This window comes from Molossus molossus, unplaced genomic scaffold, assembly GCF_014108415.1.
Source record: "Molossus molossus isolate mMolMol1 unplaced genomic scaffold, mMolMol1.p scaffold_m16_p_16, whole genome shotgun sequence".
Lineage (NCBI taxonomy): Eukaryota > Metazoa > Chordata > Mammalia > Chiroptera > Molossidae > Molossus > Molossus molossus.
Window position 1 is genome coordinate 63020566 of NW_023425351.1, and position 142766 is coordinate 63163331.

General features: G+C 43.9%; 3 protein-coding genes and 1 non-coding gene across 10 annotated transcripts in view; 1 reads left to right on the plus strand and 3 right to left on the minus strand.

Moving 5' to 3' along the window:
• Positions 1-2427: 2427 nt before the first annotated feature.
• KLHL38 (kelch like family member 38) lies at positions 2428-9779 on the minus strand. 2 transcript variants are annotated; one of them, XM_036264062.1, is made up of 4 exons: positions 9616-9779; positions 7615-9206; positions 3643-3748; positions 2428-2796 (listed from the first exon to the last, which is right to left on the minus strand). In XM_036264062.1, exons 2-4 carry the CDS (start codon positions 9001-9003, stop codon positions 2507-2509), a joined length of 1785 nt encoding a protein of 594 aa, XP_036119955.1. In that variant the 5' UTR covers positions 9004-9206; positions 9616-9779; the 3' UTR covers positions 2428-2506. The 2 variants fall into 2 exon arrangements, with proteins under 2 accessions (XP_036119955.1, XP_036119957.1); XM_036264064.1 differs by lacking the exon at positions 9616-9779 and having other exon boundaries at positions 7615-8968; positions 9061-9065.
• Positions 9780-27955: 18176 nt separating this feature from the next.
• Positions 27956-74902, minus strand: ANXA13 (annexin A13). 2 transcript variants are annotated; one of them, XM_036264202.1, is made up of 12 exons: positions 74826-74840; positions 73370-73492; positions 55479-55554; positions 48424-48518; positions 45769-45939; positions 43294-43327; positions 43109-43188; positions 40896-40964; positions 40366-40467; positions 35087-35162; positions 31293-31405; positions 28146-28265 (listed from the first exon to the last, which is right to left on the minus strand). In XM_036264202.1, exons 1-12 carry the CDS (start codon positions 74838-74840, stop codon positions 28146-28148), a joined length of 1074 nt encoding a protein of 357 aa, XP_036120095.1. The 2 variants fall into 2 exon arrangements, with proteins under 2 accessions (XP_036120096.1, XP_036120095.1); XM_036264203.1 differs by lacking the exon at positions 73370-73492 and having other exon boundaries at positions 27956-28265; positions 74826-74902.
• Positions 56053-56160, minus strand: LOC118631966. The gene has a single exon (XR_004959950.1). It is a non-coding gene; the product is annotated as a U6 spliceosomal RNA (small nuclear RNA).
• A 24348-nt stretch (positions 74903-99250) lies between the features above and the next one.
• FAM91A1 (family with sequence similarity 91 member A1) overlaps positions 99251-142766 on the plus strand; it is a 45121-nt gene continuing 1605 nt past the window's right edge. The window contains exons 1-24 of one of the 5 annotated variants that reach the window (XM_036263861.1): positions 99251-99551; positions 104287-104371; positions 107480-107631; positions 109291-109348; positions 110343-110410; positions 111227-111340; positions 113081-113171; positions 113553-113615; positions 117641-117747; positions 119083-119121; positions 119598-119710; positions 120361-120476; positions 121460-121572; positions 122156-122242; positions 125377-125509; positions 128220-128368; positions 129658-129792; positions 129932-130045; positions 133327-133399; positions 135186-135335; positions 137319-137423; positions 137913-138036; positions 139539-139608; positions 141558-142766. The exon at positions 141558-142766 is cut by the window's right edge and continues 1605 nt beyond it. In XM_036263861.1, coding sequence (XP_036119754.1) covers positions 99480-99551; positions 104287-104371; positions 107480-107631; positions 109291-109348; positions 110343-110410; positions 111227-111340; positions 113081-113171; positions 113553-113615; positions 117641-117747; positions 119083-119121; positions 119598-119710; positions 120361-120476; positions 121460-121572; positions 122156-122242; positions 125377-125509; positions 128220-128368; positions 129658-129792; positions 129932-130045; positions 133327-133399; positions 135186-135335; positions 137319-137423; positions 137913-138036; positions 139539-139608; positions 141558-141743 — 2517 coding nt within the window. In that variant the 5' untranslated portion in view covers positions 99251-99479 and the 3' untranslated portion in view covers positions 141744-142766. Of the gene's footprint in view, positions 99552-101025; positions 101408-104286; positions 104372-107479; positions 107632-109290; positions 109349-110342; positions 110411-111226; positions 111341-113080; positions 113172-113552; positions 113616-114995; positions 115095-117640; positions 117748-119082; positions 119122-119597; positions 119711-120360; positions 120477-121459; positions 121573-122155; positions 122243-125376; positions 125510-128219; positions 128369-129657; positions 129793-129931; positions 130046-133326; positions 133400-135185; positions 135336-137318; positions 137424-137653; positions 137887-137912; positions 138037-139538; positions 139609-141557 lie in introns of those variants that run through there. The other 4 variants (XM_036263862.1, XM_036263863.1, XM_036263864.1 and 1 more) reach the window with 4 other exon arrangements.

The following is a 142766-nucleotide window of genomic DNA, read 5'->3' on the forward strand; positions in this document are numbered from 1 at the left end:
CGGGGGATTTTAAACAGGCAGTGACCTATGCTGACTTCCTTTTCTGTTTGTAGACCGGCTGCTGTGCTGGGGAGATTCGGGGCGTAGATGGAAGCAGAGACCGGTGACTGTGATAGCGCAGGTGAGCGAAGACGGCGGCTCGGGCCTGGCGCAGAGCTGCGGGGGCGGTGCAGCTGGGCCTGATGCGTTTGGGCCACATGGCATGGAGTGAGAGAGAGAAGCATCCAGCGGAGTGTCAAGGCTTTGAGCCTGAGGAACCGGGAGAAAGGTGTTGCTGCTCCAGGATGGGGGGCCTAGAGGAGGAGCTGGTTGGCTGAGGATGGGGTGCATGAACCTGTTTAGTTTGCGATTTCTGTTTGACACCAGCGTGGAGATGGAGCGGGAGCAGTGGAGCCTGGAAGGAGGGAGAGTGGAAGGCAGTGGCGTCCGGGGGCTGGCTGAGGTGCTCACCCAGGAGTGAGAGCAGATGTAAAGGAAGCCCCTGGGCAGCGCTGGGGAGCGCCACCATTTCCTAGTCAGGAGAACGAGGGGACAGCAGTGAACGTCAGGGCGAAGGAGAAGGGCACGCAGTGTCCTGGAGGTGGAGTGAGGGAGGTCGTTCAGGATGGAGAGGTCAGCTGTGCCGCATGCTGTGGACGGGTCAAGTTCAAGGAGAAATGAAAATGGACTGTGGTGTAGGCTCCGTAGGAGTCACTGGTCACCTTTACAAGTACACTTTCTGGGAGAGGTGGCATTAAGAGCCTGAAGAGAGAACAGTTGGAGTAAGAGGTCAACCAGCAGCTAAGGGGACAGCGTCCAGGCCGACGAGCAGGGGCTGACCATCCAGGCCGGGTGTCTGGACCACAGCCAAGTGGTGTGAGGACTGGGGCAGAGCTTCCGACCCCAGTAGGAGAAACTAAAATGCAACAAATACAAACAAGGAAGAAAGGAAAAATCCAGAACATGGACCTGTGAGCTGAACGAGGAGAAAGACTTCAGCTCGGGGACACTCTGCCTGACTCAGGGAAGCAAGACTCATTCCAGATGCTTCCATTGACGGGGAGAGGACTTTGCCTACACTGCTGGGCTGGGACAGCTGCCCTGGACAGGATGGGAATAGGACCAGCATAGTAAGGTCTTCAGTGCCCATAGCTGAGCTGGGCGGTGGTTTTGGCTACACCTTATAATAACCCAGGATGCTTTTCAAAACCACCCAGGATGCTTTGGGCCTTGCCTCTGAGAATCCCTATCTGTCCATCTCCAATGGGGGCCGGTCCCATGGTCAAACATCTTCCCAGGTGACTGTGTGTGCTGGGCCAGCGTGGGAGGCACTTTGACAGAAAGAGGGCCACAGGGAGAGTGAGCCCCAGCATCGGGAGGGCAGTAATTGCTGTAATCTCTGAAGGAATTTATTGGCTTTCCTCAGTAGAGCAATTCTCATAACATTTACCAAAATGAAAATCCTGATTAATTCTGCAGGTTTATAGCTCCCCAGAGGCTGGAGAAAAAAACATCACTTGGCAGCAGAAGCAAACTTTATTCTGGCAGCAGAGACAATGCCGCAAGCACTAGATGCGGAATTGCACATACCTCCTGGAATTCCAATGCTCTGAAGCCCTACAATCAGAGAACTATAGTCGTGACCAATTGCTCCCGCTGCCACCTGGACCAAGTGCTTCCAGGGCCTCTTGGGCCTCTTAGCCCTCTTGTTCCCAATCCATGGTGTTCGGGGCAGATGTGGTTTTTGTCTTCCTTTGGCGAACCACTTCTGTGCCGCTATGTGCAGTTCAGATAGGCTGTCAACGACAGTCATTCACCCCACCTGTACCTGCGGGGACACAATCCGGGACTAGCTAGTTATAGTAGCATGATCTCTGGAAACAGTGATTGGCTCAACAGATAGGCATAGAATTTTAAAAGGGCCAATCAGCATTGGATTTTCTTTTAGGGTTATTATATGGATAACGGTAAACTTTCCCCTGAAGATGCAAAGCCAGAAAATGTGAACCTGGATTTATCAGTTGCCATTGTCCTCACACTGTGTGCATAAAGACACGTGTTCGTAGAATAAAGGCAGAGGTAGAGGAGGACAGAGAGAGAGAGAGAGTTAGTTTTGCCAACAATGTGCCTGGTTCCAGGCCTCCAGACTCTGGAACTTTCAGTCTTGTGAGCTCTTGCTGCAGCCGTTTAGGGTAACGTTTTTTGGAGTTGGGTTCTATCTCTTACAATAGAAGCTCTTGACTAAGATGATTTCTTTTTTTTTTTTTAATCCTCACCCGAGGACATTTTTGCATTTATCTTCAGATAGAGCAGGAGGGAGGAAGAGAGAGAGAGAAACATTGACATGAGAGAGACACATCAAGTGGTTGCCACCCACACGACCCCAACCGGGGCTGGGGACAAACTGCAACCGAGATACATGCCCTTAGTGGGAACCGAACCCGGGACTCTGGTCCTCAGGCTGATGCTGTAACCACTGAACCAAACTGTCCAGGGCCTAAGATGATTTCTTGATTTCTCCCCGACCTCATGGGAAGGTGGAGGTGTGGGGAATGCACTGGAGAGTGAGGCAGGCATGGTCAAAGAGCTTGTGAGGCAGCTGTCCCTGGGATGTCCAGGTGTCTGTCTCAGGGTCGTAGCAGTCAAAGGAGGCCAAGTCCTCGATGTTGCAGTCCGTGGTCAGCCGCCGCCCGCCCGTCACATACAGCTTACTCCCCATCACCGCAGCCCCGTGGTGCATCCTCCGGTCTTTCATGTCCGCACATTTGATGAACTTGTTGGACTGAGGGTCGTAAGCTAGAATCCTCCTTGTGTAACCTGAAAGCCAAGTGGTATGTTGCAGGGTCAGTGTTGCTCACCTGGGAATAGAGGTCAGTAGTCTGGGGATGTCCGATCCTCTCTGCCATCACCTAACACTGAGGCTGGAATCTGAACTAAAGCGAGGGATGTTTTGGTAACCTGCCCAAGGTCCAGTGTGCAGCAGAGATGGGGTTTGGCCCCCGCATCCCTAATCCCAGTGAAGGCGGCACATAAGCCAGTTTTCAACTGAGAGCGGCCTCCTGGTCCCAGCAGTGTTCTCACCTCACTGGCTTCTTCATCTCTCGCATGCTCATTCTAGAAGCTACAACAATCCAAAGAAGGAACTTTGGGAACTCAGAAATGGGTCCTCACAACAGCCCTATCAGGTGGGTCCTTTGAGGACCCCCATTTTATAGATGAGCAAACTGAGGCACCAGTAATTACTTACTAAAGAGCACACAGCCAGTGAGTGGCAGAGTCCAGATGTGAACCCAGATCTATCTGACCTCCACACCAGACCTCTTAACCATGGCCCTATACTGCGATTGCAGAGGAGTGATCCATTCGTAGCTAATATTAACAAGAGCAAACGTGTTTTGAGAAATTGCCACATGTCTGATCATGCTGCGTGCTTTCAGTACGTGAGCACCTTTTATGATCACAGCAGCTCTGTGAAATAGGTGTTATTCCATTCCTGCTTACAGAAAGAGACAGGGAGAAACTTCTGGATGAGAAAAGAACTTTGTCAAGTTGTCCACATTCCCCCTAGCTAGAGGGAAGTGACTTTACAAGGACAGTCTTCCAGAAAAACATCTGTTAGTGCCAAGCTTCTGCCCAGCCTGGCGATCCTCTGCCCAAACTTACCTCCCACAATGACAATCCGCTCCCCAAGCACCACCGCAGGGGCGCACACATTCTTGATCATTCTCGTCTCCATTTTGAACCACGTGTTTCTGGAAATGTGATAAACCTGAGAGGGAGATGTAACCATGCACTGCAGTTTAAAGTGATACACGTCTTTAAAGATAGAAGTAGTCATTAAGCGGGTGAGATAGGAATGACTTTTTTCTTTTCACCTTTTCCCCAATTTTTAGAACACAGCTATCAATAAACAAATATAATTAAGTAACAGAAAGAAGAATATTAGTAGAAATTGGCCTTCATGTGACCCCACGTGATCAGGGGCTGTTTCTATAGAACAAACCAAGAGTACACGTTATAGCCTGTGTTTGCTAACCTTGCTTGGAACAATTTTTTCCTGTAATGAGAAGTGGGGCAACTTGGATATTCATGAAACCAATGATTTTTCAATTATTTTTATTTCTGGCTCATGTTTAAATTTCTAAACGTTCCAGTGTATCTGAGAGGGTCTCAGAGCCAAGAGTAAATGTGGGGCCAGGCGAGGGAGGCTCTTGGACAGTCCATGCCTGAAAGTCGCTAGGACCGCAGAACAAGCAGCGCGAGGCAAGGAAAGAGCAGAGCGATGGGTGGGGGCTCCTTGCTCGCTCTCCGGAACAGTAGCCAACCACGATTCCCAGAACACATTTTCCTGTTAACTTTCTCATTTTAAAATTTAAATATCAAATGTAAATTTGTTCCTTATTGGCAAAATTTAGAGATATAGGATGGACTTCATAGAAGAAAAGATGAAACAAAAATACTCATTTACAGAGAAAAATGGCACAGTATTCTTCCCTGGAAATTCTTTCTGTGTGAAATTTAATTGCCATCATATTAAAGGCCTTATTATTGTTTTTCTTTATCATTTTACCAAATGTGATCTGCAGAACCATCCAAGAAGTAGGTTACCTTTACTTACCCCCATTTTTCAGATTAGACATTGAGGCTCAGAGAGGTTAAGTGACATGCCCAAAGTCACACAGCTAGAGTGAATGGAAGGGCTGGTCTGGTTGAGTCCAGAGTCCATGTGCTTAACCTCTATTCTTGTAGGTGTGGCCTTTCTTGATGGAAGCTTTTGAGACAGGAGACCTCTGGAGGTTTCTGTTAGTACTTTAAGTCGGTAAAGGGTAGAGATCATCCCTGTCGGTGAAACTAGAGACAGGGATGATCAAAGTGGCTGTCAAGCCACATGGTTTTATCTGAAAATACGTAGGTGACACTGAAAAGTGGGACCCTTGGAGGAAAAGCAAACATCTGTTGCATTTACTTGAGTAATTACCTCCCATCCTTTGATTCTTTACAGATTAAACATTTGCTCACAATCTTCAAAATACCCCAGAGAGGCCGGGGCAGGGTTATCAAAGGATGGTTTCTGATCAGTGGAGGAAATGATATTTGTTATGATAAAGGATTTACCTACTGCCATCCAGCCACAGTTGTTTTGAAGACCAAAAGTACACATAGTCACACAATTTGCACAGAAACCCTATTCCATATAGTTCTTTTGCAGAAATGCATGAGTGTAGATGAGCCATCCTATGAAGAAATCTCCGAACCTGGGCCTGAAAATCCAACCTACTCCATCTCCATCAAGTTACCCCAAGCCTTCCTCTGAAACTCCATCCAAATGAGTAAAATTTCCATTTCAAAGCTAATGCTAACTAGATATGAAAAGCATCCCAATGAACACTTGACCCTTCTCTCCTCATCACCGCAGTGTGAAAGGATCACTCACATGTTAGTGGTTGGCGAGGTCTTGTTTGATTATACTATGAATTTCTTGAAATGCAAACTTAAAAGCTCTTTTGAGACTGGTGTTTATTCTTAGGAAGTTGATAATTTTGCGAAATAAAGCCATCAGCATATCTGTTGACTTTATTTTGAAAAATTGTTTTAAAGAGGAGGGAGGGGCTCCAGCTTCACACAGAAGCACTTTTTTACGTCTGTGAAGTGCGGCCAGAGCCGGCGGGCGGGGAGCAGAACTTGTCTCTCTGGGCTCAGGTGAGCGAGCAGGATCAGGAACAGACTGGGAATCTGCTGAGATGGTCGGGGAGGCACCCAAAATATGGGCAGGAAAAGTGAAGGCAAGGAAAAACAAAACAAAAAAAAAAACAAGAAAAGAACTAAATTGGAGTTTGTTACTTTTCTCCATCTTCACTGGCATCCACTTAGCTCAAGCTACCACCTGTCTTCGCCTGGACCCGTAGAAGAGTCCCCAACTCTCTTCTCTCTGTCCAGTATCTTCTCCACAAGGCACCCAGAGGGAGCTTCTAAAAATGCAAATTGGATTACTTCAAGCACCTTGCTACTCTCAGACTAAAACCCCCATCCTGGGCAAGGCCCAGAGAGCCCTGCTCAATCAGCGTCATGGCCACGAACACCCATCCCACAAGAGTGTTCCAGAATTTCTACAGGAGGGGCTCCAAGGCAGCAGCCTGAGGAGAGGGGGTACCTAGGGAAGGGGGCTTGTGAAGGTTTTGTGGGGACTAACCCCCCCAGCTCTGGTGCACACGTCCTTCCTCCTCCTTGGTCTGTGTGAGTGACGTTGGCAAGGTTCCAGTTTCTCCAGGCGATGGCTATGCCCCTTTCTGCTCAGGGCCTCTGTGCCAGCTGCCCCCACCCAGGAACTCCACCCCTCTCTCCCTGGTGACTGCCTGCTGCTGCAGGGGCAGACTGGTCTGCTCAGAGAGGCTGCCTACCCACCTGCTTCTGTCACATCCTTCCACCCCCTCTGACTTGTCACCCTCCCCTGCTCTCTCTTCTCCCGCCCCTCTGCTCAGGTCTGCTGGAACGAGGCAGTTTCCTTCAAAGTGTCCTGACTCCCGTGCTCTTAAAGCACCCAAACTGCAGTGGGCTCAGACTCCTGGAGGGCAATGCAATTCCCTGCCCAGGCCTGGGTCCCAGGGCCTTCACGTGGGCGGGGCTCACAATCCCTCTTCTAAATGAACAACAAGTCCCGGGGCCTCCTCGGTGATCTGTACAGAGAGGCTTGCTGTTCAAGTTTTTCCTATTACTAGGCGAACTTCAGACATTGCTAGAACTTGCATAATCTTGGGAAACCCTTAATATTCTGAAATTTAGGTCTTTATTAATTACACTTCTCAGAGAGCTTGTGAGTGAAGTAGGCATGTACCTGTCACTCAGGGCAGGGCTTCTGCAACCTGACCGCACCTCCGCATCTCCTGGACACTTCTGTAAATGCCAGGACCCACACGAAGGGATTCTGACTCAGCAGATCGGAGGTCAGGTTCCAGGGGATGTGGTAGGAGGCTGAGGACCAATGCTTGGGAACCTTCAGTACCCTTCACTAAGGCCTTACTGGTCTGGGGTAGAAGCACCCGCCAGACAGCACTTCAATGGCTGACATTCAATGTGTTCTAGCGTGAACTTTTAGCTATATTATATTTTTCCCAAATAAAGATAAACTCTTTGTGCATAAGAACTGTATCTGATATAGCTTTGTATATATTAACCTTACACCAAAAAAATTCATAAATGAATAAAATCTAATTGAAGTTAAATTAATTTCCTTCCTTCCTTCCTTCCTTCCTTCCTTCCTTCCTTCCTTCCTTCCTTCCTTCCTTCTTTTCTTCCTTCTTTCCTGCCTTCCTTCCTTCCTTCCTTCTTTCTTCCTTTTCCCCCTGCAGATCACAAGTCTGTATGTATGTTTTATATGTATGTGTACCTATGTATGCATGTGTGCATGTGTGCATGTACATGCACATGTCCATATATTTAGGTCGTGTGTATAGATGTACACACATGTGTACGCATGTGCATACGCATATATGTTGCACATGCATATATGTGCATATGCATTGTGTATTAGTGTGTGTGCATGTTGTGTGTATGTGTATATATGTGTGTGCGTTTGTATGTGTGCATGTGTGTGGGCACCCACTCATGCACTGACATGATGAGAGACCAGCCATTTACCTGTATAAGGCGCACAGGGTTCTGCATGATGTCCTCTCCCCCAAAGAGGTAAAGTCTTTGGTCTTTCACAGCGACTGCAGGGTGCAGAACCCCGACTGGCATGCTGGCCATACTCTCCCAGACGTCGCAGATGCTGTCATATCTCTCCATGGAGCCCATGACCTCCTGCCCTTTGCCAATGCCCCCGATGGAGAAGATGAAGCTCTTATGGGCCGTGCTCCTGTGGGAGTAGCGGGCCACCAGCATGGGCCGTCCCAGCCTCCACTGGTTGAGCTTCAGGGAGAAGATGTAGACGTGGGGGCTGGGCGCACTCTTCTCTGCGCCCACAGCCACGCCTCCCAGCACGTAGATGCTGCGGTGCAAGGTGACGGCGGTGGCCTTGTAGAGCCGGGCGGGGAGTTTGGCCAGGCTCTGCCATTGGTCAGTCTGTCTGTTATACAGCAGAACATCCCTGGTGGTCTGCTGGTTGTCCTTCCGCCCACCCAGGAGGATGAGGAAGTCTTGGTAAGAGTTTCTTGGGGGGACATGCCATGGAGGTTGGAGGTCTGGGACACTGGGGGTGCCATATAAAGAAAACATGTGCCTCTTGGCTGTCTCCAAGATGACCTGGCAGGAGGGCGAGGACTGAAGGAGGGCGTCGTTGGCGATGAAGTGGTGGAAGAAGGCCGGGTGGATGTACGGAAGCCTGACGAGCTTGAACAGCTCCTGCATGTATCGCTTCCGGGCCTGGAGGTCATGCTTGACCCAAGCCATGAAGGCCTCGAACACCTTCTCCTCCTCTCCACAGAGCCCATCGTCCCCGAGGTAGTCTCTCAATTCCAAGGCGCAGAGCTCCTTCAGGTCAGCCGACGCGGCCACCTCTGGGAAGTACGTCAGGGCCACCTCCCTGGCTGTCTTCTTGAGGGTCTCGCAACTCAAGATCTCCGAGAGTCTGACCATGCCCAGGCAGTTGCTGGGCGTCAGCTGGCTCTGCAGGTAGGAGGAGCAGGCCTCAAAGAGCTTGGGGTACTGCAGCATGGAGGTAGCCTCCATCAGGGGCAGAACGTTCTCAGCCGTGATGTGCACCTCCCCAGTGTACACATACAGGATGAGCTGGTCCAGCGTCGTGGAGTCGATGCCTCTCAGCTGGACCTTGGCCTCTCCACTCTCCCGGAAGTTGCTGCAGAACATGGCCCTGAAGTAGGGGCTGCTGGAGGCCAGCACGTTCCGGTGGCAGGGGACCTCCCAGGCCTCCACACAGACGATCACATCAGTCAGGATTCTGTTTTGTCTTAAGCCGTTGAGCTGCCTCAACAAGTCAGAGGAGAAGTCACGGTCTTTGAAGAGCAGCCCGTCTGCTGACTCCTCATCCATCCTGCAGAGAGGGGGAGACGTCCCAAGAGGGAGCATGTGCTGGAGGGTTTAACTGTGGCAGCTCCGAGACTTAGAGCATCTGTGTCCACTCACCGTGATGTGTGTGGGTCTCACCGAGAATATCACTCAGTGAAGGTTGGAAAGGGAGGCCACCCACACTCCAGACCTCACAGCTGACACCCCTCTTTTTGCTTATGATTACTCTGAAAGGTACCAGGTAAATAACATCTTCAGAGAATCTGAGAAAACAACAGACAAAAACGATGAAGGTTGTTGGAGGTTACTGGTTGCCAGGGGCTGAAATGTGAACCTGAAGCAAAATAACAGTCCGTGCATTTGACCAACAGAAGTCTGTGAGCCTTTCTCTGGATTCCCGGCGTCCTGCCAACTCGTCTAAGCATCTTTCCGAGTGTTAGTCATTCCCCAAGGTTGCCATCCTGGGGGTGTGGCCCTCTGGTAACCAGACAGAAACAAGGGGTGAAAACGGACCTTTGCTATGTTTTAAAAACATGGCTTCATGAATTCTTTCGGGTTTTGTTTTGAAGATGGGATAAATAGACAGCAGAGTCCCAACAACACCCTGGGCAGGGTTCACGAAACAACAGCTGCCAGTTACCTGCGGAGGAATGAGACGTTAGAGACCTTTACCTTGTTTTGCTGCAGTGCTCTCCACCGATGCCTGGTCCGGCTGGTCCAGCCGGAGTGTCTCCCTCTGGCTCCAAGTGAAACCATAAACCCAGGCCTTTCCTTCAGCTGGCAAATGATTCGTCTTGGGAGAGTGCTGGATTTGTTTATGCTGAAGGCGCTTTCACAGTTTTCTAGAGCTTTGTGAAAGAACTGCTGGGCAGGGAGACAGTGTATACATTCCAGGGCTAAGAATAGTTGCATATGTACTTTCCACTGTTATGACATGTGACTTTCCAGTTGCCTTTTGCAGCAACCCCATGGCCCGCGGGGCTGGCAGGGCCGGCGCATGCCCACGTGCCTTGTTTCCTTGGCGAGTGTTTACGTCGGCATAAATAGATCTGAAGGAATGGCCTCTCTTAGCGAAGACTTCGCTGCCCACTTGGAAACATCCTGAGTCCCTTGTCCTAAAAGTGCCTGGGAATTCTAGATGTCTGTAAACAGGTTGCTGTGACCTAGAGATAGTTACTGAAGATAGTTCTGGGCCAGTGGAAGGTGCTGGGTGGTCACAAGGGAAGCCAGACTTTGGGCCCAGGGGTGCTGTTTAATGGGTCTCTGTTTCTACCTGTCTGGCAGGATCACTGGACAGGGCTGTGATTTCCTTCTCAGGCTCCGAGATGATGGAATCCATGACGAAGTTGTTTTTAATATGTGTAAAACACCCCAGAATTTCCAGACTCCGCAAGACCCGATCTTTGTTGGTTCTCCTTACCCCAGATGCTCCTGAATCAAAGTGGTGAGGGCAGTGGTACTCTTCTGCGTCATTCCGCCTCTCAGACATGTGCCGATTGTTCTCCAGTTATTTTTATAGGTCTGGCTTGCATTTTTGTTTTACTTTTCTATTTTCTCCTTTTAGGAAGGCTTAAGCTAGAGGCAGGAGGCAAGATTTACTGCTCCAGGGTGTTCCAGAAAGAGAGAGAAAGAGGAAGGGAGGGGGAGAGGGAAAAACAGGGAACGGTGGGGAAGAGAGGGAGAAAGAGAGAAGAACAAGGAGGGAGAGGAGGAAGGAGAGAGGGAGGGAGGAGGAAGGGGAACAGGAAGAGGAGAATGGTGATAGTGATAGACATTAGCATCACATGTAGGAAGCAGAACCAGGATGGGAGGCTATAAAACCACACAGATGAGCAAAAGGGACCCAGGTCTGTCCTGCCCCTGCCCCCGAGGAGGTCCTGATCCAGGGCACCAGCAGTGAGTGGCAGGGAAGCCTGGCTTTCTCTCCCCAGTCTTGCTTGGACTATTGCCTGCACCCTCCCAAGTCAATTTCCCCTCTTCTCAGTCTCTCTCTGTCCAGCACACCTACTCTGTCACCGCCAGTGTAACTGGGGAAGGCAAATCAGAAACTGCCAGTCCCCTGAGTCCCCTACAGCATGCCCTTCAGTGGCTTCCCATGTCTGCAGGACGAAATCCAGACTCTTTAGCAGAAATCAGATTGGTCTCCTGATACTTCCCACTTAAATTTTTAGCTCTAGCTCCATCAGACAACTTGCAGATTCTTGGATGCGTCTGGCCCTCGTTGGGGTAGCTGGCCTGACCTGGCCTGTAGGGCACCGCAGGGCAGGATGGAGGGAGGAATGTCTCTCATTCATAATTGCACGGATCATGCCCCAAAGTGTCCAGAAGATTAAGGTCAGGCAAGAATGTCCATAACGTGTCACTGGGCCAGGGGTCTTGGGGCCAGAATTCGGAGCAGAAGACCTGAGCCATGGGGGTCAGAGACCCATGGAGATACAAGCAAGATGCTGGAGAGAGGAGCTGCCTGTGCAGTTATCAAAGCTGGTGACTATTCCTGCACTTTGGAGCCATGCTGGTGATGTAACAGACGAGTAGCCCAATTCCATGAAGGGCCCGAGGGCCCTCTATTTCCTGCCTCTGTGCCTCTGCATGTTGTATTCTTTTCGCCGTCTCTTTCATTTTCACTGCTGAACTCCTAGTCACGCTTCAAAACGGAGTGTGTGTCTCAGCTTCTCTGGCAGTCTTCCTTGGCCCTATCAAACGATTCCTTTCTGACTCCCCGTTGCATCCCCTCCACATAGCTCTAACGTGGCATGCCTCACACCGCATTGCAACCGTGTTTCCCGGTCTGTGTCTCATTAGAATGGACGTGTCTGGCCCTGGCCGGTTTGGCTCAGCGGTTAGAGCATCAGCCTGCGGTCCGGAGAGACCTGGGTTTGGTTCCCACTAAGGGCACGTACCTCGGTTGCAGTTTGTCCCCGGCCCTGGTTGGGTCATGTGGGTGGCAACCACTTGATGTGTCCCTTTCACGTTGATGTTTCTCTCTCTCTCTTTCTCTCCCTCCCATTCTATCTGAACAAAATATCGAAAAGTGTCCTCGGGTGAGGATAAAAAAAAAAAAAAAAAAAAAGAATGGATGTGTCTGGGCAGTAAGAATCTTGTCTTGATCGTCTCTGTCCCAAGTGCCCAGCACAGTGCCTGGCATGCAGGGGTGTATGTAGTTCCTGAATGAGCTGTAGCAGAGTGGAGACTAGGGGAGGGGAGGGAGCTCAGTTGGGTGACTCCACGCCCACCTGCTGTTACAGGGTTAGCAGGGCTGCGTGTACAGCATGGTGCACGTCCCTGAGAGGCAGTGCAGGTGCTGCCCTGGAGCGGCCTCGATGTCCCTCATTTTCATCAAGTTCAATAACGTGCTGAGGTAAAAAGGAACCGATTGCTTTGTGCCACACAGTAAGAGTTAAGCTCAAGGTTGGCAACTAAATTGAGGTCCTCCCCACTCCAAAGCTTTAGTCCTTGGCCTTGGAGTCAGCACCAGGAAGAAAGAACTCCCTTGTTGGTCTCAAATACCTGTATTGTTTCTCTTGCTGCCGGTGAGCGAGCCGGGGGTTAGTTGTAGGGGCAGTAGGTAGGGGTTTCTGGGAGGGAACTTACACGCGCCACCGCCGTAGGGGGTCTCGGATCTTTCCCTCCGTTCCCTAACTCCTTAGGCCTTCTGGAATCCAGCCCGGTCGGTTGTTCAGATGAGCCCTGGAGTGCAGTGTCAACATCGAACCAATTTTAATAAATCCTTTGGATTTTAAAGTTTAGGGGAAACAGGCCCCGTTTTGTTGGCCTGGCCTGTGAAGAGAATTCTGGCTCTACGTTCAGTGGCAGGAAAGACACAGAGAGTGTTGGTATTCTCTTCACAGCGCCCCCACCTATAACCCCAAGCCCAATCCGAAAAGTGTCTCTACCACCCACATGTAAGCCCAACCAAGCTACTGTCAATTCATGAAAATACGTGTCTCAGAGAGTTTTATACTTTTTGTCTTAACTTTATGCGCTTCTTTGGGAGTTTAGGGTCGGACTATATGGGAACCTAAAATAAACAAGACCATTCAGCCCCTTGCCCTTACTTTTGGCGAAAGTCAGTAGCATAACAAGTTAAGACTCAGGCTTTGAGGGCAGAAAGACTTGGGAGAATCTTGACATTTCCTCTCAGGATCTGTGTGGTCTTGGGCAAGGAATTGATTTCCTCCAGCCTCAGTTTCTCCGACCGTTAAATGGTAATAACAGTTCTTGTTACAGGGAATTACTGTGTGGGAAGCATCCAGGAAGTTTCCCAGCATAGTCCAAATTCACCGTGGTAACGTATGGGTACTATTATATTATTACTCTGAAAATAATCTCATTAGATTCTGGTAGTTCTCAGTGCCCAGTTTTTAACATCTACTTTGGTCTCCTGCTGACTCTAGCAGCGTCCTGTGTCTTAAGCAATTGCTCAGTGTCTGCTCAGCCTGCAGGAGTCTTGGATTCCAGTCCAGGCTCTGCCATGGCCTGGCTGTGTGTCTTTGGACAAGTTGCTTAACCTCCCTGGACTTATTTTTTCTCATCTGGCTGCGGAAGAGTGGGCCTGGGGACCTCTGAGCCTACCCATTGCAGCTCACACTGTGGTTTGTGCCCTGAGGTGACCAGAGAAGGGTCTGCTAGAGGTTGACGCTCGGAGAGGGGCCTCCTCAGGGCTTCTGCAGTTTCTGGCTGAGTGCTGGGCCTGGGTTCCCCAGGGAAGGGCAGGCTGGTGCAGGTCTGAGCTGCCAGCAAGGAAGCCACCCACAAGCTCCACCACGCATGTCCAGGTCCAATCCCCCCATCACCCTTTGGGGCTGGGTGTGACTTTCACACTGACAGTGAACCACAGTTGTCGATTCTAGGGAGCTGTGGTTCAAGAACGTGCAGACCTGACCTTAAAGGCCTGTGAGAACTCCTCGAAAATGGGAAGGCTGTTCTTTGTTGTCTTGTGACTGTCTCCCGTTCCCACAGTCGGTAGGTGAAGGAGGAAAAGGGGGAGCAGACAGATAAGGCTTCAGTGACTGGGTCATTAAAAGCTGTAGGAAGGAACTTTTGCCTCTTGCTTTGTGATTTTAAAATGTGTGCATGTGAGTTCTCGCCTATCGGCGTCTGTATCTCTCCGGCTAGGTGTGTTTTTCAACCAGCTTATGCAAAGCTGAACAAGCACTTTGTAGGAAGCCAAAAGGTGGCCTGCTCCTTGATTCTGGTGTTGCCATGACGACCGTGCTGTGGGAACTAAAGGCCTGACCCTGCACTAGGCCAGTAGTGCAAATGACGGCGTTCCCAACTCTCCCTCCACCCCGTGCCACTTGGGGAGGGCAAGGGAAAAAGGCCGACAGAGATAACAACAGGACTGTTAGTGGCTTGTTGGTGTATAACCCACTGCCAGACCCCCATTCTCCATGTGAACTACGTCCTGACCTGATACATCATATGCCACAGATCAGCTTTCTGGGCTCTAAATCAAACTGGGAAGAAAGAAATGATATGATCAAAGAGGCATTCTTGCTCTCTCGGTTTAACACTGTGAATCACCAAGAATAATACATGGCCTTGGCCTCCCTCCTCCCCAGGGTAGGCGCTCCTGATGCTGAGACAGGCCTTTAGGAATAGCCTCCCTCCAGGCCACTGAGGCATGATTTGGCAACTTTCTGCTGGGGTAGAAAAGGTAGATAACCTACAGAAAGACATCTGTTGGGAAGGTGAACTTGACTCCCTTAGAAGTAGCATTAATTAGAATCCCTTGGGGAAATGTGAATCGAGCAAGGTAAGGGTCTAATTAACTGAAGGTCCATCCATCCATCCATCCATCCATCCATCCATCCATCCATCCATCCATCCATCCATCTAATAAGACAAAGTTCCTTGCCCTTGTGGTACTTACAGTCTGATAGGGAAGATAGACAAATGCATAATTTAAGTGCCCTAAATGTTATGAAGGGACACCCTCCTCTTGTGTGGCTGGTGTGGCTCAGTGGTTGAGCATTGACCTATGCACCAAGGGATACCTTTCTCAACTTCCCTCCTTCCCACCTCACCCCGTCCCACCATGAATTCTCGGGCCTTGTACAAGGAGAATTTTATATGTGCATCTTTGAAAAGCTTTCACATCAGGCGGAATTTCAGTCATGTGTGTTCATTTCTCTCTCCTGTACTGTAGCTCCTCAAGGGCAGGAATAAGTCTACACTCCTGCCCGGCATTAGGAAAGGCAGAGAAAGGAATCTCTTAACAGAGATTGACACTGGACACTGTTTGCTTACTTTTGCCTTTTCCAAAATGTTTATATTTTTACTAGTGGCTTTCTTTTAAGATTTTATGGCCCTGGCCAGTTTGTTCAGTGGTTAGAGCATCGGCCTGAGGACCAGAGAGTCCCGGGTTCGGTTCCTGCTAAGGGCACGTACCTCGGTTGTAGTTTGTCCCCAGCCCCAATTGGGGTCGTGTGGGTGGCAACCAGTCAATGTGTCTCTCTCACATTGATGTTTCTCTCTCTCTCTCTCTTCCCTTCTCTCTCCCTCCCGCTCTATCTGAAGATAAATGCAACAACAAAAAAAGATTTTATGTAACATTTTTAATCTATGTTTTTCTAATTATCAAAAATAAAAGTAAAAAAAATATATATTTTTCAACTTCCTGCCAGGTAGGGAAAAAAATCTGATATGCTTTTTACTTCTTTCTCCCTGGTTTTTTAGAAGATAACCTAGAATTTAAAGCCCAGTTTATTGTCATCAAATCATTTTATACACTATATCTCATCTTTTAAGAATGGCTTTTTGCTTTTGCTATATGATTTTGAATCATATTGACAACTGTTACTTAAACTTAGTTTCATTCTTGGCTGATTTACATTTTTTTTCTTCTTCTTTTTCATTATTATCATTTTTTAAATTTACATTTTTACTGCCAGTTCTTTTATGCCACAACTTTCTCATTCTTGAGTGCTTAATTCTGACTCATCTTTTGATTAACCGAAGTTTATTGGCTCATAATATTTTTTTAGGGAGAATGAGGGAGAGGTGCATTTTTCCGAATCCTTCCTTATCCAAGATTCTTTTTTTGTTTCCTACCATCTACAAACAACCACTTGACTGGGTATGATAGTTTAGGGTCCTTTTTTTTTTTTTATTATAAACTTCCAGTTATAAATAAGTCAAGGGGATGTGATATACAGCATGGTGACTATAGTTAATAATACTGTAGTGTATATTTGAAAGTTGCTAAAAGAGTAGATCTTTAAAAAATAGATTAGATCTTAAAAGTTCTCATCAAAAGAAAAAAATTTTATTTCTGGCGATGAATGTTAACTAGACTTATGGTGACTAAGTAGTACTAGATACAAATATCAAATCATGTTGCATACCTGAAACGAATATAAAGTTATATGTCAATTATATCTCAATTAAAATGGAAAATAGATTTTTTCGCTTCAAAAAATTCTGAAAGCCACCTTTATTGTGGAGCAACTGCAGTACTGCAGAGAACTTAGAGAATTGACTGATTTGTGTCTTTTCGTTTCTTAAAATTATTTTTTCTTTGTTCTTTTAATTAAAAAAACATTGCTAAGGTATGTCCATGTATCTGCTCTTTTTTAAAAAATTAATTTTGCCTATAAAACATGGCTGTTGATTTGTATACTTTGGCCTTTACTCAGCCTAAGAAATTTTCTTCAATTATATCTTTGATTATTACTTCAATTATAGTTGTTGTTGTTTTTTCATGAACAACACCTATATATTTTTTTAACTTGGCCTCCTCATCTAAATCATCATCTCTTTTTAAATATGTACTTGCTTGTCCTTTTCTCCTGCATTCTAGAACACCATCCCACATTTACCCTTTACACCATTGGTGTATTTTTCAATAGGGTTAGGTGTCTTTTTTGCTGCTTCCAATACAGATTTGAAATATGTTATTGCATTTTTATTCCTCTGAAATAATTTCACAGCTCATCGAGCTCCCTTTCTGGTTTAGTTTGATTTCTATGAGTTTCTGCTTATTTTATAGAAGTAGGGTCATTTTTTTTTTTGTTTTCTATTGATGCTGAAGTTTTGGAAAAATTTTCTTCTGGATACCCTCTTGAGTCTTCAGAATGGTGTTCTTTTTCCTTATCCTGTAGTATTTTTTCATAGTCTGCCTCTTTTCTTTATTAATCTTTGTGTGAATTATGTAGACCCAATGATGGCCAACCAACAGACTAATATAGTTTGCCTTTGGAACCACTAACTATTCCTTTGGGTGCTACTTGACTATCCTTCTTACATCTACAGTTGAAGGGGTGGCAGATTGCTTTTCCCACTTTCTATCTCCATTCCCAGGGGTCCTGTGGCATCCATGAAGTTTGGCTCTGAAGGACTGAGAGGTGATTTTCTTCTATCTCCAATGCATGAAAAACTATAACTCCAACTGTCCAACAAATGCCCTAACAGGCTCTTTTCCACACTTTTCAAAACTTATTTTTGATGACTCCATTTCATCCTCAGGATCCAGTGACCCTGGCAGGGATGCTCCTCAATCTTCCACATTTTCCCCTGTGGCTGGCTTCAGAGTTGCAGTCTCTAAAAGGATACGGTGAGATTTTGCAGGGTGCACATGTGCATATAAAACTGTATTCTGGCTGCCGCAAAAAAAATATCACCTGTGTAGTAGAGGGTAGCTGGCCAGGTGTAAGAATGGTCTGTTATCCGGGTCTTTGAGTCAAGGGGTGGGAGTGTAGAAGAAATGAACTCTCTCCTTACTGACGGTCCAAGAACTGGATCTCCTCTCTTCCATGAGCTAAAGCATGAATCAGCCGCTCACTGTTTCTTTCAAACCAATTGCATCTACTTCTGGGTTGATTCTGATATTGGGTTATAATCAGTCCTAATTTTCTGAGTTGCGGTGAGTGTTCACCATTCCTCGTAAATCATTTTTGGTGAGAAATAAATGTTACTAGAGAGACACTAGTCTGTGTTAGCTTCACACATTGTTCTTGCAGTTTGGTCCTCAGACCTGCCAGGGATTTTGAACCCTCTTGGATAAAGGCTTCCCTTGTCATCTCTTTCTTTTACACCGGAATAACCAATCGGTAGAAAAACAAGAGTGGGCCAAGACAAACATGCTGGATTTGGTAACCCCCACTCCTAGGAAAGCTTGCCCAAGTCCCCAGGGCTTCGGGTAAGGAACAAGGAAGTCTCCTCTGGTGTTTCCATTGCAATGGGCAGGCCAGCACAGGCCATGGAATTTCACACATGAGCTGCAGGTTGGGGAGGCTGCCATTTAAATCTTCGTAACACCTAGCGCCTTGCCAGTTGTCCAAAGGCATTGTACAATATTGGTAATAATTGTAGCCGTCAGAAATGTGCCTTTCAACCCAGGAGATGTGCACAGTATTCCTATTGTCATGTCCAGAACACTCTTCAACACAAGTGCCCCAAGGGGAACTTTGTGTGTGGCTCCCAGAGTAGAACCTTATAGAGTGGACGTGGGGGAGCAGTGGACTGATAACATGACTGAGATTCCCAGTTGTCAGTGGAGGTTTCTCCACCAACGGCTGTGTAAGAATAGTAATACGCGTGATCTTTTCGGAAATCAGGAGAGCCACCAGGGCATACCATCTCACTATTTTATCCCAACATGAAATTATGGAATACCTCTACACACCTACAGCATCCCGTGCTTGTGGAATGTTTTTGGAGAGACACACAAAGATCTCATATTTACCCGACCATAGACTAGCCCTCTCTCCTACCTGAAAAGCACTCCCTTCCCTTTTAGAGCAGATAATGAATTAGATAACAATGGAGAGGAAAGTGCGGGGGAGGACGGGAAAAGATTGTTCCAGAAGGTGTTATCAAAATAGGAACTATCCCTGGAAGGAATGTTCCAGTCCTGTGATCAGGGGCACCTTAGACTGGTAAACAGAGCAATACCAAATCTGGGGTGGGGTGGTGTATCAAGGTGGTGCTTTTCTTGCACCCTGTTTCTGGGATGGTGGGGGGTTGCTGGGCAGAGAGGCGGGCAGCCTTGGCGTGACTGCTGAATGGGCAGAGGAAAGGGCATCGAAGACAGACTTGCTTGCTTCCTGGCGACGCTTGAGGTTGTCCGAGAACCTTTGAAAAACATTTCCATCCAGTGCATCACACAAGGGGCTCAGATGTTCTGATTTAGGCGGAACAGACCTTTCCCACTGGACATCTTCCCATGAACTTGCTTCACGTGGTCTCTCCCTGGGCTCCGTTCCCCTCCTACTCCCCCGCCTTCCCCACTATCTCCCCATCTCATCTTCTCCTCTTGCTCAGCCAAGTTTTTTCTGTTTATAAACCACTATCCTGTTATCTCTTTTATTATCACATCTCCCAGGGAACTTTTCTGGGTTTAACTGATTCCAGCCTTTCCCCCTTAGTTCCCTGGGGACAGGGAGGGAGCAGGGGCCTCGTGTGCTGAGGGGGCCGCATTTCCCCAGGTAAATTTCTTCTGAAACCACGCGTCAGTAGTCCAAAATGGCCGTTTTTCTCACCTGTATGAAGGCCCAGGACTGTCCGTTTCCATCTGTTACATAAAGGAAGAGAAGCAGTCTTTGCACAGACCTTACTGTGAGGCACCTCTGAGCACATTCCCTTGGGTGTGTGGTCTAACCCTCGTGACCATCCTGTGAGGCAGGTTTCATTAAACTGGGGTTTTCAGTATAAATGTGCCCCAAATATTGCACAAGACATATCTATGCTAAAATATTTTCTCAATATCTGAAATTTCACATTTACGTGTGCATCCTGTGTTTTTATTTGCTAAATCCGGTAACCCTCCTTTAAGCCATGCTACCAATGAAGTTCTGTGCCTTGCTCAAGGTGCTTGATAATGGTTGGGTTCTGCTCCTGTCTTGCTCCATCTATGCCATTCAGACAGTCAGAGAGAGAGAGAGAGGAAGAAGGGAAGAAAGAAAGCACAGTTTAAGGTAAATGAACATGCTCTGGTCTCCTGCCATTTGAAATTTCATTAGACATTTTCGCCTACAGTTAGCAGCAACCTGGCAGCATTTACATTCGTTAGAGGGCACGGCGATGATCTGATACTTTGGCTGAATCCCGACCAGAATTTTGACCTTCCTGAAAGGGGCATGACAGAGCAGAGAGCCCAGAGGCCTTGGCATCCTCAGCCATGAATACCCGCCCTGGATTTGGCACTAAATCTAAGAAACAGGTCACCTCTGTTAATTCTTTTATGAGTTTTAGTTTCTTGATTGAAACATTGAGAATGGGACTGCTGACCTTCGTTCTTCATGGGGCCATGTCACGCAGTGCGGTACCTCACCGAGCACCAGACAGACCTGGGTTCAAATCCCAGCTCTGCCACTTACCAGCTGTGTGACCTGGGCCACTTGCCTAATCTCTCTGCACCTCGGTGTCCTCATCTATACAATGGAGACAATGCAAGTGCAAAACAGAATGAAGGTCATGTGGTTTTGAGGTGAGGCTCACTAATTAATTCTTCCATTGAAACAAACACTTAATTGACAAACTAGTCAACTCTTCCTATAAACAGCTCCGGTCAGGGGCTGTGAATAAATGCCTAGCTCTGTTCTAAGAGCAACTGGGGCCCCCAAAAGCAGAAAACCCAGTCTCTGCCCTGAGGGACCAATGAATGATATCCCATGGGAGGTCACCAACAGCACCCAGGTGAAACAACAAGACAACAGCATTAGTGGTGTGATGACTCAGTGCACAGTCAGGCGATGCTAAGGAGGAATGAACAGTAACAATCATGTCACATGCTTTTACGCCCGAGCAGTTTGCCAAGGGCATTCACACACTTTGGAGATGCAGTAAAGAGTGGCCAGCATGAGGAGGGGCTGGACGTGGGAAGCTTCTTGGAGGAGGAGGTTTTTGGATACGTAACAGATTTGGATTGGAAGATGGCGCCACATGGGACAAGCCCAAAGTGCAAAAGCAGGGGAGCTGGGGACACCAGCGGAGTGGCAGGGTGGGCTACAAGGAGGCTGTCGCACTCGCTGTTCCCTCTGCTGGAATGCTGTTCTCTCCGATATTCGTGTGGCTGGCTCCTCAGAGTTCAGAACTCAGCTCTGACGTTATTTCAGTAAACATCCCTTCCTCGATCACCGAAAGTACCTTGCATCCCCCCCACCCCATCCCTCTATGTCATATCACCACCCTGTTTTATTTTTTTATTACACTTTATTTTTTTATTTTATTTTTATCCTCACCCAAGGATATTTTTCCATTTTTTGTACAGATAGAGTGGGAGGGAGAGAGAGGAAGGAGAGAGAGACAGAAACATCGACATGAAGGGACACATCAAGTGGCTGCCACCCGCATGACCAACCAGGGCCGGGGACAAACTGCAACCGAAGTACATGCCCTTAGCAGGAACTGAACCCGGGTCTCTCTGGACCGCAGGCCGACGCTCCAACCGCTGAGCCAAACCGGCCAGGGCTTTTATTACACTTTAAAAAATTATTCTGTTTTTAATGTTTCATGGTTTATTCTCTATCTCCCCTAACAGAATGAAAACCTCATGAGAACAAGAACATTGAGCCCATAGTAGGTGCTCAATGAATATTTGTTGGAGGGACGTGTGGGCAGATAGATAGGGCCTCAGATGCTAGCCTAAGGAATTAGGATTTTATAGAAAATTTAAAGGACTTCAATAAGAGCTATGTAGAGGGATACTGTATATCCCCAGAAGGACCTTCTTGTGACAAGAGTCAGTGACTGGTCTTTTTTCCCTCTTTGCTTAAAATGAGTCTGGAGGGTGATGGGAGGTTCCGGGCGTGTGAAAACGGAGCCTGCATTTCGGAGACTCCTCAACCTGCAGCTGAGTTAGGGCAGTGGTTCCCACCCTGGCTTCACATTCAAGTCCCTGGGGGAAATTAAATTCCCTAATTCCCGGGCTGTACTCCAGTCTAAGTCCAATAAAATCCAAATCTCTGGGGAGACTCTGTAAGCTATGCAGCGGAGGGTGGGAACCTCTGTGCCAGGCACCGCTGACGTCTCTCATGGACTCCAGGTGTGATTAACTGGCCGCTCTCACTCACCGTAAGAGACACCAGTGACTTTTCTCTCGGTCTGCCTCACACCCTGCCCAAAGGTGAAGTGCAGCCAACCAAGTTCTCGGGTGTGTTTCTACATTTGATAACTTGTTTGGAATTAGCTGTACATATCCCTCCCCTGGGGTGAACCAGTTCTGAACTGGCCTCTTATGCCATCCAGACAAATTATTCTGGGGGCTGGCAGCCATGAGCTGGCTTCTGCTCTGCTGGCCCTATCAGCTGGCTCAGCCCCAGCCTCCACTTTTACTGCCCTTGTGGCTGTCTCATCACACAGCTTTTATTTATCATGTCCTCAGCAATGCTGTGGACCTAGAATGACTTACATGTCACACGGAAGATGCCAAGCTCACGTCGTCACCAGCAAATTTTATGTCCCTACCCCCTGGCTGGCCCAGGTTGAGGAGGCTGGAGAAGGTAGGCGTTCTGAGGTCCCCTCTTGGGAAGGGCCGTTGAATCTCCTTTACTCTTGAAACTTGCATTGGAATTCTTGGTACTTGAAACCATGTGGATAAGTGTCATCCTTTCTCCCCATCCTCTGTAAGCCAATATCTATGTTAATCTTCTTGGGCTACATATGCAATGTGGCCTCTAATGAAGCCAAACATCTGGGCAATTATCTATAGACCTGTTTCTAAGCGAGACTAATTGGAATAGAATTACTGGAGCTGCAGAGAGACCTTCTGCTCCCATCTGGGTTCTCAATGCCAAACAAGAGGCAAACAGTCACTAATTTAGCTGATGGATGCCCTGGAGCCTTTCAAGACCTATTTTGCTCATTAACCAAATCTCTACTCGCCCTCCTCCTGTCCTCCCCACCCCCAACATTTCCTTCAGAGTGTGATTTTTAGAAATTATATCTATGTGTCTTGTGTTGGAAACCATGAGTAATGGCTATAAACATATCATTAAATCTCCCCGATCTTTGGGTACCCTGAGAGCTACTAAGTTCATCAGTTTGTTTAATATTTAATTAAATTATGTAATTACAATAGTGAGTACAATATGTATAAACAGATTTGGGAATAAATTCAATGCACTCTTGCAAAATGCATGAGCCACCAGGAGAGAGAGGGCCTCCTACCCAGTCCCACACCAGCCTCCAGCCCTCAGAGCGTCTAGGGCATCCACGGATAGACACTACAGAGAGGTCGGGAGTGTTGGTTAATGTGTCAAATAGGTTGTAAGATTCACTTAAAAGAGGTCCTACTGCCCTGGCCGGTTTGGCTCAGCGGTTGGAGCATCGGCCTGTGGTCCAGAGAGTCCTGGGTTCTGTTTCCACTAAGGGCACGTACCTCGGTTGCAGTTTGTTTCCGGCCCTGGTTGGGTCGTGTGGGTGGCAACCACTCAACGTGTCCCTTTCACGTCGATGTTTCTCTCTCTCTCTCCTCCCTCCCACTCTGTCTGAACAAAAAATGGAAAAATGTCCTCAAATGAGGGGAAAAAAAAGAAAGGGGGTCCTACTGCTAGAAATACATGTACAGGCATATTTGCATGTGCCAGACACTTGAAGTGAATGAAATACTTGTGTGGAAATGATTTTGCTTTTCTGATTCTTTTTTCTTCTGGCTCAGCCTTTTCCAAAAACTGGTTCTGATTTGAACTGGTTCAGTAGGATTTTTAAAACAACCACTTCGCTTTTGTTTTCAGTGCAGTTAAAAACAAGTTAATACTTGGGTTGGTTTCAGAGTTCGGCTAATTAGCGTGTTCATTTTGATTTGTGAGTCCTGTTATCCAGGCCCACGTTATTCACTGCGAGAAATGATTCAAAACCAATACTTTTTTTCTTCTAGAGTCTAAAAATGCCTTGGGTTTCTTTTGTACTGAGGTATTGTTGTTCGAAAGCAATCCTGAGATGACAGTTATTGGGGAACAAAATTCACGAACAGGAAGAGGCTGACATGAAAACCCAGAGTCTTTTTTTCTTTTTTCAATCCTCACCCAAGGATATTTTTCCATCTATCTTCAGACAGAGTGGGAGGGGGGAGAGGGAGAAAGAGAGACAGCGAGAGAGAGAAAGAGAGAGAGAGAGAGAGAGAGAGAGAGAAACATCAATGTGAGAAAGAAACATTGATGTGAGAGAGACACATCGATTGGTTGTCTCCCGCACAACCCTGATCAGGGCCAGGGACTGAGCCACAACCGAGGTACATGCCCCTGACTGGAATTGAACCTGGACTCTTCAGTCTGCAGGCCCACACTCTAACCGCTGAACCAAACGGGCCAGGGTGAAAGCCCTCTGTCTTGATTCTGACACTAAAGGTGGTCTTCCTTTCCCCTTTGCTTGCGTGGTATCAATGTTGGCTGAATGCATTTTGAGTGCATTGAAGTTAGTTACCTTCAGTATTTCTGATTTATTCACATAGAAGCCATGGAGCATTCTCTTTGAAACATAAGGACAATTCCTTGGGTACCAGATGGCGGCAGGCATAGAGCCACTCAGCCATGGCCTGCCCTTTCTCCCCAGACCTGGGACAAACTCTGCCATTCAAAATGGAAACATAATCAGTGGCACACGCAGGGTGTAGTGTGATTTGATCTTCCCAGGCTCCTTTTGCTGTGAACTTCCCTTTCCTATCCTGTCGCCCTGTGCTCTTTTCAAGGAGTCAGAATCCCCCTTCTAGCATGAACCAGGTGGTACTAGATAAAACCTGAAGACATCATATGAGCTCATGCCTAACTTAGTACGGATGCAGATGGAGCTATGACTGTGCTTACACCTACATCTATACCTACATCTATGTCATCTCTCTACATATATGTATAAATATAGTATGTGTGATACATGGCTTAGTACACACACCTCTGTTTCCTACTTCTGTCCGCTGAGTGGGCCTAGAAGCAATGACACCCCAGGAGCAATGAGTACACTCAGTACCCAGATCTTGGTTTCTAATACCAATAAGAGGAACCCGGGCAGCATGGACAAAGAGCAGACTGTAGGGCTTGGGAAGAGAATGTGCAGATGTCATGCCAGGACTGAAGGGAGTACTCAGAAGCGAAGTGAGGGGTGTGTCAAAGGGACACAGAGCCAACTGTACAGCTACCAATAGATAAAGCTGGAATAATTTGAGCAACAAACAAATAATGCAGCACTGGATTATGACTCACAGTACAAAATAAAAATAAGTCTATACTGATATAAATAAATTATTGAATAGATGAATAATGGGAGAACAGGAAAACCTCCTCTAGAGAATCCCAAATAATTTATGTAAAATTCCCCACTCGAGATGGTAAGCCATAAGTTCCTACCTCTGAAGTGTGGGTGGTACACAGCGACTTCCTTTCAACGAGTAGAGTGGAGATACCTGACCAACACTGCCCGAGCCCGGTGATCAAGATCAACAGTGAGAGGTCATGTCGAGAGCATGTCCCCCTGATATGATGGGAGGGGAATGGTGCTCTACCTCTGTGATGTTCCTCCCCCAAACCCATAACCCCAGTCTAAGCATGAGAAAAACATCAGGCAGACCCAAATTGAAGGACATTCTGCAGAATACCTGCCAAGGTCAGCAAAAACAAGGAAAGTCTGAAAAACTGTCACAGTCCAGAGGAGCCTAAAGAGACATAACAGCTAAATGCAATGTGATAGTCTCATGGGAACCTGGAACAGAAAAACAATATTAGGTAAAAACTAGAAAAATGGGAGTCAAGGATGGGCTCTACTCAATTATAATCTATCAACATTCATTCATAAGTCGTGACAAATGCACCCTATTGATGTCAGTGACATGGGAAACTGGAAGTAGGGTATATGGGAACTCTCTGTGATATAATTACAACTTTCCTTTAAATTGAAACTTTACAGAAATAAGACAAAATAATAAAAAAAAAAAACCTTTATTTTGAAAAATCCTCCCCGGCCACTTCTTTTTTTTCTCTTGACCCCATGTCTCCCAACATTCTGGTCTGCACCCTATGCCCTGGTCATGCAAGAAACTGCAGTGGCTTCTCTCTGATCTCTCTGAATTTAACATGGCAGGTCTCGCTGATACCGGAGCCGCACACCACATCTGGTTTTACGGCACCCTTATTTCTTGGCTTATCTAGTTTCTGGGAGCTTATCTGAGGCATTTTTATTGGCTGTAATGTGGTCTGAGACAGTTTATTTGCCGCCTGGAGGAGCCCTGTGCAGTGGTCTCTTGCTGTTGGAGAAGCCAGACTCCACCCTGCTGGGGCAGAGACACATTGCTCAGTATACTGAGAACACAAATGTGAACATAACATCTTAATTTGTTAATCACCATTTTATAGCCACTAGAAAGACGCACCATGGCATGTATTCTTGTACTGAGTGTCTGGGCTATTTGCTGTATGTTGATTACACAACCGAATTATTTCCCAAGGCCCAAATGTTCCTCACTTAAACATCTCCAGGGACCCCATCACCCAAAGGATGAGGCCCACGCTTGGCAGGCAAAACCATTGCTAATGCGAGTCACGCAGACTCTTTGGCAGCTGCCTCGTTGCTTCCCCAACCCTCTCCTTCCTTTCACCACGTCCATGCCCCAGGAGAATGAATATCACTGCTCCCTGAACACACTGGGGTCCTTGCTCCCCAGCCTCTGTCCATGCCCTTCTTTCTTTGTTTCTCTGGAGACCTTCTATGCATTCTTCAAAACCCAACACAAATGTTTGAAGCATTCCTAGTTACCCCAGGCCGAGCTGCCTTTCCCTCTTCTTGCTCATGAGTAGAGAGCTTTACATGCTGGTACTCATATGCTTATAGTATTCTGTTGAGTAATGGAGGCATCTGTCTCTGTTACTGGCCTGGGAAGGAAACCACCCAAGGCATAGCCAGTGTTCTACTTACCTTTGTATCCCCAGAGCCCAGCACAATGATAGTAGGGAATTAAGCAGGAGAATGAATACAGACCCACTACCATGTACTTTGTGCTAGTTTCCCAAGAAAGGCAGTTAGTCATATGATTTCTGGGGTCAACCAGCCTTGAATTCAAATCCCAACTCTATCGCTTACAAATGCATTTAGCCAGGTTACTTAATGTCTCAGTTTCCCCAGCTGATAGATGGAATAAACGGGCTGTTGTTAGGAAGATTAAACATGAAAGTATGCGACTTAACAGTGCCAGACACAAATGATCACCCAATGAATGCTTACTGTAGCTGTTGGACCAAAGTGTCCATGTTTTCCTGACAGACCCCTCTCTGCCTAGCAACATGTGGCTATGAGACCAACATCCTGGAACAGAGATGTTATTGGTGTGGAACCAATCCACTTAAGAGTCAGCCCATTGACCTTGATCCTTTTGGCATTGTGCCTAATTGTATTTGGAGATCAGATGGAAGACTCAAGTGGGTCAAATGTCCACAGAAGCAAGAAAAATCATTTAAACCAGGTAACAGATTAGTGATTTCACCTCTAGTTATATTTCTTATAGGCAAGTCATTGTTTCCTTGCTGCTGACCTTGATGACTGTCCTTGGTGGTTATTAATAAATATAACTGTTTGCTTTTCCCAAATAGGTTTGAGTTTCACGAGTCATACATTTCTAGGACAAGAGTACGAACTAATTAACCTGATCTTTGGAAAAGCAGCTGATGGAGGCATAATCCACAAATTTAATTAACATTGAGGCTTTAAAATTGAACACACAGAAGGAAAAAATTTTAATATATATATTTTTTAATGTTTTCATGCTCCCCACTGGGGATTGAGCCTGCAACGTAGGCATGTGCCCTGACCGGGAATTGAACCAGGACCACTGACCCACACTGGCTGAGCCACAGAAGGAAAATTAATGAATCAGTTAATTTTGTCTTCCCTGTACCTTAATCATTCAATCTTTACCCAGAATATTCACACCCCTGTGTGATAGATATTCTTCTAAATGTTTTATTACAAATGGAGAATTCTATTTTTCATCAACTGCTGATTTCATTTGTGCTTATAAAGCATTTAGTTACCATGCGAAAGGAAGTTAAGAGGCAGCCCAGATACTTGCTAGGCTGATGTTCAAGGGTGACCTGCCCAAGCGCCTCAAGGCCTCTGTCTTTGACTGAGACAGCCTGGCCTGGATGCACTGCTCAGCTGCCAAGAAGAGAAACCAGGACTCTTGTAGGTTTTTTGTGCTGAAGTCACATTTGCAAATCTGGTTTGGAATGGGCTCTTGACCAAGATGGATCCTCCCTGAGCTCCTACTGCTCTGGCGTGTTTCAGTGCAAGAGGGCCACCAGCAGTCTCCGGAAGTCCCCGGAGGTGTCTGAGCGAACCATGTCAGAGAGGGACTTCTGATACTTCTCTTGGAACTTAGCTTTTATCCCCTGAAGGTCCACCTGTAGGAAAGATGACAACAGCAAAGGAGACAACATTTATAGAGGGCTCCCCATAAACCCAGGCAGACTCAGCACCTTATTCTCATTTGCTCATTTGCTCAAAACAACCTTTAGCAGGTAGGGCTATTTGCTGCCTGTTTTGCAGATGAGAAGGGGAAAGCTGAATTTAGCTCAAAGGTTGCAGAGGTATCTGTGTATATGTGTGTATTTTCCAGTAAAACTTGGTGGGCACTAAAACTTACATTGCATGTGATTTTTATGTCTTGCAAAATATTACTTTTCTTTAGAATTTTTTTCACAGTTATTTAAAAAATAAATCATTTTTAGGTAGCAGGACTGGACAAAAGAGATTTGTAATGAAACCTCTTTTCTTTTCCTCGTACCCCGATCAGCAAGGGCATTAGTGCAAGTCAACAAAATTCCAAACAATATCGATGTGTAAAGCTTATCTTGAATATAATTCATTGAAAGCTTAAAAAACCTAAGTGCTGGAACTGAGGAGAGAGTTCAGAAGAAAAACAAATTAAAAGATTGTTCTGCTTTCAAGACTTACAACCTAGGAAGGGAGAGAACACTTGTCAGAGAAAAGCTATAATTCCAGGTGGAACACAGTGAGTCTCATAAAAGAAGCACAGCACTGTCTTGAAGCAGAGTTTGGGGTTTTTTTCTTGCTTCATTTTTATTTATTGTATTTTATTTATTTATTTATTTATTTACTTATTTATTTATTTAATCCTCATCTGAGGACATTTTTGCATTTATCTTCAGATAGAGCAGGAGGGAGAGAGGGGGGAAGAGAGAGAGAAACATCAACGTGAGAGAGACACATTGACCGGCTGCCACCCACATGACCCCAACCGGGGCCGGGGACAAACTTCAACCATGGTATGTGCCCTTAGCAGGAACCGAACCCAGGTCTCTCTGCTCCGCGGGCGGACGCTCTAACCGCTGAGCCAAACCGGCCAGGGCTCCCCCTTAATTTTTAAATCTAAACTCTATCTTACTTTCTAGATAGACCTACAAAACATTGCTCAAGTTCTGGTTCTTTTTACTCCTGGCCCAATTAGAGAGCTGAACAGGGAGAGAAAGAGGAGAAGAGGAGAAGGTGGGTGAGTGAGGAACTGTCTGAAGTGGGTGCTGAGCAGGAGAGAGACTGCAGCCGGCAGGTGGTCTGTCTGTCCGCTCGCCTGCCTTGTGCACTGCTCGGCTGGGGGTGGGACAGAAGGGCGGAGGGCGGTGTGGCGGGGCACACTTAGCTTCTGTTCTTGTACCATGATGCTTTGGGGAATTCGAGGTTCTGGCCAACTGTATCTGACTGGGCCTGAAGCAGTCTGAGGGGCTGGCCCACCGGGGGAGCTGACCCAGAGCACGTGGTCAGTACTGAGATGGGCAGAGCTGGTTGGAACGAACATTCCGTGGCCCATATTGGAGTGAACACAGAACCCCGAGGAGCCTTCCAGACCCACCTGTTCCCCTGGGGTCCTTTAGAATCCCTGCCCCGCTCTGTCGCCAACCTGCCCCTTTGAATGCCTCAAGACTTTGGCTGGGGGGTTCAGTTGCTAAGAGACAGAGAAGACAGAGACCTGGAGAGGAAAGGGAAAGAGAGACTTGGAGCCACAGAGGAGAGAGAGACTACAGGGGAGTGGCAGAGAGACCAGAGATGGGGAAGAGGGAGCAGAGAGACACATGGAGGTTAAGAAAGAAAATATGAAGAGTGGAGGGGGAGGAGGTAGAGGGGGAGGAGAAATTCCAGGAATAGAAATAAAAATGAAAGAACAGTCTCGTTGCGAAGTTATATTTAAAAACAACAGTGTTAGATGTTAAGTCTTATTTGTCAAAAGCTGTGGGCCGGAATTTGGGCTGGTATCCTTCCCCTTCATGTGACAATTTTTATCCTCACCCGAGGACATTTTTCCATTTTTTGTTCAGATAGAGCGGGAGGGAGAGAGAGGAAGAGAGAGAGAGAGAAACGTTGACATGAAGGGACATATCGAGTGGCTGCCACCCGCACGACCAACCAGGGCCGGGGACAAACTGCAACCGAGGCACGTGCCCTTAGTGGGAACCGAACCCGGGACTCTCGGGACCGCAGGCCGATGCTCCAACCGCTGAGCCAAACCAGCCAGGGCCATGTGACAATTTTTTGAGGGAAGATGTCTGTGGTTTTCAAGGGCTCGGTTACACTTCATTCTCTAAGGCTTCTCCTGCTGCAACCGAAATGCCATCTCCCTTCATTCTGTCATTTCTCCCGTGTGTGGCTGTGTCCCAAAGCATCTGCTATGAGTCTTGACAGCTGCTCCCAAGCTTCGTGCAGCTCATGCCCTGTCCCTTTCTTATCCTCATGCATTCTCAACGGGGGACACTAGTGTTCCCAACAGGGCAAACATAGTTCTTACTGGGTCAAAACCCTCATCTCTTTATGTAAAAGTACCTATAATGGCACATCAACAGATATACAGTGTGTTTGCAGTGTTAACATTTCATGCTGGGGGGTGGGGGGAGCAATTAGGAAAAAAATGGGTCCAAAAAGGCTCCTTTGTGGAGCGATCGATAATTTAAGAAAGGATGAGAAACAGTGTCTTGTACTGAAGCACTTCTGGTGCAAAATCAAGCTTCTGCACAATTAAATAGAGGCCCGGCTCACGAGTCAGGAGATCACTCGCTCATTGTCTCTGCTGCTGGGTGAACTCGTCCATCGCTAACCTTTCGGTGCCTCGGTTTTGCCTTCCTGGAAATGGAGCCAAGCCTGGCTGCACCTCCCAGAGGGCTCCACCCGGTCCCCTCGGCACACCGCGCGAGCTTTCCGGAGCCACAGGTGACAAAAATAGAAGCAGCTGTCATTGTATTTTTACAATAAAGAAGCAGGTTGAGACACAGCACAAGGTCTTTCACAAAAAGTCCAGGAAGACAAAGATGTCTTTGTTTTACTTTCTCTGTAAATAGGCCCTTAGTAAAAACTATTTGTTGATGACATGATGGCCCAAAGAGAAGTCGCAGCCTGCCAGTTTGGAGTCGAGCATGTCTTACCTCAGCCCTGGTCACAAAGATGTGAATGAGTGTGTCCTCATCCGTCCCCGCACCCTTCATGGACTTGTACAGACGGTCAGCGAAATAGCCCTCCTGGTCCCGGGCACAGCTCACTGGCGGATGAGGGAAAAGAGAAGGTGAGGTTGTTGCCTTTGGTTGAATAACATGGAGACCCTCGAAGGAACCGAGGTGGCCCAGGGTGTCACCTGGCCACCCTTGAAGGTGACTGGGTTGCGAGGCAGAGGTTTGAAAGGAGCCAACTCCATGCTGTTGTGTACTGGGATCTGGAAGATTCTTCAACCAGAATTGAAGAATTCCGACAGATAAGAACCCCTCCTGTTCCCGGAGACCCCTTGAGGAGCGTTTGGCTGTTGCTCAGCTCTCCCTGCTATGCTCACACTGCTCACCAGCAGAAATCACTTTTCACATCTCAGCGAAATCTCTGGCGGCAGAGTTGGGTCTGGAGAGGAAGCAGATGGACCGACAACCTTGCTGTAATAAAACTTCCTGATGTGGGAGACTCCGTCGGTGGGACTGCGGTCTGCTTTTCCGGGCTAACCAACCTTCCTTCCCTCCGCCTTTGCTCCCTGAGTTCGTTCGATGAGTCTCATCTCTGGATCTTTTCCAAGTTCCCCACGGTCTTCTTAGTTTGGGATGTGAACTCGATGAAATGTTTGATGCTGCCCACAGGTCACCTCCCCGTGATGCTGCTGGTTGCACTTTCCTGGCCCCCCCACCCCCCCGCCAGCTTTGATCTAATCCACAAATTACTAAGCAGAAGATAGGGTGTACCTCTGGAGGTCAGCCATTCTTCCCTCCCCTCCTCCCAGGCTCATATGGGTCCATACTGACTAACACTTTGGGGGAAACAAAGTGTTTACTCTCCAGGTTGTTGACACTTACCTAGAACTCTTCGCATTTTTGATGTTAGCGACTGATAACAAGCAGTAACTTCAATATGCACATGTAATGTATGCCCTTATTATGTTCTTCATGGAAACTCTTGTTTTCTAGGTAAGTGCCCATGTGGGGGATGCTTACAAGGAAGGGAGAGGAGCAGGATTAGGGAAGCAGAGTCGCTAAGTTGGGGTCTGTCTTCTTTTGTGGAACATGTGTCAGCCATCAGAATGTCAATGGAAAAGAAAAACCCAGACCCGGATCTGACCTCTTTAACCCGAGAACAATCTAAAAGCTGCCGGGTTGATATCGGTTGTGGGGGCAACCTGCCAATTTGGGGAAAGCATGTTTGGAACTCACTGTGGTCCCCAGACATTCTGAGCTGGTGACCTCACAGTGTTCTCCTGAAGCCCCCGTCCTGTGCAGCACTAACGGATGCTGACATGTCCACCTCATGTCAGTGGGCCCCATACCTGCACAGGTGTCTTCCTCCAGCATCCTTTCTTCCTGATAGTTCGGGGAGAAAATGCTCAGCTTTCCTTCTGAGCACAGTCCTTGCCCAGTGAACGACGTCTGTCCTTAGCAGCCGCAGAAGTCCCTCGGAAGTTTGGACGGGGCTCGCCCAGGGAGGCGTGGGAATAAAGGTGGCGAGTGAAAGATGGCTGGGCAGCCGGCTACTGTGCTGCCTCCTGCTCCTCCTTACTTCCGAGCAGATATTCTCAGACTCCAGGGAGCACCAGCCCGTCGCTCGGGAATCCTGTCCAAGTGTGGCTTCCAGGCTCCGTTCCTGGAGGCTCTAAGTGGGTCACCGGCCGTAGGCTCAGGAAGCTGGGTTTCCACACACCTCGCCCTAGGCGAGCCGGTGCAGGTGGTCCGCGGACCCCACTTTGGGAAGTGCTGTTCCAGAGGCTGCAGGTGGTGGGCATCCATTGGTCTCACAGCCCCTCCTCCTTGATTTTAGCCTTAACCTGGCATCTTTATGGGTCAGGTGGGAGAGTGGGGGTCAGGGGCTGGCTAGGAAATATAGTCATGAAGGTCGTGTCTACTCTCTGGATGGTTTGTGCTCAAGGTCTTTTCTAACCGCCTTGATATCTGCTACACTGGAGTGCACCCAAGTCCCGTGTTTCGTGATCCCCAACTACAGGGACCGAGCCCTTCCCTCCCCGCTCTGGCCGCTTGTTTTGGCATCGCTGTAGCCAGGATGTGTGTATATCTGCCATGGACTTGAAGCTTCGTAAGAGCAGAAACTGGACCTATTTACCTCTGATGCCCACACCTAACATGACCCGTGGCCCAGGCATGTACTAAGTAAGTGTTAAAGACAGGAATTCACCCTGGCTCGTTTGGCTCAGTGGTTAGAGTGTTGGCCTGTGGACCAAAGAGTCTTGGGTAGGATTGCGGTCAAGGCTCGTAATTTGGTTATGGTTTGGTCCCTGGCCCTGGTTGGGGTTGTACGGGAGGCAACCAATTGATGTGATTCTCTCATCTCTCTCTCTCTCTCTCTCTCTCTCCCCCCCACTCTCCCACTCTATCTGAAGATAAATGGGAAAATATCCTCAGGTGAGGTATAAAAAAAAAAAAGAATGGGATACATTTTTTTACCATATTAATAATGGTTTCATTACTATTAATAATTAATGTTATTAAATATTAATCTTACTCTTTTGCCCAAACTCTGGTGTTTTCTGAAGCTCTGCAGTGTGAGCACAGGAAAGGTTTGGAGTCTCCAGCTGGGCTAAGAGTAAATCTCTCTATTGTTTAAGACTCATGCTTTACATCCTAAAGATAGTCGGACGTGTATGTTCAGTATGGGACAGCGATTTTAGGCCTCTGTACATCACAATAGATGTCCTGCTCATTTGAACGCAAAACGAGAATGGATTTTTAAAAAATCAATTGCTGACATTGTTCAAAAAGAAAGAAACTAAAAGAGAAGGGAAGAGAAGAGAAAAGAAGAGAATGTTTGGCAGTCAGAACACATTTTTTAACTTCCAGGGCTGCTTTCTCGGTTCTTCCTCTTCTTTTTGGGAAGCACCTCTCCATTTGTTGTGCCATTTGGGATGGTGCCCTGGACTCCTTGCCACAGGAGTGTGGACAATGGACAATGCTTTCATTCCAGGGCTTGCAAAAAGGAACAAGGGGCCTGCCAGACACAGCCTCATGCCATCTATCTCTGCTATTTCCTGCCCCTGGGCAACACCTGGAGAGCAGGTCCTGGTGTTTGCTTGGCACGGTCAAGATCTGGTCTCCCTCCCAGCTCTTTCTTAACAGACTTCATTCATTTCGAGCGCCGAAGGGAACCAGATGGAAAAAGACGCCCTCAAGCCATCAGGCACGTGCAGGAACTTGTTCATGTACCCAGAACATGGGTCCTTTGGAGTGTGCGTCACTTGAACGGCATACTGCTCCCTGAAGCTGGACAACAGTCCCGGACTGTGGACAGATGCTCTCAAGGACCTACAGTCGTAGTGGGACTGTAGTGAATGGCATGGTGTGTACCCCAAATGACCTCTTCAGGACAAAGACACCCATTCCAGGTGTTGCCTGCTGGCTGCTCGCTACTGCACCCCGTCTCAGGGATTGTCTTCCAAGGAAGGAGCAGCCTCACCCAAGCTTGCAAATGCTTCTGGGCTGCCACCAGCCGGCTGCTGGACATGGGGTGCAAAGACCTGGCTCCTTGCCTCTCCTTTGGACATCTGGCTGCAGGGCAGGGCTCCTTGGGGACCAGCAAAGCCCCTGTTTTGACTGCATCATGTTCATTCTCTTTCTTGTCCAATGCTGCTTAGATGTGTTGTTCCCAAAATTATTCTATGAAAGCTTCCTGTGCACAGACCTCCATCCCTGATCTGTTTCCAGGCAGCCCAGCCCAAGTCAGGGACCTCCTAGCTCTACCTTACCAAGGGTTAAGTAGGCCTTCTGCAGATCCCCCGACGTCTCGGCTTCAATAGCCTCTTCAATGTCTTTCCCGATGAGCTGGAGAGACAAAGTGCAGCAGTCAGTTCAGGTTTTGCTTTGGGTGCACTTGGGGTTCTTCCTCCACAAAAAGCTCTGAACTGTCCTGGCCTCGTGGCCTGCAGGGCTGAAGGTGGTTCCCCCATTTGAGTGGGGGCTCTCATGGCTGAGCAGTTAATCCAGAGGTGACTGACCCCTAATGGACTTGACCCCAGACGGGACCATCCCTGCACCTCAATTTCCTCCTCTGTAAATTCAAGGAATGGAAGATCAATGTACTGTATCAATAATTCTGTATGTTTATATATGGTACTGAATTTCCTGTGTGTGTGTGTTTTTAATCCTCACCCGGGGATATATATTTTTTGCATTTATCTTCAGATAGAGCGAGAGAGAGAGAGAGGGACAAAGAAAGAGAGAGAGACATCGACGTGAGAGAGACACATTGATTGGTTGCCACCCACACAATCCCAACCGGGGCCGGGGACAAACTGCAACCAAGGTACATGCCCTTGGCGGGGACCAAACCCGGGACTCCCCGGTCCGTGGGCCGACGCTCTAACCGCTGAGCCAAACTGGCCAGGGCTCCTGTGTGCTTTTAAAAGTTCTTTCCGTTTCTAATTTTCTAGGAGGCTATAGCTATAATCTTCTTACCCACACCTTCCTCGTCTCCTTTGCCCTGAGACTGGGGCCTCCGTCTCCTACAGTTGGGGTGAACTGGGGAGAGGCCGTGAAGTTCACGGTGGGAACTGGTCTGATGTTTCCGGTAGAGGGAGGCTGTGGGGGCCAGATGCAGGGGCTGCCCCCTGGTCCAAGTGCCACCCCCCTCCTCTGGGCTGATCCCAGATGCTCCTGATTTCACCACCAGCTCACACATCACTCTGTACAACATCACATCAGGTTTCTTCCCAAATATTTACAGAAGCTGAAGCTCAGAGTGAAGTATGACCAGGCTTAACACAAGCATCGCCTGGGCCACGCTCGGGGCAGGCAAATAGAGAGAAAGGAGAACTTTTCCTTGGGTTTGGGAACCGCGTCTAGGCATTAGAAATACTGAAACATCTTTCTTAGAAATTATCTTTAGAGGATATGACACAATTGTGATTCTATAAATAACTGGGGCCCCAGGGACACTCCAGTGGAGTTGATGTAGTTTGGTCTGAAAACACAGGTAAAGGAAATATTCTTTGTTATGCGAGCACAACAGATGTGGGGGAGGAGGGCCCAGATTTTATGAAGCCCTGTTGCTTGGTCTCCTCACGGTTTGCACGTCGAGGGGTCTGGCGTGTGGAATGGATTAGAAGTGGATTGGGTTGGGGGCTTCCATCCCGTCCTTCCCTTAGCTGTCCCCAGCCTTTCTGGGGTTTCATGTGGGAGCTTTATTGACGTGTTTCAGAAGGAACTGGTATCACTTTCCCATGAATGGGGTTCTTGTTCCGTGGACTGAGATTGCATTTCAAGAGGACATTGTATTCATGCAGGTCTGTGTTTACTAAAGAAATCCTCACATTAAAACACTTTCTGTTTCTATTGTTAATACTGGGCCAGACAGTGCTTTTCAATGTTCTGTGGAAGCTTAGCCTACACAACAGATAAATGCAGCAAAGCAGAGCTGTTCTGGGGAGGCGGGAGACGGGTTCCTTACTCTGGCCCTAGGTGGTGATGCCTGGTTTCTGCCCTCTCGGGGTCTCTCCTGTGCAGCGCAAGGGGGCACTATTCACACAATGCAATAAGAAGGCATCGCTCCCTCTTCTCCACCCTCCTCCTCCCCCACCCCGCTCCTGGTAGCTACTAAGGCACCTCCAGGGGCTCCATGGAACACAAATGAAAATCAGTCGATTGTCCCAAGCAATTGTGACTCTCCTTGGCAAATGGTACACTTTTCACTTCCTGGAACACTTAATTCTTAGGGGGCTCTTTGGACAGAACTGGGATTTCTGATCTTCGTACAGAAACACGTTACTAGGGTGAATTCCAGACAGACCTCAAAGGCTTCTAGTTAACCAGGTAGAAGGATTATTAGAAAAGAGAAGACTAAGCCCGGCCAGTGTGGCTCAGTGGATTGAGCAGTGTCCCATGGACTGAGAGGTCCTGGTTCAAATCCCAGTCAGGGCACATGCCCTGGTTGCAGGCTCAATCCCTAGTGGGGGGAGGGCAGGAGGTAGCCGATCGATATTTCTCTCTCACATCGATGTTTCTATCTCTCTCTCCCTTAAAAAAAATCAATAAAAACATAATTCTTTTAAAAAAGAAAAAAATAGAGAATTAAAACCAATTCCTCAAAATTGACAGCATGCCCCCAGCAGAACCCTACAAACTGGCTTTGGCTACATGAGTTAGAGGGCGAAGGATCTGGATTGGGTTCAGGGACACCTAAAGGGGAGAGGAGAAATGGTGAGGGCGTGGTGGGGAGGCAGTGAGCCTGGGCAGACAAAGGACAAAAACCCGAGTTTTTGTGCCAAAAATTAAAATTCAACTCTATACCGGGACAACCTATGCTCCAGTGATCAGACAATAGCCGCTCAGTGCTTTTAGCCAGAGACCATGAGAAAACCCGAAGGGTGAGATCAGGATAAAGATCAAGATGAATGATGTCCCAGCAAGGTTTTTGGAATAGATGAATCAGTAGCATTTTTGAACTGGTTTCATGTAAAGAATCATCAAATCAATAGACTATCTTATTGTCCATTTAAGTTTTAGCTCTGATTTAAAATTTTTTTTAAAAGTTATTTTAGAGCCCTGGCTGGTTTGGCTCAGCGGTTAGAGCATTGGCCAGAGAGACCCAGGTTCGGTTCCCGCTAAGGGCACGTACCTCGGTTGCAGTTTGTCCCCGGCCCTGGTTGGTTGTACGGGTGGCAGCCACTCAATGTGTCCCTTTCACATTGATGTTTCTCTCTCTCTCTCTTCCTCTCTCTCCTTCCCACTCTATCTGAACAAAAAAGTGGAAAAATGTCTTCAGGTGAGGATTAAAAAAATTTATTTTAGAGAGAGAGGAAGGGAGAGGGAGAGAGAGATAGAAACATCAATGGGAGAGAACATTGACTAGCCACCTCCTGCATGCCCCCCCACTGGGGATTTGGCTCACAGCCTAGGCATGTACCCAGACTGGGAATTGAACCAGTGACCTCTGAGCAACCCAGGCCGGGCTAGCTCTGCTTTTTAACACTGTTGGTTCACACAGAGAAACTCTTCACAATTTTTATGTTCATTGGGCACCTGTTGCATGTGTGAGACTGGGTGCTTTACTTCTGTTACTTCGTTTAATTGTTACCAACCCAATAAAGTAGGTACTAGTATTATCCCTATTCTACAGTTGGAGAAACTGAGACACAGAACCTTTAGTAACTTCTTAAGGTAATATAGCTAATAGCATAGAGCTGAATTCTTCATCAGAATCTGGAAATTTGTTCAAACACAGATTGTAGGTCTCCAACCCCAGAGAATCTGACTCAATAGGTCCAGGGTGGGGAAGGATAATTCTTATTTTTAACAAATTCTCAAGTGACTTTGATGCTGCTGTTTCAGGGTTAATTTTGAGGATGATTGGTCTAGAGGGGATCCTTAGTCAGGTACTTAGTAGTGATTGCACACACAAGCGCACATACACGCTCACACGTATGCGGGTCTCTATAGTCATCAGCAATGACAGCCATCCTCAGAACCTCCATCCATGGCCCCAGTCATCTGGGAAGAAGGTCGAGGTCATGGAGAAGGTTTTCAACTCAGTCTCCACAGCTCCAGGCACAGAGGTCTGTGGACTGTGGGGTCAGCTGCCTTTGATCATGACTCTGGGCACGATTTGAAAGCAGAGGGCCCTCAAGGCTTATATACAGCGCTGATAAAATTCCAAAGCTTTATTGTCTTTTCATTTGCTGGCAACACATAGGAAACGCTATTTTGAGTGAGGAGCAGCCAGCTCCAGCAGAGGTAGGAGCTCAGGCTGGGGAATCTTGGAGTTCTCATCCACTCTCTGCTACCGACTTGCTGTGTGGTCCTGGTAAGTTACAGCTGGCTCCTTACAACAGCCTTCCCTTGTCCAGTGGTTGTGGGTAACAATGGCCGTTCAGCCTCCATCATAGTTACAGTATTGTTGTGAAATTAAAATGAGATACAGGGCACAGAAGTGCTTTGAATAGTTAAAAGTACTCTTCAAATAGGAAATTAGAGACCAAAATAAAAGTTTTTTCATTTGATACTCTTCAAGACGCTTCTTGAAATTAAAGACCAATTTTTAGGGAAGGGCTCACCATTAAGTGCCTTAAAATAGCTAACTCACCTTGTTGCTTAAAATTATCATTAGATTAAAAAAATAACTGTATATGCCCTGAGCAGTGGTTAGAGCGTCAGCTTATGGACCCAAGAGTCTCAGGTTAGATTCCCGGTCAAGGGCATGTACCTTGGTTGCATGTTTGATCCCTGGCCCCAGTGGGGTCGTGTGGAAGGCAACCAGTCGATGTATCTCTCACACACTGATATTCTCTCTGTCTCTCTCCCTCCCTCCTACTCTATCTAAAAAAAAAATCCATAAAAAAATTTTCCTTCAGTGAGGATAAAAAAATAAAATAATTATATAAAAGTAATTTATACCCATCTTTTCAGGAGCGCATCTCAGGTATGCGACATCCATCTTGGGAGTGGTAAGCACTGTAAATTAGGATGATAATAATAGCAAACGTCTGTGTGCTCAGCACACGCCCCGTGCTGTCCTGAGCGGTTTATGCTTATCTTATTTAGCTCATGAAACAACCCTCTGAGGGTGTACTGGTGAGGATCACGGCTTCTGCTTTACAAATCAGGATGGAGAGGCGGGTCACTTGCCAGAGAGAGAACCAGGATCTGGACCTGGACGCTCTGATTTTCAAGCTTGGCTGCTGAACTCGACCCTTCTCCCCTTTCCTAGCCTCTGTTACAAAGCAGTGCTTCGGGGCAGGACATGTGGAGCTGGCTGATTCTTCGTCGGAGGGGATTGTCCTGTGCATGGTGAGATGTTTAGCAGCATCCTGGCCTCCGCCCACTAGATACCTGTAGCACTCAGTGTGATAACCCAAAATGTTCCCAGACATTATCAAATATCCCTTGGGGGGTAAAATGACCCCAGTTGAGAACCACTGTTGTAAAACAAACCCCCAGCCCCCAGTTCCATATCCCAGGTTGTGGTGTCTCTTGGAAATAACTTAAGACTCAGTTTCCAGGTGAACTCCTTGCCCTGGTGTTGATTACTCACAATCTGATAGGCTTGAAAGGTGGCTCGTAACTGCTTGTAGCTCCTCTTGGCCAGGACTTCATTGAAGGCGAGTTCATCAGTGCCCCAGCGGCCTTCCCCTGCCTTGGGGGGTCAATACAAACATTCTGTAAAAGCCTTTTTGCAAAAAGAATGAATAGACAGTGCTGGGACTAGGCCTCACATACAGGAAATGATAAAATATACTTTGAATAGAAGCCAAATTGATTGACTAAACAATTTAAACATCTAACCCATGAGGATACTTTACTTATTGATTTATATTATTTATACATCCCCCCCCCCCCCACACACACACAAATTACAAGATGGATCTGAGGTGTTTAACTCCCAAGTGTAAGAATAGGAATAATTCTTTTAGGTTTATGAAGACTATCTATATGGAAAATATTTTAAAGATCAAATATATTTCCTGAGTAACCCATTTGCATGCAATAAAGAAACGTTTGTTGAAAATAATGCTAATACGTTTTGAAAAGATTTTGCCGAGACTAGCATGCCTGCACACTTACGTCATACAGCTCTTTGGCATCCTGACCAGCTAGATCTTCGTCCACATCATCTCCTTCATCACGATTAGCCTAGCAAAATCGACACACTGTTATGAACTTGAGTTTCTGCCTGACCACAGAAAGCAAAAAGGGGAAAACTGGGGGTGCTGTCAGAGGCGTGACCTGGAGTCAGCCTGGCGAAGTGCTGCTCTTTGCTGCCATCTTTTGGGCACTACTGATAAACAGAGTCGTGTCGCGACAACGCTTGATTTTCCTTTTTTTGGGGTAAAGATCAGGTCACTCACAAACCCCACTGACCTCTTAAGCAGGCTGAAAGCAACCCCACAATGTCCCCTAGAGTCAGTCCATTGGAAAACTAATAGTCTTCCTTCCAAAATATCAAATTTCACCTCTTAGGGTCTCAGTCCTGAAGAGCCCTGCATGTTGGTCACGGAAGGTCTTGAAGTCTAACCTAAGCCCTTAGGGGCAGAGAGGAATCTAAGATGGCCCTAATGGCCCACACCTTTGGATAATCCCTTTCCCTCGGTGTGGGCAAGATGTGTGACTATAATGAGCTATGCTCTTGTGATTATGTTGTGTTAACATGGCAAAGGGGATGTTTGCAGAAGTGATTAAGATCCCTAATCAGTTGAGTTCATCAAAAGGGATGTTTTCCTGGTGTGTCTGACTCAATCAGGTGAATTCTTAAAAGGTCAAATATGGAAGAAGTCAGAGAGATGAGCTCCTGCTGGCATGGAAGAGACCAACTGGCCATGCTTTGAACTGTCTATGGGATACATGACAGGGACTGCAGATGGCCTCTAGGAGCTGACAGTGGTCTCTGGTTGGCAGCTAGCAAGAAAACAGGGACATCAGTTATACAGCCACAAGGAACTGAAACCTGCCAACCACCAGTGAACTTGGAAGAGGACCCAGATCCTTAGATGAAATGGTGGCCCTGGCCTGACACCTTGATTTCAGCCTGGTGAGACCCTGAGCAACACTGTGCTAACCTGTAACAGGATCCCTGACCTATAGAAATGGTGAGATCATAGATCTGTGTTGTTTTGAGTTGCTACATTTCTGGCAATTTGTTACACAGCAGGAGAACGTATATACTTCGTGCTACAGTCTATCCACAAGGAGAGGCAGGAAACAGGAAATGCGCAGAGCTAATAAGACAGATGTCTCAATAAGGGTCCAGGTGCCATCTGGCTGGAGGCCTGGGAGCTGTGTCCTTGCAGGGCCAACTCTGAAAGCCCCCCTTTCCTGGCCACACTCCCTGCAGTGGTTCTTACCGACGGAGCCTTGGGGTGAATCCTGGAAGTAAGTACAGGGTTATGTTGTGGAAAGTGCCCTGTGTGGGGTCAGATGGTCTGGTTCCGGCTCTTGGGCTGTATCTTACTGTGTGTGAACCCGGGCAGGTTACCCATCCTCTCCAGGCTTGGCAAAACGAGGTGGTGATGCTTAACGAGATAACTCACCGATTTTCAACCTGTTTCATCTCATGGCACGCATACACTAATTACTACAATTCTGCGCCACACCAAGAAATATCATTTTTGCTGACATGGCAAAAAAATAGGTATAATTTTGATTCATTTAAACCAGACAGCTATTGTTGTGCTGGATGCTGTCATTTTTAAATTTAACAATCTAAGAGAAAAGAGGTCAGTGCCCCTGACTAAATAGTCAGGTATTGCGTATTTTAAAAATTCTGTGGCACACCAGTTAAAAATCTCCGAGATAACTCATTAACAAAAAGGGATTGTGAGCTGCAAATGACTAGACAAATTATTGTTGTGAGAGAAAGCCCAATTAAAACAATTTCATAGTAGCTGATCTGACAGAACCTGGGTTGATGATCCCTTGGTAACTTTTTTTAAATCCTCACTCGAGGATGTTTTTCTATCTCTCATCAGATAGAGTGGGAGGGAGGGAGGGAGAGAAACATCGATGTGAGAAAGACATGTCAACTGGTTGCCTCCTGCATGACCCAACCTGGGCAGGGGACGAACCGAAACTGAGGTAGGCGCCCCTGACTGGAATCGAACCCGAGACTCATTGGTCTGCGGGCTGACGCTCTAGCTGCTGAGCCAAACCAGCCAGGGCCTCGGGAACATTTTTAATAAAAGAAGGAAATATGAACTATCCACATGGCCTTTTCTGGTCACGGTACCAAGTTGCCAAGGGCTATTTCCCCAGATAAGCTCATAAGACCTCTTCGCTCTTACCTGTAGCAGGGACACCAGTATTTTTTTTAGGTTTCCACTTGTATCATCTTTGACATCTGATTCAAGGCTCCTGTCAAACACTTTTCAAGAAGGAAAATGGAGATAAGAAAGCAGAGGATTTGGTTTCCCAGGGGTATTTTGAAAGGAACATTCTTGATCTGAAGTCAGAACAAAAGGTTACTTACACCTTTGGTAGGCCTCTTTAATGGCGACAATTTCCTAGAAAAGGTAATAAAGAAAATCAATACTCCAAGGTGGGTTAATTGATAAGATACAGAGAGACACACAGAGGGAAGAGTCAGGGGCACAGGATGCTTCCAAAGAAGGCCAGACTATGGGGCAGGGCCTAGGCCTGGAGCAGGTCTCTGGAGGTATGAAGGGGCCTCTCCATGCACACATTTCAAACCACACAAGTAAGGTATGTGAACATTCTTTTTACCTACAGATAAAAATTGTTAAAGCTAAGCTAACCTCTTCCCTTACTTCCTCACCGCATCTCACGCCGCCAACCCCACCCAGGTAGCCAGTGTTAGAAGTTCGTTGCATATCTTCGCAAATATTTTTCTTTGCCTTTGTATACATATATGTGCTACTGAAAATATATCAGGATCGTTTTGTGTGTGTGTTTGAAAAGTGGAATACTGAACATATTGTGCTTGAATTTATTTTTTCACTCAATCATGTATCTGGGATGCTTATACATCCCAGCCATGCTTATACAGAGTTAGTTACCTAGTGTTTTTTAAATGGATACAAAATGTTCTGTCCTGCAGTAAACCACAGTTTGTTTAGCCAACCTCCAATTGATGGGCATTTAAGTTGTTTCCAATTTTTCCTATTTCAAGGGAGGCTTTATTCAGTAAACAATTTGTTGGGTGCAGGAGTATGAGTTTGTGTACAGGGTGCGCCCTGGGAACAATTGCTTTATATGTCAATGACTGGTGCCAGACGGTCCACTCAGCAGCTGCCTCAGTTTACATTTGAACCAGTGGTGTGTAAGGACAGTATCATCTGCAGGCTGTTTAAAATGACAGTCAGGCCCTGGCCCGTTTGGCTCAGTGGTTAGAGCGTCGGCCTGCGGTCCGGAGAGACCCGGGTTCGGTTCCCGCTAAGGGCACGTACCTTGGTTGCAGTTTGTCCCCGGCCCTGGTTGGGTCGTGTGGGTGGCAACCACTTGATGTGTCGCTTTCACGTCGATGTTTCTCTCTCTCTCTCTCCCACTCACTCTATCTGAACAAAATATCGAAAAATGTCCTCAGGTGAGGATAAAAAAAAAAAAACTTATAAAATGACAGTCAGCCTGCAGAGATGGGAGGAGGTGGGGGAGGCGGGTGACCAGAAGTGAGAAGCCTGCCCCCTGCACTTTGGTGGGTGGGAGGGAGGTGGATGGGGGTGGTGGTGACCACTTGTGTCTAAGCGTCTTCCTGCCCTTTCTCCTCCTTCCAGTCCGCCACCAGGATCTGCCTAAACGCAGGGACCCAGGGCCTGCTCTCTCGCTCGCTCTCTGCATTTCTTCTTTTTACTGTCAGACCTACTCGCCTGAAAATAAAGGGCTTTGCTTGTTGTTTGAGACCAGGACCTGAAAGAAGCTAGGCCGCGAGGGAACAGCATTTGGCCAAATAGAATTAGAAAAATAATGATCTAATTAACCTTCTGGCCAGGGCAGGCTGCGGATTGCCCTGACCTTGGAGCGGACCGAGTGCTTCTGGACAGGGTGGGAACGCCGAGTAGGGAAAGCTGGGTGACCACTGGGTGACCACTGGGCTGAACGAATGCCACCCTCCCCTAAGGCACAATCCTAAACGGAAACGCCCAGAACTGGAGGGTTTTCCTGATCTGAGAGGAAGTAAAGAAGTCTAGGCGAGCTCTGGAGAGCGGTTTGCAGCTGTGGCCTGACGCACGAGGCACATCTGGAGCATGTGTCTGGACGGCGCAGGCTCGGCAGAAGCAAGCAGCTCGGGCCGGTGGCTCGCAAGGCTTCCTGGGCGTTTTCGTGGCGAAGCATCACTGCTTCTGCTTCCTACCTGGCGGCCTCATGAATGCTGGGATTTTCTGGCATTTTTCTGGCTGGGCCTCCCCATTTTACTGTGATGGGTGTTTGTGGAAGAGGGAGGCGGTCTCCAAAGAATGATTTGTAGACCCCCTTTACTCTTGATGAGCTCCTTCGCCCTCACGGTTTCTGGAACCAGAGACAAAGGGGCTTCCACTGGGGCCTTAGCAAGTGTTTTTTCCAGCTACTGAAATGTGACCTGAGCGCAAGGGACCAGGGGAGAGGTCTGCAGCTAGAAGGACACAGGAACATCCGGAGAGGTCCTGGCAGCCTTGGGATCCCCTGCACCACCCACCTCTCTGCCTCCTTACAGTCTTGCCTACTGCACATAAAACTGTGCATCATTTACAAAAACAAAGTCTGCATTGGTACAGCTCTTCTGGAAGGATCTATTATGTCAAGCCAGTGGCAGTAACCTAAAGAATGACAGCCAGAGGATTGGAAGGGACATCTCCCCTGCACGGGCCAAGCAGACAAATTTCTGCCCAGACACTTGCTGACCCCATGGGAGGAATGCAGGTGTCCTTTCCCCTCTGGTGCTGCCACCATCTCTGAGGGGAGTGTGGATGCTCCCTTGAAGGCTGGGCCTGAGGGCTTGGCTGGGACTAACCTCATTGGTTCTGGTGCACAGGACCTCGATGAGCATTGCCTCATCCGTGCCCAGACCCTTCATGGCCTTCTGCAGCTGCCGGGCATCGTACTCGCTGGGGCGGTCCAGAAGGGCCAAGGCTGTCTTCTTGAAATTTCCACTCAGCTCACTCTCGAGCACCTCCTTCAGTTCCTATGGGAAGACATCGAAAGCCCTGACTAGGAATGGCCTGAGAGGAGAGGGGCAGGTGTCTGCTGTCCCCACTGCTCAGCCTCGGGGTCCACGAGAAACCTGCCATGGTCATCGGAGGGGTGATTGAAACCCCTGGCTACCCATCCACTGCCCCCAGGACTGGCAGAGGAGCAAAGAGACGATCCCCAAAGGTGAATCACAATATCAAGCAGCATTTGCAGAGTATTTGGGGGTTCAGGGAGCTTTCTCCTTGATCCTCGAAATGGCTCTGGCAGGGGAAGTATTGGCATTATCCCCATTTACTGACCTCAAAAAAGATGAAGGACTCGCCCCCAGCACTCAACCAGAAAGGACTGAAATACAGGTTTGTAATTTCTAGGGGAAATTCGTCACCGACTCGTCTGTTACCCAAATGGGAATGCTTTGGAGAGTTAAAGGGGGCACTGTTGATCATTTCACAGGACACTGGGAATAAACAGGGACCTTCTCAGGCAAACCAGACGTGTGGTTTTTTGTTAAATCCTGAAAGGGACACTTAGTAGCTGTCGAAGCTGTCGCAGTCTCACTGTGCTTGTGTCCAAGTCACCCCTATTTTACTTAATCATGCCACATTCCCATAACTTTTATTGCAGTCTGTTGTTATAATTGTTCTCTTTTCTTATCCGTTCTGGTTGTTAATCTCTTCCCGGGCCTCATCTGTAAGTCAGATGTTAGCACAGAGGCGTGTGCACAGGAGAAGACAGTGTATGTCAGGGTTCGGTACTGTCTACAGTTCAGGCGTCCTCTGAAGGTCTTGAAACGTGTCCTCTGTGGCCAAGCAGGAGCCTACTGTATGTAAAACTGCGGAGAAAAGCAATCCAGCTGTCTATTCTTATAAGCCACAGGCATGATAACAAACCCTCGCACGTTTACATTCTGTTTGGACACGGAAGCTGGCTCTGGGTGCCTCAGCCCTCATCCTGGCTCTTCTGCTCACTAGCTGCGTCACCTTGGGACGGGTGTTCTCTCTGGAGCTCAGCTGGCATGGGGGCTTGGGCTTGTTCGCCTCTGACGTCCTCCAGCTTCGTGATGCTGTGATTCTGGACCACGTCTCTGGCAGGCTCGGCTGTCTGAGAACTGGAAAGCGGGCACGTGATTGGCAGGTGCTGGTATTGCAAATTTGCGCCAGGGCCTGCACACTTTGTCTTTATCAGAGCCCCGAGGCCCTCCTTTGAACCCGTTTGTTCGCATTTCACAGTAAGACAGCGGCAGCCTGTTTCTGGTGGGAATGGACGCGGCACTGGACAGGCTGCAGTCAGTTAGACAAGCTGGCACCAGTGAAGGCTCAGTCACTCAGCTCATGAAATGCAGCTGAGCCCGAGGGTCACTTCTTTTCCTCAGAGTCATCACTGGATGCCATTGACAAGCCGGATTGTGGAGAGAGACACAGGAAGACTATAAGCACAGCCATCTGGGCCACTTGGTATAGAAATAAACAGCTCATCTCGTGACGATGGCTTCTCCAGGAGTGAACTCTGGCCCCGGAGTCCGGAATTGGAGTCCTGGTTCTTTTTCTTACGTGTGATTTTGCATAAGTCACGTAAACGAATGAGCGCGGCTCTCCCTTTCCAGAATGGGAGCATCGGTCCCCTTTGCTGGACGTGCCGGCGTTACCCTGCTGGATCCCAGAACTTAGAAGGAGGTGAACTGTCACCTCTTCCCATATGTGAGGAGGCTGAGGCCTAAAGAGATGGTTGCCCGCCCAGTGTCAAATAAGTCAGAACATCCTTCTCTCTGTCTGTTTATACAGAGAGTGAGTCAAACTGTAAGTAGGGGCTGCATAAATAGGGGTTAGAATACATTATAATAATTAACATTCACTCTGTAGACTACCCTTTCTAGTGACGTTAGAAAGAGGTTAAATTGTGTTCATTATATAGTCATAAAAAATATAAAGCCTAATGCACACTTAACAATTTCTATACATAATGCCATCAACAAAAAAAAAAAAAAAGAAAGAAAAATAAACAAATTAAAAAGGTGATGCTTAATGAAATGAAGATCTTTTTTTTCCTTTTTAGTTTTCCGTAACCATCATTTATGAAGGCTATAACATTCCTGAAGACAGCTGATAAAAATGAAGAATTCTTATATAAAGACCCACTCGTGAAAACTGATTTTCAAATCCCTGGCCTATCTGTAAGTTGATATGTGGAATTAGTCAAAATGAGTGGGAAAAAATGACAGAGGGCGTGGTAGAAAAAAATGAAGTCAATTTGAAAAAACAACGAGTTGAAGAATACTGGTTTTATAGGCTATCAAGTTAACTAGGCAATTTCAGTTTTTCTGAAGTCAATTAAAGTTTTAAATAGTTATTTCTTTTTTCTCCTCTTGGGCTAACTCAGTAAAGCTGTGAAGATACTCTCCTCTCCTGGGGAACAAAGAAGAAGCAGAGACCGCCAAGGCCCAGGCCGTGTGCACGCCTGCAAAGACCCTCAGAATCACCTTGCCGTATGTTGCCTGGTACTTTTGCTTTATTTGTTGCCTCTGATTCGATGTCCTGCTTGATAAGATTTCAATGATGGTTGCTTCATCAGTTCCTAAAAGGCAAGAGAGAGAAGCAAAGCAAGTGTGAACAAGAAACAAGATGAGATTTATTTTAATCAGGTCTGACCAGGGCGATGGTCAGAGGCGGCTGTGACACCTAGGTGGACCCTTTAGTTTTGATGTCTTGTGGAGAACGGTATTCTTTTCACTCATTTGACAAATATCCATGGAGGCCTTCCACTGTGTGAAGCACAGTGCCAGGCATTGCAGTGGTAAAAGGAAGGAGTGTGGCCTGTTCCTCATTTTCACCCCTAGGGATATACTCAAGAGAAATGAAAACAAATGTCCTCACAAAACTTGTACGCGAATGTTCATTGCATCATCATGTATAATAGCAAAAAGGTGGACACCGCTTGAATGTCCATCAGTGGACAAATGGATAAATGAAATGTGGTATAGCTATACAATGGAATATTATTTGGCCAGGAAAAAGGAGTGAATGCTGCAATATGAATCACTGCCAATCTTGGAAGAACACATGTTAAATAATTCCATTCATGTAAAAGTCCAGAATAGGAAAAGCCATAGAAACAGGACATAGGCTGGTGGCTGGGGTGAGGTGGATAGGGGACGGAATGCTAACGAGGGGAAGTTTCTTTAAGAAGTGATGAAAATTAGTCCGGCCCGTGTGGCTCAGTGGTTGAATGTCGACCTGTGCACCAAGGGATCGCGTGTTCAATTCCCGGTCAGGGCACAAGCCCAGGTTGTGGGCCTGATCCCCAGTGGGGGCCATGCAGGAGGCGGCCTATCAACGTTCTCTCTCTTTGATGTTTCTCTCTCTCTCTCAAATTAATAAAGAATTAAAAAATTAAATAAATAAAAAAAGAAATGATGAAAATGTTCTAAACCAAGCATGGTGATGGACTGTTTACTTAGTCTTAAGGATTAGTTCCACCTTTACAATTCTGGTAAGATCTAGTTGTTCAATTTCAATTAGAGAAACAGAACATTCTAGGATGAGCTCGCTTGTAAAAAATAGTAGGGGTTAATTGCCTCCCTCGTTCTGGCTGAGTTCCAACACCGTTATTTCTATTGTTCCTCTTCATTTCCTCCTGTAGCGTCACCTACGTAATGTGTATCCAGTTACGTCCTCTGTGACATTTATTTAAACTGAGTGCCAGAAATTTCACCTCCAAAGGGATTTCTTTGTCTTGTAAAAATGTCTTGAACCCGCCCCTTTCTTCCCATGTGCGCTGCTCTCGCCAGGGTCTGGGCCCCCGTATCTCACGCCTGGACCCTTACTGATGCCATCCCTGAAAAGAACCATCCTGCCTCCTCGGGATGGCCCACTCGCTGCATTGTGGCATTCAGGAATCTGGGGCCCTTCCAAGGACTCCTCTTTCCCCTCACCCCACATCCCGTAGGTCACCACTAAGACCTCGCTACGTCACCTCTCGGACCCACCCATTTCTCTCCATCGTCATCTCTGCCACGTTGCTCACAGAACTGGTGATACCCACACACATTTCCTGCCTCACTCTCGCCTTTTCTAATTGGTGTTCACTGTCCCCAGAGTGACCTTTCTGAGGAGGCTGCTCACGCCTCTGCTTCAAACCTTTCAATATAGGCCCCTTTAAACCCAACGTCTCCACTCTTTGGATGAGTTCCTACTTGCCTCTCAAAGTCTGGTCCCTCCCCAACCCCCACTCCCAGACCTCCCTTCCATCAGTTTTATAAATCATTTGCAGCTCCTAGAACAAGCAACGCTTTCTCGCTCACCTCTGGGTCTTCGCATGGGCTGTTCCTCTGCCTGGAACACCTTTATATTTGACCACCATGGTCACTCTTACTCCCCGTTTAGGACTCAACTCCCTGGCTAACATGGGCTGTTCTCCTCCTTCCTGTCTCTGCCACTCCACACTGCGGGCTCCATGGAGTGGGGAGTTCTGCCCGCTGCCACGTGTACAGAGATGGCTCAGTGTTTATCGAATGACTTGCTGCATGGATGGCTGTTCAAATGCTTGCATACATGGACGGATGGATGGCTGTCTGTCTGTCTGTCTGGCTGGCTGGCTGGGTGGATGAATGAATGAATGAGTGGAGAAGCTTGCACTGCATTATGACTAAACCTTGTCTCTGCCTTGGTGTAGGCTGCATGTACTACTCAGGTTGGCTGCATGTAGCAGGGACCACTAGGAAACCCTCTACTCTGATGCCATAGTAATTCATACCTGGATCATTCAGGAAAATCTAGTTAAAATGTAAAAAGTAATGTTTTTTACACTTTCCTTCCTGAAATGCTTTAGAAAGAGAGACCAGAGAGCAAAGCAGACCGGAGATGGCTCAGCAGCAGCCTGGAGGTGTGGAGAGGCATGGAAATGACTAGACTTCCCTCAAGCCCTTGGAGTCTGGGTCTCAGGTTTATCCTGGAAGCTGTTCCCAGTACCCGAGGAGCGATGAACTGAACAGTGACCTCATCTTACATTTCACAATATGCGTGTCACATAAGCAGTCTGTGCTGCCCAACAATTTCCTGTAAACATTTACAATGGTTTGAGGCACTGGGGCCAGTCCCCAGTGGTTCTGGGAAAGACTTTAAAATATGAGACAAGAAGGAACCTCACCCTGACCGTGCATTGGACACTGTCGGGTAATTACACAGCAGAGGTCAGGACGGGGTGATCATCAGCCTCGGGAGGGCTGGAGGGCCTCCTGGCTTCTGCTTTCCCAGTGATTTTCTGGGAAGATACCGAGCTGAGTTTCAGCAGGATGAAGGTCACTGGGTTTAAAGTGCCCTCCACTTCACACCGAGGGCCCTCGTGCCCGACGAGCGAGCCCCTCAGTGAGCCAGGGCAGGCGCTGTGTTCCCCGCAGGTCCACGTGCCCGCCCCACCCTGCCTCGCTGAGCCTGGGGGCTGCAGCCCCATCTTGGGTGCCTGAGAGCCAGTCTCTTCTGCGAACACCACTGGGCTTTCCTGCCCCTCCATCTCTCCTTTGGAAATGGAGGTGCAGGGAAGATAGGTGAAGTAATGATGGAGATTTGCCTGCCCGGGAAGGTCACTATGTTCTACTTGCTCACTGTATTAGTCTGTTCGTTTCCACAGACTCGGGCGCTTAAAACAACAGGCATTTTGTCCCTCACAGTTCTGGAGGCTAGGAGCCTGAATCGTGGTGTCGGCAGGGCCCCCTCTCCCGGGGCTCCGGAGGCTGCCCGCGCTCCTATTGTCCTTGGTTTGCGTCCCCATCGGTCCACTGTCTGCGCCTTCACTTGGCTTCTCCCTGTGTCTTCAATTCCGTCTCCTTTGAGGACACTTGTCAAAGGATTTGGGGCCTGCCCAGGTAATCCAGGATGATCTTATCTCAATATCCTTAATCCCATCTGTAAGGACCCTGTCCCCAAATAAGGTCATATTGCAGGTTCCAGAGGGACATGTTTGGGGGGGGCACCCTTCAACCTGGTACACCCTCAGCAATAGAGAATACAGATCGCTCGAGGGTGGGCCTGTTTCCTGCTCCTGCTGATCTAATGGGCTTTGTGTGGATTTTGGATCCAAGCAGGTTGTTGAAAAGGCAAAGATGAGCATGTAGTGAGGGCCAGGGAGGTGCTGGGCCCTGTGCTGCCTGCTTTTTCCTCAGTTCCTTCCTGTGTGGAGAATATTAGCCCCATTTCACAGATGTGAAAACTAAGGTCACAGCACCAGTAAGTGGCAGAGCAGTAACTCAAACCCAGGTCCAAAGTTCATTCTTATGCCTGGGGTGTGGGAAGAGCCGTGGGCCGAGGGTCACAGGGCTGAGCCCCAGGCCTGGCTCTGTTTCTACGTGGCTTGAGCAGCTTTGCTCGACTCTGTGGGTCTCAGATGGACTAGACCCTGCTCCCCAAAGTGTGGTTCCAGGACCTGCTGCAGCAGCACCACCCGGGAACTTACTGGAAATGGACAAGCTCAGAAACCACTCAGAACCACCCAGTCAGCACCTGCTTATTAACAATGACTCAAATGCGCACTAAGGTTTGAGAAGCTGGGGACTAGGTCATCTCCACGGCAACTTTCCCCTCCAAGAGCCCGTTTCTGTGAGGGAGAACGACAGGCATCCTTCTACATTTCAGGAGGGTGGTGGATGTTGGGGTCCATACACTCTCAGGACTAAGGCATTCTCTCTAGAAGGGCCCTGCTGGGATGGGGGCAGCGGAGGGGCACAGATCCCTGAGAGGAAGCCAGACGAAGAGCATCAGCATGGGCTGGGGGGTGGGGGAGGGGGGCTATTGGGGTGGTTAACCAAATCACCAGTATTTGGAAAAATCAAATATTGTCTTGTGGTACACCATTCTTATTATTTTGAATTGCGTGGATGACTGAGTGGGTAGAAAGTGCACCTAATAACCTCTTGGATGCCTGAGGCCTCTAGACCTTTTCTACTCGATACAGCGGATACCTGTGGTTATTGAGGACTTGAAGTGTGACTGGTCCAAGTTGGAATGTTCTGTAACGTGTAGAATGCACATGATATTTTGAAGACTTAATGTGGATAAAAAAGGATGTCAAATATCTCATTAATAATTTTATATTGATTGTTGAAATGATACTTCTGATATAGTATTGAGTTAACAGAAGTATGTTATTCAAATGAACTTCACTTGCTTTTTTTTTTTCTTTTAAAATTTGGCTTCTCAAAAATTTAAAGTGACACACATGGCTCGCCTTTGTGGCTGTTAGACAGCTTGGCCCTGGACGTTTAAATCCAGCCCTGGTAGGGATGGCACATCAATGAGATGGGGATGTGGTCTTGCTGGCAAATATTGCCAATGATGCTGTTTTGCTTTGGCATGCACTTCTTGGTAGAGGTTGGAATGCTAGACCTTCAACCAAATCATAATTTTCTTTTTTTTTTTATCCTCACCCGAGGACATTTTTCCATTTTTTGTACAGATAGAGTGGGAGGGAGAGAGAGGAAGAGAGAGAGAGGGAAACATTGATGTGAAAGGGACACATCGAGTGGTTGCCACCCGCACGACCAACCAGGGCCGGAGACAAACTGCAACCGAGATACATGCCCTTAGCAGGAACCGAACCCGGGTCTCTCCGGACCGCAGGCGGACGCTCCAACCGCTGAGCCAAACCGGCCAGGGCCAAATCATAGTTTCCTAAGATGGCCCTAGTTTCTGGTCACCCACCCTCACTTCATAACTCTTTGGTCTTGGGCAAGATATTTCACCTCTGAGCCTCTGCATTCTCCTCTGTGATGTTATTATAATACAACTTCACAGGGTTCTTGGGAGGATTATACAAAGTGATGTGTGTGCAGTATCTGGCTTGGCACTTGGCACGTAGGAAGTGCTCTGCAACTGTGACCAGCTCAAGAGTGGGCCCACCTTGTGGCCACATCCAAGGGGGTAGAGAACACTGCGTGACTTTGCCATTCAGTAGGTGCCCCGCCTTTGCTTACTGAACTATGCTCGCATGGTAGGCTGAGAAGGTGGGGATTTCTCTTTAACTACAGCTGAATCATTCCCACACCCACTTTAGCTCTTGGCTCCAACCCACATCCAGGTGTTAGGACCTCACTTGAGAGGCAGCAGGAAAGCACCTGTGAGGCTGGCCCAGTCACTCTGCAGAACCCAGAACTATAAACATCCTGTCTCCCGACAGTTGTTCAGATACAAGATCGGCCAGGTCTGAATATAAGCAAGGGGCAGCCTCTCTCTGCTGAGCTTTCCTCTGATGCCCCCAAACCAAGCAACCTAGTTGTCACCCTTCATTTCCAGCACATTTTCTTTTCCGCCCCTCCCCTCCCTTCCCCTCCCCACCTCCCCTGCCCTCCTCTTCCCTCCTCTTCCTCTCTCTCTCTCTGATTATTTAAGAATACTATGATTTAAGAAATCCCTTCTACCACTTCTTTTCCAGATCTTCTTCAACCCCAACTCCTTTGAGACTTCTCCAACGTTTCTTGGGCAAGGCAGATTATTCTATAGTTAGACTGTTCCTTATATTGGAACAAAATATGTCTTCTTAGAACTGCCCCCTTGGAGCCCAGTTTTTCCCTCTGCAGTCACACAAAGAATTTATAGCCACAATACTCATTCCTATGAAAGTAAATCTCCACTAATTTACTTCTAAGGAAAAATGTAGCGCTTATTTTCACAAAACATTAAGCCTAGTGAAAGAAGCCAGACACAAAAGGTCCGATTATATGATTCCATTTACATGACATATCTGGAATAGGCAAATCCATAGAGACAGAAAATAGATCAGTGACTGCCTGAGTCTGAAGAGAGAGAGGGGACTTGGGAGTGGCTGCTAATGAATCTGAAGTTTCTTTCTGGGGTGAAGAGAATGTTCTGGAATTAGCAATGATGGTTACATGACGCTGTAAATATACTGAAACTCAGGCTTCTGGGACGGGAAACTTATTTCACCGGGAATCTCCCTGGGTCCCAAAGCCTCTCTTCATGACCTTATTTTTAGATGCTTTCTCCTTCGTCCTTCCTTGTTACTGGGGTTACCTTTCTCTTGATCTCTTGCTTGGTTTCCCATTCTTGGCCATGCACTTACCGTTAAGCCTGGACATAAAGAGCTTCTCCAGTTTTGATCCTTGGTCCTTGACCTTGGCCACAATTTTATGTTCACGTGATCTACTTATAGATGCAATTTCCAGATTCCTAATTCATCTCTCATCAGACCTGATTCCCACCACCTCCCATTTAAGGATCAGAGAGGTTTCGATGACATTAGGATTGCATGAACTATACTTCTCATGAAGTTTCTTCTACCTCTAGGTCAAATTAAATGTCGCACTACCCAATTTCTAACTGTTGTATGGAATCCTGAATAGCAATAGGATCTGATTGTAACTTTGAAATCTTTGATAAAGAGAACCTTAGAAGTAATCAACTTGGGTTAGCCTGGAAAGCACAAATTAACTGGGAAGTCACCTTCCTAAGATGATGAGAAAATTGGACATGAGATCAAATTTAATCAACTTCAAAAGTGAATTAGCCAACAAAACATCTTTCATACCCATTCCTTTGCAGGCTTTGTTCAGCTTTTTGGCATCTTGATTCACATCAAAACCCTGATGACTTCTCTCTTTGTCCTAGAGAAAATAATTGAACAGGTGAATGGACAATAATAGGCATTCTTAAAGCATCTATGGCCAAACTCGTCGCTAATTGAAAGAACAAGCAGGTATCCAAATGAGGGACCAGCTGCCACTTTACATGTGGTTACGTGTGGAAATCAGCTGGGAACACTCTGGCCCCAGAGAAATGGCTGGTACTCCTTAGAGCCAACTGGACTTAGATGACCATGAAGAATGAGCCCCTCTGTCCTCCAAGACAATCAGCCTGGCCAACTCTGAGATGAGTGATTTTCATATCAAACCTACCTTTGTATCTCTGAAACAGAGCGGAATACAGTGGGCCAATGTCTGGCAATGTCGATTCTCCCTTTTGCCATGAGACACCAGTATGTCTAGGGCACAGGTGTTGCCAGCCAGAAACTGAGGGTTCTAGGATCTTTTACAGATCTACTTGGTGACCTAGGCTAATGCTTTGCCATTCACACAACGAAAGACATACACTTTATTTTACTATTTTATAAGGAGTGCTTCACGAACTTGCATGTCATCCTTGTGCAGGGACCTGCTCATCTTCTCCGTATTGTTCCAAGTTTTTAGTATGTGTGCTGCCGAAGCGAGCACAAGAGACATATATTTAGTTTGTCAGAGATAACACACAGACCAGCAATGGCATGGTGACTGCTTTTTACTGCTCCTTGGGGAAAGCATAGTCTGTTTATGCACTAAGCTAATGTTGCTCATACTTCAGTCATTGGCATAATGCAGGCACTGATTTGTCCGCAGCTACTTAAGTCTATATTATTATTTGCTTCTTATTTTGATTTCAACTGATCTACTTGGTTTTACTTCAAGTTATTTAAAGAAGGAAACTTTCTGTGAGCACTAACATGGGAAACCAGTATCGGTTGCCCAAACAAAAGGTAAACATGACCATAAAGGCATCACTATAAAGAAAAGTAAAGATGTGAGGTTAATTGCGGTTATGCAAATAGGAGCTTTGAACACACCCTGCCCTTCTCAGTGCTTTGTCTTTCCTCACAGAGGCTGTCTTTGAGGCGGCCTGTCGCTCTTCCCCACCTTCAGTGGAGGCCGGTGTGTGTGCTCCTGGCTGCACGGCTGCTTCCCCCTCCCTCCCTCCCTCCGGTCCCGAGGCTCCTGTTGGCAATGAGTGACACACCCCATAAGGCACAGTGGGCACGAGGCATTGATCTGCCGGTGTCTCTGTTTCACATGATCTCATTGGGGCTGCCAGTCGCAAGGGTTGAGTCTCCTTGTCCTGACCTTGGGTAGCACTTGTGACTGGTTCAGCAGTGGATAATCCACGCAGGATCTTAGAGTCTTCCCCTTGGTTGCTATATAGATATTGGGAGAGAGACATCTGTCCCTGCTGGGCTTGCCAAACTAGAGAGTGTGGGTCTAGGGCTGCTGGCGGCCACGCTGTCACTACGTGAAGAGATGAAGCAAAGCAGAGACAGGAAGAATGAAAACGTGGAGAGAAAGAGAGACAGAGTCACCTTGTATAAATCCTCAGAGACAGCACTAGACCCTCGCACTTCCCAGTTTCATCAAGTAGCAAATTACCACTTTCTCTTAAGTTAATCGAGTTGGGTTTCTGCCCTTGCAATCCAGTGTGTTCTGACTAATACCCACGGACTGGGGCAGGGCTGGCTTCTAGGCCTTGGTTAATGGACAATCGTGTAACCCTAGAGTCAAAGGAATCTTCAGAGCCACCCAGCACCCCACTGCTTCTTGGACTATAAGAGCATTGCCTACCCTGAAGCATGTATCACCTAAACCAGTCAGGAGGGGACCTTGCATTTGGTGAGTACCTGCCATGTGCCAGTTGATTTCATCTACAGATGGTTCTTCATGATTGACAGGGAAGAGTGGGCATTAGTAATCTACGTTACAGATAAGGAGAGCTGGGTTCAGACAGGTTAGGGAATTAGCCTGAGGTCTTGTGGGATGCAGGGGTGCTCCTGGGTCCAGTGTGCCACCCTGCCTCACACTCTACGACTGGGCCTTTGTGCCTGCAGAGGGGTGGCATAACCCGTTTTCCCTTCCAGATGGTCTATGGGGTAGAATCTGGTGCTTCCAAAGATCTGTTGGCAGCAACATAATTTGGAGGGTTTAGTGCAAAATGAAAATGTAAGGCTTCTTGTTGAGAAATGATTACGCATTTTAAGATGATGACATCAGAGCAATAAATCAAGGCGCAAGGCCCTTCTGAGCATGGGGTCCTGTGTGACTGTACAGGCTTCCCACTTCCAAAGCCCACCCTGCTATATTTTTTTATTGATTTTTTTAAAGAGGGAGAGCGAATCAGTGATATGAGAGAGAAACATCGATCGGCTGCCTCCTGCGCACCCTACACCGGGAATCAAGCCCATAGCCCAGGCATGTGCCCTGATGAGGAATCAAATTGACAGCCTTCTGATGCAGCTGTAAGAGAGAAAAATCTCTCTCTCTCTCTTTTTAAAAAATAATTTATAGAAGAAAATATAATCTTATAAATTTGGAAATATTATTTAAATAAAATTTTGAAATACCTATGTGATTACAGCAATATTTTTTACTTTAAAAATTATTAAAAAGAAATAAAAAGGAGTCCAGCCGGTGTGTCCAAGTGGTTGAGCATTGACCCATGAACCAAGAGGTCGCTGGTTCGATTCCTGGTCAGGGCACATGCCCAGGTTGTGGGCCCGAACCCCAGTGGGGGGCATGCAGGAGGCGGCCAATCAGTGTTCTCTCTCATCAATGTTTCTGTCTCTCTCTCCCTCTCATTTCTTTATATTCTGAAAAGAAATATTACCAATTTTATAACTAAATAGGATGCCTTTGCCTCTTCTAGGTGAGTTTACTTCCAAGAACTCCGTTGTTATTGTGAAGATAAATGAGTTGATGATACACATGGGATCCTCGCATCTTGCCTGGCACATAGTGAGGCTCAGGAACTGCTGTCCTTTCTGTAAGAGGCACCCCAGTTTAGAAAGAAAGATCTCTTATCCTTTGAGACAACATGGAGGGACCTGGAGAGTATTGTGCTAAGCGAAATAAGCCAATCAGAGAAGGACAAACATCACATGATCTCACTTATTTGTGGAATATAATGAACAAAATAAGCGGATGCACAAAATGGACACAGAGACATAGAAATAGGGCTCAGACTGACAAACCTCAGAGGAGAGGGGTGGGAGAAGAGGACACAGACAACAATTTTGGGGGAGCGGGATCAGGAGGAGGGTATCAATGGGGGGAAAAGGAGAAACATCTGTAAGAAAAATAAATTAATTGATAATAATTTTTTAAAAGACAGCCTTTTGGTGCACAGGATGACGCCCAACCAGCTGAGCCACAGTGGCCGGGGCACCCACCCTGTTGTATGGTCAGAGCTGGAAGGGTGGTCCTCTGAGCGTGGGCACGCGGGAAGTGTCTCAGAGGGGTAAGGGGTGTCCTTGCTGTCCACCAGAAGTGGAGGGCTCAGGATTGAGGGGAACAGAACCGGAGCAGCAGAAATCTCTTGTGAACAGGCTGGTTCCTATAATGTTCTGGATGTCAGTTTAGCCTCATCAGTGCAGAGAATTATTATCTGTCCCACTTCACAAATGACACATTGAAACGGAGACGCATGGCTCTGAATGGCCGTGAGGTTGGCCCTGCGGGGGGCCCTGGCCGAGGGGCGCAGGGGCCGGAGTCCAGCTGCGGTCACACTTGCGAGCTGGTGCTGGCCACGCTGCTCTCGGAGGGAGACATTTCTCTCATCTGCACGAAGGTGTTGCGGGGCCTGCAGACGCCATGTGGAGCCTTGTTTGAGATCACCTGGCCAGGCATGGCTGGGTCACAGCTGGCTGGAACCAGGATTGTCTGACCGACATCCCTGCCTCGAATCCCTGTTTCCCTGAGGCGGTTCCATGATACAAGACCAGAGTTCCAGGTGGAGGGATGGGAAAAGAACGCTCTGAGCATGCCCAGTTTATCCAGGGCCGAATAATAAGTGCCAGTTTAGTCCCAAATAACAGTTCTCTCTGGGGGCTGCAGTGCGAGAGCGTTGACCCTCTTGTGGGGAATCAAGATGATGCCGAGACCTCATTGGTGTCTTTTTGTGCCTAACAAATAATGTGGCATTAAAGTCTATGTCAGATGCATGCGTGCCAGCGGGGTCAAGCCACCATCCCCTGGTCCCTCCTGGAACCACTGTTAGCCATGTTGGTTAGCTTTCCTGGTCCGAAGAGAATCCGGTCTCGTTCCTCGTTAACAGCAGGGTATTTAATGTCCGAGTGAAGGAATCATGTGATATGATTTTTTTCAAAAGGGGAGAAAAGAAAACAGTCCGCTTGGAATTTTCCCCTCTGGGAGGCTGAGGCTGCCCCCACAATGGGCATGTTCATCAGTGCCAGCCAGTGTTGATGCAACAGGGTGTCCTTAGCTTGTTCTGATGAGCTGGGTCACCAGCTTCTCCGGAATGTATACATTCCACAGCCATTGTTCATTGTTAGGGGGCCCGGCAGCTGACTCTGGGGCCTCGGGCCTGTTTGCCAATCAGGAGATTTCAGTTTTGAAACGAAGCCATTGAGCAGAACTTTCACATGAAGCAGGTTTGCCGGAATAGGAGCCAGACACAAAATGGGGGTGCAGGGGCCCCCCGGATGGGGACAGACACCTTTGTGAGGGTGCAGGGAGATACACAGATATTTCCCTTACTGTCAGCTACCAGTCATAATTAATTTGTTTGTTTATTTTATTAACAGAATTTGCACCGATACTCAGGAGACACATAAAAAGGACAAGATGTTAGATGCTAATAAAAATGATTACAGAAGTCTGGGCTTCCAGCCCACATGAACCCAAGTTTAAATGTGGTTCTGTCCCTTAGCAGCCACGTGAACTTGGACCATTAACCTTCTGCCACCATTTCCTCATCGGTAACGTTGGGGCAGTGTCTGCCGCGTATGACTGCAGGCTTGTGTGGCCACATTTCAAATGCCAGAGAGACAGAGGGGCCACAGAGAGGCCAGTCCTTCCTCTGCTTCTCTGGGCCACCTCTTGGGTTTTCTGTCTTGTAGTGATATTGATATTTCAGTTCTGCAAATTTTGATTCACCAGGTGGCCAATGAGGATCTAACGGTCACGTATAAGAGCATGACTTTCTAGTCATACTAGATTTGACTCCCAGTGTGACTACAGGCAGTTTGGGAACCCCTCTGTGCTGTGGTTTCCTTGTGGTAAAACGGGGGATACTAGTGTCTACCTCACAGGACTTTGGTAAGAATCTAAATGAAGTCATTCCTGCAAAGCATCTAAAATGAAGCCTAACAGAGAGTATGTGCTTAATCAATGTAAACAGCATTTGTTGAAGGCAGGTCACCAATGACCTTTCTGGAATGTTTTAAACCCTGTCCTGCGTCGGGGGTTTTCAGCCCATCAGTGGCACTCTGAAGGGAAGCTTTTCACCGATCACCTGCAGTTTGGGTCTAGGGTTCTAGGCGTATGTGTCACACAGGGCAGTTCAGTGGTTAAAAATTCAGGCTGTGAAGTCCTGGGGATTGGAGATGACACCCCAAGGCCACACTTTGTTAATCAGGCTCATTTGACAGGGGTGGTAATTCACACCTGATGGAGCGTGAGACACAACCCTGGGGAGCCGCCAGCCTGTCAGGCTCAAAATGGAACCAGATACTATTCACTCCACAGCACGCTCCGTCTGGCGCACGAATACGCTGGGAACAGTCTTTTGTCTAGCATGTCCACAGGTCACTTCTCTGTGTCTCCCTGTTCCTGCCTCTAAAACATGATCCATTTCTCTGGTGGAAGGAGATGTAGAAAATAAACTGAGATGCTATAACCTCAGAAGCGGTGTCACCTGGGCAGAAAGAATACCGAAAACACCAGCTCTGGGAAATGACTCAGGGATGTGCCAGCATCAGCAAGCTCGGCGGCTGCCCCGAGGAGGGTCCTCACTTGTATCAAGTTCTGGTACCCCCGGCGGAAGGGCGAAATGGAGAATAGACGTGACCAAGGCTTCCGTCCCTGTGCCGTTTAAGGAAGCCTTGGCTCTTGTGATTGAAAGGGAACATTTAAAGAAAATCTTGCTCCAGCTTGCAGCAAACCCTGCGATGGAGTTTGTGAAAAAGTTAGCTGATGGATGCAGTTTGCAAAGTGGTTGCTTTGTGTAGTGTATGGTAACCAGGATTTTCCAGGACCCAGCCTTAAGTACACTCATAGTTAAGTACACTCCTACTTGTCAGTCCTGGTGACGTGATCTGCTATTCAGGTAGCGTCACAAGTGGAAAACAAGACTATACTGTCTCCTGGGAGACAGGTGAATTAATTAAAAAGCAATAGGCGTTAGGCAAATCAGACTGTCCTTGTTCCTCCCTCTCCCTGATTTCTCTCTTCCCTTCTCTCTGCTTCCTTCATCCCTTTTCTTCTTCCTCCTCCCTTTTTCCCTTCCCTCCCCTCCCCTCCCCTCAACAGACAAATACTGAGTATCTATTACTTCGCACTCACTACCCCAGGCCACGGGGACTTAATGATCTATGAAACCCAGTCCTTGTCCCCAGGGAAATAAACATGGAAATAGATAAATGACAATTACATTATGGTATGGTAAACATTTAGGTGCAAATAGCTGAGAAGAGAAAAGGAGGTTTTTATAGAGAAATTGACGTTTGTGCTGGTTCTTAGAAGATGCATAGGAGTTAGGCAGGGGGAATGATGAAGAAGAGGGGGTGGCAGTGGGGGAAGGACACCCCCGGGACTGCTACAGCAGGATGCTTTCAGGGTCTGTGCCCATATGTGCTTACCATGACCTGTCACTGTGCCCCTGCACAACACGCATGATTGATCTAAACATGACATGATGACCTGGTGTGGACTTGGGAGTTGGACCTACGCTTCCGTTACGCTTGGCCCCACACTGCTTGTACGATGGTGGGGAAGCTGAGCCACCTCTCTGCGCCTTTGTTGGCCGTCTTTAAAGTGGAAGTGCACCTACGAACGGGGGTGTGTGTGAGGTCTGGGTGCAGTCGTGTTCAGGATGCAGGGGCGCGTGCCAGGCCACAGCAAGCACTAGGTTGGTGGCACGTAGGAGGCGCGAAGCTTGGTGACATAGCGTGTAAGGGTCATTTGTCAACTCTGAAAATATTATCAAAATGCAATGGGAGTGGCATTTGGATTGTTTGCTCTTTCTGGCGTGGTTGCCCTGGCTTGCTGCAGTCTGCTCAGTAAATATCCTGAGCAGGATAACGTGGTTGCTTGGAGTCTGGGCTCTGAGACGATGGGGCTCGAGGAAGTGCTGGGGGCAGGGGGCAGAGGGCTCCTGGTACACTGATCGAAGGAGGCCTGCTGTGTGAGCTAGCGTGCAGTGAGGAGGAGGCTGAGGAGATGAAAAACGAGAGCCAGGATTCAAACCAACTAGTGGCCTGTGCTTCTTAGCAGGAGTAATATGAGGGCAGGTGAGGACTGCCTTGGGGAGAGCCTTGGGCTCCCCTGAACCCTCCTCAGTACAAGTAGTGACCATTCCCGCTGCTAGTTAATGGTACCTTGAGCCAATTTGGGCAATTTGGGCTAAACTCGGTTTGTGTAGATTTTAAGATCATTACAGAGTTAGGAAAACTGAGGTCCGGTTTGGGAAAGAGACTTCCCAAGAGACCCACCCTTAAGCTTGGCATGATGCTATGACTGTCCTTGTACTTTCTAAGTCTCTATTTTCCCCTCTGAAAGGTGGTGGTAATGGTGCCTTCTTCTTGTGGGTGGTCGTAAGGATTTGTATCAAAGGTGCTTGGCACGCAGTGAGTGCTCAGTGTAATTGTTACGTCCTTCCACCTTGACCTGATTCCCACGGAGTGTTGGATGAGCTCTGGACATGGTGCTTTGTAGAGCACCTTTCGAATGGATTACAGGATTTTGTTCGAAATCAGAGACCATTTTGTACTTACCGATAAGTAGCAGCAGGAGCTAAGAGCTTAAGAGAAATTTATGGGGGAGATACATAACATTGAGAATGACAGGATAAAGCACTTACTATGTGCAGGGCACTGGTCCAAACAATTTACATGTAACTCATTTAATCCTCACAACAACCAGATGAGGTCGGTATTATTACCTCCTCGTTTGCAGATGAGAAAACCAAGACACGAAGAGGTTAATAACTTGCCTGAAATCACGCAGCTAGTAAGTGATGGAATTCAGACCTACACAATCTGGATCCAGAGACTCTACTACTAACTTATGCATCATTAAAAAAAAAAAAAAATAGCAGTATAAAAGTTCAGTTCGCCCTGGCCGGTTTGGCTCAGCGGTTAGAGCGTCGGCCTGTGGTCCTGAGAGACCCGGGTTCGGTTCCCACTAAGGGCGCGTACCTCGGTTGCAGTTTGTCCCCGGCCCTGGTCGGTCGTGCGGGTGGCAACCACTCGATGTGTCCCTTTCACATCGATGTTTCTCTCTCTCTCTCTCTGTTCCTCTCTCTCCCTCCCACTCTACCTGAACAAAAAAATGGGAAAATGTCCTCGGGTGAGGATGAAAAAAAAAAAAAAGTTCAGTTCAATTTTTAGAATGCTAGTCTTTTACAGAAACACCATTTGAGATCTGCTACTTGTCTGATGACCAAGGAAGCCAAGGACCCCTTGCATAAATGTTCTTGACGATGAGACAATAGGAAGTAAAATAAAAAAGGAAGGCCAGTTAACCACTATTTGCAAGGCAAAACAGACAGCCTGTCCTGTGGGAAAAGACTGTGGCATTATTATCAGATTCTGCTCCCAGGATTTCTTCTGAGTCCAATGGAATCACATTTTCTGCTTCTCATCTGTGAACTGGGACTCAGTCCTGCCCCACCCAGCAGAATCTCAGGAAGATGAAATAAGACTATGCGATTCATTGCGGCATATTCACAATAGCTTTTTAAAAAGAAGTGGTCTATAATATATAATAGATATAGAATTCAAGATCCAGACTGTGTAGGTTTGAATTCCATCACTTACTAGCTGTATACAGGTCATCCTGATCTCTGAAGTTTGCGGAACAGTAAAAGTACCCAACCCCCATGTTTTACAGAAAAACGGAGGCCTGGGTGTTAAGTCATCTTCCCAGGGTCACCTCCTTGCTTGTGGAAAAACCTAAACACCTCTCTCTCGGGATAATTTGTTTAAACCTCTAACTGATCACTTATTTGTCCTTTGAAACCAGTTAGTATGAATGCAAAGTATTGTGCTATTAAAGTTCATGTGTTCAGAGCCAGGAAATATCCTGGTGACATTTGCACGGGCTGGTAGACACTGATGGGCAATTGAGACAGAACAGAAGGGCCATGCACATGTCTAAACACGAATCTTGGGTGATTAGTGGGATACTGTTCTATTAAGTTGACTGTTTCTTGGGCACGGTTTCCTTGGGACAATAAATTTGATAAAGTCTTGCTTTTGGGGTAGTTTTAAATCAAAATATACTCAAATGCTTGTCAGAGAAAAAGTAAAATTATTGAATAGAAAAAAATATATATATATTGCAGTATTCTCTGTTGGCTATATTTTAAGCACAGTTTTAATCTCAGAAGACTATTTGGCATTGCACCATGTAGTTATCACTCCATTTTAATTAGGATTATCCATGGTCACACTGAGTAATGGCAAAGCCGTTTCCTTCATTCTCAGATCCTTTTCCCACTTGAACCCCCTTTAGAAATCTATTAATCAAGGAGGTAGACCAGATAGCGAGGAAAATATGATCGGAGGCCTGAGCTCTGCTGAACCTTGGAAGGGGGCGGAGAACGCATGGAACTGTTTATTGCTATTGATCCATCTTTTCTGAGATGCAACTTTAAAATGTCATGTATAAATGAAATATCAGCTATCAGTCTAAACAAGTAGGAATATTTGCGTCATTTGGCAGATACAACTAAAAACAATCCACTTGGATCAGCTCTCATTGTAATTTACTTACATATGTTGACCACGACTGTGAAAATTGAGTGAAACTTTCTAGATTTAAAAAAATACCTTTCTGCTAAGTTTGAGATTACTTATGTGTTGGCATATTAAGAACACTTTTTAATGAAGATTGGTATTGTTTGGTCATTTCCAGAAAAAAAAAAAAAAAACTTTCTTAGGCTACGTGCTGGGTTATACATGTCAATGTGATATTTACCAGTCAAGGGTGACTATGGAGTTGAAACCTGATCTTAAGAAGATCTGACCTTAAGATCCTTCAAGGCTCTAAGGTAGTAGGTACCATTATTCCTGAAGGTACTGACAGTACACTCAGAAGTGCAGCCAGTGTGACAGGCCTACCCCTTGGGGGGCTACGCCCAAGCAGAGGAGAGGTGAGTTTCAGTCCGTGTCTTTCCAGGTGAGCACTGCTCATCTAGCAGGAAAACCAGCTGCTCAGGTGTTTCTGCAGAAAGGCCCTTCCGTCCCTGGGCATCAGAGGTTGCTAATGGGCTAACAGCCTTCTGGGGGAGAACTGTTGCCTCTCAGCTTCTATGGTCACCAGCAGGGGCACAAGGGTCAATGCTCAAGATGAGTTGGCTTTCACCTCGTGATCAGTATGAGGGGGATGCCTGGGCTGTGGGGGCAGAAATGCACGCTTGCTGGTGGAAATTCAGCCCGGTAAAGACCTTATGGGAACATCTCCGACCCCGTAGCCTTGCTTTCCCATCTAAGGTCTGTGTCTAATGGAGTGATTCTCAACCAACCAGGAGCGATTTTGGCTCCCTGGGGACATTTGGCAATGTCTAGAGACATGTTTTTGGTTGTCACGAATAGGGGAGGTGCTACTGGTATCTAGTCATGGAGGCCAGGGATTCTGCTAAACATCTAAGAGGCACAGAGTAGCCCCTCACAACAAAGAATGATCTGGCCACAAATGTCAATCGTACCAAGATCTAATGTGCTAAGGGTCTATTGCCCTGGCCTAATGGTTGCAACAATTCTGTCAATAGCATTTCAAAGGTGTTGAGAAGACTGAGCTCCTGGTAAATGGCACATGGGTACCAACTAAAGCAAGATCCCCAGTCACAAAGAGCAAATTGCTGTGGTCACCTAAAAGGGAAGATGAGAAGTGGACCATGGTGTCTTTGATTTTTTTTTTTTTTTTTTGCAAAGCAGCCCAGATGACAAATCTGAAAGATAGGTACGGGGGTGAGGTAACTAAAAGGAAGAGTTTGAATCAAAATCAATCCAAAGGGAGAAGCCTGCTGCACCCCAGCTGCTTTGCATCACAATGGTCGGAGGCATCGCAGCCTCAACCAGCAGCCTCAGCTGACTCATTCTTAGGGGCCCTTTAGTCCTGGGTTGGGCTGAAGAACTCAGAGTTCCTTCTAGAGGCAGAATAACATGCATTGTCTGGAAACGAGATTTTGTGTCCTGGGGAAAATGACTGCCTGCTTTGAGGTTGTCCACAGATTGTTTGGGGAGTTAGAGACCCCGAAGAGTGTTAAACCTCCAGCTATCCAATTACTGCTATATTGCATCAACAAAAGCGAACCTGGAGGATAGTGTGGCAGTGGGGAGATGATGGCTATTTCTCAACGTGAAAGAAACCATGCCTTCAAGAGTTATGAAAAATGAAGCACTTTTCTCACTAGAAAAGAATTATCCATTTCCTTCTTCTATTGCCAAAGGCTGTTTTCTTTGCCAATTTAATGAAGGTATGAACTTGGGATTCATTGCTTGCAGGGGAAAAAAAAGAAGCTAGTGTGCTCTGGAATCCTCAAGAGTCCATGATAAGCGGGCAGATGGAATTAAAAGGAGAAAATATTGGGGGTGAGCTGGGCCACTGCAGCACCGAGTGGTGCTGGGTAGTTGAGCATAATCAATAGTATAAACAAGTTCTGATTTGCTGTAGAGGAAACAAGGTGAAATAGCTAAATTTACTTTGAGCAATTTTCTGTCTCAACCAGAATCAAAACAATGAATGTTATTATTTCCCCTGGTAAGAGTGTTTAAGTGTGCATTGGACCCAAACTTATTAATGATTTTTTAAAACATTTTTAACATTTTTATCTTTCTTTTCATTCCCACCACAAGCATCCAAACCCTGATCGCTGGAAGGGTGGATGATTTCATTGCCTTTCTATCTGATCTTCAACTCTTCATTCTCCCTATTTCAGTGCATCTAATAGTAGCAGCAGCAGCAGCATTAGCAGTAATATTAATTTAAAAAAGATAGTTATAATAGAGCAATAATGGTAAAGCAATATCCCCCACCCCTAAGGATTGGTAAGGCCCATCTTGGCCACAGTGGTAGTCTAAGGAGTAGGTGTATGACCCAAGCCGATCAGAATTGTTCTCTGACATTTTATGTGCAGATGTTTAGAGAGTGAAACTCTTTTCCTTAAGGTTGTTAATCTGGATCTATTTGAGGCCATGGGATTCTCTGTGGAGCCTGAACTATCTGTGGCCATGCCTCGCTCTCACCAACTCCTTTTGCCTCCCATGCTACTTAAAGGAAAAGCTCATTTTCAGTAGGAGAGAATGAGGCCAACAGAGAGAGAGAGAGAGAGAGAGAGAGAGAGAGAGAGAGAGAGAGAGAGAAAGCGCACGCAGATCTGGGGATGACCATGATTCATGTCTCTCCTCTCCCCCTTTGCCAGGGATTGGTCTAGGGATGGGCTTTTGACTAATTCTGGCCAATGAGATGAAAAGGAACGTCCTCTCGGGCTTTCCGAAAGGCTTTTAAACCTCACTGGTAGGGGTGTGTACACGAGGAGAAAGGTATTCTTTTCTCTGTCGCCTGCCTCCTCGCTTGTGACCCTATCAGGTGAGATCATTAACTCGAGCACATGACCATTATCTTGCACCCACAAAGGGGGGTGTTGTCAGCACATTGAGGGGCAGAACGGAAAGGCAGACGGGGTCCTTCGTGGGTCCTTAATGAACTGTTGAACCAACACGGGAACCCCTTCCTTTTCAGGCTTCCTGTGAGGGTTGATAGTTAAATGTCTTTGCTATATAAGACAGCATCTGCTACTTGTAACCAAACACGTACTATCTTAAAAATAAAATGAATAAGAACAACTGTGAAAGCACCCCTCCCATACGACCTCAAACCCAGACTTCTCTCTGGAGTGTCAGATCCAGCCACCTGCTGGGCCTTAGACCCAGGTGTAGTACAGACTCCTCGAACCAGCTCGTCCTGCAGGCTGGCAGACCTTCGCTCTGCCTTATCTAGATGCACCACCATCCACCTGGGTGCACAAGCCAGGTATCTGGGAGCCACTCTGGTCTCCCTTTCCCTCAGCTCCCACATTCAATCAGTCGGCAAGTTATGTTGAGCTGACCCTGCGATCTGTCTTTTCCAATTCCATCGTCATTGTTTTCGTTGGGGAAAGAGGTTCATCTTTCTCCGGGGCCACTGCTTCCCAAATGCTTTACTTGCCTTTAGTCATGTTTCCCTCTCACCCTTCCTCCACCAGCCCCTAGCACGGCCCATCCAAAGTGCAGCTCTGACCCTCGTCCCCTGTTTGACATCCACTGAGGCCTCCCGCCTGCCTAAGGTAGTGCTTCCCAAAACGTGGTCCCCTCGTTTGTCCCGCACAGAGTCGTTCCCTCCACTGCCTAATTTCTGAACTTTGTTACCACGGACACACTTTTACTAGTGCATCCATCACACATCGTTGTAATTATTTATTTGTTTGCCTCCCTTTCTACACTGTGAGCCATTTTGAAGGCATGGACTGTGGGCTTTCTCCTCCTCCTCCTCCTCCTCCTCCTCCTCCTCCTCCTCCTCCTCTCCTCCCCCGCCCCTCCTTCTTTTTTTTTTTTTTTTTTACTTACAGAGCCCCAAACAGTACCCTGCTCATGGGAGTTTCTCTAAAAGAACATGCAGAATGGACTGAGAAGATGCAGAGCGGTTTCCTTCCTCTGTGCTGGCAGAGGGATCCTGCCGCTGCCTTTTCTCAGCTCTAGGATGGGGGGGTGCACCTTGGGGTGCGGCAGAGGAGGGAACAGAATGGGGCAGTTCCCTGGGTCGCATTTGGTGTGAGGGGCCTGAGGAGGAGGGCATGGGGCTCAGTAGGGTTTAAACGCCGTCATCCCGGGGTCCTTAAAGGCTAAACGGCGGGAGTGGTGCCTGGTCAAGGCCGAGGCCTGTGAGAGCCTGCTGCTTCCACATTGCTTCTCAAACCCGACCACATCAGAATCACCTGCAGGCTTGTTCAGCTGCAGATCGCTGGGCCCTACCCCCCGACTTTCTGTTTCAGTAGATCTGGGGTGGGGCCCCGAAATTTTCATTCCTGACAAGATCCTAGATTATACCAATGCTACCTGTCTGGGGACCACACTCAGGAACCATTGCACTAGAAGAATACCTGATATTGGACCCATGGTTCTCGGCTTTGGGTACATTAGAATCACTAGAGGAGGCTTAAAATGACCGATGCCAGTACCTTACCCACACATTGGTCTGGGGGTGTGAAGACAAAGGGTCTGGACTCAATAGAGCAAAACATTGATTTAAGGCTCATTTAGAAAAAAATGTAATAAATTGAGGAATTCATCAAATGTATATTGAGCATTTGCAGTGTGCCAGGCATTGTGTTGGTCATGGGTACACAAGGATGAAAAAGACACAGTTCTACCCCTGGAGAGCTTTCAATCCAGCGCAGGGAGGCTGTGCCAACAGCCCTCACACGTGGGAGGGAAGGATGGCGTTATGCGCGGAGCATGAAGGGAGCGCTAAGGAAGAGCACCTGACCCAGCTTGGGGCGGAAGGAGGAACTCGGTGGGGGAAGAGAGGAGATGTCGAGGTTGTGACAACTTTAGTAGTCTCAGAAATCCCAACAGTTTGGCTGCTACTCAGGGTAATATGAGCCTTTACTGAGCCCGGGCACAGTGTGGAGAGAGTGTGCCTAAATGCAGACACACTTCACCTCTTAGTAGGTACGGCCTTGGACCAGTGACCCAACCTGTCTTTTCCTCGCTTTCTCCAGATTTGGGAGGGGGAAGAATAATAGTGTCTCCCTCTTGGGAGAACCACATGATACAATACACGTAGAGTGTACCAGGTAGAGCGAAGGGCTCGAATGTCGGGGACCAGGGCCAACACCCTGGGGCAGCTCCCAGCTAAGTAGGCACTTGACAGATTGTCAATATCATCGCATCATTTCAGAAGCCCCCTTAAGCCTCCAGCTGTGGCCCTCATCACTGGGAGCTGGGCTTGAGAGTTTTCTATCAGGTTTTCAGTTTGCTTGTTCTTCCTCCTGTATATGTATTCGTCCTTGGCAGCCTTTCCCCGGCCTCTTTAAAACAATTACTTTGTATCTACGGTAGATAAGAAACTCCCAAAGCCAAGGCTGAAACTGTGTCTCAAATACTCAGCTCTGCCTGGGAAACTGTATTTAAACAAAGAAGGCAGCTGCAGGGCAGGCCATGGTTTGACGTCCGAGGGCCTTTCTGTTTCCTCTTACACTCGTAGTGACATTCTGAAGGACTGACTTTCTGGAGTAAAGGACTTCCTGACAGGAGAGTATGACAGCCTGGACGAGGCTGGCTTCTCTTGGGGTTCACTGTGTTTCTTCGTTTAGGGGATCACATTTTAAAACACACTCTCAGTTAAAACCACACTTCCTTTTATCCCAAATCCCCAGTCACATTTTTACCTGTCCCCAGAGTCTCCCTTCCTTCCTCAGGAAGGGGCATCTCTGCCCCTTGTCATGTGGCTCCCAGGTGTTTCTATCCACCTTCATCCGAGCCTGGCTGGCGCTCGCCTGCCATTATGTTGGCTAAATATTGGCACAAGGAAGTCACAGATGTGGCCTGTTCACAAACACCACACAGGTCGCTGAGCAGATGTTCTCACGTTTACAAGTTTGTTTCCATTTATGGGCCCTCGCAGTGGCTCCGCCTTCGTGGGCAGCGTGCTAATCTGCTCAGTGTCCCTCAAACTCCGCTGCACCAGCATCGCCTGGGAAACGTGCAAGTCCCCGTGCCCAGGCCCGCCCCAAACCGATCAGTTCAGATCTCGGGGGGGGGGGGGCTCAGGTGTCAGTGGTGTCTAGAACTAACTCCCCAGTGTGCAGCCAAGCTGGAGAACTTTCTCCCCAGTCAGTGCCTCTCAGACTTTAATGCACATAAGACTCACTTGAGGATCTTGTTAAAAATGCAGATTCCGACTCCGTAGGTCTGGGTGGGCCTGAGATTCTACATTTTTAACAAGTGCCCAGGCAACAGTGTGGGTGCTGCTGCCCGTCCAGAGATCACACTCTGAGCAACAAGGCTGTAGTCCTGTCTAGTGCCTATTCATGGGCCTTGAAAATGATTTTCCAGAAAGTCTTAGTCCTTTTAAGTTTGTGAATTTTTTTCATATTTATCAGAGGTCTCTCTGTATTTCGCTCCCTCTCTATTACTCGGCCCCTACCCTACAACCACACTCGGTGGCAAAGTCAGCTCCCTTGATTTCAATACTTTCTCCTTTCCTCTGGACTCCAATTCTCCTGGACACAGCTCACGCGGTAGGGAGAGGGTCGTCTGGCTACATCTAGGCAGGTTTTTCTGCGGATTTAATTTGTTATCTATGCACAAAGTTCATTGAGCACAAGGATGTACCCTCCCGGCTCAGCAGACTCGGTGAACATTGTGTGTGATTTAGCAAATGATAATAACCCAGAATCTTATTACCCTCCAAATTGGTGAGTCACACACACCAGGTCTTTAGTTAAAAAAATCATTAATGATGACAAAAGGCTAGGGGGAAAACACAAAGCAAAAAAAGTAATTTTCAGTTTTCAGAACTGGCTAGGATTCCGTATTATAGGACCTTGGAAAACTAATCTCCTGGCCAGGACTCTATTGGCTTTAGAGTAAAGTTTGTCAACCAGGTATCTGTGAACCCTGGTCTGTGGACATATTCTTGGGGATTCAGAACTCTCCTGGTAGGCTTTTTCAATAGTGTAGCAAATGCTGATAATAACTGAAAAGCTAATAGAAAGCATATTACATCATCAGGATGACCAATCATGTCCGAGACTCATGATTTCAGTGCCGGCATCTGTGTGTCTCCTCATGATTGTATATATGCCAAAGAGCCACACTTTAATTATTGCAGGCTGATGATAAAAGAACAAAAACAGAGGGAGGTTTAATATAAAAATCATGCATGTTAGCCAAGAGAAGGCCCAATTGTATCACAGGGAATCTTATAAACAAAAGTGCCTCAGTAGTTTGGATATAAACCACTTCATAGTTTAGACATGCTGCAACTCAGAAGAAACCACATCATAGCCAGCAGGACCACTTTCACGTCGAGCACGGCCATTTAACCTCAGCCAAATAACATTGTCCAGTACACATACATCTGTACACCGTCGACTTGTGTTTAACTAGCATTTAATTTTTAAAATTTGTTTTGGTTATATAGTTGCTTCAGAACTACAAGCATTGTTTTAAATTTATATTCAGGTTACTTTCGAACGCAAATAATTTATGTCATTATTGGGACAATTTTTTGTCCTTTCGAAAGGTCTTGCATTTACTCATTTAGAAACACAGTCTTCGAACTTATTCATTCCATGGGCACATGTTAAATTCCGTCAGCATTTTTTAAAGTGTCCTCGTGGCCACGTGGTAGCCGTGGGCTCTCCATTTTCAGGCACTGTTAAGGGGACACTGTTGGAACTGTAAGCTCAGTTCTTAGATTGCATTTTGATATTAGCTGCACATGTCCTAGCAAACATTTTCCAAGGGAAATTACTCCCTGCCTGGACGTAATGCCTGCTGGTGACATTTTCAGACTGGAGGATTGTGGAAGGTTCAACAGGACAAGTCAGTGGTGAGTAATTCTGGGCCCATAAGAAAGCCCAGTCATACCTAAGACTTGGAGGGGGAAAAGTGCTTACAGGCTGATGGGCCTCTGGCTGTCCACTCCCTGGTGCGCGGCTGAAAGGCTGCATGGCTGCCACGGGTGGGGTGTCCTCTTTGGGCAACTGTTGACTGCCTGCTGAGAGGCAGTAAGACTGGCTCTGAGGATTCAAAAGAGAAATACGTAAAAATGCTATACCACCCACAAAGACCAGCTGCCCCGTGGGGTTGACTTTCAAGGGATGAAATGTCTTTTCTTTTTTTAGATAGAGTAGAAGGGAGAGAGAGAAACATTAATGTGAGAGAGACACATTGATTGGTTTCCTCCTCCATGATCTCGACTGAGGCCAGGGATTGAACCTGCAACCCAGACAGGTGACCTTGACCAGAAATGGAACCCGCAACCCTTCAGTCCAAGGGCCGATGCTCTAACCACTGAGACAAAACGGCCAGGGCTAGGGGATGAAATGTGTTACTGAACAGCCAGGGCAGGGCAAATGATCATTCCTGAGGTCCTCTGCACCTTCAGAAGTATTTTAAGAGTAGGTTTGTTTTTCTGAAAGATACACTCACTGGAAGGCTCATAGTCCTGGCCAGTATGGGATGTTATTGACAGAGGATTTGAAAAGTAAAGCCTATCCGAAGAAGATATTTGTAGGTTTGCAATCATATGAATACAAGTTTATAGCAAAGGAAAAACCCATATAAACAAAGTTTGAGTTTACAGAAATTTTGGGGTTTTAGTCTCTTTGCTCCTAGTGTTCACACAATAAATCATTCTTGTCGTGGGAAGCAAAACCTTATTAAAATTCTTATTGCAACAGCTTAGCTATTTCTTTTTCAGGGTTTTACTCTGACCTGCCTTGTGCATAGTTGGTTCCAAATGGTAGTGTTTTAGTCAGTTTTTAGTTATTAATGGTTTAGGCGTGTCATTCACATGCGCCTAGGCATTTCAGAAGAAAAGTTAACTATTGAGTCTGTTTCATGGAGATTTACAGATATCTAGATGTCTGATGCTAACTGGAATATTTTCACCTTTCAATCCAAGTTATATGGCCTTGTGGGAGTATGTTTACCTCGATCTCCTGATATTTGCAACAAGAATTGTCTTTCCTGTAAAACTCTGTGGTTAGAGTCTATGAATTTTGGAGCAACTTTGCTACTAACTAACAGCATTAGTCATGCATTCCACAAATACATATTAACCATTTTGCTCTCTGCAAGGCACTGATGACCACCTTGTTTTAAACATTTCTCTGAACAAATCTTAATTGTAATCTGAATCTTCCTCCTAAGAGATTTTTGACTAATAGAGAGAAAAAATTATTCCAAATGCATTTTAAAAGCATGCTAGGCTGTTGTGCAAACCAGTAATAAGGGGTACTCATAATCATAAAGCATAAAATTATCAATTATGATTTCATAGTTTAAATTTCTACACATGCTATAACTAAAATGAAAACTGTTCAACTCCCAAAGGCAATAAATACTTACATGACGATTGCCCATGTTCGTTTTTCTGAGATAGTTGTTCTGTATTTTATTAAGAGATCAGCTCTCCTAAAGGCCAAGTTTATAATGGTATTCCCAGAACATACTATCTCTTGAGTTTAATAAGTAACTTTTGGCTCTGAATTTGAATACATTGTTGGGGATGGGTAGGGAGTGTCCCTAGCTACAAATGAGTTGAACCTATCCAAGCCGCCTTGGCAGGCCATCTTTTCAAAGTAAGATATTTATTAGTAAATCAAGTATAGGTTTTTTAAGTTAAATAATTCATTCACAACTAAAAGGCTAAACCTGTCTCACTTCTGGATTATTGAAAGAGTTTATTTAAAAAATTTTTAATTTAGGGTATTCATTTAAGATCTCATTCCTCATAATAATAAAAGCATTAGTCTAACAAGACTGAAAAAATTTTCTAATTTACTATTATCACTATTATTAATATGGAAAATCTTTTTGAGAGCTACACTGAGTTATGCTAACATCATTTTTATAATTCAGCTAGTTTTTAAATGAAAAAAGTAGTATATGCACTTAGTAAATTTTTTTCCTAATAATATGAAAAGTTATCGTGAAAAGTAAGCCTACTGACCTCACAGCCTCTCCCCTAGTGGTTTCCTGTGAATCCTCCCAGAAATGGTACGTATGCACAGCCATGTGTGTCTGTCTTTCTATTTATCTGTTTGTCTATCTACCATCTCTGGACTGCAATGTTTTTTTCCTCAACAAACGAGTTCGTACAATGCATTCTGTCCCATGCCTTGTATGCTTCATATACTAAACACATACGTCGTTAGTGTATTTCTTCCCCAGTGTCCACGTGGTAGTTTATTATGGGTATGAACCAAACCGTATTTCATCAGTCCACTATTCAAGGTCATTTAGGTTGTTGTGGTCTTCTGCATGAATCTCTGCATATGTGTCCACGTTTATCTGCAGAATAAAATCTTAGAATGCGGTTGCTGGCCCAAGAGTACGTGCATTTAAAATTCCAGTAAAGGCAGCCAGGCTGTTCTTTGTACAAACATAAAAATGCTGAACCACTCTCAAAGGCCAGCTAACCGATGAGGCTGACTTTCAAAAGATGAAATGTATCCCCCCACCCCCGATAACATGCCAGGGCTCATTTCCCCGCATACTGGGCAACACTGAACATTATTAAAGTTTGTCATTTCTGCCAATTTCAAAGATGAAAAATGGTTATCTCACTATTTAATGTACATTCCTTTCCTTTGATATTCTTAAAACAGTATATCCCATTTTTAAAAAGCCATTTGCATGAATTTTTCTGTGGTCGGCTCATGTCCTTTATTTTTGAGTTATTAGTCTTTTCATTATTTATTTGTAACAACATGTGGTTTATAATAAGATCAAGGCTTTTGTCAAGTGTAACAATTATTTTTCCCCAATCTGCTGTTCGTCTTTTGTCTCCGAGTGTGTTTTGCGTGTGTACGTGCGTGTGAAGAAAGGGTTTGTGTTTGTGTATTTAAATATATCAATCTTTCCTTTTTTGGCTTGCTTAGAAAAAAAAGCATCTCTGCATTAAGATGCTTAAAACTTCTTGTACATTTTCTTTGTGCTCTTTCAATGCCTTCATTTTTTAAGGCTTACATCTTCGATCCATTTGGAATTGATTTTGATAGAGAGTAAGGAAGGAAGAGTCAGCTTTCGTTTTGGTTATTCCATCGATCCTAGGTAGTTAATAAATCATTCATCTCTCCTCTTCTGGTCTAAGATGCCATCCTTAGTTTCTGCCAAAATTCCCATGCAATACAGTATTAAAATTCTGGCAGGTTTAATAAATTCCGAGTGCGTATGTTCATTCTTTGGTTCTTTAACTTTTATCTGCTGAAAAGCCTTGGGTGTGCTGATTGCTGGGCTACAGTGGACAAGACGGTGTGATTTCCTCTTCCCGGAGCCTACAGTCCAGGGGAGGAAGCAACCATTGCGGATTGTTGTACAGGCTGTGACAACAATAAATAGGATGCGGAGACAAAGGCTAACGTGCTCAAGCATACACACGCGTGTGTGTGTGTGTGTGAGAGAGAGAGAGAGAGAGAGAGATTTAAATAGAATGTGTGCTCTTCAGGGAGCTAATGTTTAAGCTGTGAACCAAAGCATGGAAAGGAGGCATCATCTGGAAAGAGAAAATGTTCGAGGCCAGATGTTCTCAGTGTGTGCTAAGGCTCAGCAATAGGAAAGAGCTTTGCAGACCAGAAGAAGGAAAAGATGGTCAAGGAGGCTGGAGTCTGTTGTGTGCCAGGCAGGAGGACAAGTGCTGGAAATACGGTGGGAAACAGGACAAAACACCCCTCCAGAAACTGACAGTGGAATGGGCAGAAGACCAGAAGACGTAAGTTACAACGAACTCTTTGACCCTTCACTATTATTTTGTCTTTAGTGTCTAATTTGTGCTCTATCATTCACGGTCTCTTTTTCCCAGCCTCAGACTTCACAGGGCCGAGTCCTCCCTGCCCCACCTCTGTGAATTAACCTCTGCACCACTCACCCCTCCTAGAACCCTTTATCAGTGACATCTCTCCCCCTCCTGTCCTCTCCCGCCAGTGTTGAGGCTCAAAGTTCAGGAGGAGCCGGGCAGTTGGATGTACAGTGTTCACTGCAGAGATAAGTTCTGTTCCAGGGTACTGAGTTCCCGAGCACAGGAAATGCGTAAAGAAGAGATATGTATAGTTTATGGCTCCAGGGAGGTTACAGACACAAAGCTTGAAGGCCAAGTAAGAAGCTGACTCACTTTTTTTTTTTTTTTTTTTTTTTTTCTAGATCACCACCAATGAAGTCATCTCTTGGTTATTTAAATTTACCCAGAGTCAAGTTGGGATTCGATGGAAACACAACCATTCCTAATATCATCTCCCCAGTTGGATGCGGATGTGGTAAGGTGGCCAGGGTCATTCTAAGCAGCAGCAGGGGAAGGGGAAATTAACTCCTCGGAGGAATTTATGGGAGGATGTCAGGCTGCCGGCCCCGAGGGAAGCCAGAGTCCGGCCTCGGAAGGACGGGTGAGAAGACATGGCCGGGGAAGAAGCGCATCCTAAATATTTAGTGATTCTACATTACTAACAGGTGCTGTGTGAGATCTTTACTAGACCGGGCCTGTTCATTTCCACCTCTTGGGTTTGGGTGGTTGTCGAACTGGGAATGCCAGCCAAAGTTCTCACTTCCCCCCCACCTTGTGAGTCTCCATAGCAAGTCAGAGATCAGTCTTGCCAAAGAGTCTTTCCTTCCCTACCACCCACCATGGTTAAGTTTCTAACAGTTCTTTAAAATGGACTTATACACCTATTAGGAGTTAAATTGTATTCTCCTCCCATCCAAAAGACACACTGAGGTCAGAACCCTTAGTACCTGTGAATGTGACTTTGTTTGGAAATAGGGTCTTTGCAGATGTGAGCAAGTAAAGAAGAGGTCCCTAGGGTGGGCCTGAAACCATGATAACTGGTATTTTTGTAACAGGAAAATGGTATGTAAAGACACACACACACACACACACGCACACACACAGGATTAGGCCATGTCATGACAGAGGCAGAGACTGGGGTGATTTAGCTACTAGCCAAGGGCCACCAAGGGCTGACAGCCACCGCCAGACCCCAGGAAGAGGCAGGAGGGGATTCTCCTCCACAGGTCTCAGAGGGAGCAGGCCCTGCCGGCACCTTGGTCTTGGACTTCGGGCCTCCAGAATGTGGAACATACATTTCTGTTGTTTGAAGCCACAGCAATTTACGGTGCTTTGTCACAGCAGACTCAGGAGACTAATGCAACATCCGGAAAAACCAACTGGAAAAACCTCATCAGTTGCTGTGAGTCTCACAGCAAATACATTATGCAGTATAATATGTATTTAATAAAATTTCCATTTAGAAATACTTTGGAAAAAACCTCGTATGATATGATAATAAGGCCACAAACATTTCAGATTATTATTTTTTCTTTATTGATTTTTAGAGAGAGAGGAAGGGAGAGGGAGAGAGAGATAGAAACATCGATGAGAGAGAACATCGATTGGCTGCCCCGTGCATGCCCCCCACTGAGGATCGGGTCCACAATCTGGGCATGTAGCCTGACCGGGAATCGAACTGATGACTTGATGCTCAACCGCTGAGCCACACCAGCCAGGTTCAGATTATTTTGTAGCCATACAGTATTGAAAATAACAAAAGCACATGGATGCTGATTTTCTAAATGTAACAATCAAATTGAACACTTGCTGAATATCTATTTTTGTAGGAAGAATCCATAGTATTTTATTTACTTAGTGTAATTTAGGTAGAATCCAAAAATTGTAGTTGATTTTTAGACTCATAATTTCCTCTACATAAACAAAAGCAAAAATGTTAATATTTTGTCATGTTTGTTTATAGTTTCTTTTCCCCCTTCACGTTAGTTAATAAATTCCCAAGAGCAGAGACAGGCCTATTGCTTGACAAATCCGCACAGTGACTGCAAGTAATGGCTACTTAATAAAAGTCGTTGCTTGACTTTTTTAAGACAAAAAGACTGAAATCTGCAGGAAATGATTGTAGCTGCTGAAAACAACTGTTTCTATACTCCTATACTTTCCCAAGTAGTAAAAACCATGAAAGTAATACATTTCACCTTGCAAGCATAAAAACATTTTTTTTTAAATCTCCTAAATAGAAGGCTTCTTAACTCAATGATTGGTTAACAAGTAGAAATCCGGGACACAGCTCCCACCCCTGCCCTGTCACGTGCTTGTGCTCTAGCTGGGGAAATAAAACATCCGTATAAGGAAAACACCTTGATTGCATGTAACATTTTGTGGCAGAATAACCATAGCCTGAGAGCGTGGAGATCTGGGTTTTAGGCTGGTCTCTGGTACAACCTGAGAGTGTGATCCTATCAATCACCATCTCTCTGATAAGAGTTAGATTTCATCTCTACATTTAATTGCAGACCCAAAGTCCTGTGAACAATTTGGATTTAGGAAGATATATTGGGACTCTTTTGGTTGCAAGGGACTAAAAACCTAATACAGCAACTTAAGAAAATGAGGTATTTGGGGCTCACGTAATTGGAAAAGTTGTTGGCTTCAGGCACAGCTGGGTCTAGCTCCTCAGAGTATATCCCCGGGATTCGCCGTCTCTCTCCATGTCTCAGTTCTGGTTTCTCTCCAAGGGATCCCCCTTCTCAAAGGCAAGGTGGCTGCCAGTGGATCCATATTTTCGTCCTCACAATTCCAAAATTAGGGAAAAGAAAATGAGAACTTCCTTTGCCCTAAGTGTAAATATAAGTAAGTGTACATGTAAGTCCTAGTCTGATTCTCTGGCTCAAATTGGGACTCACGCCCATCTCTGAGCAGGTCACCATAGCTGGGGGGCGGGGGTGGTTGTAAGGACTGGATTTTATGTCACCGCTAAAGACGATAGGGGAGCCAACCCTACCCAAATCACATGGTCTGAGACTGGAGGTGGATGGTCTCCCAGAGAAAATCGGGGTGCCCTTAATAAAAGAAGGGTGACTAGGTGGGAGGCTGGCCCAGACCAGAGCTGTCCACTACAGAAGGGCAAAAGGAGCAGCATCTGGGAATGAAAGAGGAAGAGGAGGGAAAGGGAGAGAGCATGTGGAGGGGCAGAGGTAGACATGGCAACCCAGGGTGTCTAGAGGCTGAGAACTGACTTTGGAGCCACCAAAAGGGGAGCCAAGTGCCCTTTCCCTTGGCACAGCTTTCTGTGCACCCCCGGGCCACCTGCCTGTGGCTGACCCGCCTATGGCTGGCACATCAGCAGCCGCCCGGGCACCTGTGCAGCGTCCCTCTAACGACGCCGTCCTGGGGCAGTGAGTGGGATTCAGGGCTGGTGTCTTCAGCACTGGGGCAGTCAAGGAAGGAGCTACTCTAGGAGGGGAAGGGGCATCTGGGGTGTCAGAAGACCCCCAAAGAGAAGAGTTCAGAGAGCAGGCGGAGGAAGAGGAACTGGGCTTGGCTGGGAAGTCAGGGATAGAGCCAGAAGGGGGGCCATCCACACGGGGTGTGAGAGTCTGGAGCTGAGCAGAGGCAGAGCACCTGAGAATCAGAGACCGAGGATGGCGCTTGCAAAGCCCATCTGGAGGGTGGTAAGAAGAAAGAAGCCATCAAAAAGGGTCACATGGTTCATCACGGAAAGTGATAAAAACAAGATGAAACAAATGAATACGTAGCATTGTGATGCAGGCTGGCTCCTCACCCATTGATTCTTTTGTTTCTTAGGGGGGACAAGAAACTTGGGTGGTGGAGGAAGGTTTGGACTCCAAAAGACACAAGAACACCATTCTGCATGGTGAACAGAGTAGCAGGTGTGCTCTTAGCACAGTGTGATTGGTTTTATCACTGTTCTGCCCTGCGCCCCCTCCCAGCTGCAAAGAACTAGGGAGACTGGGTTATGGACAGAAAAGTAGGAGGGAGACCTAGGTTTTATTGAATGGTGTTTCCCCACTCACTTTGGTCATGTGATCACTGTGTGACCTGGGAGAGCGGCTGGGCCTCATATTCATCTTCAAAACAAAGATGTAGTTCTACTGAATATACGGGATAGTTGATTATTCCTGAGACTCCTTACAGCTCTCAAAGCTCTTCAGCACCAGACTTTTTTTCCACACTGTTCTTCTCTCACTAGAAAGAACTTTTACAATCTCTGCTGATTTGTGGGAGTAAGCTCACAGGAGGAATGTTAGATGAGGTTCTTAACTTTATGGAGGGAAATGAATGCACTCAGGGTTTGGATGCGTTTTGGTACTTCATGTATTTATAGGACAGATAATAAAAGCCCCGGTGGATAACATCCTCCCCACCGCCAGTGTGTAAGATCCCCTTTTAATCTGGTCTTTCCCCCAGAACTGAGCCTCATCTCAACTCCTTAGGCCTAAAGAAAGGAAACGCTTTTATTTTTTTTTTATCCTCACCCGAGGGCATTTTTCCATTTTTTTGTTCAGGTAGAGTGGGAGGGAGAGAGAGGAACAGAGAGAGAGAGAAACATCGACATGAAAGGAACACATCGAGTGGCTGCCACCCGCACAACCGACCAGGGCCGGGGACAAACTGCAACCGAGGTACGTGCCCTTAGCAGGAACCGAACCCGGGTCTCTCCGGACCGCAGGCCGACGCTCTAACCGCTGAGCCAAACCGGCCAGGGCAGGAAACGCTTTTTAAGGTGTTTTCCTGTCTACACATCCTCACCCCAGACTAGGACATCCCAGGGGCAGTGACTGTCTCCTCTTCACCTTTCTATATCCATGGCCTTGGATGGCACTTGTCCCCTGGAAGTAATGGCAGCTGCCTCACCACAGCTGTTTGCTCACTGAGTGACTGTGAGCAACGACTTTTTTAGGCAGCTGTCTCCCATGGGCCAGATTTTGTTGTGAAGCACCCCCAGGGATATCCAAATTTCCTGAGCAACAATTTGATTCATCCACCAATTCCTTAAATAAATGAATAATTTGGCTGGAGAAAGTGTGTGTGCGTGTGCGTGTGTGTGTGTACATACACAGGCTTTTCTTACTTTAAACCAGTGCAGGTTAAGAGAACTGGGATTGTCACCTACACACCCAAAGATGGTCCTGGAATTCTTAAATTGTTTCCCATTAGCATTCTTCTAAAGGGGATCGATTCATTCGCGCCTTCTAATCCACTGCTTACTGACGGAGCTAACCAGGTAACGTACTGAGTGCCTACTGTGTGGCAGGTGCTCGGCTAGACCCTGGGGGTCGGTGGTCACAGGACCAAGTCTGAGCCCCGTGGGGCTTCCGTTCTGTTCGGGGAAACGTGAAGTAGACAAAGACACAAACGACACCCCTACAGATCTGGAGAAGTGTGAGGCTGTGGCGGAAATGAACAGGGTGATGAGAGGTGAGCGACCGGGGAGGTGAACTGTGAGGGGGCAGGACAGAGAGGCCAGTGTGAGGAGGGGGCTGGGGGCTGAGAGCTGAGGAGCAGACTCAGCATGTGAAGAGCTAGGGAAGGTGGTTTCGGGCCAGAAAAAGGCTTTGGTACATTTGAGTAACAGAAAGCATGTCAGCTGGGAAGCTGGAGAGGGCAGAGTGGGATGCTAGTGGAGAGAAGGCAGAAGCCGTCAGCAGGGCCTTGTGCTAAGGCGAGGGGCTTGGAGTTCATTTGTAGGGAACTGTGAAATCACTGAAGAAGCTGAGCTAGGAGCACACGATTGTTTAGTGTTTAAAGGATTGCCCTAGCCCTGTCCCATGTAGCTCAGTGGGTTAGAGCATCAGCTCAAAGGGCCATGAGTCTGATTCCCAGTCAAGGGCGTGTACCTGGGTTGCATGTACCGGTCTGGGCTCTTGCAGGAGGCAACTGATCGATGTTTCTCTCTCTCTCTCTCTCTCTCTCTCTCTCTCTCTCTCTCTCTCTCTCTCTCATCCCTTCCCTCTCACCCTTCCACTCTTGCCAAAAAAAAAAAAAAATCAATGGAGAGAATATCCTTGGGTGAGGATTAAAAAAAAAAAAGTTTGCCCTAGGTTTGTGTACACGATGGATTTCACAGGAAGAGCAGAAGACAGGGGTAGATGCAGAGGTGGCATTTGAGGTGGGCACCGATTTGGAAGTGGAGCCAAGAGGACTTGCAGATGGACTGGATGTGGGGACAGAGGACAAAGGAAAATTAAGGTTGTCTCTCCCAGGTGTGAGGCCAAACCCCTGGATAGAAGGTGGTGCCACTAACTGAGGTGAGGAAAACTGGGGGAGGGAAGAGGTTGCAGAGCAGGGGGCAGGGGGATCAAGATTTTTGGCTTTGAATGATGTTACGTGTGAGATGTTTATTAGATAACTAGGTGGTGATGCCACACGGCAGTTGGGTATGAAGGATGCCTGGGTTAAGATACCTTTGGGTCCTGGCCGGTTTGGCTCAGCGGTTGGAGCATCAGCCTGCGGACCAGAGAGTCCCTGGTTCAGTTCCCGTTAGGGGCATGTACAAAAAAAAAAAAGATACCTTTGAGAGTCATCAGCCTAGAGGTAAGTCATAGTCGGGTGGATGGAGAGTAGGAAGGTAGAGCAGAGAAAAGGAGAGGGCTCAGGACTGAGCCTTAGGTGGCCAGAGCTCACCTGCTGGACAGAGGAAGCGGAGCTGTCCCTTTCTCTTTGCAGGCTTTTTTTTTTTGTAACTCTAAAGCATGGGGTCGAAGTACCTTGTGAAGTTCCTTCCATCTCAAGACAGCACAGGAGGCAGAGAAGTGAGTGATCACTGAGGGAGATCGGAGGGATGCGATGTCCAGAAAGGCGAGACCATGTTTTGAGAAGGTGAGTAGTTAACTATGCTGAATACAGTCTATGAAGTGAGCAAAGTGTCTAAAATGTATTTTTTTTGTAAAAATTAACCTTGCAGGTTTTTAGGAATAGACATGTCACATGAATGAAGCAATCTTTTCTCAGATAGCTTTATTTTTTCATTACTAATGAATACTACATTTTTATTTAATTAACAACTTCTAAGATATAGTATATTCAATTGAATTTGTGTGAAGGGATGTGATTATAATTAGAGTCAGCTTGATCGGGACGAGGTGGAGCAGGTAGCTGCTCACAATGTCATTCTAAGGACGGACAGGTCTCCTGGCCACCTCACTCCCCAGGTGCTCTGCCCCCGCGGCTTCTCCGTACTCAGCTGGGGACCATGAGCTGTCCCTTTCTCTTTGCAGGCTTTTTTTTTTTTTTTTTTTTTTTTTGTAACTCTAAAGCATGGGGTCGAAGTACCTTGTGAAGTTCCTTCCATCTCAAGACTACTTTGATACAAAGATTCCAACTAGGACCATCTATCTAGCCCTTTTTTGTTAAAATGTATTAACATCAATAAAAAAATTTAAAAAGCACATTTTTGTTGTTGTTGTTGTTCCAAAAATTTGCCTACGGTTAGCATTGCCAGTGTTAATGTGCAAAAGGAATATTTTTATCTCTGACTTTTCCTTTCATGATTCTGGGCTAAGCAGTGGCAAGATGCAAGGTCTCCATTTTCAGACTCCGATCACTTTTCTGACATCTGAAAGCCTATTCCATGTTAAAATTAAATTTCACTTTACAAGGGCACACCGCGACTAAGATGCCTAGGATAAGGAGAGCTCCCTACCTTTTAAAGTCCCCCATATTTTGGCTCTATATTGCTGGCCGACTTCGAGCCATGAACTTGCTATAAAGAAGGTACATGTTGGGAATTCTTTGTTCCAGGACCCTTGGCTCTCCCAGGGACCAGCATGTGTGGGCTCCTCTCAGGAGGCTGATGAGCATTATTTGATGATGTACACATGGCAAAAGGTAGACTAGGAATGCTGGTCCATAAAACTCTTTTTTTCAGCCTGCATTTCAGATCTCATGAATATTCCAGAACTATCATTAGAGGCTGTAAAAAATTGTCATATACGTCATGCATAGTGATAACAGATAAATCATTAATAGAACAAGAAGCTAATAAATCACCTGTATGCCTAGAAACGCCAAAAGGTAATGTGATGAAGGTTACATATCAGCTTTTAACAGGTAACTAAGGTTTCCTAATCTTTCCTGATAGTCAAGACTACTTTTAGAGATAGAATTCTTAAAGTAATAGATGCGATCAAGCACTACTGGGAATTTAATTAGTAACGTAGATACACTGACAGTTTATTTTCCATCATTTATTTTTTTAAATCCTCATTTTAATCCCACTCTTATATTTATCATCCCCTTGAGAAGAGCAAGTTCAGAGTTTTGCATTTTACTTTTGGGGTAGATGTTATGTGGCTAGAGCAACATGAAGTCTTTTAAATGATCAGTGAGTGAAGATATTGGGGTGCTATGTACCCCAAAGATGTTTAGTAGATGTCTGAGAAAACAAACACACAGACAAAAAGTAATCATGTGCTAAGTAGATGCACAAAATAAACAGTAATAAGAATTGCAAATGGTACTTTTTTCTGTAGCAAATATAAAAATCTCACATGGATGGGGATTCTCTTCTCTTCTCTTCTCTTCTCTTCTCTTCTCTTCTCTTCTCTTCTCTTCTCTTCTCTTCTCTTCCCTTCCCTTCCCTTCCCTTCCCTTCCCTTCCCTTCCCTTCCCTTCCCTTCCCTTCCCTTCCCTTCTCTTCTTTTGTTGTTAATCCTCATCCCAGGATATTCTTCCATTGATTATTAGATAGAGTGGAAGGAAGGGAGAGAGACAGAGAGGAAGATGCGAGAGAGACACATTGATTGGTTGCCTCCCACATGACCCCGACCAGGGCCTGGACTGAAACTGCAACCCAGGTGCATGCCCTTGACTGGGAGTGGAACCCATGACCATTCGGTCTGTGGGCCGACACTCTAACCACTGAGCCAAACAGACCAGGGTGGGGCTTCTTTTCTATATAAAAATATTCATTTGTTGTTGATTAAGTGTCATCAAGGGTATTCTGGGGTATAGGGGACACTATTGGGAGCAAGAGTTTAAAACTAATTCATACAATAAAGACCATTAAAGGGAATATTTTTATTTGGTTGAGAAGATACACAAAAGCCTTCTTGTAGAAAAACCATTTGTACTGCATAGGCGATAGTAAAACCCCAGGTGTCTAATGATAGATAGTATATATACCGCAGAATTTTTACATTGGTGGAATTTTGTCTAGAGCAGCCACCAAGGTAAGAGTCCTCTGGCACCTGAAGAGAGCATGAGTGCCTGAGAGTCCAGAGGCGGGTTGGAATGGGGGGGACGGCCAGAGGTCCCCTTGACTGGGCTTAGGGATGCTGAGAAGCTGGTAAAACACTTCTGGGTGTGTCTGCGAGGGTGTTTCTAGAAGAGATTAGCATTTGATTCAGTAGACATGAGCAAAGAGAAGGTTTGCCCTCATCCAGTCTGTTGAGGACCCAAATAGAACAAAAGAGGTAGAGGAAGGCCGATTCCTGCTCTCTCTTCTTGAGCTGGGTGTCCATCTTCGCCTGCTCTTGGACATTGGAGTTCTGGGTCTCAGGCCTTCAGACTTGGACTGACTTATACCACCGGCTTCCCTGGTTCTCTGGCTTGCAGAGGGCAGATTTGGGGACATCTTGGCCTCCAGAACTGTGTGGCCCAACTCATGTAATATAAATGTACGTATGTATTGGTTCTCTTTCTCTGGAGAATGCTAATACACAAAAGTTTGTTAAAGCCGCTGTATTGAGTTGAAAGATGCACTTGGTATTTCAGGGTTATCACCACCTACCTCTGTGTTTCATTCCACTTGACAAGCCTAGATGTTTTATGAAATCTGATGAACTAAACCAAACTCACCTACCTCCCTACTAGGATGCTAAAGATCCAAGTGATAGAGATGGTGTTGGTGTCACTGACTGCATCATTGTTGCTGCATTGTCTCATGCATTGTGGAAGGTGCTGTGGAGGCAGGCCTACTGGTAGACCTGTGTGCACCTGGACGCTCATTCTGGTACTGGGGAGTCACTATCCCGGGTCAGATGTCCACGGGGAGGTTGAAGACAGGAAGGAGCCTACAGACTGCTCACTCCTCATACCTTTACACAACTGTTTTGAGTTGCAGTCGTTTCATTCTGCCTCTTGAGGGGCATCGCATAGGATTAAGCAACAAACGGTGTTTTCTTGAGAAGCCGTAGCCTGCTCAGGAATACAGTGTCTTTTATTTGCTTTTTATCCTTTCCTGATTCATAGCGTTTCCCCCTGGCTCTTGCTGCCCTGGAATTGTACCCTCTGATAAAGTGTCAGCATGTAAGCTTTATCCATCTGTTTTCTAGAGAACTGGGGCTAAGACATTGTTTTTATAAAAAATATATGGACTATTATCCCTGAGTGCCAGGGGGTACCTAAGGTGGATGAGTGAGGGAAGAGAAAGAGGAAATCATGAAGGGCTTCCAGAAGGAGGTGACTCTTGAATAGGATCTAGAAGGAAAAGTAGTTGGGCAAAGTGGGATTGATAAAGGAAGATGAAACAGCATGAGCAACAGGACAGAGACATGGAACTTATTCAGGGAATAAGGTTTCTACTTGAAGGCAAGTAGAAAATGTGGAAGTCTTGAAGTCTTACTAATATTTCAGTTACTTTTTAAAAATTTCTGCTTAATAACATTAAGTAATATTAAGTAATGTTATTAAGTAATGCTATTACTTAATATCAACATTACTAATGATATTATTACTGAATATTATTAGTTACTTGAATATTAGTGAGAAGGTTGCTTTAACTGTTCTCTCAATCAAACCTACCACTGAGGAGCAGGTAAGAGGTGAGCGTATTTAGGAATACCCTGGCATTTGCATACAGGAGGCTGAGGACTGAGGTCACGTGCCCCTCAATGTTGCCCACCCCCCACCCCCACAATGGGCTTTCAACTGTTTGAATTGGTTGCCTACTGATTTCCCGTAAAACTTGGAATTCTAGTTTCTCTCGAAAAAATCAGAACTGGTAGTACAGGGCTTCTGATGCCACATGAAACAAATGGCGGGAACTGGGCACACTTTAGACAGAAGGCTGTCTGTCCCACAGTCACCACTACCTCCTGACCTGGATCATGTTTCTCATTTACATGACGTGCCTGGCCCCAGTTCTGGGAATTTACTCCACATTGGGCAATCTCGGACCCGTGAGAAAATCTCTGCTCCCGCAGTCTCCCAAGACTGGAGGTCTCTGCAGCCACTACTGCCCATCTTGTTGGGACTGAGACGGTTGACACGGAGCCTGCTTCTTTTGGTCACCAGCTCCTGAGTCAGATTCAGGCACGAGCATGTCTGACTGGTGAAGCTGAGGTCACGTGCTCATGCTTTAGCTGCAAAAGCAGCTGGGAAAGAGCATATTGAGAATGAACAATTTCTTTGATTGGAGCTGGATTCTGTTTCCGGCTGGATTAATACAATATTTAGATGTTGAGCAGACAAATGAATGACAAAAGTCCCCTGGAAAAGGGTTGGTTATCTAACTGTGGCACGTCTACCCAATGCTGCACACGAGATGATTGCAAACAAACTTGCATCATTTTATATATATGAGAAAAATACAAAGAAAACATCAAAAGGACACAAAAATTCATTAATAGTGTGAAGTATGACAATTTCAAGAAAACTTGTGTAGTAGCTTAGATGATACTTGGAAATCAAGGTATTATTCAAATAACTGAGCTTTCGGAGGTTGGTCTAGATAAATGTAAATCATTACATTTCTCTTTGTGCCAAGGAATACTAATAATAAGTTTACATTTATTTAATTCTATGGGCCAGACAGACCCTACTCTAAGCACTTCACATCTGTTTGTTTGCTTCAGTATCTCTCCCACTTTGTGAGATAGTGACTATTATTTTCCCAGTTGGGCAGATGGGGAGCCTGAGGCACAAAGTGGTCAAACAACCAGATGTCTCAGTAACAGTCACATGGCGGTTTGAGGTCAGGCCACCACTGCTCTCTACCTGACAACTGTGTCTTTAGGTGGGTGTGGACTTCGTGCGACGATTGTATGGAACATCTCCAGAATTGTGTTGGGACTTGGAGTCAAACATTTGGAGGTGAATGCTTTTGGAGAACTCATTTTTACATCAAGTGGTTTGCAGTGTAGAGGAGAGTATTGACATTTTGGGCCAGGCAGATCATTCTGTTGGGGGCGGCTGTCCTGTGCATCTTAGGACAGCATTCCTGGCCTCTATCCACGAGATGCTAGTAATACCTTCTCCAGTTGTGACCGCCTAAAATGTCTCCAGACATTGCCACATGTCCCTGGGGACAAAATTGCCCCCTGTTGAGAACTCCTGGTCTAGCGAAGTCTGAAGTATCTCAGAATTCTCAGAGGAGCCCAGAAATAATTCCAGCCTGAGGAAATGATGTGACTAAGCCGCTCTGGTATGTTTTCCCGGCTATTCTTTCGCAGTATCACGCCATTATTTGCTAATAGCAGGTGTGCCTCGTTTCTCCTTTCAGAAATAAGTACATGGCACCAGCTTGTACGAGCTATTGGTTTTTAATGCAGTATGCGGTAAATCTTTAACTTTGTGGTTTATTATTATGAACAACCAGCTTCTTATTTTTTCTAGAACCTAGTGGCCACACGCTTGGCAAGAAACTACAAGTGACCTCAGTCTCTTTAAAAATTTAAGCCAGTCCACATTTTTTCCCTTGACTTGGTGTTTACTCATATCAAGAAATTTTTATGGGGGGGGGGGGCTATTTTATGTAAAATAAACTAGGTCCATTCTCTATGTTTAAATGTTTGTTAGGATTTTAATTATAAAGATCAATATTATGATCAGGATACATTAATATATCATAAAACATTGATGAGCTACAAAAGGACAAGTCACCTCTTAGGTGGGGCATTTTGGTCATTAAATCGCTGACATCACACTCTAGGAAGAGTGTTAGCTAATTCTTTTTATTTTGGTGTGCCCGGCCTCCGTGGCATCTCTCATTCTGCTCTCTGCCAGCCAAAACACCTTCTCCTCCAACCCTTCAGATGTATCCAAGCATTAAAGCCCAGCAAAACCCCCACCTGCTCCATGATTGCTTCCCGAATCCTTAATCAGAAGAGCCACTTCCTTCCACTGGACCCATGTAGCATCTTGTACCCATCATCATAGTCAATGTTCCATTGAATTAAGTACCCAGATTCTCAACCCTACTAGACTGTAAGTTATTGAAGAGTAAGGATCATACTTTATTCATCTCACTATCCCCAGATACTTAGCCTAGTACCTTGAACATAGAAACCACTTAGACATTTTTGTTGAAAGAATGTATTCTTTTGTTAAATCAATCCTTCTCTAGGGTCAGAATTCAATACTTGGCAGCAAGACAAAAGCAGTTGCTAACTCTTTCTGTTGTCATGCTGCAAGAATCATATCACAGCAAGATCCTAGTGTCCAGTCTTCCATCCTCTTCCCCTGTTTGCAGGGTGAGAGATTTTCCTCTGGGATTTTCTTTAATCCCGAATGTTACCTGCTTTGGGTTTCCTTCACATTTGAGAGCTAATCACAATCTTTCATGTTAATTTTAGATGGAGTCCATGGAGCAATCATGCACCTTGTGCTCTTTATAGCCTGGGTCAGGGTTATCTGCCTAAAAGAATCCCACAGGGACTTTGATCTTTTGAAGGATTCAGTCTCCTTTAGATATAAGCCCTTTGGTTAGTCACAAATGGGGTCCTCTTTGTTATTCTCTCTGAGTCACCCATGGAAACTGCCATGTGTTCCCTCTTGACAGGCCCTGCTAGCCAAGGTTTGCTCCCCAAGGATGGTACTGTGTGTGGCTACTGATGTTCTCATGTTATAGGTCAAAGAAAAGCTATGAAAATTCTGGGACAAGTGGAATAGGGAAACTGAGGCAGCTTGTAACAGGGTCATATCTTGATAACAAAGGGTTAAAAAACCTCTTCTCACAAAAGAATGCAGGAAAGGAGGGGGAAAGGAAGGAAGAGAGGAGGAAGAGGAGAAATTCAACTTTGATAACCAGAAACTACTCCGTGCAAATAATCCTGAAGCTGTTGAAACAACAGGGAGGAGGGGAAATAAGAGTAGAGACTTATCTCATCCCACACTTCAAACAGAAAGCCATGTCTCTGGGTTTATTTGCCAGGTACCTCCCATAAATTGTGGGAAAGCTATAACGAAGAAAAGGGGAAACCTTCAGAGTTAATCTGTACCAGGACACGTAACAGAGGATTAAAAATCAAACAAACAAATTTATAAACAGGAGAGTAGATAAGGCAGAACCCCCCACCCCCACTCCACTTGCTTTTCAGATGAGCTGAGAGTATGTCTGTGCTTTCTAAGCCAGATGTATAGATTTGCCTGCCTTGCTTCTTTAATAAATGTGAAGCTGTATTTTTTCAATAAATTCACTTGCTTTAATTTTTTAAAATAAATTGGCTTTGTCACAAAGCGGTCATCTAAAGTCTCTCATTTAAGTTCATTTATATGAGAAGACAAAAATGGAGGTTGGGGACAGTCCTCTCTCTCTCTGACTCCGGGCTGTCCAGTAACACCTTTCTGGTGTCTGTGAGCGGTGACTGTCACATTCTTAGAAGGAATATAGTATGACTATCCCTCCACTTCAGTTTTGCCCCTTATCTCCTATGTGCAGAAAATAAGTCTTAGCTCAGATTGAAGCTGGCAGTTGTTTGGGGTTGAAAATGTTCATACATGACTGTTCATATCAGACAAAGAAAATGTGGCTGCTTTGTATTTGAAGGTATGTGTGTGTATAGGAGGTGAGGGTGGGGGAAGTGGGGCCTTAAAGTCACCAATTACTTAATTAAGGCTCTTCCTGTTTAAATACAGTCATCTCGCTGTATTTGAAAATTCGAAAATTCGACCAATTCCCCACCTTGAAATGCCATCTTCCTCCCCTGCTTAAGATGTGGCAAGAGGAACTAAAACAATTCAGAAAACCTTTTCTCAACAAAGACTGGCTTTCAAAACTATGCTTTACTCAGACTAAAAATATCCTACTTTTTATTTCAAAAGGTGAACCTTGACTTTCTGTTTGCCGTTCTTGTTAATAATTGTTATCTTCTCAAAGGGAAATGAGTGGTGCTGGCTTTTTATTAATTATTTTTCCTGACTTCTGCTTTTCTGGGCCTGCCTTTTACCAGGGATTCAGTTGGCTACACAATTCAGTTCGCCTTCTATATTCTTCGAAAGAAAAAGAAAAACAACAACAAAAATTACTATGCATTAAGGTTGTACAAATTCTAAAAGGATGTGATTTCTAATGGCATTTAATTTAATCTACCCAAATTCTAAAAGAAAGAGAATTTCACATTTCTATAAAGCAAAGGAACAAATTCTTACACAGACCCGGAGCAGGAAAGGGCCCATCTACCCTTTCCTGGGATCAGCTATAGTGTTGCCAAGAAAGTATCCTCTCTCTCACTCAGATCTCGTTTACAGAGGTCATGACACAGTTCTACCATGCCTGAATTTAATTCCCGATCGCATTTACACTAGTAGACAAACTCGTATTTCTTGTTAAACAGTTTAGAGATTACGTGTTGCTAAAGGTGTAAAGTTTGAATGACATAATGTAGAAGGAAACAAAAAGAGTTTATTTCAGCCAAGTTCTAAGCCACTGAGACAATGCACACAAATAAGCTAAAAAGATCTGTGATAGACCAATGCCAAATGTGTAACACAAACTCAGATAATTTCCATATTAGTCCAATGGTGTGTAGTTCTTTGTTTATCTCATGTCTCTCCCAACGTTTATCCAGGGGTGGTGAAATTACTTCCTTGGTCTACATGAATGTTGAACAGATGACTGCTTAATTCTCATAAGAAAAAGCCTAAATTTATTTTGCATATGCAAAAATGTATCCTAGTTGGCTATATAATTATCACTGTAGAAGTAGAATGCACATTAGAAGTCATCTTTGTTCAAACTCATTTTACAAATTCATTTCAACAAATGATTCCTGAGTACCTGAGGCCCGAAGAAGCCTGATATGTGGTTGTCAGCCCTTGGTGTGCCTTGAGTCACCTAGGGATATTTTTATTTATTTAAATAGAGTGGAAGGGAGGAAGAGGGAGAGAGACAGAGAGAAACATTGATGTGAGAGAGACAGATCTGTTGGTTGTCTCCAGCATGACCCTGACCAGGGCCAGGGATCAAACCACAACTGAGGTATGTGCCCTTGACCAGAATCGAGCCCTCAATCCTTTGCTCCAATCGATGTGTCTCTCTCACATCATTTCTCTCTCTCTCTCTCTCTCTCCCCCTTGCTCTCTCCCTCCCACTCTATCTGAAGATAAATGGAAGAATATCCTTGGGTGAGGATTAAAAAAACAATAAACAAACAAAAAATAAAATCGAATACCTACTATAGAATTCACAAACCCCATTCACTCAAAATGTGGTTTTACCCCTCGTCATGGCGTCATGGATGTTGTGAAAATAGACTCAGGTAAGGATCAGTCATGCTTTGTGGCTGAGGATTTATTCTGCCTACCTGAGCTGCCAAGGCCGGTGGTGACCCTGACATTGACCACTGCCCAGAAGTCCTACATGCATCGATTTCCAAGGGAGAACCGACTGTAGTTGGGGCTATCAGACACTGGAGACAAACTAGATAAATAATCTCAAGGACTTTACGGCCTGAGAGAATAGCTTGGATAAAAGTCAATAGTCAGAAATGAGGAAAAGTAGAGCTTGCGGGTTTTAGGTAAAGAAATGTTGTGTGAGATCAACCCCTGGTGGGCACCTTGAGTATTACAGTTGTCCAGCGTTTGCGTGGAAGTGACGTGGCTTGATACTGGAAAGTTCATTTCCACTCAGACCACAAGTGTTCTAAACACAGACTGACTTCAGATAGCAGAAATGTCACATGCTCTATATTATACATAAATATGTAATATTAATCTTTCTCAGGCTCTATGGCAAGAGGATCTGTCTGCCTCTCCCTGAAACAGACTCGTAATTCAGTTCTTTTCCACCATTTGCAGAAAAAAGAAAATCCTGGAAACTCTTAATGTAGAAAAACATAGTCCCACATGATTGTTACCCTTATCACCTCCCCATCCTCACCTCCTGGTTCTTCAGGCTTCCACTCACAGATTTAGGATGAGAAGTTTTCCAAGTAGAGAAGGAGGAAAAGGCATTCCAGAGGAGAATATTCCAGAGGGGAGGATTGCAAATGCATTTCTGAAGTGCAAAATGCAAGAGACAGTGGACAGCTGGCCCTTCCAGTCTAGCTTTCATTTCCTTTATGTTCAGCAGAGACAAGGGTACAGAACTATTTCTCCTCTCCCAAATAAACAAAGTACAAGCAGGCTGGTTTTCACAACAGCCAGGGTCCATAACAGAGGCAGCTGGAGTCACAGGGAACATGGCCCATGAGAAAGTCCCTGTTCTGTCTTAGTCAGGTGGCCTGTCCTCAGCTCCTTTCCTCTGGGAAAGGGGGTCTAACGCTGTGGGATTTTCCAAGAGAATTCCCCAATCTGGAATTTTATAAGAATTCTGCTTCCTATGCTCCATGTATTCAATCATTTATTCAATATTTATCCAGTGACTACTCTGTGTTGTCCTAAGTCTGAGGATGCAGCAGAGAACAAAATGGACAAAAGCCTCTACCTTCGGGGCACTTCAAGTCTAATGGGAGAGACAAATAATTCTACAAACTCTGTAAATGATTAAACACATAAGAGAGTAATAAGTGCTATGAAGAAAAGTAATGCAGGGGAAGCAGCTGAAGAGGACTGGAGATGTGTTACGATTTTGAATAAGGTGGTCAGGCTTCATTTCAGAGCTCAGGTGTCATGTAAGTAGTACATTCATTCAATACATTCAATGTATTTATCGGGCACTTGTGTGTGAGGCACGATTATAAGTCCTGGAGATAGAATGATGGAGACAGACAAGGTCCTTTCCTGCACAGAGAGTATATTCTTGCTGGAGAGACAGGCAGTAAACAAGAAACCAAATAGGATAATGTCAGAAGTGACTCCTCGCAACCAAGGAAATCAACAAAGGTAATGTGTTAGAGAGAGGAGGAGGAGGTTGGACAAATAGTTGGAGAAGGTCACTCTAAATGACACTGGGTGGAGTGAAGGAAGCCTGGTAGCAAAGGCTGGGTAAAAGCCTGCACTCAAGGCCAAAGGAATAGCAAGGTCAAAAGCCTTTGGGTGGGAACAAGCTAGGCCTTGGTGTGCAGAATCAGGGGACAATGAATTGATTCATGAGGCAGAGCAATGCGTATACATTAGGGAAACCCAAGGTCAAGGGCAAGTCCAGGCAAAGCTGTGTAATAGAAAATGTTTCCTGTGGCTTCCTCCCCTTTCTTTTCTCTTGACACCATTTCCTCCTCTACAGGAGCTCTTTCCCTTTCAAAGTTACTCTCAGAAAAGGATGTGATAGTTCACGTATACTAAAAAAATCTGATAAGGCTAAAATGCTGTTATTCTTTGTAAGAGAATTTATATTTAAATTACAATGATTCAATTGTGAAATTTAATGCATCACCTGTTGGGATGTTGAGTATTGTATTGTTGGGGCAGTATCTTAATTTCCTATGGCGGCTGTAACAAATTGCCACAAATTTAGTGGCTTAAAATGACACATTGTTATCTTAGAGTTCTGGAGATCTGAAGTCCAATATGAGTTGGCAGGGCTAAGATCCTTTTGGAGGCTCTGAGGGCAAATTTCTTTCACTTTTCAGCTCCAAGAAGCTGCTCACATTCCTTGCCTTGTGGCCCTAAGACAGGGGCAGGGTAAGGGCTGCAGGGTCTGTGGTCTGTGTGTCTCCTTCCAGGATCTTGAAGTCTGATAAGGTTGTTAATTTTCTATGATGTTAAAAACAGCTCAGCCTGTTCCTGGGACTGGAGAATGGTCAGCATTTCTGAGGTAAACTCCCATAGGGGGTCAGGCACAGCAACCAAGTCAAAGTTTGTCTTGTCCTTGGTCTGTTCTCAAAATGTATTTTCTTTTCTGAGTAATGGACCCATCCAGGCTCTGAGGCATCTTATCTTTCTACAGCCCTGTTTTTCTTCTTGCAACACATCCTCCAGTTTCCCAGGGGCTGTAAGAAAACTTCTTATCTATAGTTAGTAAGGTGAATAATTATTAAACAGCGGGGGTCCTACTCCTATTACATGCCCTGCGCCCTATCAACTGTCACATCTCCATCTCTGACTGTGACCCTCCAGCCTCCCTTTCATAGGACCCTGTGGCTACATTGAGCCCACTCAGATAATCTAGGATAATCTCCCCATCTGAAGATCCTTAACTTAATCACACCTGATTAAGTAAAGGATCTTAATCACATCTGTTGCTATGTGAGGCAACACAGTCTCAGGTTCCAGGCATTGAGACATGGGCATCTTTGGGGGTCATTATTCTATATAATACACTAAGTGGTAATCGAGTCTGTGAAATTAGATCACCAGGAAGCTCATTACTTTAAGGTTGTTTCTGCTTACTATTTTGTGTGTGTGTGTGTGGAATTTCAGGAATGAAACAGTTCTGCAGTTTTTCTGGTGCATGGGTCACGCTCAACCGCTAAGTTCTGCAGTCTTTCTGAAGGGCAGCTTGCCCAAGGCATTTGGGTACTTTTCCTCAGCTGGAGTTGGTAAAGTCAGATAAGATTGAATCTCATTGCCCTTGAACTTTTGGCCACCTAGTTCACCCACAAGGTTCATTTGCATGGCAGCTTCTGGCAAAGGGCTTCTCTCCCTCTGCCGTTTCTGACCCCTCTGGAATTTGAAAAGCAAAGGTCTAACGAAGCAGACATAGCAAGGACCTGAGTCAGGGACCTAAAAGCATAGTCATATTGTTTACCAAAAAGGTGCGAGGATATAATAAGTGCTCCGTGTGGAGTCCAATCAGCAGTTTGTCCTTCCTGATGTTGGAGGGAACAATCCTATTCCCCAACTTCCCAACAGAGAGGCTTTTGAGCCATGTGGCTTAACCTGTAGTCTCTCTGAACTGTTGTTTCCAAACTCTCAAACACAGGTCACCTTGGGGGAAATGAGGCACATCAGTACTTTAATTAGCTCCCTGTATTTCATAAGCCAAGCCCTGTCACCAGATCCTACTCTGAAGGGCTTGTCACTTGGATTCTTCCCCTTCATAGTTTTGAGCCATTACCATTTCCTCCTTCAAGTTCTGCCCTTTTGGGCTACTTACTAAGTTAGAGTCTTTTCTATTCTAATTTTTTTCTATTCTACCTACTGGGTCAAAATATTTTCTTTACCTGCTCAGATTTTCAAAGGTTGGTGCATTAATTGATTCAGCAGATGCTCACCTCCACCATCTCCTGTCTACTTTTGTAGTTTTTTTTGTTTTTTTTGTGGTACGTGCCCCTAGTGGGAACCGAACCCGGGAATCTCTGGTCCACAGGCCGATGCTCAACCACTGAGTCTAACTGGCTAGGGCTACTTTTGTAGTTTTTGATGTGTCCACACTATATTCAATATTTGTTGATAAAAAAGGAATTTAGCAGGTGTTCATCTGTTATAATCGACTAAAATAATGGTTCACAAGGATTTAAGAATGATGTTGACTTTAATTTTTGTTGTTACTTACATTGCATAAATCAAAGTTAGACTTTGGAAGAATATGGGTTCTCTACTTAGAATTATTAAAACTTATCTGGAAGGGATATTTATGTCGTTGACTTTAAGTGAACATTGATTGGATCGGAACAGGAGGCAGAAAAGTTCAGGGAGAGGCTGCATCGAGGAATTAAAAGGATGGCTCTGGCATCAGGCAGCTTTGGTTTCGGTTTGGCTCCCTTAGTACAACCTGTCAGGCAGCCCAGTCCAGCCTGTTTCCTCCTCTATTAAATCAGAACAGTAACAGTGGTATTCTTTCATCAGGTTGTGAGGAAATACAACCTAAGCAAGTAAAGGGCTTTATACATAGCAGGCAGGTAATCAATATTGTTCAATGTCTCATGGTCAGAGTTCTGTTAACTTTAGCTATGATGACGAGGGTCTATAAACACAGGATTCAAAGCGCTTAGTTGTGTATCTTATAGTTAAAATAAGCTGATACCAGTACATCTATGCAAGGGCAGTGTGGGCCACGTTTCAATTCATCAGACACAGTGGGGTTCCCGCTACGGGTCAGACTGGCCAGCGGCTAAGATGGGAACTAGATTATCTTATAAAAATTCCCGAGTATACAAGTTTTGGTGTATAAAAAACGTTGTTTAAAACTGAAAAAATAGTTGCAAAAGTACTGAACTTGTCTCTGGTTGCTGCCAGTACCATGGTCATAGGTTTGCTAAGCCAGTGTAACACACTCTGGAAGAAATTGTTCCCAAGCATCTCACTCGAACTGAAATCATCTACGACGGGCTGGATTTTTGCCTTTAAAAAGTTGACTCGGGAGGCATTTGTGTGGAGCGAGCAGAAGAGAGCAGTATTCAGGAGGCTGCAGGCCAGGGTCTTTAGGCCCTGGAATCCCTTTGGGCTCCGCCCAGTCGTCAGCACCAGTTTGTTTACCATTTCAGCCCCCCAACCTCTCACTACATTTTAAGAATTTGGACCTTTGTTTGAAGTAGATCCCAAAGTTATTCTTCCACAAGATTCAGCTACTACGTGGAAGGGATGAAAGGTCACCACACCTTTGCTTCTCGCTCAATGGCGGGGGAGGCTCTGGCCTCACAGGGGTGCTGGTCCGGGCTGGGGCCGGCTGTGGACAAGCCCTGCGGGGCTCAGGGCTCCTGCACTCTGCGGCCAGCTGGAGCCCCTGCTCGACGCTCCTGTACCGCGCCTGCTCTTGGGCCACCTGGGTTCACATTTTGGAAAAAGGGGGTCATCCAGCAGTGGCAGTGCAAACCCAACCGCCTACTCTACTGTGTCCAGAGAGTGACAGCGGGAGACGGAGGGCGTGGGCCGGAGGGCGGTTACCCGGCACCTGGCGCAGCACCGAGCCGGCCGCCCCGGTGCAGGGGCCCCGCCCCCGGCCTCGCGCCAGCGGCGGAAGTGACGCACGCCCGAAGCCATTTCCGGCGGGCCGAAACTAGGAAGAAACTTGAAGCTGCAGAGGCTCCTGTGCTGCCCGTCCCCGCCGCCCCGGTGCCCCGGTGCCCGGGCCGCGCCGAGCCGTCGGGAGCCCCGCCATGGGGCCGTGCGGGCCGTCGGCGGTGTGAGGCGCGGGCCTCCCGCGGGCTCCCGGACAGGCCGAGGGCGGGAGGCGTCGTTCCAGCCGCGGTCCGGGGCGGCCGGCGCGGGCTCCCGGCACCATGAACATAGACGTGGAGTTCCACATCCGCCACAACTACCCCTGGAGCAAGCTGCCGGCCAACGTGAGGCAGGTACGGCCGCGACCTGGGGCCGGGCCCCGCCCCGCCGCCACCTGCTCGCTGCGCCCGCGGGGCCGGGGCCTCTCGGCCGGCTCCCGCCCTTCCCCTCGCCAGCCTCGGGAAGCCGACCTGCAGCCCCGGGATGCGGAGGGGGCGGCCCCGGGGCCGCCGAGGCAGGACGGGGCCGTGGCTGAAAGGGAGGGATGGGATCGTACCCTGGACTCGCCTGGCGCCTTTGCCCGAAGCCTCCGTTCAGCCAGGCACTGGCCCGGCGCCTGCGAAACATTGGAAACCCTGACCTCCAGCACTCCAGGACGGCGGGAAAGGGACGAGAAACCAGTGAGCGCGTCACAGGTGACAGCACCTGTGCTGTCGCGCATCTGGGCGCCCAGGGGAGGAAGTAAGACGGGTCCCAGGGCGTGTCCGAGGATGCGTCCCCGAGACATTTAAACTGGGCCCTAAAGGACGAGTAAGGGATCAGAGGGGATCAAGACTTTCCAGGGAGAGGGCAAGTCGTCTGAAAAGGCTCGGACAGTGAACGCGTGTTTCCAGGGAAGCATCCTCACGTCGCCCGAGTTTGCAGGTGTAGGGACTGTATAGAGGTCTGTTTGGGGCCGGGGTTTTGTGCATGCAAGGCGGCCGGTAGCAGATGAGGCTGAAAAAGCAGTCCGAGCCAGATTTCGAAGGGGCTTTGTACTTTTTTTATTGGACTTTATCCCCCTGACAAGATGCCTTTATGAGAGACGTTTCAACAAGAGAGTGATAGGAGGTTTTTGAGAGTCAGTTCTCAAATGTTTGAGTTAAATTTTTACTGAGTTGTTAAACATACTTATTAAACATCGGCTGCGTGCTATGCCTTGTTCAAGACAGACCAGACCCTGCCTTCATGGAGCTTACATTTTAGTTAAGAAAGATAGTAAGTGAATGAACATAAAATATGGCAGGTCGTGTAAAAATCATATGCAACTAGTGGTACTGCTGTCTGTGAGGCTCTTGTTTCTCCGATTGACCTTCAAGTTCCTCCCATTCTTCTGGATTGAGAGTGAAGTTCTGTTTTCCACTGGTACGGAGCAGTTGTATTTGGAAACTCTGGGATGGTAGTGGTGATGGAAGGATTATTACTCTGCCTCCTTTCCCAGCTTGGAGACTCAGTTCTAGGAAATGAATAATTGAAAGTTTGGAGATGTGTCATGTGACAGAAGATGCTTTCACTTTACGATTTCAAGAAAGCAGAAAAGAGGAAAGTTAAATTTAAGGAACTCAGAAATTTTGATCATCAGTGGCTGCCCATGTGGTACTTAGCTTGATCTGGAAAAAGAAAGGTCTGCAGGAATACATTTCTCTTATTAAGCTTGAATGAAGGCTTTGGTGGACACTCATCTTTTAAGGTTTTGTGGCATATCTGAAGACATTTGGAAGAACCAACAGTCTTTTTCTTTGTTTTCATTTATTCTCTACTCTTCCTTTCACAAAAATAAATGTAGCATAGTGGAAGAAAGATGGATGATTCGATTATGTCCAAGATGAATAACTGGCCTTAATTAGTATTGGTAAAAAAAAAAATCTAAACCTTAGTCATGACTATTAAAAGTAATCACAGAACAGTGTTACAGTTAGGTACAAACATGACATTTAAAAATATTTTTGGTAAGATCACTTAAAAGAGTAGCTCTTTAGCTTAGGATAAGTTTCCACTTGTAGAAGGTATTGCAAAGCCCATCTATACAAGGTACGTCTGTGGTCTTTCTCTAGTCTTGCTACTGTTTTCTCTAGGTCAGTCTCCACCAGAATTACTGCATCAGCTTTCTGTCTGTGGTGTCTTGCCCTCAGAATGGGATGCTCCAGTCCATTCTTCACACTATACTGGGGTGAGCTGTCTGAAGCACAGAAAGCTGTTCTGAAAGCTGGGGGGAAAGGGGTTCACTTCCCATCTCCTAAGGATTTATTGGAGCTTCTTTTTGAATCTCAGGTTTTAATTCCTCCAGGAAGGTTTCCCTAACCCCCTAAATCAGTTGACTCTCAGGTGTGTTAACAACAGCCCTGTATTTCTATACTCAGAGAGCACTTGCCCACTATGTTGCATTTTCTGATTACATCACTTGTTTTGCTTTTGTATTTTGGTCACCTATCATATAGTTAGCTTTCAGTAAGTATTTTTGGAGTGAATGGAGGATGGCATCAGTGTGATCCCCCTACCCCCAGCAGCTAAATTAAAGCTCAGGCAATTTAAAAATGGGGAACATTCCTTGTATGGAAAGGATTTGGTTTTGACATTAGAGATACTAAGCACTTTTGATAGTTTCCAGTAAGTTTCAATAAGTTTAATTTGGAAATGACTCATAGTTTCCTGTTCTGAAAGCTGGGGGGAAAGGGATTCAGATTTTTAAAAAAATGTTCATTTCAAAACTGTTCAAAACTGTTGTTTTTATATGGATGAGATGAAATATTTCTATGTATTATGAACTTAAAAATACATAGAAAGTTGTGGATAAGGTCATTATTTCAGGATATTAAGAATAGTTTACCAGTATCTTGAATTCATTGTTCAAAAACAGTCCATAGTTGTTTTATTTTAAATCTTATCATGAGGTTCTGTATAATCCAAGGAGGGTCAATTAAAACATATCTGTGTATTTTTTTTGAGGTGCACATTGGGATTAGGGTTTGTAGGAACAAAACTTTTTAGCATAAACTGATGGTGGGTGCTTTATACCCATTGCCTATGTTGCTCTTCATCTGTTGTAGGACCTTTTATATGCAGCCCAATTCCATTGGTCAGACTTGGTCCTTATTTCTGCAGGGTCAGCACTGAGAGTAAAATGAGCTTTCTGTAGTTGCCTCCCATAGTGGCAACAGTGTTTTAAAATGTGAATGGTGGGAAATTTGGGGTAGGAGTGGGAGACAAGCCAAAGAATCTTTGTGAACAAAACAGTTATATTTTATGTAGTGGGTAATGAAGAATCAGACAAACTAAAAAAAATTTTTTTTTTCCTTTATTGATTTTGGAGGGAGAGAGAGATAGAAACATCGATGAGAGAGAACATCGATTGGCTGCCTCCTACATGCCTCTCACTGGGGATTGGGCCCACAACCTGGGCATGTGTCCTGACCAGGAATTGGACTGGCAACCTCTTGGTGCATGGGTTGACGCTCAACCACTGAGCCACACCAGCCAGGCAAGAATCAGAAAAACTTTTAATGTAGTTCTCAGGTATATGTGTGCACACACGTGTATTGATCAGGACCAGTCATTACTAAATGCCTAGTGCAAAAACTTAGATGTTTAATAGATAGCATATTTTCTAATTAGCTTATAAATAATGGACCCTTATATTTTGTATGAGTGACTTGATTTAAACTTTTTATTCTGGGGTTACCAGGAATGGAGTTGGAAAGAGAGAAAATGGTTGTAAGTTAAGATAAATTAAGGGATTTACCTTGAAAAAGAAGAACAAATCCTCAAGTTTGAAAGTTGATAAGATTTTAGCAAATTGTCTATTGTATGTGTGTTTCTTAAAGAGACTTTGATTTGGCATTAGTGCTAGAGGAAACTCTTTAAAAGGTTTACAGAAAACCTTAATATTTTGAATCCCCTAAATATCTTCAATACTTACCCTAGCTTTGGTGCTTAGGAATTTTATTCCTAACTACTTCTAATGTTAAAGTGGGTGAAAATAATATAAACAAATACATTCCAACAGTAGTATGAGTTGTAGTTTAATCTGTGATAATTAATCTAGTTGCAGGAAGAAAGATTTTTCATTTTCTCACATCCCTTTTTTTAAAAATTAAAATACTTCCCACCAGTGGTTCCATTTATTTGCCAGTTGATATAGATGTGACTTTCATCTGTTTCGTGAAGATTGCCTTAAGTGAAAGTATGTGTCTGGACATTTACCTTGGCTTTTAAAAACCTATGAGTAGGAAGTATGAATCCTCTGATGTCTAATTTTATTTTAAAGCACATTGGAAAGATCATACCTAGTAATTAGAAGGGGGATAGCAGTCATTTATTAAATTAAGTTTATGGTTGCACATTGAATATAATTTGACTTTAATCAGGCCAACGTATTCTTTGCTTTCATGAGAACCCAACTTTGAGCTTTTAACCCTAGGTGCACAGCTAGAAAGTATTCTGATCATTAAAATACATTGGAATTCTAAAATTGTCTAAATGTTTTCTAATGAGACTGTAAGGAGACAATGTTTTAAAGAAGTAATCTTAAATTTAGAGGCACATTTGAAATGTACATTCTCCAGAAATCTTAATTTTTAATAATCATATTACTTAGCTATAAATGATTATCAAACAGGGATCTGTCCTCAGTTGCCATTCTTAAATTTAAATAAATGGAGGTGTAAGAAACCATCCATCCATCCATCCGTCCGTCCGTCCATCATAAATTGGGAACAGTCAGGAAAGGAAATCTTTGTAAGTAGATCTTAGTGCTTTGTTAAGGGAAGTTATGCTCTCAAACTGCTATTTTATTTGATATTAATTACTTCAGATAATTTTAATAAGTCCTTTTAGAAAGGCAGACTGAAAATAAGCATATTGAACTTTTGCTCTAAAACCATAATAGAAAGTTAATACTATAATATTTAAGAAAATCTTCTTTATTCTATTCTGGAAATTAGAGATTCCAGGATAAAATTAGGGGGCATGGTTTTGAAATCTTATGGGGGAAAAACTATTTTAGTTTAGAAACTATTTGAAATCTATCTGTCTTTTTTTTTTTTTTTTTAGAGTCTTGGAAATTCACAGAGAGAATATGAAAAGCAGGTTGTCCTGTATAGTATCCGCAACCAGTTACGATACAGAAATAACTTAGGTGAGTAGAGATATTTTTACCTTGAGGTAGAATTGACTGTTGTTGAGTTATCATGGTTATAAATCTGTGCTATCCTTTCCATACATGTTTTATAGTACTAAAATTATTCCATGTACAGACTTTAAGAAACTATACTGACCCATTCCACCTAACTATTTGCATTAGCAAGTAGATTTTTTCTTTCTAATTCTGATGAAAATTATTTTTTAGAGTATTGTTAATAGATTTGTTTTACCTATAGAATATTAATCTTGATTCAAATGCCTCTTTTTACTTTAGATAATATGCCAGAAAAGAAGTACATTAGTTCTTAATAATTTTTTACTTTGAGTTTTGTTTGTGTTTCTTTTTTTAAATCTTTATTGTTGAATGTATTACAGATGTTCCTCATTTTTCCCCCATTGACCTCCTCCTCCCTACTCCCAACCCCCTCCCGCCTTTTCCCACACTGTTGTCTTTGTCCATTGGTTATGCATATAAGTTCTTTGGTTTATTTCTTCCCACCCCCCAACCCCTTTCCCTTTGAGGTTTGTCAATCTAGCAATGAATTTGTACTTCTTAATCCCTTCACCTTTTTCACCCATTCCCCCAACCCGCCTCCCATCTGGCAACCAACAAAATGTTCTCTGTATCTATGAGAATGTTTCTGTTCTGCCTGTTCATTTTGTTTGTATATTCCATTGTCAATAGATATGTATTCATTGCCATTTTGTTTGTTCATATATTTTATCTTTTTCTTCAGAAAGACCCTTCAACATTTCATATAATAACGGTTTGGTGGTGATGAACTCCTTTAACTTTTTCTTGTCTGGGAAACTCTTTATATGGCCATCGATTCTAAATGACAGCTTTGCAGGATAGAGTAATCTTGGTTGTAGGTTCTTGCTTTTCATCACTCTGAATACTTCTTGCCACTCCCTTCTGGCCTGCAAAGTTTCTTTTGAGAAATCAGCTGACAGCCTTATGGGAACTCCCTTGTAGGTAACTAGCTGCCTTTCTCTTGCTGCTTTTAAGATTCTCTCTTTGTCTTGAACCTTTTACATTTTGATGATGATGTGTCTTGGTGTGGGTTTCTTGGGTTCATCTTGTTTGGGACTCTCTGTGCTTCCTGGACTTGTATGTCTGTTTCCTTCACCAAGTTAGGGAAGTTTTCTGCCATTATTGTTTCAAACAGGTTTTCGATTTCTTGTTCTTGCTCTTCTCCTTCTGGCACCCCCAAGATGCGAATGTTGGCACGCCTGAAGTTGTCCCAGAGGCTCCTTACACATTTATTTGGATTCCTTTTTCCTTTTGCTGTTCTGATGGGGCGTTTTTTGCTTCCTTATATTCCAAATTGATGGTTTGCTTCTTGGATTTACGTACTCTACTATTGAATCTGTGTAAATTATTCTTTATTTCAGTTAATGCCTCCTTCATTTCTGACTGTGCATCCATCATTTCTGACTGGTCCTTTTTTATGTTCTTGAGGCCCTCACTAAGTTCACTGAACATCCTTATAAGCAGTATTTTGAACTCAGCATCTGTTAGGTTGCTTATCTCCATTTTGCTTAGATCTTTTCTTGGGGTTTTGTTCTGTTCTTTCATTTGGGACCTGTTTCTTTGTCTCCTCATTTTGGCTGCCTCTCTGTGTTTGTTTCTGTGTATTAACGAGAGGTATGGGGCTATCTGAGACCTGATGCTGCTTGTTTGAAAGAATTTAGGAAAACCTGAAGCAGGATCCAAGACAGGCCAATCCTATGGTTAAGCAAGTGGCAACAGCTTGGGTGGGCCTGAAAGTTGGGTGGGCGGGGCCTCAGGGAGTCACCAGGGCAGGGCTACCAGTGTGAGCCAGGTTGCTGGAGTCCCAGATATGGCTGCTGTCTGCCGCCCCAGGGAAGGGCTCACCAAAGGAACAAAGGCCTCTGACAGCATGTCTGTCCTGGAGAAATCCCCCTCTCCAGCCCTCGCTCTGATGCCAAACAGCTCAGTTCTTCCCTATGTCTCTGGCGCCCCTCGAGCTGCCTCCCCTCCAAGCTTAGAGGTTGTAAGTCAGATAAGTCCATGCGTGGGCCCTTTAAGAGGAGCTGCCTGGGTCTCCAGCCGCCTCAGCCTCCCTGAGCCTCAGTTCCCGCTGGTTTTTCCAGCCAGAAGTGATGGGGATTCTCTTCCTGGCATTGAAACCCTGAGCGGGGCACCTGGTGTGGGACAGGGACCCCTCAGTCCTCAGGAAGGACCTTCCCAGCCGAAGTGTCCTCCTGATTTTTATCCCCACACGTGGGTGTGGGACCAGCTCGTCCCCTCCGCTCTCCTACCAGTCTCCATGTGGCTGCTGCTTTAATTCCGTAGCTGTAGGACTTCCATTCAGCTCGGTGTCAGGTGGTTCTGAATGATGGTTGTTCTGTAGTTTAGTTGTAACTTTGATGTGGTTGTGGGAGGGCAGATACCGCGTTTACCTACCTGACGTCTTAACTGGAAGTTTGTGTTTCCATAAGTTTTCCAAATAATATAACTTTAATGAAAACTCTTTTGATAATAATTAGAACAATTTTTAAACATATTTAGTTCCTTGTTTTAATGTGTGCTTTTTATATGTCAGGTTTCTGATTAGTCTATTCTGTTGGCCTAGTCTTCTCTCTCGGGAGGTACTCTTATTTTAAGCAGAATATTTCAGACATATGTTTTCTTTTTAAATTTATTCCATGTATGTCAGAAATCTTTTTACATTTAAGTCACAAAGACCAGAAAATAGTTTTTAAAAATAGACTTGATTTTATGGAAAACTACCATTTCGTTTGGCTATCTTGCAAGGTGGCATAGTAAGGGATTGGATGAATTATGGCTTATGTTTTATACATTTTTGGGAAATGTTCCATTCTTTCTTTGCTTTTGATTTCGTAAGAATTATTTCTCTATCTGTCCTATTATACATTTTACATATATATTCTGAAGTCTCTTTCTTGTGGTATAATTATTTCTTTGTTCCAACTTAGATTATTTTATTTGTTCTCTTCCAATTTATATACTTTTCTTTTTAATTAATATTGGTTTGTAAAGTATTTCTCATTGCATTTGTAATTATATGTAAGTATAAGACACCTGAATAAAACTGGAGAATCTCCTTTCCCCCAGTTAAACATGTCAAGAAAGATGAACGCAAATACTATGAGGAGCTGCTGAAGTACAGTCGAGACCATCTCATGCTGTACCCTTACCATTTATCGGATATTATGGTAAAGGGCCTGAGGATGACACCATTTTCATATTATACTGGCATTATGGAGGTGAGTTTACAGTGTACTCAAACCAGTAGGAAAGGGATGGGACTACGTATCAGGTGCATTTTGCAGCCGATGACCAGTCTGCAGCCCTCAGCAGCAGTGTGCGTTGTTTCTGAGTTTACAGTGTAAAAAGGTCTGATGGTTACAAGTTAACTGTTTTAGCTATACTTGTACAAGTATTGTCATTATTAGTATTTTCACAGTGGAAATGTATCTATTTTTTATTTTTTCTTGAAAGCTTTGTTTATGCTGTTATAACATCAATCAGTCATTTATGTGAGCAGAGTTTGTATAACATTTATTGTTTTTAATGCATGATTAAGGTTAAAAATCTGGATGATAGAATTGAACATTAAGCTCAGAGAATCCTAATACATTTAGCTATTTACTAACTGTAGCAACAATAAGGTGCTGTAGACCTAGCATTATATAATACACGTGTCAGAAAAAGAGAACTGTTTGAGTAGCCCTGGCTGCCAGTCTTTCTGTAATTATTAACTTTCAGATGTTAGCCTTTTCCCAAAGGCAGTTTTTAGGCCTCTGTTGAGTAATTGTAAATACCAGTTATATACTTTTTAAAACTGAGCTTTTTGTAAAGATTGGCAATATTTAGCTAGCATTCATTTGCTGCTTAATTATTTTTGAGTGCTACTGATTTGTGCTCACTAGCCACTTTAAGAACAGAGAGAAGCCTGGAACTAAAGGCGTTGGGGACCTATAGTTACAGTGCGGTTAGTTCTCTTTTTGATGTGGCTTCCTTTACAAGAGCTCCCCTCGCTTATCTCCTTAAGCTCCTTATCATGGGCACTTCTACAGTCCCCTGTCTCCCGTGTCCCTATTTTGGAAGAAATACAGAGAGATCCTGAGGCCTGACAGCTTAGGTTTCTGTCAGTCCCTTTGCTGAGAACCAGAGAAGCGTGGTGAAGGTGGCTGCTGATCAGCGAGCAGAATCACTGTTGCTTCTCTTTGATTTCTGGTCTTGTCCACAGGTTTGAGGGAGATGATAGAGGGAGGTTTTGTCCCATTTACCAGCTTTCAGTTATGTCCATGTGCTTGCTGCTGTCTGGTTTCTGTTCTTACACCACTGGGTCTAGCTTTTGGGTTGAAAATGGGTTTAATCGCCACAGTAAATAGTTGGTTTATTATTGGAAAAGCAGATGGGAGTTGGAAGAGCTGGATTCTGAATTTAACTCTGCAGTTGAGTGGGACTCCTAGGAGCAAAGATGACTAAATGGTTAAATACTTTGCTGGTAGTGCATGTCTTAGATGTGTGTTGATGGAGCTGTGACACATTATTTGGACTTTTCTCAGGATAGAAGTCTGGGATCAGGTATGAGTATGGAGAAGCTGGAATCCTGAGCGCTCATAGGGGTATTCCTCACATAGCTTCCACAGGGCAGGAGTCACAGGGCAGCTGTCGGGGATTCACAGAGAGCGCTAGGAGAAACCCAGGCCTGAAAGTCTGATCTTAGTCACTAGGTTGAGACCAAGTGTAAAATGCCATTATGTGGTATGCATGCTTTCGGTTGCCAGACTCTGATCTCAGAGCTTCAGGTAATAATTATTGTTCCTCTGTTTGCTATATAAATATGTATTTGGACACATGTTTTTACTTAAGGACATTTTGCATTTAAAATTTTTTATATTTTTTATTTTAAAAAGGACATTATGAACAGTGAGAAAAGTTATGATTCTCTGCCCAATTTTACTGCTGCTGACTGTAAGTATTTAATTATGCGACGCGAGTAATGTTTAGTGTGTCTTTGTGCACGCATGCTGTTGTGTCAGTGTCATAATGTGTGTTTTTAACCTGAAACACATGAAAGATGAGAGCAAGCATCATTGTTGACGGGAATTTTGTCAGGTGATACAAATCAAGTGTAAGATTTAGTCTAAATGTCTAAGGAATATTTTGGAATTTTTGAATCAGAAAAATGGAACTAGTCTCTATATTCCTAGAGAATGAAGTTCTTCCTGATGCTTGGGTTATGTGGTGTACCAAATGAGGGAAGAAAACTTGTATAGGATATTTTTACAACATGGAACACAGTTGTTACTGACACAGTTTGCTGGTGTTTTATTATGCTTATTTTAATGAAGTATATATTTGAAATGTGACATAGGTCTGTTGTATAAGAAGAAACTTTTGCTGAGAAGTGCACTTTGACTTCTTGAAACTGGGAGGATTTCTGCTTTTTAAAAATTTTCTCATTTGGCATTGTCAAACGTGTTAGCTTGAATTTATCTCTCTTGGTTTTGTTTTCTTTTATATTTTGTTTGAAGAATTCTTTTTATTATTATTATTTTTAAATCCTCACCCGAGGATATTTTTTCCATTTATCTTTAGTTAGAGTAGATGGGAGGGGGGGGGGGGGGAGAGAGAGAGAGAGAGAGAGAGAGAGAAACATCGATGTGAGAGAGACACATCTGTTGGTTGCCTCCCGCACGACCCCAACCAGGACCAGGGCCAGGGATGAACTGCAACCGAGGTATGTGCCCTGGTCGGAATAGAACCCTCGACTCTTTGGTCTGCGGGCCGACGCTCTAACCACTGAGCAACCGACCAGGGCGGCTGAAGAATTCCTTTTAATTTGATATTGCCAACCAATAATCAAAAGATGAACAACAGCCAAGTGTTTTTTCCTAAAATACTGTGAGTGTACTGGCATGTCGAGACGCACTGAAAGTTTTTAAAGGAGAACTCTTCCTTTCAGGTCTGAGGCTTCTGGGCATAGGGAGAAACCAGTACATTGATCTGATGAATCAGTGTAGATCATCAAAAGTAAGTTAATCAGTTCTTTCTTATCTCTTGTCCTCATCACAGTCTGATTAATTTTTTAAGTTTAAGAGTAATGAATTTTAATTTCTCTGATCAAATAAAATATAAGTAATATAGAACTAGTATAAGAACTCCTCAGTATTATCTAGCTTATAGCTTAAGTGATTATTTAATTAAAACATTTGGTGGCATAAAACATGTAGTTTATTATTTTTTTGTTTGTTTGTTTTGTTTTTTATCCTCACCTGAGGATATTTTTCCATTTTTTGTACAGATAGAGTGGGAGGGAGAGAAAGGAAGGGAGAGAGAGAGAGAAACATCGACGTGAAGGGACACATCGAATGGCTGCCACCCGCACAACCAACCAGGGCCGGGGACAAACTGCAACCGAAGTACGTGCCCTTAGCGGGAACCGAACCCGGGTCTCTCCGGACCGCAGGCCGACACTCTAACCGCTGAGCCAAACTGGCCAGGGCTGTAGTTTATTTTTAATAATTAATTTTGTTCTGCTGGTCTTTTTCTTGCTCATTCCACTCCCAGGGTTAACTTAGTGGGTGAAATTAGTATACTTTCTAAAGGCATTTTCACATCCTGGTCATTTTAGTTTCTGGATTTAGATCCAGATTTAATGATTAGTTTGTTTAAGTAAATTATTTTGAAATAATTTGAGTATATTTTAAAACTCCATTTAGTATATCTAGAATTACAGATTTTTAAAAATGAGAATTTAAAAAGGTATTAGCCTGTTAGAAACAGTCTTCTTAGAGAATTGATAAGAAAGTAGTAAATTTAGACCAATTGCAAATTGTACTATTGCAGAAATTTTTCAGAAGGAAAACAGCCCGTGATCTTCTACCAGTAAAGCCAGTGGAAATTGCCATAGAGGCGTGGTGGGTGGTGCAGGCTGGATACATCACAGAAGACGACATAAAGGTAGTTATCTTATAAATTATTTTTATTTTAAAATTTATTTTTAATTATAGTTCTCTAAAAAAAAACACTATTTGGTTTTACTGAAGAAAATTAAACAAATTCAAAGTTTAAAATGATCTTAGAAAGCTAGAATATTGGTGAGTTCCCAAGATATTCTTTAATAATGAGGGAGACTTGACTTGGTTCAGGCACAGTAATCTGGGGATTTTAATTAGATAACAGTTTCAGGTAAACTGACGTGATGCTGCAACTACTGACAGTCCTGTGAACTAACATTTTGAGCACTTGCTGTGCTAAATGTGCCCGGCACTGTTCATGGGCTTTTAAGTGTCTCATGGGATGCTCATAACAGCCCCAGAGTTGTGTGTAATTTGTACCTCATTTTGCATATGAGGAACAGAAGCACAGAGAAGTGAAGTGATGGCTGAACTGAGCACAGAGATTAAGGTGATTGCTCGAGTCGTAGTGGTAGTAACGGTCCAGGATTCTTATGGAACCTGTGTTATATATATGTTTTTTAATCCTCACCCAAGGATATTTTTCCATAGATTTTTTTTTCCCCAGATAGGTAGAGTGGGATGGAGGGAAGGAGAGAGAGAGAAACATTGATGTGAGAGAGACATATAATATAGACTGGTTGTCTCCCACACGATCCCCAGTAGGGATGGAACCTGCAACTGGGGTACATGCCTTTGACTGGGAATTGAACCCACAACTCTTCCATCCACAGGCCAGTGCTCTAACTGCTGAGCCAAACCAGCCAGGGTGTTTTTTTGTTTTGTTTTTTAATATTTTTTATTGATTTTTTTTTTTTGAGAGAGAGGAAGGGTGTGGGGGGAGGGAGAGAACATGAATCAGCTGCTTACTGCATGTCCCTTACTGGGGGTCAAGCCTCAACCTGGGCATATGCCCTGACCAGGAATCGAACTAGCAAACTTTTAGTGCACAGGTCAATGCCCAACCATCTGAGCCATACACACTGGCCAGGGCTGGAACCTGTGTTCTTAAGTACACTGCTAAATTGTTGTACTGAAGTGGTAGGTGCTTTCATAGGGCGATAGTGTCAAGATGAAGGGAAAAGGTATGCTCACTGATCAGACCACATTTGGTAGGAGCCTTTTACTATTTTTAGAAGAGTGTTGACGAACAGGAAAGGGGTGGGGTGGGACAAGAGCCCTAGAGACAAGGTCATATCTCTGTGTGGCCGAAGAAATGTAAGTGAGCATGTGGACATTTTTGTTTGTTTGCATTTTATTTTACCCCAGAAGACAGATAAATCAAATGAGTGGAAAGGCTTAGAAATTTTGCTTTAGTATAAATAATTCCTGACAGAGCTGTCAAACAATGTCATAAGATAGTGAACTTCTTACCCCAAATAGTCATGTGGAGTTTGAATCAACTTTATTTTTGAGAGGTTCAGAATCAAAGATGGATCAGATTTCAATTCAAAAAAGATGAGTAAATATTGGTATTTATTAGTGAACATTTATTACTTACCAGCAGGTATTGTTATTTATAGTTACCCTGTTTTCTGAGTTCTGTTTGTAGCATCCTTTGGCACCTTAATTGATGGTTATGCACATAACTTTTTTTGTTAGAATTCTAGAGTGATAAATGAAAAAAAAAGTAGTTCAGTCAACAAACATCATATAATCATTCGTTTAAACATGAATAGATTTGAGAAGACATGAATTAGTTAATTAGGATAGAACTTAATTGAAAATATTTTGCTTTTCTTAGATATGCACTTTGCCTGAGAAATGCGCTGTTGATAAGATCATCGATGCAGGCCCTCAGCTCGCTGGATCACTAGATTACAATGTAGTACATAGTAAGTGGTTAGTAGAAATGGTCTTTTGTCAAATAGAAACATGCTTTAAGCCATCAATAATTAATAGCAATTATTTATTAATTAGTTAAAAATAGTAATATTTCCTAAAGGCATGTTATTTTGTCAAATGTAACCATAGTCCATAGTTTTCCACTGTGGTTATAATTAGTCACATCCACTAGAAATTTACACAAATAAATCATAAGAAAAATTGTGTAGGTCTGAGCATATGAGGGAAGCTGAGATTTGAAAACTTTAATTCTTCTATTTTACTTTTTTATTTTTCACACGGCATTTAGTTGTATGAATCTTTACTACAGAAAATCAGTTTTTTTTAATGTTTAGTATTGCATCTAAAAGAAGGTACTTTTGTTTCTATAGGTTTATATAACAAAGGATTTATTTATCTGGATGTACCAATATCCGATGACAGTTGTATAGCAGGTAAGCATGTGCTAATAGTTTTCTTTTCTTTTTTTTTTTTAATGGTTCTGGGCATTATTACTCAAATAAGTTAGACACAAATTATTGTAGGATCTTTGATGTTAGAATTTTGCAGAGAAAGACATTTTTTTCTCATTACTCTGTAACATATTGTGGTGGTTTTACTTAAATTCCTTATTTTCATTTTTATAGTATTTGGTGTACACACTATATTATAGTAATAGAAATATGAGATAAGTTTTTTACAATCCTAAAACAAATTATTGTATTTATAAATTCATGTCACATTTTAGTCCTTGCTTAGTGCATCACAGCTTTTACATATATTCAGTAATACAGAATTGTGTGTTCTCCAGTCCACTTATCTGTGCCTTATATTCCACGTCACTACCCTCTTTTTTGTCTTCATCTCCTCCTTCCTTCCTACTTCATTCACCTCTCCAGGTTAAATCAATATTAAGGCCCTTCTGTATTTTCTTCTACACTTAATGGGTTGTATCAGTTTATTAAATCATTTCCCTGTTGCTGGTCATTCATATTATTCCCAGTGTTTTGCTACAAAAGTGATGTAGTTAACATCTTGGAATACAGAATGAAGTTTTTTTTCTATAGGTTAAATTTCTTACCAGTTTGTAGAAGCACTTGTTATATTTAGTTATATGTTACAAGTATGTATTCCAGCATGTCTTTTAGCCCCTGTTGTTTGTATTCTCTTTTATCATACTAAGATATTTAATATTTGTGTAATTAATTATAAAGTGTCAAAAAAATTCCAGGGATTGGCTTTATTATTAACAGTTGACTGTTGATAGGGATTATTACAAAAATACACCCTCATTTCAGTGTTGAATCTCGACTGGTTATCCTGCATGAGTGTGTCCTGACCTTTATTTGTGTTAGCATGTGTTATACTTTAATCACACATTTTGAACCATGTATAGACATGAATTTTCTTTTAAGCTTGGGAGGCAGCTGGAAAACGAAATGAAATACTAATTGTGTAGTGGACACTGTAATAAATAAAATACTAGTTTTAAAATGTGAGAGGTTTTGACGAGGAATTAATTTCTGGAAGACAGAGGTGCTAGTGGTTTCCTGTCACCACTGGAAAATATGAAAGCATTACTCTGATTAATTTGATAAACCACATTGACTCATTTGAAATCCACCTAAAGAGATTGGTCTTTGATTAGTTCATTTCAGTGGATTTTGACAGTTTGAATATTGACTCATGTTAGCACTAAGTTTTGAAGGAAGCATCAGAGAAGGGCTGAATGGATGGCTTCTCTATTACAGTGTCATGTTCTGCCATGCTTCACACAGTGTCTGGCAAGTTTTGGTGGTACAGACAAGACCCATGGTATTATAACTGCTGTCACCATGTTACCTCTGGCTGTTCCCCAAATTGGAATAACCCATGAAAGGAAAGCAGTTTGATAACATGGAAGCCATCAAATTCAGCACAAAAGACACCTGAAGGTGATTTCAAAGGAAGCAGTTCAGCTATGTTTCAACAAAAAACAAGTACTGTGGGCGGTGCGACAAATAAATGTGGGGAGAGCAATACTTTGAAGAGAATACTCATGAGAAGGGCTGTTGCTAAATAAAATACATTTTTTTGTCCATCATTATCACACTTTATACCTGTACAGTTCATGTCTACCCTTTCCCTTATAGCTTTTCGATTTCTATTGTGCTTGAATAGAGTTCTTCTAGGATATATAAATAGCCTAAAAATTCTTAGAAACTTTTGTCATATGTATTTAAACCTGTAGTCTTGGACTTATTTTCCTATTTGATGTGAAATAAGGTCCATTTTGATAACCAGTAGTATTTGGATATAAATGCTAGCATATTTTCTCAATAACTCATTACCACTGAATGGAAGCATACATTTTGTCATACATTAAATTTTCCTCCATATTGAATTCATTTTCATATCCTTTGTTTTTCACTTATTTGTATTTATTCTTAGACCGTATTATTTCCATCATAGTGACTTAGAGTAACCCTTTTTTTTCCTTTATTGATTTTAGAGAGAGAGGAAATAAGAGGGAGAGAGAGATAGAAACATCCATGACAGAGAACATCGATTGGCTGCCTCCTGCATGCCCCCCACTGGGGATCGGGCCCACAACCTGGGCATGTGTCCTAACCGAGAATCGAACTGGCAACCTCTTGGTACATGGGTCGACACTCAACCACTGAGCCACACCGGCCGGACTAGAGTAACCGTTAATATTAGTTATAGCCAGGACTTCTTTGTGTCTTTTCTTGATAACTTTCTTGCTATTCCTAGTACTTTAAAAAATATATTTATTTTTTTTGAGTTGGCAATAATTATGATATAAAATTCTAACCTGTGAAATTCTAAATTGGGTGTCCCTAGCCACCCAATTTTTCTTTCAGCAGCCACTGTTAAGTTTTTTGTATATTCTTCCAAAAGTATACTAAGTACATAGGCATATATGTATATATCTCGTTTGTGTGGTTTTATTTTTATACAGATATGTAGTCTAGTTCATACTTTTAAAAAAACTTAATATATATTGGAGACTGTTCTATATCTCTTTATGTAGAGTTGCCTCATTCCTTTTGCCTAGATGTGAATTGTGTATTTCTAACCTCTCAGTGCTATGATTTCCTCATCTCTAAAACAGGGTACAGTATAGTATTGAACAATTCGTGGACTTAAGAGGATTCATTGAAATTGTATGTGTAAATGCCTGGCAGTAGCCTGGCACTTAGTAAGTGTTCAGTAAATGTTATTACTAATTATTATACAACTGATAGTGTAGGGAAATAATTGATTATGTCAAATACAGGAATTCTAAAATATTTCTAAAAAGAAACCTTGACCCGTAAAAGTACTTGGATGACTGGAAATGCGGGTAGCAATAAGAAAGTGATGTGCTCCAGATCTGAAGTGAATGGCCTGTCCTGAAATGTGCACTGTGGTTTTCTGCGGTGTCTTCATTTGGACCACTTGAATTTTGTCTTATTTCTGTCTTTTGGTTATAATTTAGGTTTGGGGTGCAGTTAGATGGTACTAAGGTCAGGGAACACAGGGGTACCCAAATTCTGCTATGGCCTAAGCCCTTTGCAGGCACAGAATGTTTTCAAGGGAATTGTGCCCACAGGGCAGGATGGCAAAGGGAAGTGTAGCACCTCTGTTATTGTGTGGCAGAGCTTAAATTGGATTAGAGCATCTGGACCCAAGAGGTGAAACAAATGAGTATGAATAAACTTTTAGGTGGAGAGTCAAGATTGGACAGTCTCTTGTGCTGCAGAAGGTCATGACCTTCTTCCCAGTGGGGAGGATGCAGAATAGAAAGCCCTAAAGAGCAAATTATACCAGTAATTGCTGGTAAAAGATAGGTGGCAGTCACAGATGAATTTCCCTTTGCTCTGGACGGAGTGGGGATGATGAGGGCAAGGCAGGGAGCCAATATTTTCATCCACCTGGGTTTTGTGTTGCCCAGAAAGTCATCCCTTTGCTTTTCTGCCTTAGCCCATTCCCCTCTGCTGGCTTCCCCATTCTGAAGCAGCCCAGTCCCCTCGCCTTCCCACCAAGCCCAAGTCCTCCAGCACTTCCTCTGCCTCTAGTGCTGAGAGGTCCCTGGGCAGTGATTACTCTCTGCAGGATTTATGCTCTGACGGCAGTCTTCTCTGTGTAGACAGGGTTGTATATGACTTTAACTTTGGGAGGTTTTTTAAATTAAAAAAATGTTTTTTGGTTCTTTATTGTTGAAATTATTATCGATACTCTTCCCCGCCCCCCATTGATCCCCTCCTTCCTGCTCCCATCCTGTTCCTGCTTTTCCCCACACTATTGTCTGTGTCCATTTGTTATGCATATATGCATATTAACTTCAGGAGTTTTAGAAAACTGGCTATTGAGTAAAATAAGTCAAAAGCTGAATTCAGCCTTTCAGTTAGAGGTTTCAGTTTTTGAATAGATATTTGAATTACACTTTCTTGTTTTATAAAATTGTAGTACTGAGAAAAGTCTATTTTTATTTTAGTTCCTCCTCTTGAAGGTTTCGTAATGAATCGAGTGCAAGGTGATTATTTTGAAACTCTCCTCTATAAGATATTTGTTTCAATTGATGAGCATACTAATGTTGCAGAGGTGAGTGTACCAACATCTTGTAAAAGAATTTAACATCAAGATTATATTTGTGTAAAGTAGGTAAAATTATTTGATGATATGGTTAAAATGTTTTAAAATTTTACACATGGATAGATCATGGACTGTTAATATACTTAAGTTATTCTTGAATAACTTTCTGCAAATATAAAAGTTGGTAAGTAACTTTTTTCAGGACCTTACAGTCTTGCACCTTGTAACAACATGAGAGAGGAACCCCATATATAACAGTGGTCCCATGAGATTATAATGGAGCTGAAAAATTTCTGTGGCCTAATGACATGGTAGCCTTCCTAAGGCCCTATGTGGCACAGTGGGTTACTGTTCTGTGCTGGTCTCAGTCTGTGGATAATAATACTGTCAGCTAGAAAAGCCTGGGGGCACACAACTGGGCCTGTGCGCTTGCCTTAGATTCTCCCCTTTCCAAACCAGTGTTACCACCGGACCTACCCTGTGGCTCTTAGTACAGCTTTGCAAGATGCCCTTCAGCAATATCCATTAGGAAACTGAAGAAAACAAGTTTCTCTCTTACAGGCCCTGGAGTGTACAAGGCACTTGCTATGGGGCAGGTCCAGGAAAAAACAAATAGCCCAAATGCTAGTTATTGATATTAAGATGTTCAAACCATGTAGCCCAGATGATCAGTTATGAATATCAAGATCTAAAACACAGGCGCCTCGAGGGTGGGGGTGGGGAGGCAGCCTGGCTCTTTATCCAGTCCTCTGGCTGGCGATGTGTGTATTCCAGATAGCCTTCCTTGAAGTGGACATCTCTGCAGTCAAAGCTTACACCAGGCACTTGAATTACAAATCAAAAAGCCAATTGTGGGGCTTAAATTATAATTACTCAGTTACTCACATGTTCACGGTGATGCTGGAGTAGACCCGCCTGCTGCGCTCAGGCAGTGGCAGAGTACAGCATGGGCGGTCACAGCGGGAGCGGGGCAGCTCGGTGCGGGAAGTGCCTCTGTGATGCCAGCACAGCCACGGGCAGTCTGGTGTCAGTTCTCAGAATGTACCCCAGTCTCTAAATGTCACGTGACTGTGTAGTAAAAAGGGCTGTAGACTATTGATAGCTGTAGGAACTTTCTTATTTTAAATGAGACGAAGGAATCTTAAATTGTTAAGGTCACTACTTGGATTCATACTACTTTAAACATCTTAGACATATGAAAAGAAGCAAATTCTGATTTCAAAATGTGTTCAGTTTTTCAATTTTTCATAATTTAATTTTTGCTGATTATGGTTAAAGTCTGTGACTGTTTAAAATGCTAATAATTCTAAGAATGTAAAATGGGTTTTTAATTTTATTTTCCAGCTTGCAAATGTCCTTGAGATAGACTTATCCCTGGTTAAGGTTTGTACTTTTTATACTCCTTTTAGTTACAGTGTAAATACTGAGTGGACTGTATTACTGGTTTCTCTCATAAGCTGCTGAGAAACAGAGGCAGTGAGACTCTGTTGGAGGAAGTGAGCACAGTAAAGGGGTGCTTACAGGATAGAAAAGAGCAAGGTCAGGACCCTGAATCAGTATTGCACCCATGGAGTGAAAGGGGGCACCCACACATCTGTGCAGAGCAGGAAACAGGCTACATCTGTGCAGAGCAGGAAACAGGCTGTCAATGTATAATGAGATAATTAAAGCAAGGGGGTGAACTTCTCCTACGTATGGAGTTCTAAGGGGAATAATAGGCCTACTGAAAATGTTTATTTCCGCTTCTGGGGTGAAATGTTCGAGGATTGCTATAGGTGTAGTCTGTGGTAATACGTTGTCTACAAAGGTTCTGATGTCTGGTTTATTTCAAATGCTCATTTCCGGTATATTTCTTCCAGAATGCTGTTTCAATGTATTGCCGATTGGGCTTTGCCCATAAGAAGGGACAAGTAATAAATCTGGAGCAACTTCATTCATCGTGGAGAAATGTTCCATCTATAAACAGATTAAAGTAAATAATTTATTTAGTATGTGATATTAGAATTTTCTTTAAAAAAATATATAGTTTTACATATAAAACTTTTACTTCTTCACCCTGTCATTTGAGGTAACCCTTTATATTAGTGTTTTGTTTTTAAATATTCTTACTGATTTTCAGAGAGAGAAAAAAACATTGATATGAGAGCATAACATCCATCAGCTGCCTCCTGCACGCCCCCTATCAGGGATTGAGCCTGCAACCCGGGCGTGTGCCCTGACAGGAATCAAACTGGCAGCCCTTTGGTGCATGGGATGATGCTCAACCCACTGAGGCACACTGGCCAGGGCCATTAGTGGTTTATAAAAAAAATTTGGTGTGTGGGTGATGAATCTTCTGTAGAATCTGAGGAAAACTCAGAACCCTCTCCCCAGTAAAAAGCATGAGCAATATTTCACATATGATTTTAAAGGGTTTTCGAATTCCTTGAAGCCTACCCACGGGTCTTGGTTAAGAACCCTTGCTCTATGAGGGCATGACATTTGGGGGCTGCATCTCAATTTCATGCTTGCATATGACTTGATTTAGATGGAGTTTATAATTTAAGTACTGACTTCATTAGCTACTTTTATATATGATCATTTACATGATTTTTAAAAAGTGAATGATTTCTTCATTAATAGGAGTACTTTAGATCCACAAAAGATGCTCCTGTCCTGGGATGGCGGGGAAAGCAGGAGTCCCATACAAGAAGCTTCGTCGGCTACTGACACCGATACAAACAGTCAGGAAGATGCAGGTTAGCAGTTCCTCAGTTGGATTTGGAGTTCTCTACATGTGTCTGCACCTGCACTCACACAGGGAACTCTCTAGACTTAGTTATTTCATGGTTTTGTTCTAGATTTCACTCACTCAGTGTTCAGTCTTTGAGTATACTTTCCAATATGTTGGGCACCGTGCTATGTCTCAAGAGTATAAAATTGACAAGAATATGGTACCTTCCTTCTAAGAGTAAACTCTAGGGAGAGAGAAGGCAGTGTAACCACAGAAACCACAGCAGTGTGGGAAATGTTACAGTGCTTGTAGGAGCAAAGAGGAAAGAGCCCCCTTACTGCCTAGAGGGGTGCGGGAAGCCCTCAGGGAGAAGAGGACGTGGGCTAAGAGTGAGGAAGAGCTGGCTAGCTGGTCAGTGGGGGAAGGCTGAGCACGGAGGGAGGCGGAGCATAGTGATGAGGAGGCCGCACGTGGTTTCATGTTCAGGGGGAGGAGCACAGCCCGGCTCCCAGTTCTTCCCCAAGTGGCCCTGTTACCTAAGCCAGGTGACTTGTTAGGCTCGTTAGTCTTATTGATCTGACTGGTTATCAAGTCTTGGTTCATTATTACTTTTCAAGAAATTTACTACAAAAGTGAGTGCCTTTAAAATATTTTTAAAAAGATGTTTTTATTGATTTTTTTTTAAAAAGAGGAAGGGAGAGAGAGATAGAAACATCTATCAGCTGCCTCCTGCACGCCCCCTACTGGGGATCAATCCCACAATTCAAGCCTGTGCCCTGACTGGGAATCTAACCGGGACCTCTCAGTCCATGGGATGATGCTGAATCATTGAGCCATGCTGACTGGGCAATATTTTTTTAAAAACTTTATGTTGGAGATAATACTGGGACCTCTTATGTTGATAATATTGCTTATATACTTTATGATTATTTAAGTCAAAATGATAAGCAAATCATAAGCAAAGAATACTTTTCTTTTACTTCATTTTAAATTACGATTTTTTTCCAGCTGACACAGCCAGTGTAAGCAGTTTAAGTTTGTCTACAGGATATACAAAGCGTATTGCATTTCTGTTTGACTCAACTCTCACTGCCTTTTTAATGATGGGAAATCTTTCACCAGTAAGTCAAATTCTTATTTAAATATAAAAATGTATAAAATAAAGATTAGATATAAAATAATTCAGTGCTGTGTATTTTTTTATTAAGTACTAGATTTATTCTTGAAAACATAACTGCCTTTGTTTATATTCCTTAGAGGAATATAGTAACTTTTTAAAAAAATCCTCAACCAAGGATATTTTTTTCCATTTATCTTAGATGGGGGCAGGGTGGGGGGTGGAGGCATAGAGAGAGAGAAACATCTACTGGTTGCTTCCCGCATAACCCCAAATCGGCCAGGGACGAACGCAATAGAGGTACATGCCATTGGCTGGAATCGGACTCACGACTCATTGGTCCTCGGGCTGACACTCTAACCGCCGAGCCAAACTGGCCAGGGAAGTAACTTTTTATTGATGGTTCCTTTTGTGATTAGAAGAATCAGCTTCTCACCTCCCCCACCCATAAGTTTAAATATATTGGAAAGAATAATATAAATATAAGATGCTATGCTCAGCATAAAAAGGGAAAACTAGAATTTGAATGACTTGTATAAGGCACTAAGATACATTTTAGTGTTTTTATTTTTGCCTTTTTATGACAGAACTTGAAAAGCCATGCAGTCACCATGTTCGAAGTTGGCAAGCTCTCCGATGAGTCTCTGGACAGCTTTCTTATCGAACTGGAAAAGGTAAATCTAGGTTGCTTATTATGGGCTCTCAGGGCACTTGGAACCTTTTCTTGTTTGATAAAACATCAGTCATTGATTTCTGTAGATTTTTGGTATATTCTTGCTCGTTTCTACCTCATTTCTACCTGAACACCGTGGTAGTCAGTTAGATGTAAACATAATGAGTAGATGAATGAATTTTGTGATTTTAAAAATGATTTGTCTATCTCATCTAACTCAGCATAATTTGATATAAGGAAGAAATTTGGTATAAAAATGTTAGTCGTGTAAATTTTTAAATTGCATTTTTCTAAAATAGCCCGTATGTATGTACGTGTGAGTCTCTAAGACCTCCTCTTTTTTTTTTTTATCCTCACCCGAGGATATTTTTCCATTTTTTGTACAGATAGAGTGGGAGGGAGAGAGAGGAAGGGAGAGAGAGTGAGAAACATCGACGTGAAGGGACACATCGAGTGGCTGCCACCCGCACGACCAACCAGGGCCGGGGACAAACTGCAACCGAAGTATGTGCCCTTAGCGGGAACCGAACCCGGGTCTCTCCGGACCGCAGGCCGACGCTCTAACCGCTGAGCCAAACTGGCCAGGGCTAAGACCTCTTAAACAGTTTCATTTGAAGTTTTCGTTCCACCTATCTTAAATCTGGAACAGTGTCCCTGGGTATCATTTTATGTCCACTGTCAACTTGAAGGCTCTTGAAGACTTCAGCCATACAGGGTGGGGCAAAAGTAGGCTTACAGTTGTTTGTGTGCCAAATAATACAGTAATTAATAACTAATGGTACAAGAATAAACTTGGTGTTTCATGTACTTAGGACTGTATACCTACTTTAGTACGCCCTGTATTTGCTCTTAACCACCTTTTTCCCTGTGAGGCAGCCCTAGTTTCCTTTAGCTCTAAATCTCGATTGCCTTGTGAGTGTTTTTGTGCCCTGAATACTCATTCTGTCCTCTGCTCTTTATGCAAACAGCTGTGTGCCTAATGTGTTTCTTGACTAGTAATTGTGGTACCTTTTGTGCTTTAGTGATGAACGCTGTGTATTAAATGGTCTTTTTAGAAAATTGTTGATGATTTTGTAAGTTCCTTTATATCCTTTTTTTTTATATATAGCAAAATTCACTCTGTAGTGTACAGTTTTTTGAGCTTGTTTCCAGTTTTGTGGTATAATGGATATAAACGTATGTGTGAACGTAAGTTTCCATGTCTCTTAATTAGACATCAGAAAAAGGGATTGCTGGGTTACGTGTCACTTACATGTTTACCTTGACTAGCAATTCCCAGAATATTTTCCACGGTTGCTGTTCTCTTTTTGCGTTGAAGCCAGCAGTACATGAGTTCAGGTTGCACTGTGTCTGCTGTGTGGGTATCTTTGATTTGAGGTTTCTCTGGGTATGCAGAGGTATTTTATTGTAGTTTTAGTTTGCATTTCCTAATGACTAATGATATTGAGCACCCAAATTTGTTATTTTTCTTCCATATTTACGTTTGATATTAACATTATTAGTATAGATGCTAGTATATGCCCTCTGTCTATCTCGTTGGTGAAGTGTTTTCACATGGTTTGCGTATTTTATTGGGCTATTTGCTTTTCTTATTACGTTTTTAGTGAACCATGTATGTTTCAGGTGCAAATCCTTTTCAGGTTTGTCTTATGCCAAAATTTTCTCCAGTCTGTGACTTGTTTTTTCAGATTGGGTATGCTGTATTGTAGAATTGTACACCTAAATCCTGTATCTTTTTTTTTTTTTCTCTTAATCCTCACCCGAGGACATTTTTCCATTTTTTGTTCAGATAGAGTGGGAAGGAAAGGGAGGGAGAGAAACATTGACGTGAAAGGGACACATCGAGTGGCTGCCTCCTGCACTATCCAGCCAGGGCCGGGGACAAACTGCAACTGAGGTCCTTGCCCTTAGTGGGAACTGAACCCGGGTCTCTCTAGATGGCAGACCGATGCTCTAACCACCGAACCATACCAGCCAGGGCTAAATCCTGTATCTTAAAAAAAGACTTCCCATAACATTTTTTCATTGCTCCTTCTCCATAGAATTTTTTTACTTTTTTAGCATAGAAATAGATTTGAGATTAATTCTTGTTATTAATAGGTCTCTTTTAGTTCTAAATGTCCTTTATTTCCTAAATACCTTTTACATCTTATTAACCCTGTTTCTTATGTATCATCTTTTGCTAATACATTTTTATTATATTCTTGTACATTTTAAGTTCTGTTTTCCTGATTTTTATGTTTCTTACCTCAACTAATCTTTTATCCAATATAGCAAATTGGAAAGTCACTTTTACTCTTTACATATCTATATTCTTTCTTACCACAGTCTTTCTTGGGAAAGCCTATTAGTGTGACGTTTAGTTTTTAAAAATAGTTTCTTAGCTATTTTTTAAGAAGTCTCATCTTGCTTAAATTTAATTGGTTGATCTTATTTAATGCAAATCTAATTTAGTTATTTCTTTCTGTAGATCTGTTCTTACATGTTCTGTGTTGTTTCTGGGATGTATGTGTTTTTACATATTAAGCACAGGGTCAGAAGAACATGCATTAAAATGTAAGCCCCGTGAAGGCCAGGGTTTTGTTCAGGACTCTATCCTCACATCCTAGACAGGTAACAGCACATAGCACTTCAGTGGGACTCGGTAAATCCTTGTTGAATAAATTTAAGCTGTGTTTTCAGCAATGGTCAGTAGCTATCTTGAGTCACATACTTTATCGTCCCTTGTAACCAGTGATACAAAATTGTGAAGAGGGTGGTGAGAATTAGATGCATAGTTGGTGACGTTTAGATTGCAGTGCTTTACTGGATGAAGCAGAGTATAGATCTTAGAGGTTTTTAAGCACCCTATTGGAATCATACATGGGATATATAATTTGTATAATGGTATGATTTAACATTATTTGGTTGCTAAAATTGTTAGTTTTATTTGTTAGGGTAATTCCTATTCTCTTCAAAGATGTGGTCAAATGGAAAATCAGTAGAGATTGAGGTTAATATTTGTATCAATATTGCCTGGGCAAATTTTTAATAGGATTTTTAATAATGTCTTAGTATCTCTACTCTATGGTTACATACTAGAATGAATGGCACAAGAGTGGTATTTGATGGGAAATTTATTTTCTCTTGATTCAGGTTCAGAGCACTGGTGAAGGAGAAGCACAGAGATACTTTGACCATGCACTTACTCTGAGAAACACAATACTGTTTCTTCGTCACAATAAAGATCTAGTTGCACAAACTGCACAGCCTGACCAGCCCAATTATGGTATGAGATAGATATACACTTGATTTTGAAGATGTGATGCTGCAGAACTTCTTTCTAAGAAATTAAATAGGTCACGCTCACTTATTTAATACATTTTGTGTGAACATATTGCATTTCTAGCCAGAGGCTTGTTTTGTAAATTTCTTTGCTTGTCAACTGTTTCTTACCTTATTTTACTATTTCTCCTCTTATGTGCCACTGACATTTGTAGTATTTAAATCTGATTAGTACCTACAAGGCGGGTTGGAGTGTTAATTTGTTTAAGTAGCTAGATGGAATTTAGAATAGGCACTAGTTCTGAGGGATGAACAGATAGCCAACATTTAGTTAATGTAAGAAGCATAAATTTTCAAGAATGAAAGATTTCATTACATCATAAACAGGAGTTTCCTATTCAAATGCTGCTGGAATATTATTTACCAAAGTATTTTACTTTAAAAAATAGACAAGGGAACAGATAACCTCTATTTAAAGAGTAAAAGAAAGTAGTGCAGTTTTAATCTGTTGGCGAACGCCCATGTAGCTGTTGCCTTTGGGTGCACTCAGTTTTGTGACAGGGAGGGAGAGCCCAAACTTGAGTTGAACTGATGGTGTCGGAATTTCCGATTCTGATTCTGTAGGTTCTGGGTTGTGGAATGGCACCAGGAATGTGTGTTGTTTAATAGATGGAATGGCTTGAGCACCTGGGTAAGAGCATTTGGCTCAAGTCCTCGGACATTCATAAGAGATGCATCTTAGGACTTCGTGAATTCTTCGCACCATTGGAACATTTAATTTCACTCATTCTTTCTAATCCGTAACCTTATTTTTTGTCTTTTATGACATTTCTGTTTTTTTGAGAACATAGTCCCTTTCTGTTGGTTTTGCTAGAAAGTTTCTCACCTTGGTTGTATGTGATATAGTTAGTTTCAGGTTATACATTTGCATCTAGACTATTATGTGAGGGAATGCCATTTGGAGGCATATGATTTCCACCTGCTCCCCACGGATGATGTTAATTTTGATAACCCAGTTAATGTGTTTTCTGCTTTCTGTGTTGCACGGTTAACTATTCTTTCCCCACCCAACCCAGCAACTAGTAAGCAAGCTGTGGGTAGATGCTTTAAGACGATGCAGATAGCCTATGCCTGTCAGTGTTTCCTCCTAGATTCTGATCCATTGATGATTCTTGCCTGGACAATTCTTTATTTTTTCCAACTCCAGCACTTCTTCCATTTGACAGTTAAGACTGGGCATTCTTTTTATTCTCAGTACGGATTTGTGAATTCTTATTTTTTTTCAGTGGTTTATAATTAGTCATTCCTGTCTCTTAATTATTTTATGCTACAGTTGTCTCAGATTTTGCCAGTGGGATTTCCTTCAAGCTGGCTCCTGTCTCCTTGTGCCATGCCTCTATCTTAAAAAAATTTTTTGAGCAGTTTTTTACTTTCTGGCAAAACCGTCTTTTCTTGTACTTCTGCCCAGCCTTGGAGTCAGTCTTTTTTAAAATTTTAAACGGAACATATGGTATTAAGCTTAGGCCTTGGCCCTAGTTGTGCTCAGGCCTTCTAGGCCCTTTCAGCAGGCCATGTATTGTTTTAGATGCAGCTCGCTTGACAGAGGAAATGAAGTTTCTTTCAACCTTACATACCTCTTTAGAGAGTAAGTAGGATTGGTGTTTTCTAGAAGAGTTAAGAATGGGAACCTTAGATCTGTTGCACGCTGAGTGAATCCATGCTTTACGGAGCAGCAGTCCAGGCGCACGTTTCTAAGTGTGGAACTTTGGCTCCTAGGCCACAGTCAGAACCTGGGGGAGGGAAGAACACAGCTTTCCTGTGGCACTGGGGCAGAGAGGACGAAAGGTAAAGCAAGTACTTTTTTTTTAATCCTCACCTGAGGATATTTTTCCATTTATCTTGAGAGAGAGAGAGAGAGAGAGAAAGCAACATCGATGTGAGAGAGACACATCAATTGGTTGCCTCCTGCATGACCCTGACCAGGGCCAGGGATCGAACCACAACCGAGGTATATGCCCTTAACCGGAATCGAACCTATGACTTTGATCTGCGGGCCAACGCTCTAACCTCTGAGCCAAACCAGCCAGGGCACAAGACTTTTTTAAAAGTAAAAGATAGTTTATGCCCTGGCCGGTTTGGCTCAGCGGTTGGAGCGTCGGCCTGCAGTACAGAGAGACCCGGGTTCGGTTCCCGTTAAGGGCACGTACCTCGGTTGCAGTTTGTCCCCGGCCCAGGTTGGTCGTGCGGGTGGCAGCCACTCGATGTGTTCCTTTCACATTGATGTTTCTCTCTCTCTCTCTGTTCCTCTCTCTCCCTCCCACTCTATCTGAACAAAAAATGGAAAAATGTCTTCGGGTGAGATAAAAAAATAATAATAAAAAATAAAAAAATAAAAGTAAAAGATAGTTTAAACCTGTTAACCGAGCAGGTCGTATAAATACGTCAAACGTTGCATACAGTGAAAAGGGAATTTCCCAGTTAACAGGTTAAAGAAATACCAGAAGACAGTTGTCTTTTTAGACCAGGAATAAACACTATTAGCTTTAAATCTTAAAAGTATCTTCTTAGTGGTTCCTTAGGAAATTTGGTTCTTTCAATATTCTACCTTGAGAAATAATTTAAAATCTACAAGTAGTTAATCACTATTTTGTCTGGGACATTTTTGTTTGTACTGTCAGTCTCTCATTCTCTGTGTATGCCTGGTCCCAATTCAGGATTCCCTCTGGATCTCCTACGCTGTGAAAGCCTTCTCGGTTTGGACCCTGCAACTTGCAGCCGAGTTCTAAACAAAAACTACACACTGCTTGTCTCCATGGCTCCTCTCACCAATGAGATTCGGCCTGTCAGCAGCTGCACCCCTCAGGTAGGGACCCACCGGAAGAAGGCTGGTGCTTCATTCCATCCTTCCTCGTGCTGACTAGGAGAGGGTGAGCAGTCCTCTCGGGTCAGTTCTCGGTTTTCAGATACCAGATCCAAAGCACTGACTTAGGAAGGAGCTGTGTGTTTTATGCTGTTGTAAGATGTTACATTCAATCTGTGAGGTATAATTGCTGCATTTTATTGGTGTATCGTCTAGTGATTTGCGACACAGCAGTTTAAAGTTTTCTTTTTAAATGCAGTCTTTTAAAGAGAACATTTTTGGATGCTGTAAGAGGGGAGTCTGGATTGCCTTGAGGGAAAGATAAATTTAATTAGGAAAAATGAATGTTTTAGAAACCGAAAAGAAAAGATTATACTAGAAAGGAGGTAGAATTCTGGTTATCTTTAAAATGTATTTGTGATAATGACTCTGGTTTTAACTTTTTAAAAATATAGCAGTCTGTTGATCTGTGTACTTAGCAAGGACGTTGTGGTCTGTGCTATTTTCAGAGTCGGGATTATGTTGCTCTTTTTCAGGGTTATATCCTGCTTGGTTTCCTAGATGTGCAAGGTTTAATGGTGTAGAAGCAAGGAAGGGATTCTTGTAGACGGGTGACTTTGTTGCCTGTGCTGATCTAGCTGCCTCAGTGAGCCACCCTCCCCCCACATGCATCCTCTATTCAACTAGAGTGGTTGTAGGTTTGCATTTACCAAACTTTTCTTGTAATTCTTTGTGTGCCCCTTCAGTTCCATCCCACTACAAACTTCTATTCTGTAACACAACCTCTAGGCATAGTAAGAATTCTTGAACTGTAAATGAATGGGAGGACAGGCCCTTTTGGGAGAAATTGCATGTGATTAATAATAATAACAAACACTGTGATATAGAGCTTACCATATACCAGGTACTATTTTAAACATTTTTGAACAACCCTACTACATCCCTTTGAGGTAGATATTTTACTGCTACCTTACAAAAGAGCAACACGAGGGCACAGAGAGCTTAAGTAACCTTAAAGGAGATAGACTGAGGGGATGAAGCCCAGATGTAAACCTCGGTGGTCTGCTTCAGCATCTATTTCCTTAATTGCAGTGCTGAGGCGTGTTTTCTTAGTTCCAGCATAAAATTGTAACTATTTGAACAGAGCATTTAACAGTTATTTTCATGAGTATAATAGCAATGAACATTTGTATCAGGCATTAGCTGTTAATAAAACTACACTTGGCCACTTGTGAAATTTGGCTTTTTTAGACAAGTATTATAACTTTACCTTATTTACTTTATGATTACAGCATATTGGACCAGCTATCCCAGAAGTCAGTTCTGTCTGGTTTAAACTGTACATTTACCACGTCACTGGGCAGGGACCACCATCTCTTTTGCTGTCCAAAGGTACAAGACTTCGAAAACTGCCAGATATTTTCCAGGTGTGTTGTATGAGATTTATTTGTTTTAATTATTTTTGAGGAAGGTAGAAATTGGTAAGTGGTATTATAGATAAATTTCTTAAATTTTTTTTCATATTTCTAAACACCATTTTATCTTTTATTAATTTCTTTCCCATAGGGTTATGATCGATTATTAATAACGTCTTGGGGTCATGATCCTGGGGTAGTCCCTACATCAAATGTGCTCACAATGTTGAATGATGCTTTAACACATTCGGCGGTTTTGATTCAGGTACAGTTACTTTATTTGAATCAATCCATTTTGGACTTTGAAAAGATTTTAATTTGTGTATCTTTGTGCTGAGTCGCAATCAGATGGCAGTAATTCGAGATTTGTAAAGCCGGAACGTAAGAAATCAGACCCGGGTCGCAGTCCTGGCCTTTGGCGGTGCGCAAGTGGTGGGCTGTGTGGACTCCGAGGGTAGGCCCGGCTTGGCGTTCCGCCCGTTGTCACCCCTGTGGCTGCATTGGTTTTCCTTCTGGGAATAGCTTTATGGAGATATAATTCATGCAGCATACAGTTTATCAATTTAAAGTGTACAGTTTTCTTTTAAGCATACATTAGTTCCTCTTATTTGTGGTTTTAATCTGTGGTTTCAGTTACCCATGGTCCACCGTGGTCTGAAAATATTAAATAGAAAATTCCAGAAATAAATAATTCACAGATTTAAATTATATACCAAGGGTAGCATGATGAAATCTCTAGTCATCCCATCCTGCTCTGTCCGTCATGGGGTGAATCTTCCCTTTGTCCAGCGTATCCACACTTGTATGTGCTTCCTACCTGTTAGTACTCAGCCATCTTGGTTATCAGATTGGCAATGAGAGAGGGAGAGAGATAACATTCATGTAACTTTTATTTCAGTATATTGTTATAATTGTATTTTGTTATTAGTTACTGTTGTTAATCTCTTACTGGGCCTAATTTATAAATTTAACTCTATTGTAGGTATGTATGTATATATAGGGAAAAACATAGTATATGTAGGGTTTGGTTCCATCCTTGGTTTCAGGTATCCTCTCGTGGTCTTGGGATGCATCCCCCATGGCTAAGGGCAGACTACTGTAGTCACAGATATTTGCAGCCAGCACCATACTCAATTCTAGAACAATTTCATCACCTCAAGAAGAAATCCTGCACCTTAGTTCCCGTTCCGCTCTTCTCCCAGTCCCCCAGCCCTGAACAGGACTAATCTGCTTGCTCTCTCCCTAGAATGCCTGTTCCGGGCATTCCATATACATGAAATTATATAATATGTGGCCTTGTGACCGACCTTGTTTACTTGGCAAATGTTTTTAAGGTTTATCATGTTTTAGCATGTATCATACTGTATTCCTTTTTATGGCCGAATAATAGTCCCTTCTATGAATATACCACATTTTGTTGGTTCATTTATTGCTGATGGGTATTTGGGTTGTTTCCACCTTTTAGCTATTACGAATCATAATAACCACTGTTATAAACTTTCATATACAAATTTTTGTGTGAACATGTCATTTCTCTTGGGTATATGTCTAGGAGTGGAAATGCTAGGTCAAATGATAACTCTTACGTCTAATTGTTTAAGGAACTTTCAGGCTGTTTTCCAAAGTGGCTGCACCATTTTACATTCCCACCAATACTTGGTATTTCCTGACTATTACAGCCAACCTAGTGGGTGTGTAGTGGTTATCTCACCGTGGGGGTAGATGACATGTTGTGTTGTGGGCACGTCGAGTATAAAGTGTCTGGGAACTTTGGGTGGTAGAGAAATCGAGTAGGTAATTGAAAGTACTGTGAAATTTAAATGAGAGATTGAACAGGAGAAATTGATTTGAGTGTCGGCATCAGTATGTAGATGGCTGAAAACCACGAGAGAGGATGCATTCGTCCACCCTCCCCTTCCCCCAGGAAAAGCATGGAGCAGGGGTAATAGTGGGAAATATCGTAATGGAAGGGGTTAGACATGGACCTGCTTAAGTGTAGGTCTTGATTCCAACACTTATTAGTAATCTTGGGCTAGTTAAATAACCTTCTTGAACTTTGGTGACTTCGCCTGCCAAATGGAGATGATAAAAGTTTCATTGTAAGGTTGCTGAAAAGAATGACGGACATGGAGAATCTGCATAAAATGCTTAGTCCTATATTTAATACATAAGATCTCAAAAAATCGTAGCTCTGGTGGTCATGGGAGTAGTAGAGAGAGGGAGAGCATTTTAAAGTGTTTGTTAAGGAATTTTGCTTTTGCTAAAAAGGAATGTTTCCTTTAATTATGTTCTGTGGAAAAAATTTACTTCACTGTAACTTACAACCTAACAAAATTAAGATTTTAATTAAAACCGTGCTTTTATTATAAAAGGGTTTAAATCATAAATGTATCAGTGAAATAGAAGCAGGGTGACAGAAATATATTCAAATTGTTATATGAACAAACTAAATGAGTGATTTTTCTCTGAAATTATTTTTCTTTTATATCACAGTGTCTCTTGAATTTGAATGATGTATGGATCTTTTTCATAGGGAAAAAGTATAACTCCCATGTTAAATTTTCTGTTGTAATGAAACTAAATACACATAAACATGAGCTTAAATTTTTCATGCTTATTATTCTTGCATAACTGTAAATCCAAAACAAATTTAGAGGTTAAATACAAAAAACGTTAAAACTGACAAAATTTAAATGAGGAACGTGAATTGAATGTAATGGATGAAACTAAATTATTATTTGTAACATTGGAGTGAGGTAGTTGTACGCAGATATTTTTTAATTTAATTTTTGAATTGATAACATATTCACATGATTCAAAAATAAAACGCTATTGAAGGATGCACAGAGAGATCACTGCCCGGCTCCCACTGCCACGCCCATCTCTGTCCAGATCAGAGCACCACATGCCTTGGTCCCTCCGTCTGGTAGAGTCCTTAGTGCAGGAGCAGGTGTGGGCACACGGACACACCCCGCACTTTTCCACTGGCACTGGAGGTCTTGCCATTTCAGTCTGTAGAGAGCTTTCTCTTCCTTTTTTTTTTGCAGCTGAAAATACAGACATTAATTTATTTCACCATTCCCCTATTGACGGGCATTTTGATTGCTTCCAGTTATATATTATTATGATATTGCAACAAGTCATTTTGAATATATGTCATACAGTGAAGGTTTTTGAGTTTCCCACTTCTAGTCCATGGTATACCAGGTGCTTATGGGGATTTTCAGCAGTTCTGTCTCAGAACTAACTGTGCCTGTGCACTTGATCTCACTCAGTCTCTACTTGGCTGACACCCAATTTACCTGTTAAATTAGCCTCCTTTTAAAAATTTAGCCCATACACTCAATTTGAGATACATTACCTTGTAGGTTCATATATACTTAAGATTGTCTTTGCTTGCTGGAGAAAAACAGAAAATTGTCTAAAGCACTTTGATGGAGTATTAATGTGGAATATGTCAGCACGTGGTCCAATCTTATTTAGAACTTGCATAACTTGTTGGAAATGTAGGATTCTCATATACCTTCAAATTGTGTTCACGTTTAGGGACATGGTTTGCACGGGACAGGAGAAACTGTCCACATACCGTTTCCATTTGATGAGACAGAACTACAAGGAGGTACCTCACTTCTGATTTATATCCGTTTGACGTCTTTATCGTTAATCTTTGTCACCAGTTTAGTGGAAAACATAGCAGGAAGCAAATGCTTAAAATTTTGAAGTTTTAGGGTCTTGCCATTCTGTTTTTAAAGAGTATTGTCCAAAGGTAGTTTTCTGTCGTGTGCTTTTTCTACAAAGAATTGCTAGAGTAAGACTTACTTGGGACCTTTGGAAGAATACGATTCTGTCTTGGAGATGAAGAGAGTAAGGAGTATTATCTGCCCAGATGGACAGTAGGTGTTGTGTGTTTAGTCTCTTAGTTTCCTTTTATTGATTATTTTTTGAAGCAAGCCATAGGGAAGATTTTATGCTTTGATTTTTTTCCTCCCCTAATGTTACACACTGGTTTTCTTTCAGGGGCTTTTAGTTACTGTAGAAACAGGTGCTAATGAATGTTTGTATCCTACTTCACAGTTTACAGAGCACTTACTATTTCTTGTTTCAGCAGTTGTTTTTTATTGTTTAATTTCATTGTTGCTGATGAGAAGATTTGCGTAGATTGCAGTTTGATCTAAATTAAGCTAGTTAGAACCAAGGGGAAAAGCCCTGTTTAATGTTACATCTTTCTAGAGTTGGATGTGCAGGCTAGTATTTGATAAAGTTACAGAGAATTTCTGTAACAGCCAGCTCATTCTTCCTCTGGTCCAATAGAGGATACCTTTTCTCTGTTGACTATTAAGAAAATATATATTAAAAAGAAAAATACTATCTGGTTAAAACTTAACATATATTTACATAGCACTTGTGTTTCCTGCTCCATGCAAAACTGCTCTTCTATAATCTGTTTTTCTGTGAATTTGAGCCATATTGTATGGAGTTCAAGAGAGCAGTGAATGGTTCAAGGATTTTAACCCAAGTTCATTCATGTAAGAACTCACTGTCCTTTCAAAATGTTCGTCACCACTGTCTCCACCCCCCAGAGGAGGGGAAGGTGGAAGATTTTTACACGGTTAGACTTTCCTTTTCACATGGTTAGACTGCAGAAGCCTCACATTTGAAATTAAGTGCTCTCTTTTGGCTGTTGTGAATAAATGTGTACAAAATGTGGAGGTGAGTGTTTTTTTCCTTCAAAAAACAGCCACTTTTCAGAAATAAGTATTTGTCTGCAACTCTGCTGTTTAATCCTCTGATACTTTATAAGTTCTGTGGGGAAAAAATAATTGTTCATCTGAAGATACAGGGTAGTGACAAGAGTTAAAATGTCAAGAACTGATTGATAGATCTCTTACCTTGGGAGAGTATTGTATGAATTATAAAAAGGAGAAATCTCCATATTTGGATATAGAGCGTTTTTCTCTTTTGTAAGTTCACATATAAGAGCGTTAGCTAATATTTAAATAGTTTATTAGGGATATAATTTCAAGTATACTAGGTTTAGTTTCAATAAGGGTAATTTTACTTAAATTTAAAAAATGTATATTTAAGAAATTTCCTAGTAGAAGCCCACCAAGTAAGCATTTGAGGCAGAATAGAACCACAAAGAGAAGTCTAGATCTGCCACTGACTGGCTGTATTTGCTTACTCATCAGGTAATTTGTTCTGATATAACAAATGCCTCCTGAAGGCTATAAATGTGTATAGCATCCTTATATGTTCACAGATATTTTTTTCATTGGAATCAGTCTTGATAGATTAAAGTATTAAAGGAGTTCTAAGAAATGTTTAATAAAAGTATATTTTAATTTTTTTTGTGTTATTTTATGAAACTATTCACTTATAATTTGATGTCAACTCTTTGTTCATAGAGTTTACTCGTGTCAATATGGGTGTTCATAAAGCATTGCAAATACTGAGGAACAAAGTGGACTTGCAACATTTTTGTGGATATATCACCATGTTGAATGCTTCGAGCCAACTTGCAAACAGAAAACTCAGTGATGCTTCTGATGAGAGAGGTTAGCCAATAGTCGGATTTTGAATTAAGATCATTGGTGTTGCGTTGATCACAATCTTACTATTTTAAAAAGCATGGAGACTTTTGTAGAGATGTTGAATTATTTAATACTTACTGTTTTTTTCACTGAAGTATGAGAAAATATTCTTTGACATCATTTGAACAAGAATCAGTTGTTCAAATGGAGAAAATACTAAATGCATAACAAAGTGATGACCTGGGATTGGAATACAGAATGGTTATTAGGTTTTAGCTCTTTACTGTCATACCTGTGTTCATAGGCTTTAAATTAACTTCCCTTATGGGGTGATGGTTTCAAAATTTTAGCCTCTTTGTAAAGAAGTTCCGCACATAGAACTACCAGTTCTGCCCCGCAGCCTCTCTCTCTGGCACAGGTGCCATTGTCTCAGCTACCCAGGTCTGCAGTCTGGTCTTTGTCTTTCTTCTCCTTTTCCCGCTCTGTCCAGTTGTTTCCAAGTTCTGTGAATTTTAGTTTTTGGAAATGTCTCTCATATCCGTTTCTTCCCTTCTCTCTTCTAACTCTCTAACTGCCATGGGGTGAGTCTGGTTCGGTAAGCAGGTGTTTCTGCCCAGCTCTCCTGGCCCCGTTCGCCTTCTTCCATCTCCAGTCTCTGGGGTATTGACGGTGGCTATTTCCTTAGGTATCTTTTTCTTTCTTTTTAAAATTTTATTTTTCAATTACTTTTTCATGCTTACTAATCGTTTCTGGTCAGACATAATTTTGATTTGTATGTGGCTCTGGTTGCCATGGTGCCAGTGCTGGTCCATGACTCCAGGGAACCTTTCAATTCAATTGTCTGTCATCAAATGACTCTATTCCTTGAGCCTCGTAGTTTGCAGTCCTGAGAAAATATTTATTACTAGCCATCCAGTGGATTGGGTTGGCTCCCTTTGAGTTAGGTGGTCATTCCTGGTCCATTTACCTTCGGCCAGAGGATTTGGGTAACTTTTTTTTGACATAGCAGGTTTTTATATTTATTATTGCTGTGTAATAGGTAATTTTCAACAGTTGACTCCCAAGTGTCACAGGGGCGTTTTCCAAAGAAGGCTAATGGCCAGGCAGTCATTACAGCATGTCGGCGGCAGTGTCGTGTTTTATTTCATTCCACAGACATTTATGGAATATCTGCATAGTTGCTGGGGACGTTTACATTTGTAAGCCCTAAGGAATAATACCCTAGAGAGGGAGACGAGCCAGTGAATCAGCCTGCAGTGGAAAGACTGCGATAGGTTCTGCTTTAGCTTACAGTGCTGACGTAGGGCAGAAGGCAAGGTCAGCCCCGCTGCGGTCAGGGAGGCCTCGTAGAGAAGGTAACGTTTGAACTGAATTTTGAAAAATGAAGAGTTATCTACACAAAAAAGAATGGTTGTTTATTTGGAGGGTAGCAGCCTTTCAGGCAGAGGGAATTGGAATAGAACAGCTTGTGTTGGCCAAAAGAAAAGATTTATTGGACAGTAATAGATGAGAGTAGAGAAGTAGGTGAGATCTTGGAGCATCCTATATGCTGAAAGATACGGGAAATCCAAAGAATTTTGAAGAGGAGTGCTGTTAACAGACTGAGTATTTCCGTGGGGCTAGAAATAACTTAGTAATGATCTAACTGAAAGTCTAAACTTCTCTTCTGCCTTTTGGATCCTTGCTTCTACGACCTCAGCACTGTTTATGTTCTGAACTTTATTGTGGGGGCTGCCCTGTGCATTGCAGCATATTTAGCATCCCTAAATATTAGTAGCATGCCTGTTCCCTTTCATGACAACCAAACCTATCTCCAAGCATCGCCTAATGTCCCTTGGGGGACAAAATTGCCCCCAGTTGTGAACCACTGCTTTAAGGCTAAGGACGATTCTTTGCTTTCCATTGCCATTTCTGTTGTCTGAATCCTCTTTTATGTTAGGATTGATTTATTGATAACTTACACCATCTACCAGGATCTTAATATTATGTTTGTCCTTAAATTATAAGGCGAACCTGATTTGGCTTCTGGCTCAGATGTAAATGGGAGTACAGAGTCATTTGAAATGGTCATTGAGGAGCCAACTATAGATTTAGCAACTAAGCAAAACTCTGGTAAGTTTGTTTGCAATCTTAGACTAATTTCTGAGGTTTAACTCTTTTGCTAAGTCATTTGGATGTCATTTGTTTGCTGTTATTATCCATAATGGACCTTTAAATAATTTTCTAGGAAACATTTTTATATATTTAGAGTAATAAAGTACTATAAAAGTATGACCTGAGAGTAATGACTTAGGTTCATTTTCCCTGTGTTAAATATTTTGGTTAATTCTCTCATCTTGTAGATATCTTACAATTTGGGTAAAAGACCAACCACTTGGAACATCTGATGAAAACTAGTACCTTCTCCTCAGAAGCATGTACATACTCAAAAACATTCTTTCATATTTCAGAGATTCACTAACACCCCGCCCCCCTGCTAAGCCCATTGGTGGGGTGGGAGGAATCTGAAAATCCATGGACCTCAGTTAAGTCATTATATAAGTCATTCTGAGGTTTATGTAATATATATACATGATTAATAAGTTTATTGTCCTTTTGTAGTTGCCACAACAGAAGCAGATTGGGTTCCTCTCGAGCTGTGCTTTGGAATTCCACTGTTTAGTTCTGAATTAAACCGGAAAGTTTGTAGAAAAATTGCTACCCATGGCCTTTGCAGGAAAGAGAGGTGAGGGTTTATATTCATTGATATCTTTTTATCTATGAGACTTTTAAGTCACTGGTAGTTACTGTGTCTTTTCTTTCTTTTATTTCACTCATGAACATAGTAATTACCTGTGTATATTTGTTGGTTGAATAAAGGTTGCTAATTTAAGGGTTTTGCTGTTTTCAAAGTTAAACTTTTGTACCTCAGCAATTAGGCACATGCAGACATTTGGGGCACATGTTTTGGTTAATTATACTTAGTTACCCAGATTTGGTGAGGGTGTGGTAAACTGAGAATGCATGAATATATGAGAATATATGAGAGTATGAGCCTAGTTTTTTAGAATATGGAAACATCTGTAGAGAATTTCTCTTGGGGACTTCTCTTACTCTTAACATACACATACTCAGGTTATGTTCATAGTGATTATGTCTTGTGGTGGAATTCTAGCTAACTTGAAATTTTCTTCAATTTCCATATTTTCTAAAATGAGCATGTATTACTTATCAGCGATGACATGTAGGTTTTCTCTCATGACAACTCGGATCCATTGGTCGTGCTGCTAAGGAGTTATATTGTAAAGGTTCTGAAACTGTGTTAGTGGAAAAGAATATCATTGAATCTGGTTGTCATGGTGACCGACTTGGAGAGGTGATACTCACAGATCTGTTTGACTTATTTAGGAAAACAAAGTTGGATAATAATTAATTTAATTGGCTTAGTGTAGCTTATATCAGAAGATTAAAATACTCAGATAAAAAATAATTTTTAACAACTGTCCTCTGAAAAGAAGATAACAGACATGAATAAAAAAGTAGAAATATTGTACAGCTTTAAAGATTGCCACTATATATAGCCCTGGCCGGTGTGGCCCTGCAGTTAGAGCATCGGCCTGCGGTCTAGAGAGACCCGGGTTTGGTTCCCGCTAAGGGCACGTACCTTGGTTACGGTTTGTCCCCGGCCCCAGTTGGGGTCATGTGGGTGGAAACCATTTTGATGTGTCTCTCTCACATTGATGTTTCTCTCTCTCTGTACCTCCCTCTCTACCTCCCACTCTATCTGAAGATGAATGCAAAAAAAAGAAAAAAAAAAAGATTGCCACTATAATTGTTACCTATTTACCTTTTTGAAAAATATTTAATTTGGTGGGTTGATGTATGTTAAATCTGTCAGATTTCATAACTGCCATTCCTTCAACTGCATAAATTTTTAATTTTAAAAGGTTTCTTTGATTAACATTTATATTTGCTAATAGTTTAAACCTTTTTAACAATAATTTTAATTTTGGTAATATATGATGCTTTAGTTCAAAAATGGTCATTTTATGTATTGTTATTCCCTATTATTAAAAGAGGCAAAAATTTCATTCAAAAGAACCACTGAAATGGATTTAAAAATTTTTTAATGTGGTTAATCAGGATTTATATGCAAATATAAATGTTTTTAAGATGCTAAAATTACTCTTCTTAGATATTAGTCCTTGTCATTATATTTATTCTAAACATTTACTCCCTTTTTTTCAGCCTTCAGAACCTCTTACATTCCAGTAGAAAACTTTCTCTACAAGTCCTTAACTTTGTCCACTCATTCCAGGTAACAAAAACCAAAAGATTGAAATGGTATTTTTATAAGCTTCATATGCAAGACACTTCTGTGTTTGTTTTGAGTCTCCATAGCAGTAAGACATGAGATAAGCATTAATTTAAATTTATAAACAAAGACACTGAGATTCAGGAAGTAAACTGACTTGCACCTGATTTCATTGGCCAGATCTTCTGCTTCATTCAGCAGAAGGGTGTGAGCATCTGTTGCAGGCCATGGATCATGGGTGCTGGTTCTTGAGTCTGGTGCTCCATTAATAACTGCAGGGAGCCTCCACTGTCTTTTGTGGTAATGAAGGCCAGTGCGCTAGACCTTTCGTGTCCTGTGTCCCTGTCCCCTCCCCATACCCTCACCCCTACGCAGGAAAGAAAGGATACCCTAGACTTGATTTGTAGATAAATTTTTAGAATGGAATATTTCTGTTCAGAATATCTGATCTAATATTATAAAGTCAATATTTTGGAGTTTGTTTCATTCATTCTTTCAATAAATACTTGCGTCTACTCCATGCCAGACCTTCCACCAGGTGCTGAGGAAACAATGATGTCTAAGACACTAATGGAGCTTATAGTGTTGTACGAGACACATAGTCAGGCAAACACTGAAATACGTAAATGATCAGATCTCAGTAAGTACTCGGAAGGAGTTAGACTTCTTCAGATCTGATGGGCTCCAAAGGTAGACCTGTTTTAAATAGGTAGAGGTGGTAGATGATCTGAACCCACAGGATGAAAAGGGACATTGCAGGCAGAGCTCCGCAGCACCGAGGTCCTGTCTCAGGGAGCACTTGGTGTGCAAGGAGACAAGGCCAGTGTGGAGGAAGCCTCGTGCAGGGGGCGTGGCAAGCGAGGGGGGGGGGGATTCCAGAATATATTAAAGAATTTGTAGTTTATGCTGAGTCCAAAGAGAAACTACAGGGAATGCCATTATTTCTGATGAACAATTTTAAAAGATTAATTGTTATTTAGAGACTAGATTAAAAATGGACAAGCATGGAAGTAAGATCAGTTTGGAGACTATTTTAATAATCCTAGTGAGAGATGTTGATAACTGAGCACCCTTTTTCCATTAAAAATGAAACAAAGAAAACATTTTTGCTTGTATCGATAATGAAAGTGTTTAGTACACATGTATACTGTTATACCAATAAATAATATGTATTATAAAACATACACGAAAATAGAAAATTTTAAAGGGTGGAATAGAAGATACAAGATTTCTAAAATTCTCGTAATACCTGACTTGGGAGTGAGTTTGGAGACCACTGACCTAGATTGTGGTGGTGGCTATGGTGAATAAGATAAATTAATTTGGGATCCATGTAGGAGGTAGATTGACAGACTTGATAATTAATTAAATGTGAGGGAAAGATTGAGGGTGTGGCAGGAAGGGAAGAGTCCAGAGTGATTCTCGTATTTCTGACTAGCGTGATGTGGGGAGTAGGAAGGCTGGGGAGGAACAGATGAGGGAAGACTCGAGAGTTCTGTGAGGGACGTAGTAAGTGTGGTACGTGTGGGGCAACATCACAGAGCACAAGTAAGGTGCACTTGGAGCCTGGGGTTCTGGGGAGGGGTCTGTGCTGAACTGTGACATTGAGAGCCCTCCCTGGGAGTGGATGGGTTGTTTTGGTGCTTGATGCTCTGTGAGGGGTTTTAGAGATTTGTGAGAACTAACCTTTTCTTATGTCGTAGTCTCATAGCCTGTTATTTATCTTTATTTCAAAGCACAATCATAGCCTAACTGTATTAGTCATTTTTGCATATGTTAATACCTGTCATTGATTGTTTTGGTTCTTGAGGTAGGTCTCTGCATCTCCATTAGTGTTTTGCATTCCATAAACATTTCTCAGGTAATCAAGGTCTATTTTTCTCATTAGCTATACTAAGTGGTTTGGTAAAGTGTTGAATATGGAATTTTTCTCTTGTTTCTTGATCTTTAAGGAAGGTGCTTCCACACTGGATGTTCACACAGAGGCCAGCTTTTCAAGTTTGCTGTCCCAGTCATCCTCTGCCGATTTGGGAGTTCCGCTTCCCTCAAAGAACTTAATATTTAAAGACGGCATCTTATCAGAATGGAATGGACGATCACCTTCCTCGCTGCGTATTGCTAGTCTCCATCTGCAATAATTTGGTTACAGCATCTGTTGCTCACACCTTCTGCCTTTTTTCTTTCTTAACGTTAGCTTTATAGTGCCAGCCACTAAAAAGCATCCTGCCACTGCCGTGCAGCTCATGCTTAACTGGTGTTCAGAGTCTGGGGAACGTGTTCATGTTTTCTGAAGTTTTCCTCATCATTGCACCTCCTAATGCAAAGAGCTTTTTAGCAGCCTGCACTGTATTTTTTATCTTGAGACAATCTGCATTTCTTTTATAAAACTGAGGATATACTTTATAGGCTTTATGATGACTGTTATGTTTATAAGCAGTCACTACGAATATTGCAGTGGTGATTTTATATGTTAGTTTATCAAACATAATCTCCTTTTATTTTATATTTTGTTACTTACCCTTTAGGGGATCATGGGAGGAGGGGAACTCTTCCTCTGCAAAGGCTTCTTGGTACTTAAAAGTAGCAAAACTCTAAAACAGTGGACACCCAGTGTGGAGGAATGATGTGCTGGGCATTTAGGATCCCTGTGGCTGTCTGTAAATTATGTGTATCAGCTGAACATTGTCGAAGGTATGTAAATCAGTACAGTTATGTATGACTTAACCTTGATTTATAAGGTCTTAACTCTGACTCTCGACTATACATTGACATCTCATGAGAAGCTTTGGAAAACATTCTATTTTTAAACAATGTTTATATGTGGACTTCTGTTGCCACTCACTTTGGGCTTTATATTTTCATAGAGTCTTTCTGGAAAAAGAATTTATTTTCCATTCTCGTAGCTGTGGCTGCTGCACGTTTTCACCATGATTTATCTTGTTTGTAGCTTTACCAATGAATTGTAGGAAATTGAATTTGATGTTTTCAAACCAAGGATTGTGATTTTAGGTTAGAATTATATAATAGAAGCATTAAGGTTATGTCTTCTGATCAAAATACTTGAGTGAAAAGCCTACTTTGAAGACATATTCTTAGGCTTTTTGGATCTTAAATTTATCTGAATAGTGTGGGAGGAAATGATAAAGGGAAATTGAATAATA

Excerpts from the sequence above, each read along its gene's own strand:
- KLHL38 (XM_036264062.1), bottom strand. The coding sequence starts at position 9,003 with ATGCTCCCTCTTGGGACGTCTCCCCCTCTCTGCAGGATGGATGAGGAG. Across the intron at positions 3,749-7,614 it reads ACCCTGTGCGCCTTATACAG|GTTTATCACATTTCCAGAAA; the intron begins GTAAATGGCTGG and ends TCTCCCTCTCAG. Across the intron at positions 2,797-3,642 it reads GCGGATTGTCATTGTGGGAG|GTTACACAAGGAGGATTCTA; the intron begins GTAAGTTTGGGC and ends CTTGGCTTTCAG.
- ANXA13 (XM_036264202.1), bottom strand. Across the intron at positions 48,519-55,478 it reads CAAAGCCTGCAAAGGAATGG|GAACTGATGAAGCAACCATC; the intron begins GTATGAAAGATG and ends CTTGCCTTTTAG. Across the intron at positions 40,965-43,108 it reads TACTGGTGTCCCTGCTACAG|GCTAATCGTGATGAAGGAGA; the intron begins GTAAGAGCGAAG and ends CGATTTTGCTAG.